General features: G+C 34.6%; 6 protein-coding genes and 1 long non-coding RNA gene across 25 annotated transcripts; 3 read left to right on the forward strand and 4 right to left on the reverse strand.

Annotated features, from left to right (window-relative positions):
• The first annotated feature begins 1,120 nt into the window (after positions 1–1,120).
• LOC123693204 (flexible cuticle protein 12-like) lies at positions 1,121–3,426 on the forward strand. Its single transcript, XM_045638203.1, has 3 exons — positions 1,121–1,173; positions 2,710–2,825; positions 3,104–3,426. Exons 1-3 carry the CDS (start codon positions 1,165–1,167, stop codon positions 3,297–3,299), a joined length of 321 nt encoding a protein of 106 aa, XP_045494159.1. The 5' UTR covers positions 1,121–1,164; the 3' UTR covers positions 3,300–3,426.
• A 65,496-nt stretch (positions 3,427–68,922) lies between these two features.
• On the reverse strand, positions 68,923–89,864 carry LOC123693136 (neurexin-4). The gene is made up of 25 exons (XM_045638100.1): positions 89,666–89,864; positions 89,400–89,513; positions 86,954–87,150; positions 85,562–85,703; positions 84,883–85,086; positions 84,261–84,427; positions 83,722–83,898; positions 83,279–83,440; positions 82,720–82,936; positions 82,033–82,177; positions 81,435–81,541; positions 80,936–81,061; positions 80,221–80,424; positions 79,651–79,830; positions 78,524–78,661; positions 78,140–78,276; positions 77,703–77,854; positions 74,543–74,739; positions 73,882–74,022; positions 73,318–73,497; positions 72,641–72,774; positions 72,106–72,313; positions 70,478–70,615; positions 69,983–70,074; positions 68,923–69,036 (listed from the first exon to the last, which is right to left on the reverse strand). The coding sequence occupies exons 1-25, from the start codon at positions 89,730–89,732 to the stop codon at positions 68,938–68,940; spliced, it is 3,825 nt and encodes a 1,274-aa protein (XP_045494056.1). The 5' UTR covers positions 89,733–89,864; the 3' UTR covers positions 68,923–68,937.
• A 2,965-nt stretch (positions 89,865–92,829) lies between these two features.
• On the forward strand, positions 92,830–107,926 carry LOC123693052 (cytoplasmic dynein 1 intermediate chain). Of its 17 annotated transcripts, none has more exons than XM_045637961.1 (17): positions 92,830–93,140; positions 94,245–94,375; positions 94,754–94,944; positions 95,259–95,386; positions 97,399–97,461; positions 98,307–98,327; positions 99,063–99,110; positions 101,419–101,589; positions 101,936–102,092; positions 102,546–102,800; positions 103,083–103,200; positions 103,593–103,824; positions 104,147–104,307; positions 104,944–105,084; positions 105,736–105,861; positions 106,402–106,541; positions 106,891–107,926. In XM_045637961.1, the coding sequence occupies exons 2-17, from the start codon at positions 94,253–94,255 to the stop codon at positions 106,892–106,894; spliced, it is 2,079 nt and encodes a 692-aa protein (XP_045493917.1). In that variant the 5' UTR covers positions 92,830–93,140; positions 94,245–94,252; the 3' UTR covers positions 106,895–107,926. The 17 variants fall into 17 exon arrangements, with proteins under 17 accessions (XP_045493917.1, XP_045493920.1, XP_045493918.1 ...); XM_045637964.1 differs by having other exon boundaries at positions 101,452–101,589; XM_045637962.1 differs by having other exon boundaries at positions 99,063–99,109; positions 101,430–101,589.
• Positions 107,927–108,590: 664 nt separating this feature from the next.
• On the reverse strand, positions 108,591–109,938 carry LOC123693145 (peptide deformylase, mitochondrial-like). The gene is made up of 4 exons (XM_045638112.1): positions 109,913–109,938; positions 109,482–109,867; positions 109,205–109,325; positions 108,591–108,802 (listed from the first exon to the last, which is right to left on the reverse strand). The coding sequence occupies exons 2-4, from the start codon at positions 109,815–109,817 to the stop codon at positions 108,612–108,614; spliced, it is 648 nt and encodes a 215-aa protein (XP_045494068.1). The 5' UTR covers positions 109,818–109,867; positions 109,913–109,938; the 3' UTR covers positions 108,591–108,611.
• Positions 109,939–110,093: 155 nt separating this feature from the next.
• Positions 110,094–114,819, forward strand: LOC123693347 (3-hydroxyisobutyryl-CoA hydrolase, mitochondrial). 3 transcript variants are annotated; one of them, XM_045638402.1, is made up of 5 exons: positions 110,094–110,445; positions 110,917–111,451; positions 112,478–112,752; positions 113,219–113,360; positions 113,927–114,819. In XM_045638402.1, the coding sequence occupies exons 2-5, from the start codon at positions 110,917–110,919 to the stop codon at positions 114,070–114,072; spliced, it is 1,098 nt and encodes a 365-aa protein (XP_045494358.1). In that variant the 5' UTR covers positions 110,094–110,445; the 3' UTR covers positions 114,073–114,819. The 3 variants fall into 3 exon arrangements, with proteins under 3 accessions (XP_045494358.1, XP_045494359.1, XP_045494360.1); XM_045638403.1 differs by lacking the exon at positions 110,094–110,445 and adding an exon at positions 110,486–110,644; XM_045638404.1 differs by lacking the exon at positions 110,094–110,445 and adding an exon at positions 110,652–110,707.
• Positions 114,820–115,012: 193 nt separating this feature from the next.
• On the reverse strand, positions 115,013–118,592 carry LOC123693188. Its single transcript, XM_045638177.1, has 7 exons — positions 118,163–118,592; positions 117,641–117,938; positions 117,230–117,326; positions 115,970–116,077; positions 115,697–115,804; positions 115,291–115,350; positions 115,013–115,128 (listed from the first exon to the last, which is right to left on the reverse strand). Exons 1-7 carry the CDS (start codon positions 118,590–118,592, stop codon positions 115,087–115,089), a joined length of 1,143 nt encoding a protein of 380 aa, XP_045494133.1. The 3' UTR covers positions 115,013–115,086.
• Positions 118,593–120,797: 2,205 nt separating this feature from the next.
• On the reverse strand, positions 120,798–121,503 carry LOC123693321. Its single transcript, XR_006751672.1, has 2 exons — positions 121,288–121,503; positions 120,798–120,894 (listed from the first exon to the last, which is right to left on the reverse strand). It is a non-coding gene; the product is annotated as an uncharacterized LOC123693321 (long non-coding RNA).
• Positions 121,504–121,896: the final 393 nt, after the last annotated feature.

Consider the following 121,896-nt stretch of genomic DNA (forward strand, 5'->3'; position numbering starts at 1 on the left):
GAACAACGTCTATGGATAAAACTGAAAAATTAAGATTTGATTTTTCTACGTATTTTTCCAGGATAGAAAGTATCCTATTTTATGCCCAGGATATATATCAAGGATAGGAATATACCAAGTTTCATCGAAATCAAACTGTTAGTTTTCACGTGATGCTTTCACATACATACAGACAGACAGACATACAAAAAAAAATTTAATCACATATTTGGGTTTGGTATCGATCCAGTGACGTGGTACATGTTTAAGTTTTCTCTATATAAGATCCATCCTCGTACTTCAAGAAATATAATATAAAAAGAATTATCGAAATCGGTTCAGCCGTTCTCGAGTTATGCGCTTACCAACACATTTTGCGATTCATTTTTATATATAAGATGTACCTATAGATAGTATGTAGATTCGATAATATAAAGATTCTTTCACAAATCTTGGCTCAGCCTGTAGAAACTCTGTAATTAATATTGTATGTTAAGGTAAGTAACAATGTCTTAACTGATTGAAGAAATTGAAACGGAAAATTATCTCGTTTCTTCAAATTGCACTAGTTTATTTTTATATAAATAAACAATAACAAATTTTGCTGGGAATGAAAATATATCCAATAATACAAAAAATGATTCAAAGTTATATATTTATGTAGATCTATTTTTAAGTACAGTTTTTTACACTAAGCACTTTAATTAAAATAATCCAGAGTATTAGGAAATATCTAAAATCATAAGAAGTAACAAAAAATAATTTAAGTAACAATGCAATACACAATATTTATTGTAATAAAAAGACTTCAATAAACAAACTGTTCAACTGGCAACCAAGTCGATATATTATATTCTCCTAATTATAATTAATATACTTACATAAAATTTTGGTTTCATCAAAAAAACTATGAACGCAATAATCTTGCGGTGGGAACTAGTATCTACTAGTTAACACTATCTACTAGAAAATATTATATCCTATTATCCCAATAATCATCACGACACATAATTAAAACAACGAAATTGCCAAAAGTCGCCCGAAAAAACCAGACTGCATCAGCCCAAATTTAAATATATGTAAAATAGTTGGATAGGTATATATAGTGCGAAATCTATATTCCGATCACAGTTCAATTCAGTCGACTCATCCTCACGGACTACAAGACCTCATCACCTATCAAAAATGAAATCCGTGAGTACTTAGTGACCATTATTACATAAAATTGGCAGCACTTGTCAGAAAAAGTCGAATTAATACTATTAACAGTAGTTAAAACGGCGGCAGAAAAGGAAGCAAAAACTTTTCTGCGAAGTTTTTTGTCCAAAACATCGTTTGTAATATCGAGTGGAATTCAATTTAAATAAATAAAACTAGTAAAGCTCAAATTAAATATTTTAATGATAAAGTATTGCGTGGAAAAACGTGACGATTGTCATTGCGGCTCTAAAATTTCCAGAAACTCATCGATTTTAAAGTCCTATATTTGTCGAAAAAAGCTTTTTGCAAGCCTCGTTTAATAAATAGGTAACAATGTGGTTAGGTCAAGGTCACTATCATTCTTTACGACTTGTAACAGGAAAGTTAACGATACATTCTTCAAAATTACTCAACTGTTACCGTCGATTGTGTGATACTAAAGTTATTTTATGAATCAGAGTTTTTAGGGTTCCGTACCTCAAAAGGAAAAAAACGGAACCCTTATAGGATCACTTTGTTGTCCGTCTGTCCGTCCGTCCGTCCGTCCGTCCGTCTGTCAAGACCCTTTTTCTCAGGAACGCGTAGAGGTATGAAGCTGAAATTTATATCAATTACTCAGGTCTACTGTCCCTTGAAGCTGTGAAAAAATCAAACTTCTAAGCCAACGCAATCAAAAGATACAGCCGTTTATGCCGCAAATTTTCGACACTTGCAAGGGAATCAAAACCTACAGGGTGCTTCCCGTGAACTCAGAATCTTGAAATTTGGTACGAAGCAACGTCTTATAGCATAGATAAAGGAAAAATTACGAAAACCATATTTTTTTAGTTACATCACATAATATATATTTTTTTTTAATAATTTTAAACTTACTACCCATTTCCTCATAAACGCGTAGAGGTATTAAATTGAAATTCATAACAAATACTCAGGTCTATAATACCTTTAAGCTGTAACAAAATCAAACTTCTATGTCAACGCAATCAAAAGAAACAGCAATTTAAGCTGCATATTTTGAAACTCGCAAGTACTCGCAAGGGAATCAAAACCTAAAGGGTACTTCCAGTCGACCTAGAATCTTGAAATTTGGCATGAAGCAACGTTTTATAGCACACATAAAGGAAAAATTCCGAAAACCTTAAATTTTACGGAACCCTCGGTGCGCGAGTCCGACTCGCACTTGGCCGGTTTTTTTTCATAATGTCTTTTTATATGTTTGACCTTTACACATTGAAAATGATTTGGGCCAAACGGCGCGTTTCATCATACAAGATTGTCTAAATGTTTGGCAATTAGCAAAAATGGCAAAGTAATCGACCTGAGGTCAATGATATGTGCAATGATTGTGTTTAGTGGTTAATTAGTAGTTTAACTACCTATCTTGTTCAGTTCTGTAAATGAAGTTTTTTTCCCTTTTTTTATAAATACATCACAAAAAAGCCTCTCTTCATTAATATGATGCCCAACATGTTTGTGACATTGAGTCGAGAGATGTTCTGTAGCACATTCTAACCATTCTTCTTTCTCTAGTTCATCGTATTCGCTCTCTTCGTGGCCGCGGCCGTCGCCCTCCCCGCTGAGGACAGAGAAGCCACCATCCTCAAATACAACATCAACAACATTGGTGTTGACGGTTACGCTTACGAGTAAGTTTATCTTTACTTATTTATTACATTGCTCTAGGAAGAAGTTGAATTTTTAAGTAAATTCATCTATTTATTACATTATAATAATTCAGCTACTGCAATATAAATCTTGAATCTTATTGGCACTATATTGACTATTAGACATTTTAAATGGATTTTTAGACCTTTCTTAAACTTTATCATGCTAGAAACGCAGTATAGAAGGATACTAATTACCAACTTATTTCAATATCCATAGTCTTTTCTAGAATGATACTAATTACCCATTTAAATTCCAGTTTAGAGACATCCAACGGCATCCAAGCCCAAGAACAGGCTGTGCTCAAGAACCAAGGAGCCGAGAATGAGGCTATAGAAGTCCGTGGACAGTTCTCTTACCCCGGTCCCGATGGCGTCGTCTACACCGTCACCTACATCGCCAACGAGAACGGTTTCCAGGCCACCGGCGCCCACCTTCCCCAACCTCCCCAATAAACGACGACCTGAGCCTTCTTGATATCTAGTCCGATCGACCATCAAGTTGAAATGTCGACTGAAGTTTTTTTTTAATTTGTTGGGCTATTGCACTAAGATAGACAATACATGTTTTTTTGATTCCACATTTGGTTGTTTTCTTTCCTCGTTTTGTGCATGAATGGGACAAAAATTTTGATTACTTTAAGTAAGACGGATGTTAATTTAATATGAATATTAATTCTATCACATAAATTAACAAAAGTTTTTTGAAAATTGATAAGAACTTAAAACACACTGTAAATTTTTAAAATCACAATCTTCTTCTTAATACATTATAAATTTATTTGTCTTAATATTGAAACTTGCTTTAAACCTTTTCAAGATTTTAATTAAAGTTTCAATTTTGAAACCCCTTTTTAACAATAGACGAGACCAATTATCTAAAAACCTAAGTGAAGCCAGATCAAGACAGTCAGGTAGGTCTTTCAACAATCCATTAGTGCTACCTAGATCAAAGTTAATCGACAACACAAAGGGACCAAAAAGAATCCCATTGTGGTAAATAGTACTCTACAATGCGTTCATGTGGAACACACTCTACTTGATTATTTTAGAAATAATTCAATTTTCAGTTGTTAGATAGTTCCTCGGCATTCCTTTGTCATAAACAATATTCCATTAAAATCTTGAATAAAAAACATGACAAGAAGTGATTCCTTCTTAAAAATAGCACAAAAAATTGAAACGTTTCGGAAAACTTAGTAGACGCGCATTTTAGGAAAACTAAAATGCAATGGATATACACACCTTATTACTTATTTAAACATTCATACAATATACATTCTAGACCCCATAGATAGACCCCATATATACCTATATTTAAGTTTCCAAATTCTTCCATGAAACCTTACCATATAATTTCAAAGTTAAAGTAGAGTACCTTCTCCAACACAAGATTACATCTACGACATCAAAGCGACTTCTCTAGGTGTTAATGCACAGTGTTACTCGCACGGTGATAAGATATCACTCCCTTTGTTGTCTCTCTTCCCGAGGTACTTACACACAAACAAAATATTTCCAACCTCTTTGCTAAATGAAAGATGCTTTGTTAGAAACGGTACAGATAAATACTATTGTAATAATTGATTTTGTAATGGCTTTTTCTATAATAATATACTGAAGAAATGTAACATATTACAATATGTATATTTAAGATTTCTTAAGTATTTAAGTACTGTTTGTAGTGATTTTTTAACAGATTTGAAACGTTTTTACAGTATAATGAGTAAAGCTAACACATTTGAAACCATAAGAATACGAGTGTTACAAAAAAATATTTAAAGGAAGCGTATATGTACAAGTTCATGCTGAAAAAAAGTTTTCATTTCCAGATTTAGGTTAGATATTATCGTAACTAATATTTTCGTATTCACACGTATCTACATTGCTTTCGCGTTATCTCCAAATGGTTTTTTACGATACTTAGCGAACTTTTTGCAAGGAACGGCGCGAAACTTTCAATTTTCCTGTCATTAAGTCGCTTAACACTCGGAGAGGGGAAAAATTGTAAAACACGTAAAAAGAGGGTGGATTTTGGAAGTTTTGTTAAATATGTTTAGGAATTAATAATATTTTGGAATTTTATTGACAGCGTTCTATTCAAGTAACTATAAGCTTAGTGAATTTTTTGATAAAATTTAAAAATCTATACTAATATTATAAAGCTGAAGAGTTTGTTTGTTTGAACGCGCTAATCTCAGGAATTACTGGTCCGATTTGAAAAATTCTTTCGGTGTTAGATAGCCCATTCATCGAGGAAGGATAGACTACATATTATCATCACGCTAAGACCAACAGGAGCGGATCTACGCGGGTGAAACCGCGGAGCGCAGCTAGTAACTGTATAACACTCCTTCTTTTTAACAACATTGCTATTACCTTAAAATTTTTAAAATACAATAATTGTAATAATCATAACTTCCATAATATACTACATCTACCATTTATAAAGTTGGTGAAATACTAAAATAAGATGCAAACTGAAGCTGAAATGCTGAAAAGCGACAATATTAAAACAAGTAAATCATTGTATCGACACGTTGGAGTTATTTTTACACATATTCGTGTGTTCTCTGCTACGTTCACTTTCTGTGGTACAAGTTGGAAATACTTACTGAAATTATAAATACAATAGTTTAGTTTGGTATGATTTTCGTGTCTATTTAGCGTTCTAACGACGAACGGCAGAGGCTACTTCAGCCGTCGCCACATGCTGACGTCAGTCGTCGACGCGTCCGCGTCGGCGGCAGCAGTCAATACATCAAGTTGAATATATTCGCTAAAAAATAACAAATTCTTGTTTCCACGATTAATAGTTTTATATGTATAAATGCCAGACGATTTAGACCAATTTGAACATGATACATAGTAAAACAAGCTTATAAGAAGTTTCAAATAGTAAAAAAGCATTTTCCGCTACCGCCTATACCCCACACCACGCCACGTAGGAGCAATAGATCACAGGCACCTGTATTATTAACGCACTATCACTAACACATGGCGTTGCTTGCGCGTGGACCATGCTAATATTGCAAAAACGTTTTTCCCTATATTGTGCGTGTAACTTGTCTTAAAGATGTTATGATTGGTGTGAAATGTACCTATGGAATAAATGTGTTTTGGGGATGATGCAACTTTTTTTTATTAACAGTTTAGAGTATAGTAAATTTAGTAGATAATTATCCTTTGTAATGTTGATGTACGAGTGTTAGTCGTTATATAATCACATCAGACAGGCTGAACAGTTAGAAAACATAAAACTTGTTTTCCGGAAAAGTACACTGTACATAAGCTACCTACACTTTACCGGGTCATATAATATTATTTCTAAATACAAGAGAATTTTAGTCAAATATATAAAACAACGTAGATACAATTTATTTATAATCCAAATTAATTCTACACACACAAGTCTTTATATCCCTAAGTACCTATAATAACGAAAGGTAATAAATATAAGGTATTTTAATATAAATAAAATAAATGCAATAAACAATTGTACCTTATATCGAAAAATCCTTGTAACTAAAACTATACCACTATAATGCAGTAATAACGAACTCGCACACGAAAAATCGAACTACGTCTAACAAATTGAATAAGAAAATTTTATTTTTACCTTTTCGTCGAATAAACGAAAAAAATAGAGAGGACCCTTTTATTATACCTCTATTAGGATAGGAATGGGCATCGAATTGGCTAATAACCGTTCTATCAGGTGAACGGAATTTACTTTCTTACGCTCCTTTGTTGCTAGGGATGTTCTAGTTACGAGTATATCGATATAAATCTATCGATATGTCAATTTTTGTTAGTAATTAAATAGGCAACTGTGTTTAATTATGGATAATTTTTTTATTTGGTAAAACACAGGAGAAAATTTACCAGAAAAGTTAGAAACGCTTAAGTATTATCTTTAGAATTCGCTCCAGAGGTTAAATCTTTTGAAGTGCTTTTTTTATGGAGAGATATCCGTTCTATATACAACGTACAGCCACAGGTACTGCAATGGAAATATATCATAATATTCAATACTGGACGAATACATCAATTTTTTAAGCTATTGCATAGCTTCTATCGCGGGCCTTGAGCGCGGGGACCGAATCCAGAAATTCCGTAACGAAAAACCTCACGCTCCCCACTCCGACGGGTGGAGGTGTGGCTTGAAGGCATGCTATGCAATAGCTTTACCGCGGCAGTCCCCGAGAGCCACACGTCTTTTTTTCTTATTACAATTAATCAATGAATATCAATTTATCGATATCGCTATCCCATCACTACGATATCTCCAGTACGCACAAGTTTGTCCACCTTGATCGCAGTTTTAGTGCTTTCCGCACTGTTTGTCGACACTCTGACACATTAGCACGCTTTTCGATAAAACTTCGAACAAATTCGTATTCTATCGATAGCTTTTATGGCACTTCGGAATAATTAAATAACGAACCTAATGCCTGTTTTTGTTGGATACAATTTTACGGGGAAAATATATTGTTACTTTTATAGGTAAAAATTTATTGTGTGTTAAAATTATTCTGTTTTGTAAGCAACTTTGCAAAAATTGGTGGACGGATGTTAGTTAATATTTTTACAAAAACGTTCAACCCCGTTTAAAATAAGAAGCACCTTGTTTTTAGCCCTGGTCTTCCAATATTTTCATTCCAAGATAGACAACAGAACGACTTTCGCATTTATAAAAAAAAACGAGAAATAAAATTTCTGGCTCTTTTCAAAACTTTTACCTTTACAATTTTATTTCAATGTTCCTGAACGAATTTTCTGGCGGTTACCCTTTCCGTTAGCTGGAGACACCTGCACACCGTCGCAATTTGCATACAGATTCACAATACACGCCTCTCTGCTTGTAATATGATTGTAGGTATCCGATTTGCCACCTTGTTGAAAACAATTGAAATCTAAAAGTAAATCTAAAGGTACAATGAATTGTATCGGAGTATTTGAAATATGATAAATAAGAAACACACAAACTGAAAAGTAAAATAGCGTATGGATACACAAATTAAAACAAAATAATGCAAGATCTATCTTCGAGGCAATTACGACTCTAATACTAATAAAAATCAGACATGTACATGATTGTAACACTCCAAGCTATAGTATTGTTACGTAGCTTTTACACGAGAAGCTTTCATAAACCGTCAACAAGCGCAATATATTCTTTCTTTCTTCCTCTTTTCTCTTTTAAAAACCTAATACAAATTAAAAAACGTCAAGAATGTTGTATCACACAAAAGCGTCACAAAGCCATTTAAACAATAATGCATAGTAAAATTCCACTACAACGTTTAGTCCGTGGAACGAAACGAATGGCGTAATAAAGCCAGCTGTACATCAGCGAACCAGGTGAGTGATTCAGAGGACAAATGAGGGCCTGAAATATGGTAATGGTTCTAGCGGTTATGGAACATTCTAGTAGCTTTTATGCATGTAATGGACACGATCACGCTGATATATGCTTTGGAACGGTAAATGTGTACTAATTTGTGTTGTTTAAATATGTTTAGTGTGATGGTTATGTTGTCCTGCGATTATAATGGTTTGTAGGGTTATTAAAGATACTACAAGGAGTAATTTAAAGAAATGTTATTAGCCTTCTAGCTATGCGTTTTGGGTAATTTATCTATGTTACATTAACACATTACTTTAATATTTAAGTTTGACACCTTCTGAAAATAAAATCGGTGTAGTCAAATCAGAGATTTGCCTGAAAAATCATATTTTAATTTTTAATCCTTAGCCCCCGGAATCACAGATAGCCCCCGGAATCACAGACACAATAGAAAATCTATTGTGTCGTGGTCTCATTGGGCCGCTCGGTGGTCAAGGGGGGTTAATAATATTTTAATAATAAGCGTTTTGTTTCAGCTACCAAATAGGTATTTTTAATATGTGCCTTAATTGGTAATTTCACATTACCAACACAATTATTTATTTATACAGCTGTTACGTAAGATTGTTTATTATCTATAATATCATTTTTATCTCAAGTTGGCAGCCCCACCTGAACAGTAAAGGGTATTTAGCTTATCTGTCTGCAATCAGTAAAGGGTGGAACAATTTATGCAGTAACATCTCGGCACAGATTAAAAATGTTAATTTAGGAATTATTCAACGCGATTTATTCTCAGGAGTGTACCTTGAAGGTAGAATATACAGGCTGTTGTTAATACATTCAACACGGAGTACGGAATGCTATAGAGTTTGACATAGTTTATATAGATTAAATAGGTTCGTGATTAGATTGATAGAAACAACTGCTATGCATTATACCTAGCTGTTCCGCGCGGTTTCACCCGCATTACTCCGCTCCTGTTGGTCTTAGCGTAATGATATAGAGCCTATAGCCTTCCTCAATAAATGGGCTATCTAACACCGAAAGAATTTTTCAAGTAGTTCCTGAGATTAGCGCGTTCAAACAAACAAACAAACTGTTCAACTTGATAATATTAGTATACTTTAAATATAACTCAAACTCAACTCAAAAATTCATTTATTGAATTAGACTTCTAGAAGCACTTTTGAATCGTCATTACATATTTTTAACATTTACCAAATATATTGTGTATATAGTATATAGTATATACCCTTCCTTAATTACGTATTCGTGTTGCAGGGACTTGGCTAGTCTTCACATATTATAGAGATTACTCCCCGTGAGTAAGCTAAGATCGTTAATACATTAGGATTTGATTATTGCAATAAATAGCGATTATCAAATATACCGTTCGCATAATTAAACACATTGCCTTCTTGGTACAGTGGTTGACGCGTGAGTGTAGAATGGAGATGTCCTGGGCTCGATTCCTGATGGAGATGAAGAAAAAAAATGTTTCGGTCTGGCAGGATACAGAAGGCTGATTACCTACTTGTCCCTAAAGAAAATCGGTCAGTGAAATAGATGAATGCATAATACGTCTGCCCTTTACCCCACTAGGGTACACGTTCACTATAATTAAACACACGGACAAAACGGACGAGATATATTTAATAATTGCAGAGACACAGACGGTATATAAACACCAATTATTATAGGTTTACGTTCTTTGACAAATAAAACATCCTGTATACAGATTGGCAAGCAAGAAGATATCTTCATTAATCTCACAAGATCCCTTAATTCATGCTAACTAATGCATCAGTCGATTTATTGGAACAACCCTTCACCTGCGGGTATAGCCGAGTAATTAAAATATATATTCGTTAATTTTAATTAAACTTATAGGAAGTCACCGTGTGACATCACAGTCATTAATTAGCAAAATTGTAATTAATGATTTTAATGAAGACGGCACTATTTTGTAAAATATGTATTAATCCTATTAGAATGAGAAGTTAACGGATTAGACAAGGAAATAAAGATGATACATTTTAGATGCAGAGAAAACTTTTGTACCTATAGCCGAAAATGAAACTGATTGGTCTCGATTACGTATTTACATTAACTAGGTATGCTTTTATTTACTTATCTTTACTTTATATTATACAGCTGAAGAGTTTGTTTGTTTTTTGAATGCGCTATCTCAAGAACTACTGGTCCGATTTGAAAAACTCTTTCGGTTTTGGATAGCCCATTTATCGAGGAAGACCAACAGAAGCGGAGCCACGCGGGTAAAACCGCGGAGCGCAGCTAGTAATTGATAATCTCATTAGCTTCTGAAACAACATTTTCATTCAAAGCCATTAGCCAATACAATAACGCCTATAACTAAAAATCATTCTTAGTATATTACATGTAATGCCAAACATTCATATAATAAACCATATTCCAAAATGTCCACACCTCGACATCACCTTATAAAATATTCGTCCCAAACACATGCAAACATACAAATCCCTACAAACTTTACAACCAAACGCAGCACGTAAATTATTAACAAACTTGGCCCATAAACTGGAAACAGATCATCAATCAGAAGAAAATCGAAATAAATCCAACAAACTATTGATAAACATCAGGTGCAGGGCAGATTTCGACCGCTGGGAATATTTTAATACAGTGCCGTGGACCCTTCGCAATCATTTTATTTTCATGGCCGGTCTCAAAGGCCCAAAGGGTCTACCTCGTGATTTGCCATTCAAAGTGTGAGACGTGACGACGCATCAGGTACAGGGTTAAGATAATGTTGGCGGACACTGGATTTAAGAATCAATTATTTTTTATTTTGCGCTGGGTTTTCTGGTGGTTCTAGCTTATGTGCAGAGATTTTAGTTTATTTTTAAAATTGTTTACATGGATAATATAGCATGATGTTTGGAAAAAGGTTTTAAAGGACGAATTTTTATTGAAATGAATTAATATGATAGTTTCTTGCGTTTCTTTTGGTATTATAATATATACCTATATAAAGAAAACTGTAACACTTGGGAAGACAAGATTGAAAACATATCTAATTTTCTCTTTAGTTTTCGTGAATATTATAGAACTGTATAATATTTTTAAATACTGTAATACTTATGCTTCAGATTCACAATAAAAAGACCGTAAAATTGTCAACAATAATAACGTACTTAGTCCTTTGCTCATCAATCCTGCTAAACAATACTTAAACATTACTTCTCATACCATTGCAACATCTCACAAGCATTCAGCATCATAATAACGGAAATAAAACAAACCACAAAGCCCGATTTCAATATAGTTGGCGAGGGAAAACTTTATTTCAAAGGATACCGCTCAAATCTGGCCCTACCCTACGTGAGCGGACTTGTAAAACTACCCGTAATAAATCGCAATTTTTTATATCACACCTTGCGACCGCTGTTTATGTAACCCGTGCGGACGGAATTTTGAAGATACCCGATTGTTTTGTGTTATGGCTGTTTTGAATTTACATCCTACTAATCTAATATCTAATCCTACTCATATTATAAATGCGAAAGTTTGTGAGGATGGATGTATGTGTATGTTTGTTACTCTTTCAGGTAAATACTATTCAAGATATTACAATGAAATTTAGCACACTTATACTTGGATTAACACAGGATAGGTTTTATCCCGGAAATCCCGCAGGAACGGGTTTAACTTTAAAAACGCGGGTTGAAAGCTAGTAATATTATAGTTGTACTAACTTTGCCCCCCCGGTGAACCCACATTGACACATGACATTATAATAAACGGACGACTTAGCGTGTTCAAGCAAATAAATTTATCTTTATAATTATTATTAGTATATGTTACAGCCAAAGTAATAAAACTGGATATTATATATATTATCTAGCCATTATTTATAATGTCTATCCAATTTAGATAAAGTGATAATTGACCCATAATTAATCACTTTAACTAGCAATTTTATATAATATCTTCAAATACTTGGATAATGTAATAAAACAAGTAGGTAAAGATTATAAAATTATATTTCAATTTGCCTTAAGCATACCTAAGTACATGTGTAGCAATATTATACTCTTATTTGAAATGTAACAATTATAAAGATTATTTTAAGAATTAAAATAACATTTTCATAGATAATATTTCTACGTTAATTAACAATGTTATAGAGTTATTAAACTATTCACTTTTAAAGTAAATTTAAAGCTAAGTAAATATAAAGTGAAAAAAAAACAGAGATCAATACAAGTATTTGGTATCACTCTTTAGACTACAAAAAAAAAAATTAAAATGAACTGACTGAATTAATATAACTGGGTCATAATTATTATTTATTCTTACAAGTAAGGCTCTTGTGACATTTTGAGTTACACATAAGGTTTGACTTTTTACATTTACACTTATTAGAAACGCACTCTCCAGTACAGTTGCAATGCTGAAATCCTTGGCCACCAAGATGCGACTCTTTTTTTGCACATTCCCTGATGGTAACTTCATGTTGGGGAATGATATCAGTTTTAATAAATGTTTCTTTGCAGACAGTGAACTGATTTCTTGTGTAAAGTTGATTTAGAATCCCATGCTTCGTGCCCAACTTGTACATTCCTTCTGTTTCCTGAGAAATTATAACAGCCATAATGTTTCTATCATCGGCTTTGGCGCGGTCCACATCTGGAATCTTTACCACTACATTATCACCTCTATTAGCAGCAGGATATTTTAGCGAAGATAGGGCTAACATTTTATCTGCTTGCTTTTGCAGAGATTGTCCAACTAATTTTCTGATATTTCCAATGTTTTGTTTCTTTTTATCGAGAGCAATTACTACTTCTTGGTCACTTACACACTGCGTTATATTTGACGGATCTGACGTATTTCCTTGGTTTTTGTTCTCGTTATCAGGTTTTCCTGTCAGGTTGTCTAGAATTTTATTTTGCGAATCAGTGTTTAGACTCTCTATTTCATCATCTTTATTAAACACAGCGTCGGTAATATTGCGTTCGGCTTCCCTCTCCTCATCGAACTGGTTTTCGTCTTCTTTCAGTATAGATTCTAGCTCTTCTTCTGTTGACAGTTCAACTATCACGTCTTTAGGAAGATTATTTAATCCGACTTTAGGTTTACAGCCAAACATTGCTTCGTAAGGGCTACGATTTATCCCTGCGTGATACGCTCTGTTCTTCATAAATTGAATAAAACGTATTCCTTCAGACCATTTCGTCGTCTTGTTAGATTCTAGCCAAGTACAAAGCATCTTCTCTACGTCTTGGTTAGCCCTTTCAACAGACCCTTGTGATTGAGAGTGTCGGGGCTTGCCATGCACGATTTTTAATTCCGGCCACATCGCGCAGACTTCTTTGACCACCTTGTTAGCAAATTCCCTACCATTATCGCTTTGCAATATACTAGGCGCTCCGAATGTAGTAAAAATGTCTAATAAATGATACGCTACCTCTTCTGCTCGCTTACTTTTTAAACACCGCAGCTGCACGAATTTTGTTAGGTGATCTTGATAGACCATAATGAATTTAAATTCACCATCACTTTGAGATTGCATGTCTACAAGATCAACTTGACACCTTGAATTAAGTTCGTTGCTGATAATCGGTTTTACAACAAGACCTTTTTTTGGCAAACTTTTTTTTTCTGACAAGATTCACACAGATTCAAATACACAGTGACGAGTTCAGCAGTTACATTTTTATATCTTAATTTTAACTCTTTCATCATTCTGACTCTGCCGCCGTGACCAATACTAATATGACAGTCGTGGATTATTTGAAAAGTTTCGTAAGATAAATATTTATCTTAATTACTTGTTTAGATGATTTTGCTATAAATTGGGATGCATGAACTTGAATTCGATCCAAATAAAATAGAAAAAGTAATTTTATTCGTTTTACTTGCTCAAAATTTTTAATGTTTTTCTCGTACAACAATTTATGTGAAGGAATTAATACCATTAGTATATTTTATTATCAACACGAGTATATATTTGGTTGGATCAAAATGACTAATAAGCCAAACAACTAATATCAAGGTAATCCAACCAAAAACAATTGTTATAAAAATTTTAATCGCGCTAATAAAACCCGATTGGACAATAAAATAAGATCAAAAACAAGATTCGAGGCAATCTTGTCGTGTACAGTCGTGAAGAAAATCCAATACAATAAAGTGCTTATATTATTATGGTGCGTACATCAGCAATCCCATTAAATTCGTCTAGACAAGTGATTTACGTATACCTGAGCGGACGCGAAATGTCGACGAAAAAATATTTTTGTACCATTTAATTTATTACACGACTGTACTTTTAGCTTTTAACGGGAAATTTATTACGTTTAATGTGAAAACTATGTTGGGGAAAGGGTTTAAATTTAACGGCTTCACTATTTTTCCACTGGCTTAACAGTTGAGGATTAAAGAGTAGATATTGAAAAATAGTTTATTTGAAACCATAAATTAATAAACTATTTAAAATACTTTTTAAGTTCTTAATTTCCATTTACAATTGCCAGATGTTCAATAAACTGCTACTTGCCCGTTGTTTGCCTCTATCGACTCACCTGCTATTTTTTGTAAATATCAAAATGCAACATATCTATACTATTAACATTATAACGCTGAAGAGTTTGTTTGTTTGTTTGAACGCGCTAATCTCGGGAACTACTAATCCGATTAGAAAGATTATTTCGGTGTTAGATAGCCCATTGATCGATACAGGCTATAATAAATATCGCTAAGACCAACAGAAGCAGAGCACTGCGAGTTAAACCGCGGAGCACAGCTAGTAAATTATAATTCGACATTGTAACATGGCGCGATATAATTTTTTCGAAGATAACTTACTTTTCTCTTTATAATATGCGTCAGCTAGCCATCACCATAACGGTTTCAATTTGCGATTCTAGCTACAATCAAAACAAATCATAAAAGCGTAAATATAAGGAATCTATCAGTACCAAGGTGTCGATATCTAAGAAACGGTCAGTGAGGTGCGACGGTCGTAAAGCGGCCCGGCGCGAGCAGATACGGGGCTCCAATATATATTATGTATAGGGTGGTGGTTCACTGGGATAGCGTGCAGGATATATTAAAAAATATATTTAGGAATTTTTAAATTATTCAGTGATGATAGTGAAATAGTTTAAACATAAAACTGTTTATGATTATTTTAAACAAATAATTAATAAAATTATCGTACAAAACCATTAAAATATTATTTGTAAAAATAAATGTCTTGTACAGTACTTCTAACGCTTAATAAATGTTTTATTATACCTCTAAGTAATATCAATAAAATATGAAAAAAACCGGCCAAGTGCGAGTCGGGCTCGCGCACAAAGGGTTCCGTAGCAGCAAATATAATAAATTACAGTTAAATCAACCTATCTCAAAAACTATAAGAGATACTTTGATCAAACCAAAAATCGTTGAAAGAGTTAATTAGCATGCATCACCTCTATTTTTTTTAGAATTTTATACCCCGTAGTTATAAAAATAGAGGGGGGGGGACATACTTTTTACGACTTTGAGAGCTGATATCTCAAAAACCGTTCACTTTAAGAAAAATGTTTTTTAGAAAACTTTATATCATTTTAAAAGACCTTTCCATTGATACCCCACACGGGTATGTACATCGAAAAAAAAAATTTCATCCCTCAGTTACATGTATGGGGGGCCCCACCCCCAATTCTTTTTTTTACTATTTAGTGTCATATTTTTGTAGCGGTTCATACAACACATATTCCCATCAAATTTCATCACTGTAGTACTTATAGTTTCCGAGTAAATCGGCTGTGACAGACGGACAGACGGACAGACGGACAGACGGACATGACGAAACTATAAGGGTTCCGTTTTTGCCATTTTGGCTACGGAACCCTAAAAAGGAACACACAAAAATTTTTATATAGTCTAAAGATTACAGTCGAAGTAAAATATTATGGACTTACCATCCTACTACATACACGATTGCAGTTATTTTTATAGATTTGAATATACTAGATAAATAGCGAACTGTGTCTGGAAAATTCAGCAATAAATACATAGAAATACCAATTTATAATACTCAATGTATATCTACTTGCACTCGTCGAAAGCAGTACAATCGAATCACCCGGTGCATCCCAATATTTTCCGCTACCTTATTTTATGGGGATTATACGATCAGGCTCCACCTTGTCAACGTTCTTCCACATACCCAGGTTTGGACATAGCATTAACCACTATACTTTTACACACAACATAACCCTTAACTACCTACTCATAGAGTTCACAATCGCGGAGCTCAAAGAGAAACGCCAAGAATTCCCGTAGAGTGGGGAAAATTGACTTACCCTAGATAAGGACAGTAATAGGCAGGCAATTTTTTTTCTTCCCAAATTACGTTGAGACGTTAACCGTCCTCTTGTTTACCTTTATTTTGTTAGGTTTTATGATATTGCCTATAAGGAATTTTCTTTTATCGAAGGCATTTCGGTTGATATATTCAATCGTTTCGGCTAACTGAATACATTTTGGAGATAAAGTCAGTTATTTATAATCTCAGTAGTGTTATGTGCTGATAATTTGTGCGTGTCATTCACGCTTGCTTTATTATTTAAGGAAGAGCAAAACAAAAATGGCATTTCAGTCCTGTTTTTGGGTATCTTAGTCCGTTCGGATGAGTTTAAACGTATCACGTGATATAAAAAATAAGTTAGCATTTAAAATATATACCAGAAGTAAGCAGAACTAGTGGCTTCGCCTGAGTTCACCCGGAATAAAGAATGCAACTTTATATTAGTAAAAAAATGCAATTGTTCGAGTATTTTCCGAGTTAAATAACAAAAAGAGGGATTTTCCTTTAAATTATTAGTATTTCGTATACAACCGCGTCCTTCAGTCCAGCAGTATAGTTAGCAAACTTGGCAAGTTCTAGCCAAAAATTTCATCTAGCTATTGTCCATACCTGTTGTGTATTGAAACCCTCTGCCAAATGCGCACGCCAAATTAGATCGTAAAGGTTAATGCAGTCGCTTCTAATGGATTCTGTAGGCATTATAGTGTTATAACGAGTCTAGACTAAATAGCGTTTGGAGATGAGGTGGCAATGTGGATCTTATTGTTTGTGTTGAAATAAGTTCGATTAAATCAAGTGAATATTAAAGGTTCATGATTGAAGAAAACTTTGTATAATTAATAAATTATAAATCGACATTACTAAAAGCCATTACTTTCTGCCACGCACCACTCCTCTGTGGAACGACCTTCCGAGCTCAGCATTTCCGGACAGATACGACTTAGGTTACTTCAAAAAGAGAGCGTACTCTTCCCTTAAAGGCCGGCAACACACCTGCAACCGTACAGGTCTTGTGGGTGATTATCGCATTAATCCGATGACGCGCCAGCTCGTTTGCCCGCTAATACATAAAAAAAGCAGGCTGAAGACAGGCAGTAGAAATACCCAATAATTTATTTTCGAGACGTTAAAAATATGCGCCTTGTGAATATAATGATACAATATTTAAAAATAAATGTTAATAAAACTTATTTTATCGACATTCCAAAATACGATATATGCGTGCGTAATATGTAGAGCACTTTAATATTATATTATATATATTATATTACCTTCTTTAATATATATAACTGTTTTATAAAGTGTTATGTGAATATATTTTTATTTTATTGTTAGTGCGTAACAACCAAACTGTTCATCATCATCATCATCAGCCCATATACGTTCCCACTGCTGGGACACGGGCCTCCTATGAGGGTACAGGCCATAATCCACCACGCTGGCCAAGTGCGGGTTGGCGGATGACACATGTCGTCGAACTTTTTTTTAATTCTTCGACATGTCGGTTTCCTCACGATGTTTTCCTTCACCGTTCGAGCAGTGGTGATGTTACAACATGCGCAGATAAATTGAAAAATCAATTTATTTCCTGCGCGCTCGCCTGGTCTCGAACCACGGACTTATCGATTCGAAGTCCGAGGTCTCACCACTGAGCCACCATTGCTCTTAGCCACCACTGCTCTTTAACCAAACTGTTAACTTAATTAAATAAAATATCTTTACCTGATAAATTTATCGTGTCTCTTACCTCATGTTCATTAAACTGTACCTTCATAGTCCACATCCCACATTAAAAAGAAATATTATGATACAGGGATACATTGCAGTAATCTTACAGGCGTCGAGCCAAAAGATAGCACACGTGAAGCCTAATGGCCTAGTACATCTATGTAGGATTTTGTGATTACTAATTCTTATTACTATCTGCGCTTCGTGGTTTCACCCACGTAGCTCCGCTCCTGTTGGTCTTAGCGTAATGATAATATATAGATATTATAGCCTTCTCTAGTTTATAGCCTTCCTCGATAAATGGGCTATCTAACACCGAAATAATTTTTCAAATCGGACCCTTAGTTCCTGAGATTAGCATGTTCAAACAAACAAGCTCTTCAGCTTTATAATATGACTAGCTTCCGCCCACGACTTTGTACGTGCATCCCCGTTTTTCCCCGTTCCCGCAAGAATTTCGGGAAGTCCTTTCTTAGCGGATGCCTACGTCCTAACATCTACCTGCATGCCAAATTTCAGCCCGATACGTCCAGTGGTTTGGGCTGTGCGTTGATAGATCACTATATCAGTCACCTTTGAGTTTTATATATATAGATATAGTATAGATTTCCTCAGTGAGTTTGTAAAAGGTAAATAAATTTACCAATAGTTTCTGATTTGGATTAGGGTTTATTGCTCTTGTAGAAATTCTGGTTACGATTAATTAACTAATAATAGAATGATAAAGAGCTTCTATTAACAGTATTGAACAAGTAGAGGTTCGAGTTATTTAAGCTCGTCGGACATGACTTTGTATTGCGCGTTACAAAATATGAATTATGGATTTTCTTACAATTGAAACAATGCTTAATGTTACAGTTTTGCATTTTTTTTTTCAGGTGCATAAATAATTAATCATCTATATGCTATCATGCTACGCATAATTTGCAACTCACAGATACTGCTAACAGAATATTAAAAAAAACCATACATATTTAGTAAGATATTCAAGATATTTCGCATTTAAAGATATTATATTCACACTACTTGAAATATTCGAAAGCCAAAAGCTGTGAAAATGATTAAACAATGAAACTTTTATTCATAACATATTTTTTCTCTCGCAAGTTACGAGACAATAATCCTAGAGTATAAATTTCCTCGAGATTTCTTTATTTGCGTTGCAAGACAGTGCGTTGTGTAACAATCGGTGGACATACACATGAACTTGGCGATTTTGAATTAAATTAAACGATGAATATATTATTTTATTTCTAAGATACGGTCACATAGTTATTAATAATAAAAACTTACTTATTAAAAATAGAGCCTGTCTATATACTTCACGAGTTTTCACATAAACATTTTCTATAGATTCATAATTCATATACAAGATGTACTTATTTATTATGTCCATAAAGTTTCAATTAAAAAAAAAACCTGCATTATTATGAAATTAAACAGTACTTCAGCAGTCTTTATTTAATAGAACTAACATAATTTTTATCTGTAAAATAAATATCTATTTATATCTAAAAAACATTGAAAAGCGCTTAAAATTAATTTTAAATCGCTTTCACTTATTTCTATGATCATAACCTCCGCGCACCTATCACGACGTGGGAACACTGCCAAAGTAACCTGCTACATACATACATACAAACATACCAACGCTCCACAACTTAGACTCACTTAGATTTATTCGCTCCGCCAAATTTTATTTTACAACAAAGGTTGACAATTGTAATTCAGGCTTTGTCTACGCCTTTATTTATAGGAATCTGGAAAAACACTAAGGCATTTTATTTGAGACTGAAATATTTTTTTAGGGGTGAAAATATTGCCTATGTGTAATAATAATTTTACCTTTCACATATTTTTCACTAATCGATTTTTCTTTATAGGCAACTAAAAACTGCCTTACTATACTGATTTTATTTTAAACGACACCAGTAATCGAACTCAGGACCTATCACGTCTTTGCTGAAAATTGACGACTTATAAAGCAGCTCATGTTAATAATTTTATAATACATTATACATAATAAATAATAATATTACTATATAATATATAACAAATAACAATAAATAATAATTTTAAAGAAAAGCAAATAAAAAAATATGGACCTGTACATATTTTTGGTAAGAAATAAAACATACAGCTCGATACATTCGGCCTTTTTGTTAATTATCTTAATTCACTAATATTATAGTAAACAAAAAACTTCAAACAAAGACTGGTGAAAAAAACAATATAGCTACATCACCAAATAACCAACTTCTGCACAAAAACAAGCTTTCTTATTTATGTGTACATTTAACAAATTAATATTGAGGCTCTAGCTACCTTTGGAAATAAATAAATCATGTCCATTAATTCTAATTCTTTCAGTACAACAGTAGTTTTATTTATTCCAAACAAAGGTTTCATAAAAAAACATAACTTATTCATATGATATTAAATAAATAAGTACTATAAGTTGTCTTAAAACTTAAAGCATAATAATAACAGACGATTAAAGTTGAAAATTAATTTCCAGATCATCAATACCAACACAGTTGCTGTACATTATTGTACGATTCATTTCCCTTACTTAACATCTTAACCCGCCAACGCTGCACTTCACAAAATAAATTATAACACGCAATTCATTCCACAAGCAACAGATAAGCATTCCGCTAAAATTGGCTAAATTAAGCGGCCGTGCAGCCAGAATTTAATTTAAATGTCACTTTAAAAATTGCTACCTGACGGCGGAGCACGTGACGCGACGCACGTGACGCCGTCATACCGTCACGCCGTGACAGCATACAACGTTCTAAACGCGGTGTGTAATTGGATGAATTTGAATACGTGTGGTGTTTTGGTTAAAAGTGTGTGATATGTGACATAATTATTTTATTTAAGAGTTATGAGTACGGTCTACTTAATATTTGTCATATGGTAGGTATAATTCGAGGAGAAGCAGCAGCAGAGGCTTTAAAAATTTTGTTTGCTAAACATTAACATATGTACATCTATAAAAATGGTAGCTTTACTTATTTTTACTTTACATTAAAATTACCTCGGAAGCTCTTTTATTTTCCAGCAATAAATAATCTATCAAGTCGAGAATAACTTTAAAATTCATCTAACAGAACACCTATCAAGCCCTTTTCCGCGCGGTTGGCTGCGTCAAATAAATTACGCTCCCTCTTCTATTGAGTTACGTTGTAATTTTTATTTCCCGCCATTCGTCACGTGACGTCACGCTGTCACGTCGACACGTCAGGTAATGCGTGTCACTTGCGAATTAATGATACTCTGCGTGTTTATTACTTTTATTGGGAAGATGTTTCTTTTTGGGGTATTCTACACGTATTTTCCATATCTAGTATAAGGTAAGTATTTTCTTTAAGTCTCATGTATATGGATGTATTTACTATTTTTGTTATGTAATAGAGATGAATATATATGCTTTAGACAATATTTATATTTATGTTAATAGAGAAATTTTTAACAAGCATATTTATTTTGCATAGGTAGTGATTTTTTTGAACTAAAACTCTATTAATAACAATTTATTTATTTAATCTCTATCAAAGTGTAACATGTAATACAGGCTATATAGCAAAGTTCTCCCTAATAACGTTATTTGAAAGAAAGAAAGAAAGAAAGTTTCTTTCTTTCTTTCTTTCTAATAACGTTATTTATTCCATTTTTACTGAATCATAAATAACATTCCTTTAATCAAACTACAAGGACACTTCAAAGAAACCCCAAGGTACATGCAAACGTGCAAAGAGTGTAACTACATTAGTCTGAGACGTAATGATGTCTATCTAATTATCTGGAAACGTGAGCCTCGTACTAACACCTGGAATGTGCTATTGTCAGCTAGAAGGGGAAGAATATAGATTGATACAGCTTGCTTGAGATGTTGATGGTTATCATATAGATAATGTGAATGATAAATTGATAAGTGTGTTGTTAATTTAAACAATACATGAGAAGTATTTTTACTTTACAAATCAGTGGTAAATGTTAAAAAATGTTACAACGATTCAAAAGTGCTTTTATAAGAAGTCTAATTGAATAAATAAATGTACAAACATTTTTTGAGTTTGAGTTTGAGTTTGAATATAATAATGAGAAGTAGTTATAGTAAAAGATAGTCAGTGTAGAATAATGTAGGTATTTACGGGTTAATTAAATTTGGTGGTTACTTTACTACCACTTTACTGGTGGTTAATAATTGTAAAAATCAGACAGTAAAGTTTATTCGTTTTAAAGCAACTAGAGAGAACAAGGAATTTAAATAAAGTGTAAGTATAATATTGTTTCTTAACTAAATATAAGTTAATGTTTAAAAGGAGCGTCAACAAAAATATTAGAATAGCAATGTTAACGCGTAGGAGGTTGAGACAGCTTTAAGAATAAAAATACAATCGTTAAATCAAGTAGCGTATTATCATAGATTTTCAATATTATCATTATTTGCTTAAAAACGAATAGAAGGAATAATTACTGGATATAATGTGGAAACAAATTATTCTAAACTAGCGGTCCACCCCGGCTTCGCCCGTGATACATATTTAGCAATAAAAGGTAGCCTATGTTCTTTCTCAGGATCTAAAGATTGTCCGAGCCAAAAAATCGGTCCAGTAGTTTATGCGTGAAAACCATACATACATACAAACCTTTCCTCTTTATACTATTAGTTTAATTAAACCTTTAAATCGAAGGATAGAAATTATTGAGCAAAAGTTTGAAATGGGCGAAAGGTTTTTGCAAAAGCTAATTACATAGATATTAACTGCAAATAAATTACTATTATTTATGACCCATTCACTTAATCACTTTGAACTTTGAAGGCTAGTCAGTCTTAAGAGGTAACATTTGAAAACGGGAAAAGCATATTAAGATAAACGGAACATCTTACAATAAAGTTATAGATATTAACTTGGGTGAGTATTTCTGTGTATAAAGTAAAACGATGGAATACAAAAAAAATCCATTGAAGCACAAATTGAAGTTAGAAAGTTGTGCTCTGAAAATCGACATTCCGAATTTTGAGTGACGAATCAAATCGCTACTAAACCACTAAACCGATTTGGATGACATTTGTTACAGAGATGAAGTTTGATCCTGCAGTTTGTTGAAAGAACACAGGATAAGTTTTATCCCGGAAATCCCACGGTAATAGAAACTATGCGGGTATTTATTTTACTACGCGGGCGAAATAATTGTAAACAGTTTTAATTAAAATATGCTTTTAAATATATATTTCTGCGTGACATCCTCAATAATGACATGAAATGTGAAATAAAAACAGGAACAAATACATTGTGACCAACGAGTGCGGGCCGGGTCTCGGCGACCCCACGGGTGACGATAAATCAGCGCACCTGACCGAGGGCACTTGTCTAAACGCATAAATCTCAACTGCTTTTAGTGCTGGGCGGGTTGTCGATGAAAGTGTAACCTTTTAGGAGAAAAATACTCGCGGTTTGAAAATTATAAACATAAATATATATTTGTTAATGTGTGTAGTGTATTACAGTTATCTACAGTCCACATTAAAGCTGGTTGTAATTTTTATTGTAAAATGCACAATGCGCAAATGCACTGTGCTTTTAAAAAATAATGTTAACGATGGATTGGAAAGAAAATGCCCCTAATGGAGAGATATTTAGAGGATTCAAACCAGTGAGCCAATCATACTTACCATTCATTTATAAAATATCAACAAAACAACTACATTTTTCGTCTATTTTACAAGGCGTTCAGTATCGATATTCCATACATTAGATACCTTACGTGCCACATCACTAGGGTCGATGAGACCCCTGAACTCGTAAATATTGAGGTATTGACTCCGCGACGGGTTAGTCGTCTGTCTGTTAATGATAGTGCGCTATTATCACTGATTTCCCGTTCTAGGATTTTCCCTTGAAATAAATTGTGTAATCGAAAAATTTGCGGGTATTGGTCGATGTTTAGGAGATGTTTGTAAAAGGTACTTTGATTTACGTGCATATTTTTATGTTATTGTACAAATAGTTTTATAGGAATTCTGATAACAAAATAGCATTTTTTTCACTAAATTTTATATAAGCATAAGGATGGCTTATATTGAAATGATCTACAGAGATCTCTCTAAATTATGAATTACTTACCATTATCGTGCTATTTTACATTTATGCGAAGCTTATTATTAATAAAAGCAAATATTTCAAAACTGCAAGACGAATATAGTAGTATTCTTCGTAGTTCGTAATAAACACAAATCTAAATGTTTCTATCTTTACACTATCCACTAATACTACTCTTTATCCTACTTCCTACTACAGTGAAACCTGGTTAAGTGAGACATCAAGGGACCTGCAATGTCGTTTCACTTATAGAGGTATTCCACTTACTCAGTGTCTCAGATATACAGGTATAAATAAATATCTGTCTCATTTACAGAGGGTTCCATTAATAGAGGTGAGAATGCAGGTTCATAAATGGATATTAACTTCAGTTTTTCACCTAATGATAACGATTGTAGCTTTCGTTTTGACATTTTTAAATAAACATCTGTATGATAGTAAAGCAAAACTAAAACTGAAGCTCAAAATTTGTACTTACGTACTTGGAATTACGTGTGGAATTTGTAGATAGAATAAGAATGAGTAAACAAACAATGTTATCTCAGTTACAGAGGTTTATGCATACAAAATTTACTCGCTGTCTCATTTATAGAGGTAAGTATGATGATAAATCGAAAGAACAAATCCCAGATATAGAGGTTTACTCGTCCCACTAACAGAGGTAATTCAATGCCAAAGTGTTGGGACCTCAGCATGAGTTCCAGTTATGGAGGTTTCTCACTTATCCAGGTCCCACTTAACCAAGTTCCACTGTAATATTATAAATGCGAAAGTTTGTGAGGATGTGTGTGTGTTTGTTACTCTTTCACGCAAATACTAATGAAACGATTACAATAAATAAATACAATTTACAATAGCACACATATAGATGGTAACTTGGATTAACACATAGGATCGGTTTTATCCTCTAAATCCCACGGGAACGGGAACTATGTAGGTTTTCCTTTGAAAACGCGGGCGAAACCGCGGACAGAAATCTAGCTTCTTATAAACATAACAATATACTTCGAAGTGTAAAGGTAGACTAAAATATCTAAAATATAAAGCGAGAGACGCAATTAGATAGTACTTAACTACTTAGTAGTCCAGACGCAGGTCTCGTAATGCAGGCTATCCGCTGCACGCATATTAATACCTTTATATTTATCCTCATAGTTCTTACTAGGAAATGTATTATGTACAATGTGATAAGATATTTGTGCACTTTAAGATCGCGTACAAAAAAATGAGAAAAATACACTTTTAATTTTTGAAGTGAAACTTCTTTACGCGCGTTGAGAGTAAAATTTCAAGTCGCGTCAGTGCAATACCGTCACATCATGGAGCAAGGCGACGATTTTGATATCTTTGAATCTTGCCAAGAAGTTTCACTTCAGACACGTGTGCTCGGCACACACGCTCTTTTTTACAAATCTATGTTCGAGTAGATACGAGTAGCATATTCAGTTACATATAAATATACCAGATTGAATAAAAATTGATGATGAATCCTCCTTCCTCCTAATATATGTACTTGCATTTTTCCATCTCAACCTACTCTGGAATTAGAGTAATACAGCTACTATTAAGAATTATGTGTAATAGATAGCATGATTGTAATTCTATGAGAAGGGATCCAAATTTTCCTGTCCCCGTCGTTAACAACTGCACATCGTGTAAGTACATCATTCAGATAAGAATGACGTAATTAAAATAGGAGACAATAAATTTCTATAATTACTATGTACACCTTGTTCTTAATTGTTATTAGTGATTCATTTATCGATTTATTATTTTAACCTTGTGCTAATTATACATCATCTAACATATATTATAAAGGCGAAAGTTTGTATGGATGTATGGATGTTTGTTTCTCTTTCACGTAAAAACTACTGAACCGATTACAATGAAATTTAGTACACATATAGAGGGTAACTTGGATTAACACATAGGATAGTTTTTATCCCGGAAATCCCACGGGAACGGGAACTATGCGGGTTTTCCTTTGCAAACGCGGGCGAAGCCGCGGGCAGGAATCTAGTTTTATTATAAACATACCTTAGATTAAGTGATTACCACGCCTAGCGCTATTTAAATACACTGTTTCTAAAAAAATCTTGTCATATCAACAAACATTATGTAGAGTACAGACAACACCTTAAATTTTCCATATTATACACAATAACCCTCCCTTTCCCAGTCGGATAAAAACCCTCAAAACACAATTAAAATAAGCAACATAATCCACCTAAAACTCCGATCAAATTAATGATCCGTACATAACCACATATAGAGTAGAAGAATATTGATTCAGTGATAGTTTGGCAGTGCTAACCGCCAATAAAAGTTTTTCGATTAGCACCTGATATTTGGCCCTTAACCAACCCTTCGGAAGCAATTTGTTTCATCTACACAAGCTAAGTTTATTAGTGATACTTTTCGGTACTTTGTTTGCTTTTTGTAGTCACTCTACGTTACTATAGAGAAAGATTATGTTTTGAACAACAGAATTCCTCATAGTATTAAAGAGTTTAGTAGTACTAAATTTAAAAATTATGTAAAAAACGTATTAGTTCAGAGAGCCTATTACAGCATTAAGGAATATATGGAAGATAAAAACCCATGGAGGGTTGTCGCGTAAAAACCACAGGACAGTTCTTTGGCATATTATGATAATATATACGTACAGTTACTTACATATTTTGTAAAATAAAATTGTAATACTGAAATGATTTAAAAGAGCAACTATGGAGTTTCTTGCCGATTCTTCTCCATAGATACTGCTTTCCGAATCGGTGGTAAATGTTAAAATATGTATTGACGTTTCAAAAGTGCTTCACGAAGAAGTCTAATTGAATAAATAAATGTTTGAGTTTGAGTTTGAGTTCGTATGTAGTGGATTACTTAAAAAACAAATTTATCATTTTGCAAAATTCTGTGACCAAAAGAATTTTCATACTTGGTTCATGGCACGGACATGAAACACGTGAATTAAATATTTAAAAGACTGGTTATTATAAAAAAATACGTGGCGAAACTCGTATCCTCTTTTTTGGTGAAATACCTAATTATGTAATATAAAATTATCTTTATTTGATTCAGAGCATAGTATAAAGTATACTATGTTTAAAGCCAAATAGGTCTCCTAAAAAGCTCCAGACAATGCCAGCACAAAATGCATCGACATACTAATCAAAAGAAGCCCAGAAGTTTCAGGCTAGGTGCAGTAAATCCCACTTTATAATAGGATTTCAGCGGTTCACCGACCAATGACAAAGATTAAAAATACGACCATTCCAATTTACGACTGGTAACTTTAATTTAGTATCAAAGTCTGCGCCTAAGTCTGCCTAGTGTAGGTTGACTATACGTTAGAAATTTGTAAAAATATGATCTTAATTCATACCTTTAAAATCCATCATTAAATTAAGTTGTTTCTGGAGCTTTTGCAAAGATAATACTCATCATTTCAACTAAAAATTTAGGGCGGATTTTTCAAACCTTAGTTAAAACTTATTCATCGAATAGCGTATTAGACTACCATTTCAAAAATATATTCAATTTTATTTTATCTAATTGTCCGTATTTTACAGTTTATAGGTGACATTTTAAAATGTTCGTGTAATACTTTATTGGACGGATAAATTTTAACCAAGGATTGAAAAATCAGCCCTTATTAGTACCTATCTTGAAAAAATTAGTAAATTATGTGTTAACAAAAACAAAACAATCAGTTATATTCTTAATATTTGTAATCGTTGTTACGTAACTTGAAAGTGTATCCCATTAGGTCACCCTACTCTAGGTGCCCTAAATCATACCTGGCTAGCAGATGCGGGAGCTAGTCAAGCGCGAACCTGATAGTAATAAATTTGTCCTTCCTTCAAGGTGAAAGCTATAAAAATAAAGGAATCAATGGACTGTGCTGTCGCGTTAGTAACAGTAAATATTGCTTTTCCCGTGTGTTTTGGCCAATTTAGATGTATTTAGTGTGATTATTTTAATTTCAAAACTATTGGTCCTTATCATCTCGACATTTGTCACTCATCTTATCTGAAGGATCAGATATAAAACAAATAAAGGAGGACCTTGATTTGTTTTCCAGAAGAAAATTCATAGATATCAATGGTTATAACGCTAACTAACTTTTTTATTCGAGTTTCACTTCGTACTTGTATCGTGATATGCAATTGTTTCATTAATTACGTTTCAATAACTTTCAAATATTCAAATATTTGTCGTCCATTTCCCTTTACTTAACGTAGTGTCACAGAATAATAACTGGTAGCTGTAGTGACTTAAAATTGTTTATATTTGACCAGAATAAGTTACCATAGAGGTTTCCATTTTTGGGAGTAATTTTATTTTATTCTGAACCATCATGTTCATTCATTCATTTGATCCATAATAAATAGGTATTTGAAAAGTTCTTCAGACGTGAATCAATTCCAACTGATGTAATAAAAAGTTCAAATTTTCTTGCTGCCCATCAAAAAAGGTATATTTCCATGACATGCATAATAATATATTATGCGGAACCCCATTCCACGTAGCATATTACTCACATGACCGCTGTCTTATTTCAGAAACCACGTGAGACTTCCAACATATTTTTAACGTAACCCCAAAATGAACTCTGTTCCTTTGCAACAAAGCCTAAAATGTCAATTTGTTGAACAAACTTATTTTCACACTTAATTATGGAAAAGTGAACTTTATTACATGCGCAATAAGGATAGATAAAGAACTAGTTTAAGTTGGTTAATACTAGGGCTCATTTGCATGAGACAAGAATATTTGTCCGAATGTCACCTTGCTCAAACCTTTATTTATACGTAATGGGAATAAATTTTACAACTGTTAGGGGAATTCTAAAATATAAAATATGAAAAGAAATTAAGTTAACTTGATTAAAACTGAAATGTAAATGAATTGTATTCACTTGAAAGTATTTATAAAAATGTATTTATCAATTAATCAGTCTTCAGAAATTGAAATATATGCTAACTTAATAGGTACCTAATATTATATGAAAAAAGCACATTACATAATATTATTTATTTTATCTAGATCAAACAAACATAAGCTACAATAATTGCACCATAAAATACAAAAAACAAAACTTAACAACCACAGACTCCCAATAATTGTCCCCTACCTTTATTCAATATTATATGAATGCTGACTAAGCGATTCTCAAGCAGGGTGAAGACATAACATCGATGCTAGTCATCGTTGCTGACACCGCCCGGTGTGAAATATCGCTTTTGAATATACCTTATTTGTCTGTTCCTTACGATATTGGCTCCTTTTTTTTAGCTGTAAAAGCGTGTTCTTTTAATATGGAAAATTGAGTATGGAAATGACATATTATTTTGATCTAAATGGAAAAGAAATACACAATCAATGTGGACTTTTCTAAAATATTGGTTTTATCTTCTTCTTCTAAATTAATGGCTCCACCCAATAAAAAGGGACTTCGCCAATGTCCAGTATATAATAATATATAGGAGAGACAGGACTCAAATTTCAGTCACTTATTGGCGTTCGTTAACTTCGAAATTCGAATGTCCATTTTTTTTTCTTTTGTTTGGATTGCCACCTCACATATTATATTATGTTAATAACTTAATAAAGTGTAACCAACGTAAATATTTCACTGAATAAGTTAAAATATTCCCTTAGGGAGACTTAGGGAGAAGCTGGTGCTTGTATATACAGGCTAGTTCTTCGAACTAAGCCTAAAACGGGTGCCTCTTATACTTTTTACTTGTGAACAAAACTATATTGAATATGTCCATGTCTATGTTTATGAAAGAATAAGAAATAAACGATATTTTTTTTATTATTTATTATATTTGATGTGCGTATTGCATCTTAATTATTAAGAAAATTTCAGTAAAGTATTTCCCAATCGCAAAATGCAAGGTGATTCAAACAAACAGCCACGTCAGATAACGCAGCCACCGCAAGCATCACATAAGTATTGCCATAGATCTCCCAGATGAAAATGTGTCTGGACCGCAGCCTCCGGTATAGATCTCAGTCTACACGTCATATTTCAAGCTTACCTAGCTGATCAGTTTTCATATTTCTTCCCTTTATTTACCACAAAGCATATAAAAGCATGGTGCATTTAGTGTTCTTTTTTTTAAATTCTAACTTTTTTTTTCATTAATGCAAAAAGTTTTTAATCTATGCTCATAGGAGTTGACATGTCAAACTGGTTTGAGAAAAAGTTAAATTTAAAAAATCGAATCGCCTCAATTAGATATCCTCATAATATTTGCAGTGTTGTTTAAATTAAAATAGCTATTATATTTAAAATACATACAATAAAACTGTATTTCAACAGGTGTATTAGTTTCAAAGCATTTAAACAAAAGTTCAGAAAAGATCCAACGGTTCACCTCAACCTCTGAATTGTTTAAAAGTTACTGCAGACTATTTCCACGATTGTATTTTCTTGGCACGATCTCAAGAACTTAGAAAGTTTAATATTGGTACTTACCTGAAGACAACATAATTTAGGAGATAGACAATTTAGATTGTAAACACTAATGAATAGATTGTAACTTTTATAATGTCTAAAAATGTTTCACTTTATTATAATGAAGTTAACTGAGATTAAAGAAATTGTAGTATATTTTACTAGTGTAGTTGTGTGTATAATTAGAAGAAGTACTTTTTTCTTAAGGATTAGTTTTATTTTAATTAGATAAAACAGTTAATTATGTAATTTTATTTGTTTTTAATTAAAATTAGAAAGATGTGTGATTATAAATAATGAATTTGGTGACACGTAATTCAAAATTATTTTGACCTATAAATGGACAACAATAATAGCTGTAATATTATTATAAAATGTACAATATACATTTGAAAAAAAATGCAAATATTCCACAACAAATCTTTTTAGAATTTTCCATTTTTCATATATTTTTACGATACAATAAAAATGTGTAAAACTTCAAAACATTAACTGAAAAGTACACGTAACAGAATCTGTTAAAACAACGCTTAGGTAGACAAACACTAGCTATGTTTACCGACTGGACTCGGTTTAGAGTGTCCAAGTTCAAACATCGCGCGACTCTAAACGGTTTGTATTTATTTTCACAACTAGTTGTGTGACCCGACTTGACTTGCGGTTAAAAATGTAGCCTGATAGCATGTAAGTATGCGTAGCTGTCTAATCCTTAGAGTGTTTTTTCACCAATAATGTGCGGGTTTTCACCAATCCTATCGCTTAGTTTGAAGTTTGAACCGTTTAGCGTTTGAAGCGATACTATTGGTTATTTACAAACACATCTTCGCTATATATCCTCGCACATTATTGGTGGAAAAGTACTTTGAGACGTTCATGTGAATAAATATACTAAGAATCATTCCATTTTTTTTTATGTCATCGTCGGCAACGGAGTTGATAACCTGCCTGATGGTAAGCGCTACTACCTCCATGATCATTGGCAGAGGAGCAAGATTGTAAGCAGACCTTTACCCCTTATGCATTGCCGACGTTAAAGGACCTGGGTTATAAGTAAGGATTGACGAAGGAAGGAAAGGATTGGGAAGGGTAAGAAAAAGGATATGGGCCTCATAATAATACAAACACTAACAAATTATATATCATTCATATATTTGTGATAGAGTAATTTACGAATTAACGATAATTAGATAGAGATGTTAACATAAGAGTTCAAAATGAGTTTGAATATAAAATTTGAGTATCCTATATCTACAGAGTGCTTCCGAATAATTGTAACTTCATTTTTTCTAAAATATTTATTTAATTTCTGCAAAAATTGTGCTATAATTAGCTTCTCATATCTATAATATAAAAATGTGTTGGTAACATCGAGATATTATATGTACTCGTAGTACATAATTATATCTCGATGGTTAGTAAGCGCATAACTCGAGAACAACAGAACCGATTTTGTTAAATCTTTTTTTATGACATTTCTTGAAGTACGAGGATGGTTCTTATGTAGAGAAAACGTAAATATGTACCACGGGAGAAGCCGGGGTGGACCGCTAGTTTATAATAAAAATGAATTATTTAACACTGCGTCTATATAAATTACGTATATGTAACAACTGTAACTCACGCTCATTTAACAATCAGCCACTTACTGAAAATTCGTTCAAGCACTCAGGTATAAAAATCACAACCGCAAAGGTCATAAATCGCAGTCGAGTATAAAAGCTTACAAATGATTTAGTGAAGTAAACCGATTACAGGCGAGTGTGAGCACGTAGCTCGATACCTGCTTCGGTTTTAGTAAGGTGTAATTATGGGGAAATGTACTGTAATATAGCATTGATAATATGGGGTCTAATGTCCTAATATTGTTAGTTTCAGAGGGTTCTTTACGCATAGGGTTTGACGTATGTTTATGATTTTGCAAAAAAAAGCTTTCTGAAAATTCACACTAATTCTAGCACTTTACTGTTAATTTTAATGTTCATAAAAATGTTTATTATGCAGGCACTTTTTCATAGAAGGGGAAAATGTTCATAATTTGTGATTACTTACGATAGAAAATTTCATTATCAGCAATTGAACAAACACCTTTATTGACGATATTGTCAGTTCTATTAAAATTTTGGAACCCATTTTATCGTATCTAGCTTCAGCTAATATCTGTTCTATATAAATATACTTACACCATACAAAACAAGATTATTCGCAAAACTGCAGCTTTATTCCGATTTTAATAGAAACGCATCAGCAGATTTGTCAATAGCGTCGAATGGAACGCAGAGGTGAAAACATGTGGAAAATGGCGCGAAAACGTGGATTTATTGCGGTTCCTTTATGGCGGCTGATTGATCCGGATAGAGCTTTGTGCGCCATGATGGATTGCCGATGAATTTGTTCTAATTTAATTGCTTTTAACGGACCTTGGACGTTCAATGTTCATGTCAAAAAGAGTATAAATAATGTACAAAATAAGAGGAATTTAAATTCCCTATTTATTTTCTTTCATTCCATAAAATGGTTTTAAAATATTTTCATCGCGTTAATTCCATTGTAATGTTGAAGCTTTCAGATGTAGTAAATGTAGATGCAGATGCAGTAAATTCAAACTTAAACTCAAACATTTATTTATTAAATTAGACTTCTTATATAAGAACTTTTGAATCGTCATAACATTTTTTAACATTTACTTTTAGTATTAATTAATACTTGAACTGCATTAAAAGAATCGTCTTCTGATTATCTTACAACCACAACATTCTCATCACCTACAAAATAATTTATAAAGCCAATTTTCAAAAGAATTTTAGACGATTATTATAATGTCTACGATTCATAAAGAACATTTAAACTGGACTTTCTTGCATAATTGTTTGTATCAGAATTTTTACATAAGTTTTTCATCACCATAGTTCAATAGGTTCTTTATTAATTCTTCGAATTAAAATACCAGAAACACTCCATGCCAATAAGAAATCCAACTGCCAATTACAAACTAACAGAATCTAGCAATTTAAAAAGGGTCCGTTACATCAATCGTTAAAAATAAACGTGGAAACGGCTCTGTTGGTATTGATGGCGTCAATAAGCGCTCGAAGCTTTCAATTAGAGCTAAACACGACTTGATGAATGGAGGACGATTAAAAGCATTTGTTTTTCTAACAGAGAGGAGAATAATACATGCAGGAACAATGTTGTCCTAGTATGTTATGTGAGACAGTCATTTGACCAATTATTAAGAAGGTAATGACAACAAGTGATAACTGCGTTAAAAACAACCGACTTCAAACTTGCACTTGCAACATTTACAAATATAGACAAAAATGCTCATAAAATAAAAACTACTGGGCCTATCCGAATAAAATTTTTATGGGACCAATTCGATACCATCCCACATCGAACAAAAAAAGAATCACGTAAATCGGTTCAGAAACCTCGGAGTAATCGGTGTACATACATAAAAAAAACATACCGGCCGAATTGATAACCTCCTCCTTTTTTTTGAAGTCGGTTAAAAATCAAACATGATTTATTGCTTTGGAATTAATATAAATTTCTGCAGCATTATAGGTGAAACATGAGGTAAGAATTAAATAATTTCAAGCAAAGTTCCACTTCTATACGACGCGACGGTGTTAAATATGTAATTTTAATTTTTATACAAACATACGTACCATATATATCACTATAATTATATACATCAAAACATCTCCTAGACAAAGCCTATTGTGTTACACCATTTATAATATTTCACACTATCCCACGGGATAAAACATCACAGATAACGTAAGTTTGATAGCAGGAAACGACCCACGAGTTCGTATTGTACCGAACAGAAGGCTCGATCATTTGTCTAGCACCTTTAAAAGCTATTCTCAACCATTACTCTTTTTAAAAACCTTTAGACATTCCCTTCGTTTTTCAATCGCCGCCCGTCCGAAGATATCCCGATAAATGCTTCTGTTTTCGCAACGGATTTATATAGAGCTGTTAATTGATCGATTTATTTTGTTTTACAGTTAATGGACTATACGCAACGTTTATTCGACTTAGTAATTAAAAATTCTGCTGTTGATAAATGCAGTTAAATAATATTTATTGTGCCTAAAAGATACAGGTAAACGGAAATATGGAAGAGTCCAAAGTTAAAAGTGGTAGGTAGGTATGTAACCACATTACTCGGTATATTAATTAAGTATATAAAATAGTTGTTTTAGTTTCATAATAAGCAACTCTATATTTATGAATCGCATCAATGAGTTAAAAGATACTTTCTTATTAACTTATCAATCTCTAAGGATTATCTTTCTAGTTAATAAATCGGTATAAACATCTCTATATAAATATTTTTGGTATTCGCAAAATGTTGAGCCATTCGGACAGGTGAATAAATGTTTCTCCCCTTTCGTGAAGAACTATCAGTCACAAGCTTCGCTGTGGATTAAAACAAATGCTTCATTTTCTATTTCATTTACTTTTACGATGAAATCTCAGAAACATAAAGAAAGTTTTGTTTAATTAACTTTGTTAAACAAATTTTATTAATTGTGGTAGCTTATTTCTTACTGTGGTCATAGTTAATATGTATATTAATTTAATACTGGATACTTACAAGGCAAGACAAATTGATTGTGTTAAATAAAAATAACAATTCATACCTAGTTATTTAGTTATCAGTTAAAATAAAATAAAGGCTTGTAAAGATTATTTTATATTTTGTCACAGCATCCTTTTGAAAATACGTAGGCACAAACTAAATACAATTTTGATTCTTTTCGAAACCAGTATATAGAATACCACAATATAAAAGCTATACGTACGTAATGAACAAAGCAATTTACAATCTCAATTATTACACAACAATCAATTTAACCTAAACCATTAAGGTTGTTGTAACAGTGAAACGACTTTGAGGATTTGGACGTTCTCCCCGCGCTAGCCAAGCACCCCCGCTTCATTTTTACGTGCGCAGAGCGTGATCCGCGCTATCGCAACTAATCGCTCGCGTCGCGTTCCGCAGCAGCTCGGGCATTTTTATTGCCCGACTAAAAAGAAGGGTTATGTTTTTCGCGCCTAACTTTGTATGTATCTAATATTCTTTATACTCTGATATCTTCCGAACCACTGGATGGATTTCTTTAATTAGGGTATCGTTAGGTTCGTCGTATTAGCCCAAGTTTTGTTAGATAGGTGAAAAAAAAAGGAAAATGTGGGGTGCTAGACTAAAATACAAAAAAAATCTTTTTCTGCAATATGGGTATCAAATTAAAGGTATCATAATAAGGATTCCAAAAAAGTGTATCATGCTTATATTACCTACAATAATAAAACAACATAGATTTATTTTTGTGAAATGAAATCAGTGATGATAGGTACATATTTGTGAACGAAATTTTAAGAGAAAAGCGCCTGAAAGAAATGCAACTTTATTAACATTGTAATTTTTTCAGGCGCTATTAAAAAACTTTATTTTACTTTTTTATATTGAATTTACTAAGTATTTTAATAGTTTAAAAAGCTAAAATTGTACTTTATAGGGCGTGGAGTTGAGATTCGTAAATTTTTTTGTGGTTAGCTATTGTCCTATGGAACCCAAATCTGAAATTTCACTTTGAGGATACTTTTAGTTTTTGAGTTACGAATTTTTGAAAATCGGAAAATAAGTGTAGAAAGTTACTACATCTTATTTTTGTTACGCATATTTATTGTTTTGACGTCAGAATGGCGGGACCACTTTGTTTAAAGAATATCTTGAAATCCTGTTAGAGTAGAAGTTTTTTACGAAAGTATAAAATAGTACCTACTAATTTTGCACTAAATTATAGGTACATAATTTTCAAAATGCCTGAGGAAGTCGCGCCATCTTGACGTAACGGGTAGTTGGTGTAGGGCTTTGACCTACTAAGGTTATCAATGTGCAATAAAAAGCATAAAATAAAAAAGTTGTTAAAAAACCCGACTGAGAAAAAAACAAATTCAAAAAAAGATTTCTAATAGAAAACTTAGTAGCAGGCGGGCACACATTCGCAAACATAGTTAAAAGAAAACTTATGTGAAACCACGCGCACGCACAAAATTGTCGAAAGAAAAATTGTACAAAATTGCCATCCACAATCAGGCAAAATACAATTTTAGAGAATGAGCAGCACAACCTCCTCGTCCGACAGTTCGAGTTAGAGTGCCGCCCGTCGCCCGCGCACGGACCCGCTCATTTCATTTCATTTAGAAAACAGTGAATGATTATTTGTAGCTCAATAAGAACTTGCTTTGTCTCGTCAAACGTACAATTTATGACAAACACCTTTTAAAATATTATTGTGAAAGAAAAATAGCAAAACTCCATACCGTTTAGACGTAGTTACGAAAATTCAAACAAGAAATGCTCCACTTTGGAATATTTTTTCGGACATTATTTTTATAGATAGAATTATTTCAAACGTTCAAATTAAAGTTTAAGGTCTAATGAGTAACATATATTTTTTTTGGACATTTATATTCACTATCCGAAGAGTAGTTAGACGAAGAAAACAGGCAATTGGCAGTAAGTAGCCCCTTAAACCTTTATATTATTCTATTCCGGTAAACCGTGTCGATAAATAATAAGCAATTGAAAACACATAAAAACACGCAATCAGGGGCAATGAACCGCTAGATAGGCAAGGGTTGATCGTAAATCCGGTACAGGTGCCCCAAACTTCCAGATCGAGTTATTGAATCTCTAATCCCCTTTTATTACTTGCCAATAAAAGCCTCCGATTGTTCTCACTTGAAACTCTGATAATAGGGTATTAATTCGTGCTTAATTCCTTGTTTTTTTGTAGGACTTTGGAAACTCTGTAATAAGTTGGATGAAGGCTTAAATAGTATATGAATGTTTTTGATACGCAGAATATTATAACAACAAACGGCCTATTATCGTCTGTTATTTTCGAAAAAAAAAAAAGAATATCTTGTTGAAGATACATACGAGGCATCTCTATCTAGGTATCTATCTATCTATTAACTTTTTATGTCCTATTTCCTACTTTATATACCAAGAAAATTTTAAAATCTCTAGACTACAAACAAAATGAAACATCCTCTTCAAAATGAATCGCTATTTCCAGAAATCAGATATCAAAATCCATATCACTGAATCATTCCAGACACACCTAGGTCCCAGCTCAAATTGAAAGTCCAACTTGTAGATAGGTCCAAGTTTTTAGTTTTCATTAGCCACCGCTCCGGTCGAGCGTTCAAGATAAGTTTTATTGCCAAAAACTTTTACCCCGTTCATCGGAATACTTTTTGTTCGTAAGCGTAACTTACCTTCCATGTAATTTAGTGTCTTTTAAAAATTGAAAAATTTATCTCAGTTGTATAGTCGACATAACCTTAGAAAGTATTAGAGTTGAGTGAATTATAATTTGCGAAAAAGCTCCTACACTGACTGCTAACAATAAATATTACAGCTCTCTTAAATATCTCCAAAAAGACAACAAAGATCCGACAAACAAATATTTATCCAAACAAATTATTGAATCAAAACCCATTTCCCATACCTGACCATTGTTTGCGAAATACCGCGAACCAATCAATCGAACGGAAAAGAAAAAACGCATAGCGCGTGCGGACGGTGGGGAAACCGCGCTTTTTGTGTGCACGGAATTATGGCTTTGACGTATTCGTCCTTTTTGCGTGCGTCCAGCTAATTGGCTCTGTTTGCGTTTACTCTACGTCTATTTCAGTATTGAATAATAGTTTCATAGCCGGAAAATATTCGGTATTTCTGGTATTTAGATGGTATCAAACTTTTTATATATTTTATGACGATTCTACGTCATGTAGGTAAACAGAGGTCGGATCTTTTATGAGAATAATCTATGAAGGGTTTCCATACAGGTGCTACTTGTTTCGGAGCAGTATTTAAAAAAAAGTGTGCAGAGCACACGTGTCAGAAGTGAAACTTCTGTGGCAAAATTAAAAGATGCCAAGATTATTGTCATGACGCGTCCATAAAGTTTTACTCATAAAAGAGTTTCACTTAAATTGAACTAAGGCATTCATACCAAGTTCCTACCGCTAAGAAAACAACAGTAAAAGTCTCACTTAATCTATCCTTTTCTTTTTGCTAAGGGCTTAACTAACTAATTCCAAGTCTTATTGAGTAATCTACCTTTTACTCAAGAAATGAGGAACTTTTCTATGACAGAGTTCTTCGAATAGTCATGAAGATCAGACCATTTTTAATTCAAACTCAGATTAGTTAAGATTCAAGTGATAACTTCCTTTGATATTTTTATCTGTGAGGTTATCTAGGTAGCAATTGAACACTGAATATGGCTGTGTACTTTTTTAACGAATAACTTTAAAGTAAGAGAAAGTACCTAAGTACTTTTGATTTTATATTTTGTAAACGAGAAATAAAAAAAATTTCGGATAGTTTAGTTTATAGAGGATAATATAAAAATAAACATAAATATTTAAGGGAAAAGTTACCTATAGTTGAATGAATTTTTAATAGTAACAGTTTTTTTTATTGTATGGTTTAATTCGACGCTAAGCCACATTTAACAAATTCCACACAAACCTCACACGTCCACATTAAAAGTATCATGAAATAACTACTAAATATTAAAACAATGTGTGGAAAGGAGCAATCCATAAAATAAAGCCCGAGTCGCATGGAGCGTGTAATAGTGCGTAACAGTCGTTCCACCTGCGACGGACGTATGGGGCGGAAATCGGAAACAAATCACTTGTTAGGCGACGACTAGACTGGGCGGTTTAAACGGTAGGTGGGATGTGAGCCTTAGGATTGAAAGTTAATTAGTTTTTAGGGTAGTTTTAATGTAACTATTTAGTTTACATAATATTAAGATTATAAAAATATTATATTCAATCTAGGTACTTATGTGTTTGATAAAATGTTTCTTTAACTGAAGTAGTTTAAATAATTTTAAATATATCAGATTATGCATTATATGCTTGTGGGGCTGCCGCGTTATTGTAGCGCTTCTGGTATGTTTGCCGATGCTAGAGTGGACGATTTTTATGCCATAATTCGCAAACGATGCGCTTCTCTCCGGCACAGAACAGATACCAGCACCCACGGCATGTTGAGGGCACTTAGTGACCGGTGGGACTGCCCGATGCTTGGTCGATGGGTGAGACTGCACACACAGGTCGGCTCTAGATAGGTAGTTATTAATGCGTGCTTTGTTCTGCGGCTGTCTCACTGAAATGATTTTTATTAATTGTTGTTATTTAATTATGAAATGATTATAAGGAAAAGATATTGTTTTTAATAACGTTTATAATAAATATTAATAAAATTCATATATTTTAGCCTTGCAAAAGTTTCAAATGTTAAAGTAAAAGATCAAATAATATACCTCATAGTGTGAATAACCGCTACGTGTGTACCAGCCTTCTCGTAAAAAGTCCCGTCACGTCGCATCCAACGGAAGGTAGGGCCAATAAAAATGTATAGAGGGATTTGTTGGAACAAACTCCATATTCCAACCGCGGCATCGACAATTAATGAATTATTACGCTCTATGAATGCGAACGGCCTGCGAAAATCATGTAGGGGCTTGTGGTGTAGCTTATTTAATATTAATATAAGGTAAGGTCTTAATTTATATTAAAGATCAAAATACCTGTACTACAAGACGGGGCACTGGTTAAATTATTATTTATCTCTATAAGTTATGTTATCACTTATCATACGTCACTTTTTGGCATAAAATTAAATTAAATTATGCCTATGTGCATGTTACTTCTGAACTTAAATATATAATATTATATAGGCCATTAAGTATTAAAGATAAAATGTATACAATATGTAAATTTACATTACTGACAATATATAGAATACTAAGTAGTAAAATTAAATTAACACAAAACATATAACATTCTTAAATAACAAACGATATTGTCGCAGTCTACACAACCCTTTTGCCCTTCATGTACATTGTACATGTCAGATTACAGCTTTTGTTCATTACCTCGGATTTAGCGACCAGCACAGGTAGTGTCCATTTTTCCGGATTTCGTTCGTAACGTTCTAAATTATTCGCAAACGTTTAAGATTTGCTCACTTAGCTGCATGTATTTTTAATAACAATAGATAAATTTAAATATAATCGACTTCAAGAAAGACAGTTGTTATTTTTATTATGGTTGTGTTAGCAGTATCTAATATCTAATATATATTATAAAGGCGAAAGTTTGTAAGTATGGATGTATGGATGTATGGATGTTTGTTACTCTTTCACGTAAAAACTACTGAACCGATTACAATGAAATTTAGCACACATAATATAGAGGGTAACTTGGATTAACACATAGGATAGTTTTTATCCCGGAAATCCCACGGGAACGGGAACAATGCGGGTTTTCCTTTGCAAACGCGGGCGAAGCCGCGGGTGAAAATCTAGTTTTCTATAAATTCGCGGTATTTTTGTCAACTCAATCTCAGGTCTGTAAAATGTATTAATTATTTAAAAAAGAAGTTATAAATGGGTTAAAGGTCGTTGAAGCTTCGTTGAAGTTACATTTTATAATTTTATCATACTTATTTATAATCCGTCAATTCATCTCAACACCAAAACAAGGCGTTAAATTCTCAGCTAATACCGTGTTGTTTAGTCGCTCAAATAATCAAATTAGCTGTTTTGTTGCCTTTGAATAATTCATAGCGAACTTCAGGTACCCACGGTGTGCATCGTTCAGTTTGTTTTCTGTTTTATCTTAGTTAATTTTGGAGACACTTTTGATTAAATACGCGCATGGGTAAAAACTTTAAAATTGTGCGAAATGGTTGTAAAGAATATGTTCACAATATACTCTGCGTTTAATTTATTTTTAATTATTTAATTTATTTATTATAGACATGTACCGCAAGTGCGATGGCCAATGAAATCTAAAACACTGGGAAATCCTTAAATAATGTTTCTAAAAACACCAACAGACAAATAATTACCTTAATTTCACAACTATTGCACTTAAGGGACAACCACTAAGTAAAAACTTGAATATACAATAGAGAACGTACAAGGAGTCCAATATATTAGATTATAAAAATACTCGTACAGAAATAACACTGGTCAACAAATTAACAAATAAACTAACCTCTAACTATACGTAAATCTATTTGAAAAACCTAGTAGATCGTATCAAATAAATTATTGAAAGCACATTTCCTTGTCAAAGAAAGGTATATTGTAATGGAATCGATCAGATCCGAGTGAAGAGTTTGCTCTTACAAGCCAGACTCGGCCAATATAAATGTAAATGTTCGATGCCCACCGATGGCCATAGATTAACTTTCTTGAGTATTTATTCTGAGTACGAGTTAGCTCTGAGCGGCTAAGTTTTATGTGAGAATGTATATTAATAAGTTACCGTCGCGTATAATTTCTGATGAAGATTAATCATTGTGAATCTTTATATATAAAAGTTAAAACTCAAAGGTGACTGATATAGTGATCTATCAACGCACAGCCCAAACCACTGGACGTATCGGGCTGAAATTTGGCATGCAGGTAGATGTCATAACGTAGGCGACCCCTAAGAAAAGATTTTAGAAAATTCATCCCCTAAGGGGGTAAAATAGGGGATGAAAACTTATACCATGAAAATTTATCTTCTCCACGCAAGCGAAGCTGCGGGCAACAGCTAGTATAATAATATTATGCTTTCGTATGCATAACTAATGTCGTGTACCTGTGATTATATTTTGGTTCAAAACTATAAATATCATTGTTAATTTATTGCACTAATACTATTTTTCGAGTTACGTTGAATAGTAATTTATTTCCTTACCAAATCCTTAATCCTTTTGGTGCCTACACGCCTTCTTTTTCCATATCCCACTTAATAACGTATTGTGTCTTAATATAAACATCCCTGAATATCTGTTCAATAACTACTCTATGATACAGGACGTGCGTCGGATCGCGTGTGCTCATGCATAAGGAACGCGACCGCAGCACGCCACCTGAACGTCATATTATATATTTCAGCTGCTACGTATGATTTTAATGTCAGGAAAAGTTTTTTTCAGAATGCCCAATCGTAAATTCTATGCATAAATATTGTGGAGATATTTAACACGCATTGTCATAGTGATATACCACGGATGTGTAAACATACGACTCCAAAATAAAATAAACAATAAAAAGAGAAATGAAATCTCCTAAAAAAGGAAAAAGTTTTATGTAAAATCTTTATTTTAAAACAGCTATAATATAATGACGGAGCATTATAATTTGCTGACGTATAAAAGACTTCATCATTACCAAGAATAATCAGACGAGAAATCCTCATCTCATACCTACCTAATACATATTCGTAATTTGAATATTTTCTTAATATAATATTGTCTGTGGTCTGTACTACCTACTACTTCACAAAAATACCACTCCATTTTAATGCATACGCCTGTTATTCCGCTAGTTCCAAAATACGAATTCAAAACAGCAAATAAACATAATGCAGCCATAAACAAGGCTGGCTTCCCGCCAAACCGCATCGCAACTTACCTGTTAATTTTTTACTTTTTTACTCAATTTTAGCATTTTTATGATGCGAAAGTAGCATTGGCAAGCAACGAAGCTATTGATTTGCCATAATGTTGCCAGGGCAAAACGTGCTTCATGCATATGTAGGGAGCTAAGGCTTTTTATGCTCTATGTATTAGCTTAGTATACTCTGTGCTTTTACCAATATGTATTATATAAGTATGTAAATGCAATGCAGGTCATAACTACTGGTCAGCATAGTCTTTAAAACACAGGTTTTTAAAATAGTTGGCGTACCATAAAATAGTTAGATTTCTTTAAAATAAAAATAAAGATAAAGATTATAAGACTGTTGCTTTTAAATAGAGGTAAAGCCAACAAAATAGATTAAAGTAGGTATCCAATTTTTAAATATATAAATTATGTACTTAATAAGCAATCGTTAGAAAACGTAACGTCGTCCGTCACTAAATACTTATTGATAATTTAGCCAATATTATTTCTGAAATAAAATGCATAAATAAATATGTGTATTACTGTGTATAACAGTGAATAAACAGCATCCGTCACAAAGGTTATCAATAACACCAATCACTCGGAGGCAGCGCCAATTTTGGTACAAAACTAAAATTCATAGTTTAGGCCAGTGACACGCTGACACAACCAGTCGGCGTGCAATATGCACACGAATGATTTGTTTGACATGGATTAAGTAACAGATATGCCATTATTATAAATATAATAATTATAATGTCTTAAATGTGTTGTAGTTAATGAAGAAAATTAAGTCGCAAGAACGAATCTAAACGACTATACATAACGTTATAATTTAATTGTGATTATGTAAAATTTAAATTGTATTGTTATACAAGTTTCAGCAGATTGTTTTTTCATTTGTTCTTATTTTTAACTGCATAATTTATACCATTTCTAAAATTCATATTATAGCAAGTGAAACCTTGCAGGAATGCATTCAAAAATAGAGATCAATGCCACCAATAAAATCGTTTTTATATATTTTATACATAACTATCACGTAATACCTACCTATCATAAATCTCTAACATTGTATCAGTGTTAACCAAAATTCCATTTTAATGAAATTTTTTAAGCAACAACGAACCTGAACTTCTATTTCAAGACCAAAAATCGATTAAATTTCAATCCTGCATTTAAAACTGACAACAATACTAATTACTATCTAATCCAAATCTACAATCCAACATGATCTTTGGTCCCAAACTGTAAATCAGTTGAGTGCGCCGACTCTCCGGCCGGCTGTCATATCCATAGCCCAGCGAGTACCAGCACACGAATGCACCTTTGGCCATTCCAACTAATTCAGTTCATTGTTTAATTAATGGTGTTTGCGATTTATTTTTATGGGTAATGGGTATCTAGTATCTACATTTTAATTAGTACTGTAAAGCTGACCTTATAACTTAATGAACAAAACATATTTAATACATTGTTTGAGAGCTTTCTCAGATAAAAATTGCGTTCAACTGAACAGCGCGCAGAACGATAAATAAATAAAATCGAATTGACAATGTATAGTCATCTTGTAAAGTCACCTTTTTAACTTGTATGTACCAATTGATATATTGATTCAGTCTTTATCCCTGAAATATAAATTGTATCCCTAGTTTTTCCAAGTGCAGTTTATAAAAATTAGACCTCTATCGAATCCGTAGTTTTCCTAACAAATAGCGAAACATCTCCACAGTTCCTCGATAATTCGCACAAATTACGAATACGAAAAGAACTATTCAATTGTCTTTAGACGCTAAGACAAACAAGACTTAGAAAAAGATAATTGAGTTCAGGTCGATGTCGTCTAGACCGAGTTAATTTTCTGAATACCTGCGTACAAAGGAGGACATTTTTCACCACAATAGAATTCTTGGGTATGTGTTATTTGAAGTTATTTGACGCAGGTAGGTGGAAAATCTTCATTCCCAATGAGGTATTGTGGAATTTTCTAGTCCTTTTTTAAGGAAAAATATAATAATGAGATGAATTTCAAGAGAGTAAAATGTTATAAATATGAATATTAGTTGCTATTTTTTAGTTCATTAAAATTATATTAATTTGGTGTATGAAAGGTGTGAAAAAAAAATTGTTAATTATTGTAATGAATGTTTTATTTATTTTATCCAAAATCCTTACACTTATTGTAAATAGAAAGTTCTTCCATTAGAAATGTATAAACAACCTATTACCACAGACAACGACGACCTTTTACCACAGGTTAGTAAATATTTACTGCTATTACTGCAATGTTTGGAAATGAAATGCCTAGTTTTATGTTGTCTGCAGCTTCGCCCGCGTGGTAACTTGGTAAGAATTTTTGTGCTAAGTTTGTCCCCTTGGGGGATATAATAATGTATTATAGAATTTGACATAATCATCTCAGCGTAATACTAACAATAGAATAAAATTTTACTAATACTTTATGGGCTATGTGGCCTAAAATAAATGAATTTTATTTATTTATTATTTAGCGGATGCCTGCATCATAATTTAGTTTAGACCGATACCTTTACGTTTTATATATGAAAAGATATTAACAAAAATAGTGGCTTTTATCTTATATCTCTATACCAATTTTCAGCAAATAAGTTTTTGTTTGGAAAAACATACGCGCCTTATAGTCCTTCAGAGTTCAGTCTACTGTAGAAACTTTTTTTGAATACAAACAACTAGCCAGGTTTAATTCAGGTAAACTTTACGGCTAACTGCTAACCCCATTCGCTGGGCTCAATCCGCTACACTAACCACTAGACCTGAGGTGCCGTTAAACGCTTGCTATCTTAAGGGATACGTTTCCATTGTAACACCAAAAATTTTTGCATTTTTATACGTTGTAACCTGAGAAATACCCTAATAGATAATGTACGACACGACAATAAACGATTCTTGCTAATATTTATTTGTAGACACAATAAAAATATAATCATAGAACTTTATTTCACAGCTCTTTCAAATCTCTACATTTTTTTTTTGCAAATTGTTCAACTGATATTTAAATTTAAATAGGTACCTACTAATTTTCCAATAACATAATTGGAAAACAACAATGTTAACTAAAATAATTATTGCATGAATGCCATCCATGCCATGCCATTTCTTTAATTCTTCTTTTAATTCATATAAGCATTTACATTAGTCCCGCTGTTAGGAACATTAAACAGTACAATAAAATAACCATACTATGTACTTATCCTACTATTATTAGGCTAAATAATCTAATCTAGGTATTATTATCACATCTTATCCCTATTTTCTTCTTCCCTTCTTGCTTACTTCTCGTATCGTATACCCAGTGACAATGGAAACCAAGCCCCGTCAAGTCGGATCGCCGTAAGACGTTAGCGAGCTAATAAAGCCTCCTTCATCGCTCCTCAGCGGCTAATCTCACTCGCGTGTGGCTACACCTTAATGTGACGGTGTAAGTTCTAAGCAGATGATGGCATATTCACTTATTTCCTTAACTTATGTATCAGGAAATCCCCTGCTGTCATATTATGATGTAAGCGGGCAGACTTTGCATAAATTTCATTCGCTAAGAAAGGATTTTGATCAATTCTACCACCAAGGGGATAAAATAGGGGACGAAACTTTGTGCCAAGAAAAATTATCTTTTCCACGCAGGCGAAGCTGCGGGCAAAAGCTAGTTTAGAATATGCTACTACTATAAGTACAAATTTTACATATAATTTTCAGTTCCGTGAAAAGTTTATAACTCAAAGCGCTGGATAAAGGTTAGCCAGACGGACGGCTTTAACTAATCTTATTATAGCGGAGATCGGGAGAATTGTGCGGGTCAGGTGATGTGGATTATGTTCTGTTTGCTTATTGTTGTTTAGATCCTGAGATAAGCAATCGCATCTTTAAAGGAAACTGTATCATGTTATATATGTAGGCATGTTCATTACTGGTATTGTTGATCAATGCTCATTACGCCACATCATTAAAACTTATTTGCAGATCGACGAAATGTGTACCTACCTATAAACTTATAGCTATTTTTCATTCGAACTATCTGCCTGATGGGGAGCAAAGACAGATAGATGTACATAATACTTAATAAATGCATGTATACAAGAGTTTTAAATCAAATATTCATGAAATCTACTCGTAGTTTAGTAACTACTACATATAACTGAGACATATCCATATACGTAGTATGTAGGTAACTTGAAAAGAATTCTTAATTTCAAAGCCCACATTTTCAAGTATAGGTTTACTTCAATAGAGGTACCTTATCAATCAACATAACCTCAAAATCGTGTATTTCCGTGCTCCACGCGCGTATAATAGCAATAATCCTGACTGATGATCATCACCTATCTCTCACTGGCGACAATTTATCACTCGCCAGAGACCGGGCAGATTTATACGCTTTCAATAGCAATTCAATGGAAATGTTCGTGTGAATTACGGTGTTACAAACGCTTATAGAGACGTAAATGCTTGAGTGTTGAAGTGGGAATTTTTCGAATTTATTTTTGTAAATCGCTGTAAAATTTAATTTTAATATGGTACCTACTTCTTAGATAAGGTAAACGCAGCTATCAACGACCCATCGAAAATCTGAAGGTATTACCGACCTATAAAAGTAATTCGAAATTTAAACGTTTCCAGAACTATTCTAGCTATAGGTAGGCAAAGTTATACACGAATGTATTAATTGAGCATCGTATACTTTAACGTTAGAGTGAGTAACTGAGCAAAAAAGAGTTAAAATGCGTAAGTTGCTGCGGGGTAGCGTGGAAGCAGGACGTGTCGTACTGTTCCGTTGTTCCTTCGGGTAAGTACTGTGAGTATCTTTTTAAGACATTTACAAACAAATGACATCTATACTTTAATTTATATTACTAAATGTCAATGCATTTAAGTGTCAACTTTTCATTTCTTACAACATTTTATTAATAAAATGTAATTTGAAACGATAAAACTTAAAATTAAAATGGGACGGTGTTAGCTTCACCAGTTAAAGTCGTGGCAGGTATCAACGACCCGTAAGTCGGCAATGGCAGCAACGTAACTTTTTGTTTTATTTTCTTTTATGTTATTATATCACACTAACACAAGTGGTCTTATGGACCAGTTTAAATCTAAGCTATGAGTCTTCATAAAAATCTATTAGCGACTAAACTTTTTTGTCTAGTGTTGTGTCTTTTAGCGTTGTCAATTTATACAAAGTTATGATATTTTCGAGGATCCCTATCGAATAGTTACAGTAGTAAATCATTGTTTTTTTTTTGTTTAAACAATATGCATTTGTTCATATTTTGTATGACATTAATCAATTATAATCTATTTTATAGTCTGATGGTCAAATGAATTAAAATAACCATTTTTTTATGGGTCGGTAATACAATTTAGGTTTATACTTACATACTTTAATACCGACCCATGTGGGTCGGCAATAGCAACTATAGGAAGCTATTACCGATCGAATATAGATTGTTTAGTTTCTCATCTACAAATAAAAATTCAAATTGCTTTATTTGCAGAATGTAGAATAAAGATGTTTGTATATACAGATAATATTGATCCTTAAATATTCCGCTCGTAATTGAGCGTGCAAATATATTTTTTATTACTTTTATGACATAATAGGTGCCTATTAAAAATTATATTTTTTTTAGGTTCAATTAACATAAAACATATAATTAGGTATATTTTTCCAGAAATATGGAGCCACGAAAGCGGCGAAAAATATTCAGTAAAACACAACTCGCCGAAGCAATCAATCAAATAGCATAACGAAATATCCTAGAGTTTGAAATCCTTAATTTAATATATTATGTACATATATTAATAGTATTATGTTGATTAATTTAAAAGTTTGTAATTATATAGTTCATTACTAAAAAGTACTCATTTGTTTTATTAAAAATAACTACAATAAAAAAATACGAATATATTTGCATTTTTATTTCATTTTATTAAGATCGGTAATCATCATCATCACTAGCTTCTATACATTCCATTGCTGGAAAAAGGCTTCCTCTCACATACGATCGGGAATAGCTGCATAAAAATCGTTAATAGCTTCACCGCCGTTTTTATGGGTCGGTAATAGCAACAATCGACTAAGTCACATTGTAAATTATTTTTTACAAGATAATCCTTTATTAGAATGTATTTGCTTCAATAAATACATTTTTTATACATAACACTAGCATATAAAATGAAATTATAAATCTTTAGAAGAACCAGTATACTTAAAAAATATGGTTGATTTTGAAATTGCCTTAGAGGGGTCGTTAATACCTGCGTTTACCCTACTTGTTCAGTGTAAGATTAAAGGTTTACATTTTCTGAGCTATTTCTCTGGCTATTAAATTATAAAAGGCCTAAGGATGTAAGATCCGAAAGTTTACATAATATTTTAACCATCAAATCAAATGTTAACACATAATTCAAATAATTCATGTATTAATTGCTTGAACACGTACATTAGATGTTTTTCACAGTTGCCATTACTAAAAAAATCTGGAATTGCTATCATTCAGTGTAACAACTAACATGTCAATTTTACAATATGCATCATTTCTACAACTTTAAAACAAACTATCCACTAACATGAACATAAAAATCAAACACGAACCCTTTAAAAAGATTACCAAAGACATAAATCCTGTCAACAGTCCCAGTGGTAGTCCCATAAATAAGGCCATACCATAACCGTGCGTACCGTTTGCACAAAATATTTGCATGTAAAGCAGAAAGGCAATCCACTTAGAGACTCTTACCTGCACGACGCTCCACTTGAATATGCTGTTCTACGCACAGAAAATGCTTGGAGTCACTGTTTATTTGATTTTTTTAACTTCTTGAGGCGCGTTGAAAGTAAAATTTCAATTTCGCGTCATGGCAATAACGTTAAGTTATGGCAATACCGTCACGTCATGGAGTAAGGTGATGATTTCGGTATATTTGAATCTCGCCAAAGAAGAAGTGATTCTGATTTCTGACACGTGTGCTCGACACACGTTCTCCTTTTTTTCTATTTAAACAATCTAGATCTGGATTGAATCTATTAATACTCAATAGATTCAATCCAGATCTAGATTGTTTGTACAAATTATTAAAATGCAATGAAAAATAAATATAAAAATGACATTCTATTGTAGCTTAATTTTTATGTATATCTATGTTCTATACTAATATTATAAAGCTGAAGAGTTTGTTTGTTTGTTTGTTTGAACGCGCTAATCTCGGGAACTACTGGTCCGATTTGAAAAGTTATTTCAGTGTTAGATAGCTCATTTATCGAGGAAGGCTATAGGCTATAATATCATCACTAGGGCCCGGATAAATATGTATTTACATATTTTTATTTGAAGTTGTTTTCGTAATTAATCATGGTTTCCAAGGTAAATATGTTATTTAGATCGTGAAAATTCAGGTTTTATTTTCCATATTTTTCCATATTTTCAATGAAAATCCATATTCCACAAAATATCAATAAATGTATCCATATTTCTATCAGCGCTATGAGTTTTCTAAAAATTCTGGCAAAACAATTCGCGTGTGGTCATTGACCCCGCTCGCCGCTCGCACTACCCGCTCAGCTACCCATCCGTATGCAATCTGTACTCAATATTACTAACAAATCAAAACTATTATTTTTGGATTCGAAAACGAGACTGCTGCCATTGCGAACGCAAAAGAACTTCTCCAAGATGAGACTCTACGCAATGACTTGGTCTACATAAAAAGCAATTATTGCTTTTTATCACACCAGATAATAACGCTCGAGAATTCTTCCACTTCACTTAACGAAAATTTGAAGATTATCGATAATATAGAAAAAAAGATTTCCGAATCGGAAGGACCCGCAGCTGAAGTTGCTTTCGTTCGTTCGTTGCTTGAAAATTTTAATTTCGAAAATTTAAAGAAACATGTCATTATTTATTGTAATTCAGATGTAAGTAAAACGGAAGATGAGTAAAATTGTATTTTTTTTTCAATAAACATTAGTATTATTAAAATTGTTGCTTTTTATTGTACATATTTTTTCCATATTTTAGTATTTTTAGTCCATTTTATAAGTACATATTTCGGAATTTTTAATACATATTTATCCGGGCCCTAATCATCACGTTACGACCAACAGGAGTGGAGCCACGGGGGTGAAACGGCGCGGAGCAGCTAGTTAAATATAAAACTATATTGGATATATTTTATTTATTTTTTAAACAACACGTCAATTATCAGTTAGATAATCATAAAACTTTTTTTATAATTTTTCCCAGGGAAACTACAAAAGCATTCAACATTTTTATTAAAAAAGGCTAACAATAACACGCGACTCCACGCATTCTCGAGGACACAATTTGTCGAGGACTTACCTCTTCATAAAGGGGGTTGGAATTTTTCTTTATTGTGCGGATTATTGAGCAGCCCTGAGAGGTTTATCTGAAGATGGTCGATTTTACGACATTATCAAACTTCAGACGTTATTAAGTTATTGATATAAAAGCGGAAGCCTTTGTAACCGGGATGTAGGGATCGATTTATTCTTTTAAAATATTGCTTTCGGCTTTATCCTGATCAGATGTTATGCTAAATGGCCAAGTGCTTTTCAATTTAAATTTATAAAGGATATTTACCTATGATTTACGTAATTTAGTAAGGAAAGTATATTAAAAAACATGACTATGACATGACACTATTTTTATAGCAGCTATAATAAGGCCGCCTTTACACCTGTAAGTTTTACTTACGTAAGTCACTTACGTAAGCTACTTACGATAAATTTTCAAGTGTAAACACTCGTTGTAAGTAACTTACTGTAATTTTTTACAACTTTCGTAAATTTAAAAATTACAAGTCTAAACGTGTTCGAGTTTGCTTACGGAAGCGACTCACAGCTTATTGAATTATTTTGATAAGTTGAGAACTCACCAAAACAATGTCCTCTAAACAAAAACAAAATAAAATCTGGTCACCAAACGAGGTAGAAGCTTTAATTACCGCTTTTGAAGCACGTCCCATACTGTGGGACTACAAAAATAAAGAATACAAAAACCGCGTAAAAACAAATTCACTACATGTTGAATTTAGCGAAATGTTTAATACCACTCCAGATGAAATCATTAGAAAGTTGCATAATTTGAAAGGACAATTTAGCCAAGAAGTGACAAAATTAATGAAAAAGAAGAGCGGCAGCGGTACTAACGAAGTTTATGTGTCAAATTGGCGGTATTTTAATGCCCTTTCTTACGACTTGCCCTACTGATTTAATGTAAACGGGCGTGTAATAATTTATGTAAGTTTAAACTCACAAAAATTACGTAAGCATTATTTACTGTAAGTTTATTTTAAGTGTAAATGCAACCGTAAGTCAGTTACATAATTTTTACGAAAGTAACTTACAGGTGTAAAGGCGGCCCAGTAATAAAAAATAATTAGGTTAAAATAGGTTTTAATAATTGTGTGTTGAAATAAAAATTCATCTATACATATAATAAATCTGTAGAAGGGTCAATTCTGTACATTGAAAATATTGAAAAAATAAATAGCAGGGGGTGTTACTGGATCGATACCAAACCCAAATATGTGATTAAAAAAAATTTTGTCTGTCTGTCTGTCTGTCTGTCTGTCTGTCTGTCTGTCTGTATGTGAAGGCATCACGTGAAAACTAGCGGTTCGATTTCGATGAAACTTGGTATAATTATACCTTATTATCCTGGGCGTAAAATAGGATACTTTTTATCCTGGAAAAATACGTAGAAAAAAATTAATCTTAATTTTTCAGTTTTATCCATAGACGTTGTTCCGTAGAACCGCGAACACACGTTGCGTATTATTATAGGCCTAGCCGTATTTAGGAATTGGGTCCAATAGATATTTATAAGATGTTATTGACAGAGGTACTCAAAATGGAGAAATAACCATCCACGCGAAGACCGACATCCGCGCGGACGGAGTCGCGGGCGGAAGCTAGTAATTAAATATAAATAAGTATAATTCATTCACACTTATTATTACGTGGCAATAATGTTAATTATTCTTCTTATTCCTGGCCAATGACATTATGATGACAATGTGATTAAAAAAATTGAAACATAGAATTCCATTTTCGAAAACGAATTCGTATTTGAATCATAGATGAAAAAAGGCGGGGAAAACTACACATTAAATCTGTAAACAATCTTATTTAACATTAAAACAGAAAATTGTATTGTCCAGTAATAATATTAAGTGCAGACGAAAAACTAGACGTTAGATCGAGTTGCATTCTTGTAGAGGCGATGGCGAAAGAACAGATAAATTATCATTAGTGTACACGGGCAAGTCGGATGCTTTGTGTGATATACGAATACTTTGGATATGGTATGTGAAATTGTGAAGAAACTTTGTAATGGTATTTACAATTATTATGTTTGATTTTGAGTGAGTTAGTGAGGGCATTTTCTGTAGTAATTCCATAAAATAAAGTAGTACACATATTATTTTTCAACTTATGGCTCACAGGAATTGTTGAATATAATATGTAATGATAATAAATGAAAGAACCTAACCGCAACAACTAGTGATTTTATATAATAATTTAATTAAATGTTTAAATAAACTTTATTTTTCTATTATTTTTTTATGATCGGCCGTTTTATTTCTATCAATAATTTCTAAAAGCGTAGGTCATAGAATTAACATAATCTCGCGTTAGTAATTCAAACTTCTGATCTTTATGACAGGACACCATTTTGTAAAGACACACAAAACAGGAATACTAATGGAAAAAAATTAAAATTCGTAATACATTCCGAGGAAGTCGGGGACAGCCTGATTGCATCTATTGTAGCCTAGTTGCTCCCACGAAGTTATTTTTTAAACAGAAATTGGCCACTTGTTTGTTGGTAATGTGAGCTAGCTTCATTACGAACGTGGTTGTTCCGAATTGCAATTTTTAGTGCTATTTCGCATATGAATGGATTAAAAAATTTTGTCTTTCCACTAGTGAACGATAATAAACTATATAATTGCAACATACACTTATGTATAGGATTCACATAAAACTCAAAAGGATAATATTTAGAAAGCCATAAAAATATACACAAAAGGAGCGAAACTTTCATGATAGTTCGATTAATGGGGTGTATCTATAACTATTATTGTAAAAATAAAACGCTTCCATTTTTATTTGGATTTTATGTACAAAAAGCAGATTTTTCGATTGATTTCCACAATCGTCTTTACAGAGATTTCCCTCTACATCATTTAAGATTTTATCACCAAGATAGGCATGTTAGAAATCTACGAAACTACAGAACTAAAGTTTAAGTTATTTTAAACTTGTAAACCTTAAACCTAGTTCGTAGTTCCAGCACACGGCACTCACGGTGGGAGTGCACAAATGGAAAGCCAGCCGATGGTAAACACGCGTGACGTTGATTTGTCGACCGTTTTTATACACTAATACAATTGTTTCACTTTTCATTTAGTTAAAACTATTAAGTAAAGACGAGTTGAAACGCTAGTTTTTGGAAATAGAATAGGTTCATAGTTCTATAAAATAAATTCTGGGTTGCGTGACATTTTAATATGTAGACCTATACTTAGTAACTGCAGAAACAGACTTTTCTACAAAATAGGCTTATTTCATATATATTGTTAGATCTCAGGCTAAATGAAATAATATAAATATGCAGACCATATGTAGGTATATTACGCCATTTAGTACATATTAAAGTACTAACTAATTACATTTCCCCAGTTCACATCGCTCTACATTGGGCAACTGATTCAGTGAATTTCATTTTAGAATTGTTTTCAAATCAATTTTATTCACGAGTATACATCGCTATCAATCCGAACAAATTTATTTATCCCAAACTTTCTACACAATAGGTACCTACAACGCAATTCTGCCGAGACAGCGCCGTGACGGCACAAAAATAAGAAAAAAATATAAAAACAACATCAATCAAATCGAGAAAGCGGCCATCACTGCGAGTCATTAGGAGTTTCAGGTGTTTTTTTATCTGTAAGCCGAGAAGGCAAGTAATCGACAAGCGAAATTAATGTGGCGGCACTAACTCGGGAGTTCGGCTGCCACTTTTAAAAATCTCTCTTTTACTTAATTTTTACATCGTTGTAAGGTAACCTTTAGGGATAAGGGCGTGTCGATATTATTTTTTTATATTTAAAGTAGAAATTACCTATGTTTTAAAATACTGGTGTAACTAACTAATTGATAAGATTAACATTTAAAATTGATTACGAGAGTCGATTTATAACTTTTTTTGAATGATGTATTTCATCTTAATTGCTTAGAAGTATTGCATAGGTACCTAAGTTAGTTAAATTATGTGCGACTATATGACTGTGGATATTATTCGTCGAAAATAAATATTTACGTTATCCCACTTTTCCATATTGTAGTCACATTTAATATCTTTTTCTCATTACAAACATTCATTAAATAATGTCTCCTTATTTTTTAATTTCCAATCCTTCGTTTTGTGCTTTATTTTATTTTCTTTATAAAATAAACTACCAATCCTTAACATCGCAAACTTTACTCGATTTTTAACCACAAAATTGTTATCTTATCTTAATAAAATAAAACCCTTAAAAAACTATCGACATCTCCCCATCCCTAATCCGCGAAAACCTATTAATAACTTGCGGCTGTGAAAGTTTTAAAAGTGTTTTCCACCTTGTCGGGAGGTGTTGGACGTTTGAACCATTAATTATTTGCTCCAGCCACGGAATGATGATATTGTTGAATTTTTTATTGAGGGGAAGAATGTATGTCGTGGTTTTGTTATGAGAATTTAGGGAAGGGACTGGATTTAGATGTTGTTGAATAGAATTTTGAATCTGTAAAGAGAAATTATCGAAAATTTATTAAAGTCGTAATTTATATTTTTGGAAACGTGGACCACTGTGGTACTGGGACAATTTGAAATAAGTTTTACTTTATAGACTTGAAACATGTTAAAATAATGTAAGATTGCATTAAATTTACTAATATGTAGAGTATATTGTATCATAATCACCAGAAATTACGGTAAAATTGTAATTAGGTGTAAAATATATTAAAATTTAAACTCTCGCGTAGCTAAAGCACCTACTTAGCAATAATTTTTTATTCGCAAAATAATTTGCACACCCCAAAACAGGTGTGAGAATTATTTTGAAAACGTTTCCTTAATTTCCTCATTTACTTAATGTCACAAGCATTTCCTTGGAAGCGAAAATTAAATATACTACAGCAAATATTAAGAAGCTGTTTGATATGGGATTGTGAGCTTTATGTGAAGGGTATAAGGGTGGTGTTATTGGTATATAGAATTGTAAGGGTATTTTCAAGTGGGCGGTGATCGTGACAGGTTTGAGGTAGTGGTAGGTGATGGTACTTGAAATTCTAAGAAACTCTGTTTTTGCTTATTGTTCGCTGCGTGCTACTGAAACGGTGTAAAGTGTATGAATTCAATGAACCTTCTAAGGGGTGTGGTAAAATGGTTTTTCTTTTGGGCGGTTTTGTAATTTTGTGAAGGAAATTATTCATTATAACAATAAGTTGTTGCACATAAATCCATGACATTATTATAATATGTAAGTAGGTTCTTACTCAGATAGTATTTCGTAATCCTTTTTTAATCAAATGTAACTAAACACTTTATAAACATACTAAATAAATTATTTAATAATAAATACAGCGAAAAGTACATAATATATAAATTAAAACTCAAATCATCTTATTTAATACCTGTTACCTACACAGCAAGTTAAAACAATGCTCGCGTTATAAAATATAAAAGTGAAAAAGTTGTTCTAATCTATTGTCCTGACGTTAGGAGCAATTTCTCAGGCGACTTGCCACCAGTGTCCCATAAAGTAGTTGAAATAACGTCTCACAGGTCCTTAATGTACGGATTATCTTACCTTACCTTGGAAAATATAAAAATACACTCGGGGTGGTTTCGCAATATTCTGCTGTGAAGATAAAATAATGTGTAAATATGGAATTTTATAATATATTTTAGACTGCTAAATTGGGAATACAAAATTGGTTCAATGACTACAGAATTAGTAAACACAGTTTATATGCAAGTATATTGCAGTTGCAGTGTATATTGCAAATTAAATTAAAGCGTTATTTTTTGTAGAAAATTATATTTTTAGATGTGTATCTCATTCAAAGTTTAATTACCATTAAAAACAAAGCTAAAACTTTCCATATAAACTACATTAGATCCGTTTTTTCAGATCCGTCAAAACAGGAAGTCGCCTAAAGCGCTTCCGGCCGATAACAACATCCTGCGCGAACTTTGCCGAAGTTTCGCGAAGTTTCGTAAACTTAGCGAAGCAGGTGCCTGTTTCTCGGATAAAAATTTCACCTTTGTTGAGTGGAAATCTTTTTATAAGTTTCAGAATTATGTTGCTGACACCGTGTCGACTGTCGTGACGAAGTTTTATCTCCGTTCCGTCACATTTATCTACTTTATAATGTGATAAGGGTTCTTAACGATTTTTTATTATCTGTGTTTAATCGTGTCATGGTCTCTATAGAGGTTTGTGGAAATACTCGTAGTTTATAATATGAAGTTTTTTATATTCAGTTCAAATTAATAGATTTTCTTTATGGGCAAGTCTTACAAGCAAGTCTTGGTATCTGTACCTCAACAATATTTAATTCTATAGATAACCTATTTTTTTATCGGTTCTTATTATGAAAAGCTTAACCAAGAGTGGAGAAATGCTCATTAATTTTATGTGTGAAGTCACAAGATGATTGATATTTAGTTCATTATATAATCTGAAACTGTCCTCTACACAAAGAATTTAATAACAAAATGACGTAGAGTAATTGATTATATCACAATAAAATTAGCGAGATTAAGCATCTCTCATCTAATCTGTCCTACATTAAACAACAATCAAACAAGGCCGGTATTATAATAAATCTTCACAACTGCTTCAGGCCAACTCAATATTTCATGGGGCATACTTACAAAAACAATATACATGCGAATTTGAACTGTATATGTATGTAAATAAGGTGAGGGTAGTCGCAAAATGAGTGTAATTATAAAATAGCCGGCGGGTTAGCGAACACACGGCAGATATTAATCCGTCAGATCGTGATTAGATTCGGTAGCACGGAGTAATATATTCTGCAAGGTGTCAGGTGTAGGGAAGGTTATAACATCGATATTAAATAAAATTATAGGAATGATGAACCTCTTTTATTGAATAGATACGTGTCATTGAATCCCGATCACTTCAGAGTTGGATTTTACCAAAAGAAAGCTTCATTCCCCTCTCTAATATTCATTTACTGATAGCCAGGTAAAAATAAATACAAATTTTCAAATGATCAGGTATAATCGATATGTGCTTCGGTAGGTATTCAGAAAGAATCGTCAAATCCAATTGAATGTACCTAAATGACCTAGATATTAACATAATTAATTGATGTCAAGACAACTCTCTGTCGATGATTTCATATTATTTTAATTCACAAAAACTAAATTCATTTGTCTGATTGTATACTTTTTATTTGTCTTATTGTATTTTAACATAAATTCTCTATAGTTTTATTCTCCCCACAGTAATAAATACAGCAACAATCGATAACCAGGTAACACTAAGCACATCACTAAACATCGTGGTGTCGATAGCCGAACGTGCCGCAGCAAGCGCCGCCCGTCTTAGCGCCACCTTCCGCCGATAACTTACACAACACTTACCGTTGTACCTATCGACAGTTCAAATGAATATTTTATTGACACAGGAGTTAGCGGGAAATGTACTAAGTACTATGAACTTTATTGTAATGGTATTAAATGAATAAAGTTTAAAGATTTAAAATGTGTTTTATTTATTGTACCTACCTATTAGTATTGGCTGGTGCCCGGCGTTTCACTCATTTTAATCCAAAATATTGATATGTATTATCACAGACTAATAATAATATACTACGTATGTATTATGTATTTTTGTTTTTATGGCTAGATGTATCTTTACGCAAATACATACCTATACAATTACCTTAAAGTTATCAACATCTTTCATTTATGTAACGGAATACACTTTTTACGACCAAAAGTGATGAAATGTTCAGTAACAATTTTGTTTGTATACCTAGAAAATATCCATGTGTCCTCGCAATATTTACAGGTTTTAAACACATTTCAAAATCGTTCCAGAATATAAATTTACAGGTTGGTAACTATAGATATGGTACCTATAGATTTTTAATTACCGAATAAACAACTCAAAAGGAAACCCTTCACCTGTAATACGTACCTACCTACGGGCTACGTAACTCATTTTAATAACGTAAATAGGCATTAAAAGGCTGTCAAAGTCTCTTTATAATCGGCTCAGACAGGTGCAGCGGGGGACGGGAGGAGGGGAGAGGGTGTATTTTAATTTGCAACTAATTTTCAACGCTTAACAGTTTAAGCCGATTGCAAAGTTCATAATGAGGCGACTCTGGCTCGGCCAGTATACGATTTTTGATTATTACGTTCAAGGGGTGGCACTTGGCAGGTGGAATATGCTACGGTTTAAATGTAGCGTAGTAAGAAAGTGTGAAACGTTTCAATCCTTTACTACCTACTTACTGTATCCACTATTCTATAATTAAGACTCTTGAAATGTCTTAGAACAAAATTACTTTACAGTTTATAGGTTGCTTTATCTTCTTCAATGGAAAGAAAATTAAGCTTATAATAGGAGTAAAATATGACTAACCAAAGGATAAATAGAGTATTAATCACAAGCAATATATCGTAATTACTTATGTTATTATTTTCATATTGTCTATTAAATCTATGAATAGACTATAATAAAATTAGTGATCATACGGTAAATTGGCGTATCCACACCTCCAAAGTAGAGATGATAACATGATTACAGAGTTCGTAACAAAATGATGATACCTCAGCGAAATAACAGGGCTTAGATTACAGGCAACATACCTTTGGATTACGCACAATAGCCCAGTGATTGAATAGGTGTAGCTTTACGCTTTAGATAAACCTAGAATCAAAAACATCCATGTATTTTGAATAAAAAATAACGTTCTAGAAAAAGTGCATTTCAAGATGATTAAAAAAATGTAATCAGATTTAAGAAAGAAATATATAAATAAATCCGATGATATTTATCTCGATAAAATTCTATCCACGAGACAAAACACTCTTGTTCTGAACAATTAATGGCTAATCACGAAATATTTTAATAATTAGTCTTAAATTTAATCGAGAGGAAATAATCAACGACAGGTACCTACTAAGTAATATATTATGTCGTCTGGTACTAGGTAGGTACCTAAGTATGGAGCCGCCAACTGTATGTTATTATAGAGATAGTACCTAATTCAGCAGCATGAATATAAATTCGACGACGTCTATAATAATGACCTAACCTTTTTAGAAATATGTACTGACCTTCAGGTTGGCAACGATTATTACCCTAACCTAATTGTTTTCACTCAATTTTGATGCAGCCGAATGAATAAGAGGAGATGGAGTCATAAATAAAAAATGACAAAATCAAGGCGAAAATATCCGTCAGAATTCATGTAACTAATTATTTAACCAACACAAATGTAGATGCAGTATTGTATAGCTGCAGCTATATTCTTTTACGAACTATGTAGCAATATAATATTAATTACAGCATTTGATTAACATAATAAAACCAAACTCACATTCTACGTGAGTGATCAAACGTACCATTCATATAACAATTGTCTCAATTCCCCTTTACCACGTCGTGGATTGTAACAATAAAAACAACGTCCCGAAGGGGTGATACGCTCCGACACAGGTGAAACAACAACTTTATTGGTGTACAACTCTCGCGAGCTTACGAAATTGTTAAATCTCAATTTTATCTGTCCGACTCTAACTTTTGAGATAGGGTTTCACAATTCTGATGTCGGTTCTTGTTTATGTAATCTGCATGTTTTGTTTGTACTTTGTTCCCACTTCTTGTAAGAAATAAACTTTTTAATTGAATGCTCATTATGAACACAAAATTTCAAAAATCGGTTTTCAGCTGTTTAAAAACAACACAAAATATTCATGGTTTATTTATTTATTCTTTATAGTACCTACATATACCAATCAGAAATAAGCTATACTATATTTAACATACAATTAAATACACGGCACATACGTAAGGCAGCCTTATTGCTCAAATGCAATCTCTTCCAGGCAACCCTGATTGCTAAGGCTAAAACGCGAAGGCGCAAATTCAATAAATAAATTGTTGATGGATGATGGTATCTATGTAAAAATAACTATTTCGTATTATATTTCCAAAAAAAAATACGCACGATACAAGCTACAAAATTCATCTCGAATAGTGAAAGACCAAGGTCAAGAATAAAAATGTCTATCTTTTAAATATTTTTTTCTGAAATACTTAGATAGATCTGCGGCCATCTGATAATTTTAAGATTTCTCTCCAATAACTAAGCATACTTGAATATTCGCACACGGTGTTAAAATTAACAACTATTCTCAACCTTAACAATATTAGAATCAAGATCACTTATGCTCTTGAAAAAATCAACCTTCTCATAATAAATCTTAAGAGCTCTATTATCTTATCAAATAAATGTTAAATCTCGAGTAGTAGTGATGTTAGAGAATGTTTCGACATATATGTCAAGAACGTTGAAATTTTAGCGCAAGAAAGAACTCAAAGAGAGGCCGATTGGAAACCATTTAAGGCACAATCGGCCCGTTAAGCACCTGTACCACTTAACCCCTTTGCAAAGCGCTGACTGCCGACATTGGACGCTTTTACGTGAGAAACGTAGGCTTGGCCGCATCGCTTGTCGATACTTTTGGCTTTATTTATGATCCTTGTAATGCAATATGCATTTTGTATTTCTTATTTCATAACATTTACAGAATCAAACTTTATTTTAATTTGAAAGAACATTATGTAGGTATTCAATATGTTATTTTCATTCTCTATCTCTGAACTAGAACTTCAATTTATAACTACATAATTGATAATTATTATCTATTCAATAAACTAGAAAATTGAGTCTTTAGAAGTCTTTTTTATAGTTTTATAAGCTCTTAATTGACATATATTATAATATCTAAGCTCTCCACAACAAAGTCACCAAACTTACATAAAAATGAAATGCATCGACGCAGGGCATCCTTATGTATCGAGTGCATCGGTCTATCGGCTCTCGAGCACGCGCCGCCCCTCCACCTCGCGGGTCACTGGGCCAGGTGCTCGCGGCTTTGTTAGCGACCTAATTGTGGCTAATGCTTTCTATGAACTGTTGAAGGATGTATGGAGCGGTGATTGGAATTAATATGTTGCTAATATGTTAAGCGCTTAAAGGTATACCTAGCCATAGGTGCATATAAGAAATACTCCATTTTATTGAGCTAATTATGAACCCTTAATTAAGAAGAATGTTGAAAATGCTCTATAGTAAACTAGATTTTCGCCCGCAGCTTCACCCGCCTAGTAAAGGAAAACCCGCATAGTTCCCGATCCCGTGGGATTTTCGGGATAAAAATGAGTTAAAAGTTGCCCTCTAGATGTGTGTGCCAAATTTTATGAAAATAAACGAACATTTCTTTCGCATATATCATATCATATTATAGGTAAACAATATAAGTGGGACATTGTTTATTTATTCGTGGGTTTGATTGAAAGACGAGATTCTTTAAAAAACTACATTTGTAGTAATGAATTATTGAATTATCAATATAAAAAGTATTAATTGACCGTTACATAAACATGAAGAGTAAGTAGCTTATGTAATATAGTTTCAGAGATAAAAATCGGTCAAGTTATTTAGAGGGTTATCGTAACAGACTGTAGTCTGTATGTACAGTGGTGGTCACATAATTAAAGACACCCCCTAATTGACCATAAAAGATTTACATTAGGAAGTACAATTATCTGAAAAAGTATATTTAATCTAGTATTATTTTTATTGAACCATACAAGACAATATGTTCTTTAAAATGAGGGACAAAAAATAGTTATATTCCTTGTTAGTTTCGACACTTGCTCTCTGTGGGAATGTAACACAAACTTTATTTGCGTACGTGTAGCTGGCCACTTAATTAAAGACAACAAGAAATGAGTTGTAATTTTTTATAAATAAAAAGAAACAGCATTGTGTTTTTCTTCGTTTTGCCGCGTAAATTCATAAATCGTTGACACTCCATAATTTTTTTGAGTATTTTAACTTTTTAAATTAAAATTCATACGTTAATTGTCTTTTAATGTCAATTATTATGGGAAAAAATAAGAGTTACGACACGTCCAAAAGAAAAATTATTTTTAACTCCATGATAATTAAACTGTTCCAAGGATATGGTTATGAATGCTATAAAACATTTCAAGATGTTCCACATGACCGAAAACGTACTCAGAAAAGCAAAAGTACTCGGCCGAAAGATTCAAAAATGGTGTTTTTGGCTAAAAAAGATCAATTTAAAGGGTCGGAACTGATACAGTTCAGAGTTGTATGGTGCAGCAGGCTTGAAGGGGGGTCTGCAAGGACAATTAGACGGAGACTGTGTGAGGAAAACTTGCACTGAAGAGTATCTCGGAAAGTACCACTTTTGAAAAAACAAAATGTGAAGGCAAGATTTGACTTTGCTACAAAATACGAACACTGGACTGAACAAGAATGGAAACATGTGCTGTTTTTGCATGAAACTAAGATTTATATTATTAATTCTGTTAGAAAAGAATATGTAGGACGCCATCTCAATAAGAAAATGGATCTAAGATACACTAATAAGTAGTCATACATGAGGGTGGAAATATCAAAGTGTGGGGCCTTTTTTTCTGGACTTGGCGTTGGACCTGTCAAAAAGACAGAAAGCAACATGGATAAATTCCAGTACAAGTATATTTTAGAGCAATCCATGCTGCCCTATGGGGAGGAAAATTTACCTTTTGTTGGGACTTTTCAACACGATAATGATCCTAAGCACACTGCAAAAGTAGTGAAATGCTTGTTAAGGAACCAATCTGTAACTGTTTTGGATTGGCCCCCCTACAGTCCGAATTTAAATCCGATCGAAAAATTATGGAATCAAGAAAGAAAGAATTCGTGGCAAAGCGGTCAACAAACGTCGACTAACTTTGCAAAGCATTTTCGAAGAATGGAACCAAATTAGTGATGCAACTTGTACAAAATTAGTTGCTTCAATGCCCAAGAGATGTAAACCGTCACTACTGCCAAAGGACATGCAACCAAATATTGAAAAGTGTAAAAATGTTTTGTAAATACGTCAGACAAGCGTCAGACATTTTGTGTTGGAAAAATAATCTCATTAAAACAATATTTTTTTATATTTCTTATAAGCGAGTCTTATGTCTTTAATTATATGGCCAGACCTTTGCTAGGTTAAAACTGCTAGTAGTAAGGATGAACCGATTAAAATCTAACAAACCGACAAGTTCTGTAGATAAAATTTAGTTTAGCATTAGACAACACATACCTGAATATTTTAAAATTATTTAACCAGTTCCAATGATAGTGTAAAAAAAATTTTTGAGAGAAGTGTCTTGGGTAGTATAAAATGCTCTTAGTGTCTTTAATTATGTGACCACCACTGTATATATTGAAGGTTTTTATATACTAGCGGTCCGCCCCGGCTTTGCCCGTGGTACATCTTCACGTTTTCTCTACATAAGATCCATCCTCGTACTTCAAGAAATATAATAAAAAAAGAATTATCGAAATCGGTTCAGCCGTTCTCGAGTTATGCGCTTACCAACACATTTTGCGATTCATTTTTATATATAAGAAGATATACTAGTTCATGTACTTTAAAGGAGATTATCATATTCTTTCTAAACACTCCCTCCATAATTGTGCCTTTGGGCTACGCTTGTAAGAAACGTTAATATTGCTACTACATATAGGTATATTTTATGAACGTACTGGTTCAGTCTTCAGAATTACCTAATCAACTTCTTGTTTATTTTAATGGGAAGGTAATAAAATAAAACACCAAGTTTATTTATGAATTTATTGTGATTTCGTAGTAAAATAAAAACTCTACTAACACGCTACGTGACCTCCGTGCCGACTATAAGGCACCTATCTGTCTAATCCACAAGCGAGTATCATCATTTTATAATATTTTTCGTATAGAAAAATGATATTTGTAAAAACGTAATTTTATATTAATAAAATCACGTAAAAATGATTTAATTCATAATATAACCATGAATTTGGTTCATTTCACAATTTATTTGTTTCCTAAAATGGATATAGTAATTACAAAAAATGCTAACACTCGCTTGTAGATACCACAATGACAAACACACACAACTAACCATGTTTATTGTATTTCATATAAAAATACTTTTTACATTAAAGTAGTTATTATCGTTCAGTGTGCAGTCATTCGCAAATAATATTGTACGATAGATACGTCTTTTTTTAAACATAAAATACGACAAAATTATACAAATACACATAAAAATACACTAAAATAAATCGAGATTCACAAATATTCTAAAACACTGTCATGCAAAATTATTCCCTACACTGTTGGTATTTCGACTCAATCACGCAATTAAAACGTTCAAAAATCGTTATAATCACAGAAAAAAAATACTTTTAAGTAGCGGTGACATTCGTTTCTGGACGGAAAATAAAAGAAAAGTTCAGCGAACCCTAAACAACTAAACCTAAACACAAAATATCGTGACGATACAAAATAAACTACACTTATTATAATTTGTAATTCTATAAACTAATAATTTTATTGTAAATCTAATACATTCAAATATATAAATACGAAAGTAACTAAATATACATCGATACAAAAATGTGTTACAAAATACAAAAAAATACAAAATGTCAAGCCAAATGGCACGTAACGGGAGAAATTTGAAAAAACATACAAAAATGCTATTTGTGCATTATTATAAGTAATTTGAACTTTTTGTGCCAATATTAGGTACTAATGATTATGATGACTATAATATTTTCATGATTTTTTAGAATACATATGAAATGATTTAAACGCAATCCTTGAATTTTAATGAAATGTTTATTAGAATTTTAATGATAATGTTTCGTCAATACAAAAAGGCACAAGCGACGGATTTTGCATAATGCAACTATGTATTTCATAATATAAAATGACCCATATTGTTTAAATAGGATCTCGAAAATACTTGTGAATAAAATACTTTTTATAAGATGATATCATTAATTTAAAATAAATGGAATTGCGTCATCTCGTTTACACATTACATGATCCTTGATGTCAGAAAGAGATAGACAATATTTTTAAATCACATGAGATTTTCTTTTGATAATATCAATTAATGATAATATGATATATTAATGTATGCGTGAAATAGTGATTTAAACTAATTAACTAAATATATTTGATGTGCTTGGGTTTGTCTGTATTTTAAGATGATTTTTGATTATTTTTTGTGTTTTAATGCGTGTATAGAGTAAATTATTGGTATACAGGGTGGTTCTAAATTACGTTGACAAATTTCAAAATAATAAATTTCAAAAATGGGACATGCTGCGTTGCTTTTGTTTTTTAATTATTATTTTCACATGTTTTGGCGCCAACTTAACGTTATTTGTGAAGAGAATAAATCAAAAATTAGTCATTTTTTACTATGTCTGCTCAACGAGGTGCAATAATATCCTTATATGAGGCTGGTAAGCGGCAGTGCGCGTTAGTGTGACTTCTCAGTATCAGTCGGCAGTTAGTTTCTTCTGCTATTAAACGCTACGATGAGCTTGGCCATCTTGGTGACTGTCTGGGAAGAGGCAGAAAAAGAACTGTAAAGACGCCTAGGCTTCGACATATCGTCAAACAAAGATAGACCCGCAATTCACAAGCCAAGGTAAGAAAAATGGCTCGAGATTTAGGTGTAAGTCATTCAACGTTACAACGAGTTGTTAAAAATGAGCTCAAGTTAACAGCATACAAGCTTCGAAAAGCGCAGCAGTTGGATGATAAAGATAAAAAAATACGCCTTGAAAGATGTCACTTACTGAAAGCGCGCTCCGCTGGTGAAGCGTGGAAAAATATTTTTTTCACCGATGAAAAAATTTTTCAGATTGAACAGTCTCATAACCACCAAAACGATAAAGTTTACTCTTCTAGTCGCCCTGGAGCCACAGCAATTATCCCCCATCGGCAAAGACCGGATTCAGTCATGGTTTGGCGTGGCATTTTCTCAACATGCAAAACTCCTCTTGTTTTAGTAAAAAAAGGTGTGAAAATGAATCAAGAAATATACCGACGCGATATTTTAGAGAGTGTAGTTCATCCTTGGAGCCAGTAACACTTCGTTGACCAACCGTGGACTTTTCAACATGTTTCTGCTGCATCTCACAGGACCTCAAATGTGCAGTAGTGATGTATGGACCATTTCCCAGAGTTCATAAGTTCCAAGGAATGGCCTCCATTTTCATCAGACCTTAATCGAATGGATTTCAGCGTATGGTTAATTCTAGAGGCGAAGGCCTGTGCAACATCACACAGAAGTGTAGACGCGCTGGAGGCAACACTTACTCGTGAGTGGGACAAAATATCTGAAGAGGAGGTACGGAAAATCGTCGAAAACTTCAGAAAGCGTTTAAGCCTTTGTATTAAAGCTAAAGGTGGTTATTTTGAAAATAAATAGATATTTACATCAAAATAATACTGTATTTTTATTATAAAGTAGTCACCGATATACTGTGTAAAAGAAAAATAAAATAAATCGTAAAATGAGTTGTCAACGTATTTCAGAGCCACCCTGTATTATGTCAAACATAATGTCATATTCGGTAATACATTACAGTCTTATGTTTCGAGATTATTGCTTACAGATAATGAAAAGCTTGATTCTGGTTAAAATATTTTATGTTCTTACTCATTTATATATGAAAAAATATAAATGGAATATCAACTCTGCGGTAGTTTGTATTAAGGTACCGTGTAAATACTGATTTTATGAATTTTGAAGTATATTGAGCAATACAATTCTGTATTTTATGAAGAAATACGAGAAATTGATGAATAATTAATATATTAACAGTATCAGGTATTCAGTGGACAATGTTATTTGCTTTTTTGTAAAGTAATAAGTTGTGGTTTTTAATTTCCCCCTAAATATAATTGCCCAAAGTAATTGTTCTTCATTATCTATTGTAATAGTGTTATGTGTTTTCCTGTCCCTACATCCTTTACGGTGATGTCTATATCCCTTTCGCCTCCCCTCTTCTCTTTTTAGGCATGGTTTTCATCCTTAGCTATACAAGTTATATAACAAGTATACTTCTCGCTCCTCCCACTCGAGTACAAGTAGTAACTCACCACAAGTATAGTTACATAATCCCCTCTCCCCATTTGTAGTAGTGTCGTGTCTAAATGAAGAACTCCCCTTCCCCCACACTCCACTACTCTATACTCCCTCCCAGCCACCCATCCCCCCTTTCTCTTGTATGATGTGCACTAAATGAAGAACTCCTTTCCCTCCACACTCCACTGCTCTCCTCCCCCCACACTCTACTGCTCTATACTCCCCCCCCAGCCTCCCATCCCCCCTTTCTCTCTGTGTGCAGCACTAAATGAAGAACTCCCTCCGCTTGGTGACCCGGGGTCCGGTTGCTGCCGCGAGTGCAGCCGCGTCGGGTCCCTCCGCGCCCTCCGCACCGCGCTCCTCCTGCACACACACACACACACATTATTCAGTGTGTCCCTTCACTAAATGGTATAAAATAAAGTCGCTTTCTTAAATCTTTCAAACTACGCAACGGATTTTGATGCGGTTTTAATAGATAGAGTGATTCAAGAGGAAGGTTTTAGTATATAATTTTGTAGCGACACTTCGCTCTGAATCGCGCAAGCGAAATGTTTCGCTACAGAGCTATATATACAACTTTCCGACATCATCCATCGGGGCCTTCACGGCCGGCCAGTCGAGTAGACTGGTCGAGGATCCTCCCTTTTTCGATGGAGGAATTCCACCTTCCTTCCTCCACAATTTATTAGGTTTTAGACAAAGCGGACGAAGCCGCGGGCGGTAAGCTAGTAGACACATAAAACTGTAATAATAGAATAAATTCGATCGCTCTGACGGGTGGCCGAGTTGGTCAGGCATCCGCCCGGATTTGGCGCGACAGGATGCAGGTTCGAGTCCCGCTGAGTGATCGATTTTTTTTCTATTCTATCTAAATTTGTAAACATTATTTAGTTCAAACAATGCAATAATTACCCAATACCCGAATAGAACGCCCGTGTCCCGGCAGTGGGAATTTCATATTTTGTATTTAACCGACTTCAAAAAAAAAAGGAAAAATCGTATCAATTAGATAGCGATGAAGAATTATCATGACGTAGAGCTGATTCAACGATGGAATCGAAAGGTACGGCATAGCAGGTATAAGAACTGAGTAATTAATTGACTCAACTTTATCTTTACTATATTTTTAATAACATTCGCAACTTCTAATCCCTCTAAATGGCGGCAGACGCGGATTCAAATTCTCATGATCGATTTTTTTATATTTATACAGCATTTGAATGCCATAAAACCAAAATATAAAATTCTACATTTACATTGTTTATTGCAGGTATTATTCCTATATACCTAAGTAAAAACAACATACCTGAGTGAGATATTCTCCCTTATGTCGAGATAGCGTTCGCACCAAAACAATGGCCACAACGATCAGTAGAAGGAAGATGAAGGCCAGCACAGCTAAAAACGAAAACATAAAATTTATAACTTGACAAAATTTTGACTTTTACATACACAGAAATATTATTCGTGAATATTTAACTAAAGGATTAGAATACAAGTTGCTGTATACTGTTAATCGAAGAAAAGTTTATTTATAATATATGTACATAAAACTCTTGACCGCCATCTTTATTCGAGACATTTTTAATAACAGTAACAATGTGTATCTTTTTTATAATACAAATAAGAATGTATTGAATGATTTTATATTTACTGTATCATTTTTTATATCTTTTTTATGTGTGTTCATAATAAACGTATTTTCTTTCTACTTTCTTTCATTATTCATTTTAACATGTTAAAAAAACCTTAATTCTTGACGGAATTTTTATAAAAGGCAACATATAAAACATTAACTCACTAGCAAGTATAGCCTCGTCCGTGCGATGGTAGTCCAGATCCGCGTCGCTGTCCACATAGGGCGGGGGGCGGGTCTCCAGCGGTGCGGGGGGGTGGGTCACAGGCTCTACGCCGCAGAAGTCCTCGTGGAGGATACCGCCTGTTTATGGGACATTTTGTTGTTAATATTAAATTAAAATTATAAAAAAAATATAAATTAGTTGGTAATATAAAGATTAATTTGCTGGTGCCCCACGACACATTGAAGTTCATCTAAAGGGCTGTTGCGTGTTGGATCTGTTTCCCCACGTAAGGGTATGTTTCTTTTATAGCCTTGTTTTATGGAGAAATATCTAATAATAATAACATAGCTCTGTGTTTATTAATATTTAGGACGAATACACTAAGTCCTGCTGACGTACAGTAGAGCTATAGGAGAAATAGAGTTAAATTAGATAGAGCAGGCACGCACGCTACGGGCATAAATGCTGTAGGAGTTGCAGTAGCGATGAATAGAGCCACAATGAGCTATACAGAGACAAAACGCACCGATAGAGCGCATATTGTAAGGCAAATACTGCTACGGCGCCGTTACATAAATAACTGCAGAGGAGCTACGGTACGGCTACATAAAGCTACCGTAGACGTAGGTAGGTTCGAATCGATAACGTGCACACTGAAGGGTGGGTGTGCACGCTACATCTAATAAAGCTCTGGTAGAGCCAGATCTCTATCTGGCTCTACCATAACATACCCATAGCGCGTAAATTGCACGCCGTATCCTGCTACGACCACAGCACTGCTACAACTAGAGCTATATAGAGCTACGATAGAGTCTATCTATATAGAGCTATGGTAGAGTCTATCTATATAGAGCTGCGGTAGAGCACACAGAGCTGCGGTAGAGCACACAGAGCTGCGGTAGAGCACACAGAGCTGCGGTAGAGCACACAGAGCTGCGGTAGAGCACACAGAGCTGCGGTAGAGCACACAGAGCTGCGGTAGAGCACACAGAGCTGCGGTAGAGCGCACAGAGCTGCGGTAGAGCACACAGAGCTGCGGTAGAGCACACAGAGCTGCGGTAGAGCGCACAGAGCTGCGGTAGAGCGCACAGAGCTGCGGTAGAGCACACAGAGCTGCGGTAGAGCACACAGAGCTGCGGTAGAGCACACAGAGCTGCGGTAGAGCACACAGAGCTGCGGTAGAGCACACAGAGCTGCGGTAGAGCACACAGAGCTGCGGTAGAGCGCACAGAGCTGCGGTAGAGCACACAGAGCTGCGGTAGAGCACACAGAGCTGCGGTAGAGCACACACAGCTGCGGTAGAGCACACAGAGCTGCGGTAGAGCACACAGAGCTGCGGTAGAGCACACAGAGCTGCGGTAGAGCACACAGAGCTGCGGTAGAGCACACAGAGCTGCGGTAGAGCACACAGAGCTGCGGTAGAGCACACAGAGCTGCGGTAGAGCACACAGAGCTGCGGTAGAGCACACAGAGCTGCGGTAGAGCACACACAGCTGCGGTAGAGCACACAGAGCTGCGGTAGAGCACACAGAGCTGCGGTAGAGCACACAGAGCTGCGGTAGAGCACACAGAGCTGCGGTAGAGCGCACAGAGCTGCGGTAGAGCACACAGAGCACAGAGCACGCACCGATAGAGCGCACGTTGGCGGGCGGGTCCTGCTGGAAGAGCAGCTTGAGCGGGTAGATGTCGTCGAACTCGACGCGGCTGACGCAGCCCGCGAAGCCCTCGCCCATGCTCTCGTTGCGCCCGATGTACATGTACTGGATGTTGTTGAACTGTGCGTCCGCGCTCTCGCGGATGTTGAAGTGGTACTCCTGCGTCTCGTAGTTGTCCACCTGCATGCGTACATTTGGAATATTAGTATGCAGCAGCTGCGGTGGAAACTGGCACGCGAAATACATAGACAATTTAAAATGACCAGTTAAACTTATTTTCTAAATTCTCTAGCATCTTTTGTTAAACATATTTTATAATTTTATTCAAATTCACTCATTTTTAACAATCAATAAAAATATGCCATCGCAATGACACAATTATCAAAAATTCCTTCTTACTTAGGTAGTTTCAGTCATATTTTTCCTTTAAAAATATACTGCCAAACTTGAACACAAAACAGTTTCAATTTTTTTTATCATAAATTTTTGAGGGTACTTCCATATTACCTGCAGAACCATAGTAGCGCCGCTGTCCTTACGCGAGAGCCGCACGTCGTGGTACTGGCCGAGCCCGAAGTGCTTGCCCTGGAATATTATCTCCTGCCGCTCGAAACCGAAGTCGAACACCACGCGGAGACTCCCTGGGGGGAAAAAAATTATTAAGAGAGTTAAAAATATTATTTTTTTGACAGATATAGCACTACACGCTAACAAGGCAAATTTTAATAAAACACCATAGTATAACATCATTAAAACAACGCAAAAATATAGAATTAAGTTATAATACATATCATCAAAAACAAGGACGAAAAATAAAGAAGCAGTAATTTCAATCAAAAGCGTCCATCAGGTACTATTCTTATAGAGTAACAGGTTCAAATAGTGCAATTGGTTGCCGTTGCTTATTGGCGTTTGTTCTGAACAAGTTTGGTTACGGTATGATATAGTCACTTTACTCAACAATATAGATAAAATCAGTCAATAAGGATATTGACCGACACCCTCAGTCAATAACCTTATTGACTAATTTTACCGGTCAATAAGGTTATTGACTGGTTCAGGGTTTTGACTGTAACATATATACCACATAAAAACTAACAGCCATTCATGACAATTTTAAGAAACAACATATACTTTGCCATTATTTTCTTAACTCCTTCGCCTTAACATAACCCGTAACTTACCCGAGTTAGACACCATGAGCGTGAGGTACTCCCCGGATATATTCGAGTAGAAACCCAGCAGGAATCCCCTCGGGTTCGTGGTGGTGAAACCCACGCGTATCTTCTCGTTGATCGTGGACCGCCATGAGCCGAGGAAGTCGTATTTCACCATTGAGTTGGGACGGAGGTTTACACCAATTTCTGTGGGTTGATTAAGAATTTAAAGTAGGCTTACTTAGCTGTACATCGCGGGCTTACGTAAGTACCTAATAGTTTAAAATATAGATAATTTACTTTCACACTTTTCTTTAAAATTTTAAAACATAGCTAGTTCACTTCATATTTTTTCCTGACTTTTTTTTTTCGCTGCTCTGCAGCAAGAAGCTTCTATTATCAATTCGACGCAGTATGTCTTGAGTGCATCAGTATTTTAACTACAAGGCGTCCAACCAAACCAATACATATTTACTAATTAGTATAACTAAAAATACCATAAAAATTGTTAAAAAAAAACAACAAACAGACAAATAACCGTTTCATTTGTATCAATTAAGTAAATATTTTTTTAATAAACACATCACTTACCATCAGCACAGATAGGTCCTTTGAAGGCAGTCCATCGACAGTCACAAGAATATGTGTCGTATCGCTCGAGGCACGTGCCGTTGTTGAGGCACGGGGACGATATGCACTTGCCCACGCACCCTTCTGATATTCCGTATAGACCTGGTGGAAAAAATGTTTGTTAAATTGAAAATTTATGAATTTGAGTTTATTAAAGTACTTCAAAAATAATCATCCAGCTAACGCATCATGTTCCTCTTGTGTTAAGAGTGGGTATAAAGCAAAATTACCAATCTTCTATTAGATGATACGTGTAATATTTAAGACCAAATCTAAAAAATAAAATATATATCAAACTAGATGATACTTTTGAGGATTCTGTTTGATCAAAAACATAAAATATTAAAATTGACTCGATAAAAAAAAAATCATGAAGTTACCTCTAATTTTCACACTTTTACGTTTTCTACTTGACATGGTAATACCTATTATGATTTTTTTTCATCAACAATAATTATATTAAAACATTTGCGACATCTTTGTCAAAGCATTTTGTGTCGTTACTTTTAGTTTTGGTTTTATATCATCTAGTAGAAGATTGGTAATTTTGCTTTATACCCACTCTTAAACGTTTGTGTCTTCACGTTGTGTCATTGTCAATGCCAAGCTAAACTGAACTCACCGCGTCTGGCATACGAGCGCAAGTCGACCGGCTTGCCGTTGAGCAGCAGCGCGCGCATGCAGCCCACGAAGCCGTCCTTGCGCTCCAGCGTGGCGCCCAGCACCAGCGCCGTGGTGAGATGTAGCGCTCGTACTGGCTCTTTGGCTGTACGTATCTCGTTCTTTAACGCCCCGTCCACTACTACGCGAGCTTCTTTTCTGTACAAAAATGTGGGTGTGTTAAAATATAAGTGAATCATCAAGTCGCTTAAATATAGTCGGCGATAAAACGTAAGGAACCTCGACAGGCATTTCAATGGAATTGCTTAAAAAAATGCTTATATAATGTGATGTAATATGATGTGATGTAATATGACGTGACGTGATGTGACGTGAAGCGATGTGACGTGACGTGACGTGATGTAATGTGATGTGTTGTGTTGTTGTGATGTGACGTGATATGATGTGATGCGATGTGCTGTGTTGTGTTGTGTTGTGTTGTGTTGTGTTGTGCTGTGTTGTGCTGTGCTGTGCTGTGCTGTGCTGTGCTGTGTTGTGCTATGTTGTGCTGTGTCGTGCTGTGTCGTGCTGTGTCGTGCTGTGCTGTGCTGTTTTGTGCTGTGCTGTGCTGTGCTGTGTTGTGCTGTGCTGTGTTGTGCTGTGTTGTGCTGTGTTGTGCTGTGTTGTGCTGAGTTGTGCTGTGTTGTGCTATGTTGTGCTGTGTTGTGCTGAGGTGTGCTGTGTTGTGCTGAGTTGTGCTGAGGTGTGCTGAGGTGTGCTGAGGTGTGCTGAGGTGTGCTGTATTGTGCTGAGGTGTGCTGTGTTGTGCTGTGTTGTGCTGAGGTGTGCTGTGTTGTGCTGTGTTGTGCTGTGTTGTGCAGTGTTGTGCTGAGGTGTGCTGTGTTGTGCTGAGCTGTGCTGTGTTGTGCTGAGTTGTGCTGTGTTGTGCTACGTTGTGCTGTGTTGTGCTGAGTTGTGCTTTGTTGTGCTTAGTTGTGCTGTGTTGTGCTACGTTGTGCTGTGTTGTGCTGAGGTGTGCTGTGTTGTGCTGTGCTGTGCAGTGCTGTGCTGTACTGTGCTGTGCTGTGTTGTACTGAGTTGTGCTGTGTTGTGCTGTGTTGTACTGACGTGTGCTGTGTTGTGCTGAGTTGTGCTGTGTTGTATTGAGTTGTGCTGTGTTGTGCTGTGTTGTGCTATGTTGTGCTGTGTTGTGCTGAGGTGTGCTGTGTTGTGCTGAGTTGTGCTGAGGTGTGCTGAGGTGTGCTGAGGTGTGCTGTATTGTGCTGAGGTGTGCTGTGTTGTGCTGTGTTGTGCTGAGGTGTGCTGTGTTGTGCTGTGTTGTGCTGTGTTGTGCAGTGTTGTGCTGAGGTGTGCTGTGTTGTGCTGAGTTGTGCTGTGTTGTGCTGAGTTGTGCTACGTTGTGCTGTGTTGTACTGAGTTGTGCTGTGTTGTGCTGTGTTGTGCTGAGTTGTGCTGTGTTGTGCTATGTTGTGCTGTGTTGTGCTGAGGTGTGCTGTGTTGTGCTGTGTGGTGCTGTGTGGTGCTATGTTGTGCTGTGTTGTGCTGAGGTGTGCTGTGTTGTGCTGTGTTGCGCTGTGTCGTGCTGTGCTGTGCTGTGCTGTGCTGTGCTGTGCTGTGCTGTGTCGTGCTGTGTTGTGCTGTGTTGTGCTGAGGTGTGCTGAGGTGTACTGAGGTGTGCTGTGTTGTGCTGTGTTGTGCTGTGCTGTGCTGTGCTGTGTTGTGCTGTGCTGTGTTGTGCTGTGTTGTGCTGAGTTGTGCTTTGTTGTGCTTAGTTGTGCTGTGTTGTGCTACGTTGTGCTGTGTTGTACTGAGTTGTGCTGTGTTGTGCTGTGTTGTGCTGAGTTGTGCTGTGTTGTGCTATGTTGTGCTGTGTTGTGCTGAGGTGTGCTGTGTTGTGCTGAGGTGTGCTGTGTTGTGCTGAGTTGTGCTGAGGTGTGCTGAGGTGTGCTGAGGTGTGCTGAGGTGTGCTGTATTGTGCTGAGGTGTGCTGTGTTGTGCTGTGTTGTGCTGAGGTGTGCTGTGTTGTGCTGTGTTGTGCTGTGTTGTGCAGTGTTGTGCTGAGGTGTGCTGTGTTGTGCTGAGTTGTGCTGTGTTGTGCTGAGTTGTGCTGTGTTGTGCTACGTTGTGCTGTGTTGTACTGAGTTGTGCTGTGTTGTGCTGTGTTGTGCTGAGTTGTGCTGTGTTGTGCTATGTTGTGCTGTGTTGTGCTGAGGTGTGCTGTGTTGTGCTGTGTTGTGCTGTGTGGTGCTATGTTGTGCTGTGTTGTGCTGAGGTGTGCTGTGTTGTGCTGTGTTGCGCTGTGTCGTGCTGTGCTGTGCTGTGCTGTGCTGTGTCGTGCTGTGTTGTGCTGTGTTGTGCTGAGGTGTGCTGAGGTGTACTGAGGTGTGCTGTGTTGTGCTGTGTTGTGCTGTGTTGTGCTGTGTTGTGCTGAAGTGTGCTGTGTTGTGCTGAGTTGTGCTGAGTTGTGCTGAGTTGCGCTGTGTCGTGCTGTGCTGTGCTGTGCTGTGCTGTGTCGTGGTGTGGTGTGTTGTGCTGTGTTGTGCTGAGGTGTACTGAGGTTTGCTGTGTTGTGCTGTGTTGTGCTGTGTTGTGCTGTGTTGTGCTGAGGTGTGCTGTGTTGTGCTGAGTTGTGCTGTGTTGTGCTGAGTTGTGCTGTGTTGTGCTATGTTGTGCTGTGTTGTGCTGAGGAGTGCTGTGTTGTGCTGAGGTGTGCTGAGTTGTGCTGTGTTGTGCTGTGTTGTGCTGAGGTGTGCTGTGTTGTGCTGTGTTGTGCTGTGTTGTTCAGTGTTGTGCTGAGGTGTGCTGTGTTGTGCTGAGTTGTGCTGTGTTGTGCTGAGTTGTGCTGTGTTGTGCTACGTTGTGCTGAGGTGTGCTGTGTTGTGCTGAGGTGTGCTGAGGTGTGCTGTGTTGTGCTGTGTTGTGCTGTGTTGTGCTGAGATGTGCTGTGTTGTGCTGAGGTGTGCTGTGTTGTGCTGTGTTGTGCTGTGTTGTTGTGAGGTGTGCTGTGTTATAAGAAACAGCTTTAAAATAATAAAAAAACATCAGCATTGTTCACCCTGTCTAAAGTTCTGACTTCTGACACAACAAACACGAATGCAGCTTATCCAGATCTAAGTTTTAACCGTTTTGTTCAATTGACCTAGTTGTTCTGATGCGCATACCTGTTCCTCTCGATGGAGACGGAGTGCCAGTGGTCATCAGCGAGCCTGGAGCTGGTCTCCACGGAGACACCGAGCGGCGTATCTCCCACTTGGAACTGGAATTGAAGCTGGTCCCCGCCGATGATGGACAGCTTTATGTAGTCTTGCGGACCCTAGGGAAAATTGTTCTCAATGTAGTGTGTCTTAAATCTATATATTACTGGAGATGTAATAGTAAGCCCGGATTTTTTTTTTATCTTTTGTGTTTATTATGCGGAAAACTATCAAAAAGGGCATTCATTCGCTTCAGTTTTTAAAGGACAAAGAGTAACCAGAACTTTATGTAGGTATAGGAAAAACCATCAAAAATATAGGTAAAAAAAAGCTTTCAAACAAAATTAGAACCGCCTCCTTTTCGAAAATAGTAACAGCATTTGAAAAATAAAAATACATCTTACCTTAGCATGCAGCAAAACAGCATTTTCCTTGGTCGTTTTAAACTCAAAGTAGATGTCACCGCTGTGACCGAGGTCGAAAGTTGGCAGAGTGACCACCGCGTCTGATATACGGAACGTTATCTCGTTGCTGAATAAATCTAAAATAAAAATATATATTAGAAAAAAATGGATTGTATAAAAATTTAGATTATAAGCAGAATTAGATACTTTAGTTTTATTGCATTGAAATGCTCTATAAATATATTTTTTATAGAATAGAAAAAAAACTGTCACACAGTCGAAAGACGCTAGTTCGACTCCCGCATCGTGATCAGTTTTTTCTATTGTTTAAAAATGTACATATATTTGCAGATTTTTTTAAGTTAATACTATTGATACACTTACCATCTCCTTCACACAGTAAAGGGCCAAGCGTGTACCGGCCTTCTTTTTCGTCCAGATGGCTGCCTGTATCTCCAAAACGCAACTGCTTGACCGGCAAGTACTCTTTCTCGGTTATATCGCCACCGTCCATTTGGAATTCTAAAAAAGATGAATATTTTTTCAGAAAAACTTGCAATGTCTGTGAAATTTTATCTTTCAATGCCTGTTTTCATCGGGGCGCGAAACTCGGTTCGACTAAAGTTCGATTCATTGTAATTGTTTAGTTCACAATTTGTATGTGTCCCCACGTAGGAGGAATTTGAAAGTCATGTTGGTGATTTTTGGTAGTTGTTTCGCTCGCTGGATCTGTCTCGAGAGTACATATTATCATGTACGTTCCCAGTACCGCACGCACCACTACAGCACACACATACCGTGCGCATCGTGCGGCGGCCGCTCCGCGTCGCAGTTGCACCACTTGCTGGGGTCTGCGCACGCGCCGAGCACGCCGCACGCGCACATGCGCGAGCGCACCACTACAGCACACACATACCGTGCGCATCGTGCGGCGGCCGCTCCGCGTCGCAGTTGCACCACTTGCTGGGGTCTGCGCACGCGCCGAGCACGCCGCACGCGCACATGCGCCAGCGCACCACTACAGCACACACATACCGTGCGCATCGTGCGGCGGCCGCTCCGCGTCGCAGTTGCACCACTTGCTGGGGTCTGCGCACGCGCCGAGCACGCCGCACGCGCACATGCGCCAGCGCACCACTACAGCACACACATACCGTGCGCATCGTGCGGCGGCCGCTCCGCGTCGCAGTTGCACCACTTGCTGGGGTCTGCGCACGCGCCGAGCACGCCGCACGCGCACATGCGCGAGCGCACCACTACAGCACACACATACCGTGCGCATCGTGCGGCGGCCGCTCCGCGTCGCAGTTGCACCACTTGCTGGGGTCTGCGCACGCGCCGAGCACGCCGCACGCGCACATGCGCGAGCGCACCACTACAGCACACACATACCGTGCGCATCGTGCGGCGGCCGCTCCGCGTCGCAGTTGCACCACTTGCTGGGGTCTGCGCACGCGCCGAGCACGCCGCACGCGCACATGCGCGAGCGCACCACTACAGCACACACATACCGTGCGCATCGTGCGGCGGCCGCTCCGCGTCGCAGTTGCACCACTTGCTGGGGTCTGCGCACGCGCCGAGCACGCCGCACGCGCACATGCGCGAGCCGGGCTGCGCGCCGGCCCAGTAGTCCATGCGCTGGCCCGTGCGCGACACCCACCACGCGAACGGGTGGAAGTTCGCCTCCTCGCCTGACATACACAAAATCAACAAAATTAGATTCGAAAATTTTGAGTTATTTTTTTTTTAATTTTCAAAAAATGGCAATTTTTTGTGTATTAAAAGGTTCTGTGCAATACGGTTCAAAGATAAGTAAGAAGACTTTTCAAATGCACGACAAAATACATACATAACAAAAATAAATTAAAATCTTACATTTTAATGATTTTTTATTTTATCAAAAAAAATATGTAAATTTCAAAAATGGCAATTTTTTGTGAATTTTAAGGTTCTGCAAAATACGGTTCAAAAGTAAGTAAGAGCAATTTAAAATACAACGCAAAACAAAACAGTACACATTAACTAAAAAATAATATCCATCCTCGAAGGACCAATCCCCCCACCTCACAACAAACACTCACTGGGCGAGTTGAGCAGTCTCGAATGCCGGCACATATAGTCGAGCCGCTGTGAGCACGTGTGCGACCTGTTCAGCAGGGCCTCCAACTGCGCCCGCGTCGCGTCGTACTCTATGTCCTGTCTGAAGCTGCCGGGCTCCTGGTACCCGTCGACCACGGACCCGCCCGCTGCTGCGTGACGCACTGCCGTTATGATTCGACCGTCCGCTGGGGAAAGTAATAAATTTATTTATTTATTTTATTAACAGTCATTTACAGAAAAAAATACACAATAATAATAACAGTTATTTTGATAATTTGTATACTGGAATAAAAAATATCAAAATAATAATATTATTTGTTTCTAAAAGAAATAAAGCTAAATAAATAAAATCAAAATGTATTTGACAGAAAATTATTGAAACAAAACAAGCGTGTGTGCTTAGCAAATGTGTTAGAAGTAAAACTTCTTTGGTAAGATTCAAAGATACAAAAATCGTCGCCTTACTCCATGACGCGACGGTATTTCCATGGCACGACTTTGAAATTTTACTCTCAACGCGACTAAAGAAGTTTCACTTCAAAAGTGTTTTATTATTATTTTTCAGTGGGCGTTACGGCTACCAAACGTAATCAGAACAAAGAAGTACTAACACAAAATAAAAGGACCTGACATAATTCAACTATAAAGTTTTTTTTTTATTATAAAAAAGTATTTAAACACGTCCACAATACTCACAATAAGCCTGACAAGTAACCGGGAAGGCGGGAAGAGGTCCGGAACCGTCCACGTCCACCTGTATATCTGCGGAACGGGTCAGACCCGCTGCGTTCGCGTACGCTTGGCACGAGAGAGGGTGGACCGCTGCAAAATGTACAAAATGATATAGAAATAGCAACTTAATAGTAAATTAATAATATTAATCGTCCAATTTCAACTGTAAAACAGTTTAAATTTGATATAATGCGTGAAAAGGTGATTGATATATTATGTGAAGAAGTGAAGCTATTCATCCAATAGGTACATCAAAAATAAAGTAGTTTTGAAGAACTTTGCAATAATAATTAAAAAGGCAACTTTCAAAATGTAAACTGCTACATATTACATTTGAAATTTTACGTGCAATGTTCGCACACTTTTCCAATTTTATCGTTAGCATTATAATAAAGAAATATTTGTATTTTTATTTGTTCACATTATTTACATTTAATATTTTAAAATATAACAAAATACGTACAAGAATGGCACACAGCGCCTGCGTATCCCGTAGCTGAACAATCGCACGTGAACTCGTCCGCGGTCTGCACGCACACGCCTCCGTGCTCGCACGGGTTTGGATTGCATCTGTACACATTTAATTGATATTCAATAGAAACCAAGCCATTACATCTTAAAATAAAAGTTGTAAGTTGATTTTTTTGTCAATTAATTAAGTACTCTTTGAACAAAAAATACGGATTTAAATAACAAAACATAAAAATAAGGTTTTTCTTAGATTTTAACATTACTTAGCTTTTTTCTACAAATATAACAATCAAATTCAGAATTCTACATCTGATAGAAATGTATTAGTGTTTATATTCATAATATACTATATTGTATCCATATTTTTCATTATATTGCGTCTGTATTGCTCTTTGATTTGTGTTTTTTTTTGTGCCGAATCTATTATCTATGTATCTTCTTGTCCTTGGTTTTGCCAGCGCACGAGTTGTCTAATATCTTCTTTGTTCTTAGTTCAAAAGTATTGTAAGAGCACAAACAAACACACGTAACTTATGGAAAACGGTTTGTTTTTTTTTTTGAGTCTATCCCCGAGTAAACCCCACCCATACCTATCGATCATGTGGCAGGCGTCGAACACAACCTCGTTGGGGCAGCAGAACTCCTCGGGCTTCCAGTCGGTGGGCAGGCGGTAGTTGCTGTCCAGGGCGATGCGCCGCATGCACCCCACGAACCCGCGCGGCGGCCCTTTGCCCCCTGGACACAACAAATATATTTACTTGGTACAAGTGGTATAAATAATCACGGAGTTTGTATAGTTAAACTATTGCAGTTCAGCAGGGTTGGAGCTGTGGTCACGGACGAATTCTACCTATACCCGTGGCCCTGTCGTTGATGCGGCTTGACAGAAGTCAGAACACAGTGGGGTTTTGGTCGGTAGAAATCCGACATATCTATGCAAGGGTATCTATGCAAGATTTCCTCACTTTAAAAAAATGGTTGGAGCTGTAATAAAATTTGCAAATATAAGAGTTTTCTAATTCAGTTAAAACTTAAAAAAATGAAATTAGTAAGTAGTATTTTATTTTAGCAAAAGCATTTAATTTACTATTTTCTCAAAAAAAAGCATTCCTTAATATATTTATGGATTCAATTTATTTAACCATAAAAATAAACGCGTATAATACCCAAAAACATTGAATACAAGTATACCTTCCAATGCTATAGACAACAGACCAACCAAACTTTACATGTAGAAAAAAAAATGATTTATTATTAAAAAAAAACCCAAAACTCACCAGCAATATAATAAGTACTGCCTGTAAAGAACTTCAATTTCTTCGTAGTCTTCACTGGTCTATAGTCCACCGCTAGCGTGAGCGTGTCCGGCGCCAGCGTGAGCACCAAGGCATGCCAACGTCCATCGTTGTATGTGTCAGCGTAGTTATCTAGTTTGATTTTGGGCGAGCCTTCTGTGAATAGCTCGACTTTCACTTTACCTTCTTCTAAGAACACCTGTAAGGATTAATTAATTGGTAATGTATTTATTTTATGCTCAGTGCTTTTTAAAGTTATAACAGTTATTATCCTAATGCAATATAAATAAATAAAATATTAAATATGATTTTCTTTTATTTAGATATTAGTTACTATACTTAGTTGGATATGATTAAATAAAAAAAAATGGGTGACGTATTTTTTCATCTATAAGATGAAAAAATTATAATGGTATATGATTAATAAAAAATTTTCAATTCTTCACACACACATTAAAACAAAACTAGATATAATGACAGCCTGAAATAACACAATCAATGTACCAAGGAGTTAAATCACCATAATATAATTAACACATACCTTAACATATCCCTCAGATTTGAACTTATGATATATCAACAGTCCATGCATCTCATAAGTGCGGAACTCCAGAGACACGTTGAGGGTATTCCCTCCGGAGTAACCACGTAGTTTCGCGTACGAACCTTCTTTTAGGAACGTCACGGGTACTATTGGTGGTTCCTGTGTAGAATTAATTATTTAGTTGTTTTTTTTAAGAAATATGAAAGAAACAATATTCAAATACATAGTTCAAAATGAATTGGTTCCCGAAAATTTAATCTCAAAATTAGTTTAAGTATATTTTACAGTCAAAGTTCATTGAAGGTCAAAATCACTTTTGATTATTATAAAAATCTGTCAAAACGTTTTTGACTGACGTCCTTAGTCAAAAGTGGTTTTGACTGTCTATGAGTTTTAACAGTAACATATACATATAATTTAATACATAATACAGTACTCACAGGACAATTATACAGGGTGTTCACTTTCTGATACTTGAAAGGTTCGCCCGTATCGTAGCCCTCCTTGAGTTGCGCTATAATATTGGTAGCGTTGAGGTACATGTTCTCCACGCACCCTGTGAAGTTCTGCTTCACTACTAGACCCTCTTGCGAGTTGGGAACTCCTCCGATGTACATCTGGGAGTATAATAAATAGGGTTAGGAAGGGTAGATAACTAGATAGTTAAAGAAGACGCTTCAACTTTATAAGTAGACTAAAGGCACTAGTTTAGCATTCTGTTGTACCTGGAAAAGTCATTTTTACTATCCAAATTATCTATTCTAAATAAAAAGATAGTTTTCATTAAAAATTTAGTTAAGGCGTAAAAGCATTGTGAACACCCAGTTATTTTCCTTTTCATTATACTAGTTGAAACCATATTGGTTTGTAATGACCGCTGCTATTCTAAATTGCTTAAAAAAAGGTCCTTCGAGCCGGATTTTCACTAAAACTACCGTAATTTTATATTTTTTGATAATTTATTCATTTCTCAACTCACCGCTCTATTAAGATTCAGCCTGGAGAACTCTCCTCTAATCCTGCCTTGCACAATAACTCTATCGACAGAGAAAATGATGTTCCTTCTATTCCTGGAGATGACTACATCATGCCATATGTTATCGTCGAGTAGACTGCCCACAGAGAGAGATGTAGCTGCGCCTGAACCTGTGAATATATTTAGTTTTTATCTCCTATTAAATGTTGGTAGAAAAAATGTTTATAAATTGCACGAAAAAAATCTTTTAAAAAATACGTCAGGTGACATATCTTTTGTTGATACCTAAATTATTGATTAGGAAGGATTTTTTTTTATGTTTCCCAATAACTAACGGGACGACATGGTCGCTAATCGACAAATTCACTTGTAAAATAAACGAAAAAAATTGTTGCTTATGTATGTCAGATTGATAAAGTAAAAACCTTCCAAACTGCAAACAATTAACTTTAATCTGTATTTTAATGGTCAAAAGTGCTTCCATATGAAGTCTAATTAAATAAATTAATGTATTGGTTTGATTCAAGTATTATTATTTTCATGATACTATTTTAGGACACACAGTACACCATCCATTCACACAAAAAGAAACTATACGCCATAATAACATTCCAATTCAACTTACCCAGATCAACATTAAGCACAAGTCGATTGTCCCTCAACTGCAGCGCTATATAATCCCCCTGAGTGCCTCTAGAGTACAGCAGAGCCCCGGAGGCGACACTAGTCTTGAACCGGAATCGAACTGTTTCCCGAGACGCTGATATGGGATCCCGGAGAAGGTCTATCTTCACTAGTGATGTACCGTTGAAGAATAGCGTATCGGCAACTAGAATAGAAATAAATTATGTATTATTTGTCTTGATTTAAGATTTTTGATATTTTACAATTGTTGTCAGCGGCTGATTGGTGATTTAATAACTTTTACAGAAAATGACAAAATATGTTTATGTGAAGTCACAATTTAAAAAAACAAGTAGAAAAGAAAATTTGTTTTTACCCGATTTTAATCGATATATTACACTTTTGATGATCGCTTTTAAAAACTGTTAAATAGTCGTTAATTTCGAAATGCATAGAACTCTCATAAATAAAACAATATTTTGACGTGACAACGTCTTATAATTCGATAGACCTCTGAGGCGTTCCAGGCTTGAAGTGCAAGCGAGAGCGCGGAACGAGTGACAAAGAAGCACAATCGGCCTTAAGACGTTGTCACGTTCAACTATCGTCAGTAAACCGACTTTACAAACAACCAATTTTTTTTTTACTATACAAATGTATCCAAGACATTACATACGTACCATAATCACAGCCGTACAGTTCGACTCTCATTGATATCTTGTCCCGCCATCTCATGGGATTGATTCTTATATACTGAGCTATTATAGGCACTTCGAATTCGTTCTTCACTACCGTGTTACCGTCGTGGTTACCTTCGAACATCTGTAATTATTTATGCAAACGTTTTAATGAGTGTATTGTTTCGCATCATCATTTGTGTATCCCAATGTTATACAATTCAATATACAGAGTTGTAAAAGATGGTTTAATAGCACATCGGTATTGCTTTGACCAATAAGCAATAGCAATATGCTGAAATTGTCAAAAGTACTTGTTCTACTTTTGACCACGTAAGTTTGTCTGCTCTCAAACGAATGCTGTGCTCCTGGTCATGATGCTCAATATAGTGTCCCACCTTCAGTATACTCTTACTAAAGAAATAGTTAAACAAGGCCAAAAACAAAACTATTGTCTATGCAGATAAATAGTTTAAAATTCGAGCTAGTAGTTCTCAACATGTTCAGACAATATTAGATTTAGATACTTCCAAAAAAAACTAACAAACTATCTAATTATATATTGAGCAATTTGTAACTGTAACATCCTGGATTACCAATCACAGCTAGAGCTCTGATACAAATATTTGCAATACATAGTTAATCTTAAGTTTTAATGTCGATAACTTATCCATACTAATATTATAAATGCGAAAGTAACTCTGTCTGTCTGTCTGTTACTCAATCACGCCTAAACTACTGAACCAATTTGCATGAAATTTGGTATGGAGATATTTTGATACCCGAGAAAGGACATAGGCTACCTTTTATTGCGAAATATGTACCACGGGCGAAGCCGGGGCGGACCTCTAGTCCTTTATAAATTACTACTTTTACTTCACTACATAGTATAAAACAAAGTCACTTTCTCTGTCCCTATGTCTCTTTGTATGCTTAAATCTTTAAATCTACGCTATACTTTTAGTTTTAGTGTTAATGGTGTTTAGAAAAACAATAGTGTGCATATTAAAAATACTATGTTAGTTATTCCAAAAGTAATAGTGCATGCTTAATATTAGAAAAGTTAAAATTAAAGGTTAATATTCATACTTAATACATATTTACAAAAATCTACATTACTACACACATTGGATATACACCAACAATGTTGAGTTACATTTTGTATATTCTACAGAACCGTAATAGTTATTACTATTCAAGAATGTCATTTATAAATCTATGAGCAGCAATAATACAGTACGAATTAGCTACTGTATTTAGGGAATTGACTGTTGAAATTATCTGTAAATTATGATTGGAAATATCTACAAACTATATTGACCATAATGATATATTAAAACCAATCTTATACACATAGCTATAAGATTGCAAATCCAACAAAAAAAACCCTTCAACCTGTGCATATCCCTCCGCGTCGGTCAGATCCCTCCAACTCTCGCCATCATCGCAGTACTGTATCATGTACTCCGAGACGAACTCGTCGGTCGCGAACCGGCCCCTCGTGGCCACCGCGCGCAACTCCCGCCTCTTGTGCAGGTTTATCGTCAAGTGCTGGTTATACGAGCTCTCTTTCGCCGTCCATGCTGATGTCCCTTCACCGTTGAGTGTTTGTTAGTAAGTTGCGATACAGTGTAAATGCAGCTTTATAACCGATTGGCTATGGTAAATAATGATTACTGCATTTAAACTATATGAAAGAACTGTTAATAGATTTAGTATTTGATATTACTGATAAAATATGTTATAGTTACGCGAACTACAAGTGTTTAATTCTACATTCAAACTCTAACAGCCAAGCATACTAAGGAAGGTACATAACCCATCACCAATACAAACATAAATCACTAACACAAGCATCTAAACGTGCAGATACACCCCACCACGATTCACGTTTTAGCCCCACCACCAAATTACCTTGACTTCACCCCCCGCCGCTTTATACTGCGCGTAGTCAAGTCCGTTACTACCATAGCTGATATGGTATTCTTGGACGTATTCCTGCGAATGCGCTCGTCCCTGTGTCGATATTCGAGTGACATTCTTCACTGAACCCAAATCTATGACGAGTTGTTGGTCAAAGTCATTCTCGGACGCCGTCCACGCGTTCAAACCTTTTTCCAATTTTGCATTTTAGTCTTTACATCTAGTTTCGTGTCTGTTAGTATGTTTGGACGTTAGTGGAAATCAAATACGCAATTTTTATAACATTTTATTTAACCCATATACATTTTAGCCCTTTAACCTACAATCTAAAAAACAAAACCACACACTAACACACACCTAATGAAAATAACATTTTAATAAGGTTTTGGCTTCTTTTTTAAGAAATCACTAGTAAATTTTGGGTCTGGTTCAACCAATGGTTTTGCATCCTCGAGCAGTTCTTCTATAGTTAAGCATTTAAATGGAACAATTTCACTGTTTATCCCATCTTTAATTTTTATTGCAACGGCCACACTATATAAATTATTTAACAATGTTTCTTCAAAAGCATAGTCTTCTATAAGTACATCATTCTCATATAAAACTGTGCTTGTAGTTATTTCACCAACTTTTAATTCTTCTTTTATAGAGAAACTAAGAGCTTCTAGAGAAGTTGTAATTCCAACACCAATGTTCTTCACATAACTTTCTTTCAAACACCAAATACGGTAAAAACATGCCATCTTTTGTAGATCAGTGTGATAGCTATGAATCTTTTTCCATTCATGTTCAGACAGTTGCCTTCTCATCAGGCGGAAGAAATCTGTTATATCCTTGTTAACTGGAGATTCAATTGTCATAACATCAATACCAATATTTTGTGTAGTGTTGCCAGCTAAGACAACAAAGTCACCTTGATGGGAAACATTGAAATGTACTGACGTATCACCAGCGCCTAACAAATATGGTTTCCCATTTTCATCCCTACCAACTTGTATGGATTGATACGGAATATCAGTTGCGACACTAAGATACTTCCTAATCATGAGTCGTCCAACTAAACTCGACTTAGCATCCTTGAGAAAGACAAATTTTGAGATTCTCTGCTTTTCCTCAGGTTGGATGTAGCTTGAAGCAGCTAAAATCTGAGCTTCAGTAGGATTCCATTCGCTGGCATTAAATGCCCATCTTGTATTCTTTGCTGCCATTTTTATTTTGTGGATGGGAAGAATTATCTTGTATTCCTTATATGTGTTTACGTAATTAGTCAACAGGGATAGTTTTTTATACCATGTGTGAACCTGTTGACGAATTAATCCTGTTTCAGGGTTTATCTAGCACTCTCAAGCTAAAAACTTAAATGCAATAAAACAGAAAAAAAATATATGCATGCACAATTTAAATTAAAACAATCTCTCAAGGGGAAATAACACATATGACTGAAAGTTTATTTTCCCATAATCTTTTTATAGTTTTCTTGACCAGATACATAAGAAGTATAGGGCTAATTCATAATTTAAAATCTATTCAACCCGTAAAACATTAAGCTATAAAGGATTATGGGAAAATATGAATGTATGTGTAGGTAAATCCTATAAGATATTAAAAACAAGGATATTCTAAAACTACAATGAACAATGCTCAAACTACTCACACAATAGCAAATTAAATCAGTGACCTTGCACCTAACAAAACTATCAAATACTTAATTGATTATGAAACATCAAAAATCCAAGTTCCAATAAGAGTTTTTCAATATTGTCATATTTTTTAAGAACAATATTCAGTCAGATATAAAACATGGGCTTTGTAATAATTCGTGAAACAACAATTATGTGTTATGAAGAAATATGAGGAACTACATAAACAAAATGCATATTGGTATTTTGATTGGTAAAAGCAAGAGGTATAAACTTACCATGTAATTTAGCATTATCCGGTCCTCTTTCCCGTAAGCTAGAAGTAGCAGTCAATTTAGCGTAGTCTAAGAGAGGTTCATTACATTCGTAGTCGTAATAATAACGGACTGAATCTGAAAATACGTACATTTATAACATGAAAACTGTTCATAAAAATTTGAAGATTCAAGTAAGAAATCAAGTGCAAGCAACATAATAATTTTCGATTTTAAATAGCAGTTAAAATGAGTTAATTGTTTTAAAGTTTATATTGTTATGTACTAACCTGATTTTGTACTTGATATGCTAAAACAAAGCACCACAACAAAATAATACACAGGGCTGCTCATCATAACTTCATATTTAAACCAAATTGAAGCAATAAATACAAATTATGAGTTAGTCACAAATTCAAATAAAATTGTTTGATCATTAGATTCGGCGTTGTCAACTTGTCATATCGCTCACCAAACAGGACAACACCCAACTCCTACCCAACTCCGGTTTAAAACGTTTTTACCATGGAATATCTGCGGATGCGATTGGTTAAAATTAGGTAAAATGAACAATAACCAATAATAATTTACATTTATTACCATAGACAATTTTATATAGCATAATTTAGTCTATGTCTATGGCTTTATTTGTGTAAAGCAGGCTACTCACGACTCAATTTCAGTAACAATCTGTTGACACAATCTGCAGTGAGCTGACAGATTGTGTCGTCAATAGTATAGTTGAGGGCACGTTGGGGGTGTAACCCAACATGTTGCGAATTGGATCGGCGCGGAAGCAACCAGACAAATTGTCTCAGCAGATTGTGTGCGTGTTGACACGTGAGTATTGTGATTGCTCCAATCTCGGCTCAATCGCGCTGCCGCGTTAACTAAGAATGCTGTAATCGCAAAATGGCGGTATTGAGATAAACGCGGGAAAGACATTTTTATAAGCATTTTTACATATTTGAGGAAGATGTTTATATTTTATAGCCGTTTATACTTTATAGCCCTTGAAATCTATCAATAAAATTGGAAAAAATACAAGCTTTACAAAGATAATTATCTTATATTTCATAAATTAGTTAGTATATCCATTAATAATGCGTATTATTGCGTTGAGGTTTAGCATCAGGCCAGGCATCAACGTGACGTGCACACGTTGTGGCAAGCAATCGCGGAATGAAATTGTGTCATCAGATTGAGGGTTGGATGTAGAGAACGCTCAATCGCGACTGCAACAAATTGTGTCAGCAGATTGTGGGTTGTGTTGAACCGTGAGTAGGGCCTTTTATTCACGCATATAATTATTTAGGAGTGTGCTTAATAATAATAATAAAAAATAATAAAATCTTTATTTACTAAAAAATTTAAACATTACATCATTACAGGAGATCCAAACTAGGCTGTTGCCTGTATCTTGGATATCAAAACGGTGTACAGGTTTCTAGATATTATGTCGAATTACACCTTAACTATAACAAAATTAAAATATAAAAAAGATGAGTAAATTTAGCGATATGTGGCTAAGTGGATTACTATATGTGTGTGTGTGTGTGTGTGTGTGTGTGTGTGCGCGCGCGTGCGTGTGTGAGTGAGTGTGTGTGTGTATGTGAATATTTTTATGTATGCGAGTGAGTAGATTTGTGTGCGAGAGTATTTGTGGTTCTGTGCGGATACGTGAGTGAGATCAATAAGTTAATTGTACGTTTTAGACCAGATCTTCGGTGTCGCTGTACGTCAATTCATGGAGCCAGGATTTAATTATTTTCTTACATTTATGCGTGCTGTAATTCTTCAATGATTTTGCCTTACAGACATTGTTATAGGTGTGAATGAGTGAATATGATGGGCTTCGTCTGGCTATTTTTGAATTGTATGCAGGAAGTGGGAATCGGAATGTTCTTTTTCTTATTAGTTCTTTGTAATCGGGACGCGAAGCTACAGATTTATGGGTTAGGCTGACTGCTGATAATATATATAATTGGCGAACACGTAGTACATTAAACTCACGGTATAGTTCATTAGTAGGAAATCTATAAGGTTTTTTTAATGTCACTTTGATCAATGCACGTTGCGCTCTCTCCAACTGCAGAATGTGAGATTTGGCGGCACATCCCCAGACCGAGATGCTGTAGGTTAATACGGATTGACACAGAGATGTGTATACTTGTCTTAAAATATTAAGAGGGGTACAGTTACGAAGTTTCTTCATTATGAAGATGAGTTTTCTAGTTTTTAATGATACCTCTGCTATATGTTGTTTATAGTTTAAATTACTGTCTAAGGTCACTCCTAAATACTTGATAGAGGAAGTGGCCTCAATATGGTTACAATTGCATGTTGGATGGATGATGTTGTCACCAGTGCAAGAATGAATTTTGATAGTCTGATTTGGCGAAAGTTTGGTATGTGCGGATTTTTTAAAGGACAAGTATTTAGTTTTTTGGAGATTTAAAGTGAGTAGGTTTTTATTGAGAGCTTCTATAATAGTTAATAATCCAGATTCTGCGGTCTTATATGTATTTTCCCAATCTGTACTATGAAAGATAATGGCAGTGTCGTCGGCGTAAGCTATTAAGTGGGAGTTTTCTATTGACAGTTTTAGTATGTCATTAATGTAAATAATAAAAAGGGCTGGACCGAGAACGCTTCCCTGAGGAACGCCAAATTCTATTTTTAGTTCAGAGCTAAGCTTATTGTCAATTTTAATACATTGCCTGCGGTCAGTTAAATAGCTCCTGAACCAATTTAATGAGGTGTCTCTAACACCAATTGACTCTAGTTTCTTTGCAAGTAAACCGAGAGATATTGTGTCGAATGCTTTAGCTAGGTCTAAGAAGACGCCAATGCAACAGTGTCCGTTTTCTAAGTGTGAAGATATGGTGTTGGAAAGTAAAGAGATTGCATGTTCAGTAGATTTGTTTTTTTTGAATCCAAATTGGTTGTCTGAAATGAGTTGAAATTTATCTAAGTATGAAGTCAGTCGGTAGTTCACAATTTTTTCCAGAGCTTTTCCGAGAATACTTAATAAGGCTATAGGTCTGTAGTTTTCCGGATGATTTTTTATTCCATTTTTATAAATTGGTATTACAACTGCTGTTTTCCAGCAGTTTGGAAACACTCCCGATTCTAAGCTTAAATTGTAAATGTATGTAAGAGGATTGATGATTTCAGGAAGAATGGCTTTTATCGTTCGGACTGTGAGATTAATCTATATATCTATTAATATGATTATAATATTGGAAATGGCAAATATTATGCTATTATATTATAATATGTTTAATAACTTAGAACGTCAGTTTCTTAGCTTCTAATTACCAATATTATTTTTTTGGACCAAGCGGCTCAAGATTAAATCGATATGTGAATGGAATTTTTATGTATCTACCTTTAAGATTGTAACACACTTTTTTTATCTGTGTAAATGAAAACTTCATCATGTTTTTGATGACTTCATGTCTGATGTCAATAAAATTTTGAATTGGTTGATTGTAATTTTTTTCTAAATAAATTAGCAAGAATCAGTATTAATTTGAATTAATAGTATAATTATTTAAGATATTCACATTCAGTGCAAGCCCTTGTACTTCGTTTATCTAATTTTAAAGTGGGTGAACGCCCATATCCCATAACAGGCTTTCGCCGCTCCATAAGAATTTCCATTTTCCCGTGACACAAGAAAGTTTTTTGCCACGTTCTGTCGGCTTTTTTAAATCCCTGTTACATCAGAATGTTATATATTTAAAGGAAGCGAATAAAAAGGTAAATAACAGTTCTTAATAAACTAATTTTTACAATATAAGTTAGATGTTGGTTGCGGTATCATGCAGTTGTCTAAAAATCAATACGAATACATGTCATGTATTGTGTTATTCAATAGTTCCTCTTTGATTTTTATTCTAGTTTTGTTGCTGAAATAAATGTAATTCGATGTTTTATACGTTTATTAATATACGCAGCGAATTATGTTTTTTTTTATTGAGTTCAATGTTTTTTTTATTTATATAAACAAAATCTTCTCCTATAATTCACATTTCTAATTGGATTAAGGGTTTATCATGCAAAAGAGTCGCAAAAAAAAGACCCAGAATCGACAATAATGAAATGTGTACAAATGGATTGACAAATAAATGATGTAGCTAAAGCAGCAATCCTGAAATCGTTATAGTATAGGAGCTAGGAGCAAAATAAAATAAGTAGGATTTTTGTTTCAAAAATTAAAAAATAAGTTTACTATCTAATCAAATGATATTTTCATTAGTCAGCTGACATCAGCTGACCATCATCATCATCAGATCAGCCATCAGCTGACCGCTCCAGCGTAAGGTCTTTGCCACTAGTTAGACGAGAGGAAAATGACCTTACGTTTTGAAATGTGCTGTGTCTAATATTGGAATTAATGAAGTGTTTGAGTTTGTTTATATCAAGATAAAAGTAATTGACAAGGATGCTCTATCGAGGATTAATAAATCCTTTTCCAGCATTTACATCTGAAGAAATTTTGAATGCAAAAAAAACTGCTTTTTTAATTCGTTCAATCAAAGAGAATGGAAGAAAGCAAGGGTAATGTATCAGTGAGAGATGTGGAAGATATAATCAGGCTATTGAAACATACAGATGAAATAGATGCAGGATGTTTGGCTATTGTTGTGGCAAGGGACCTTAATAGGTTGCCGTCTGTGACCATCAATGATGGTTTTAGCATGAATAATATCATGAGGCGCAATCTAATGTGCTTAACCCCAGATTTGGAAAATGATATAAAAATTTGATTTTATTTATTTACTTTTTCGTTTGATATCATCTGAGCTTACTATCATACCAATTTTAAAGTGTAAACCGAATTTTTCTCAGTTTTGTTGGCAGATACAAAAATGTCGAGCATGTCAGATCGTAAAGCTGAGCTGGAGCGCAAGAAGGCGAAGCTCCAGGCGCTCCGCGAGGAGAAGGATCGCCGCAGGAGGGAGAAGGAGCAGAGGGATGCGGAGGAAGTGATGGTACATTTATTTTTTATTTATTTTAATCAGAATTGAGCACAGAAAAAAAAATATTTTGGAGACATTCCAATCTGTTATAAAATTGATTGTTGTGGCTTTAGTGTTCATTTTTTTCATCAATGCTTTCCCTTATGTTAATTCAGGGGTGTATGCGTAAAGAACAGAATTACAGACAGAATTACTTTCGTTTTTTACTTTCATTCATTTAACTAGGTTTTGTTTAGAACCGCTTTGGAATCATCAAAATACAGAAAAATAGTAGTTTGTATAGTGAAAAGACCCGGCAAGAAATTCCATAGTTGCTCTATTAAAATCATTATTATAGTTTAGTTTTGGTTTAGGACGTGTCTCTTCTTAATTTTTTAAAATCATCAACAGATACGTGCAGCGAACACGTCAAGCCTCGACAGCCGGCGGGATCTCGACGAGATGCTCTCTTCCCTGGGTGTGGCTCCCGTTAAGGATGTACTGTCGTCACTATCCTCGATGACGTCACTAACCCCGCCGCAAACCGCTTCCCCGGACGCTAGTCTACCACATACGGATAAAGCCAGCTTGCCACCACATGGGTAGGTTTTTTTTTTTGCTGCATTTTTTATTTTAGCAGTTTCTGCCATAAGTTCAATTTTAATACTATCAGACAAATTTGAATAGAACAGACATTTTTTTTTTCTGCCTTTTTTGCTTATCACATGTAAAAACCATATAGGTACACATTTTTAAATTTTTTTTTTAAAGTAGTAAGTAAAATAATCTAAGACACAACAATACAAAAAAAAAATATATACCGGCCGAATTGATAACCTCTTCCTTTTTTTTGAAGTTGGTTAAAAAAGAGAACTCTTACAAATTAAAATATTTACACCTTATTTTTTATTTCTAGACTGGTGAAGAAATCAACGCAACTATTGGTTGTCTCCGTACAGTCTACAGACATTCCGCCAAAAGAGAACGTCACGTATGCGAAGCAGACCCAGACCACGACGTCGGGGGTCACTGAACTGCGTGATGGTAAGTTTCCCTCCATTTTTTATATTATCCTAGATAATAATTTATTCCCCCCCCCCCCATTTTTTTAAATATCCTTGATTATCGTAAATTTTTTTCGTTAGTTAAATGAATAGTACTTACAATACAATTTTACAAAATTCTACGCAAAAAAAAATATCTTGTTTTTTAAATGACATGTAATATTTCTTAAACCATTGCAGTACAATTTAATATCCAATATTTATTAATTAGACAAATATGTATAAACAATATAGTGATTATTTGCAATAATTTAATACTTTGATTCCTATAAATGTGTGTACAATAAGTATGATTGCATTAACATGCCTCTGATTGTCAAATGATGTACATATTTTGACTTTCAAAGGCGGGGACCAATTCTCAAATTACTAATAATACCTGTCCCAAAAACTAAAAAAACCATACTAACATAATATTGAACAGATAAAAAATACTATACATCAGTGATATACATTAATGTATTCTATTATATATTTTCTATAAAAGCAATTAATTTGAGAATTGGTCTGATATGAATTTGACTTAACTGTGATGTCTGGGTGATGGTTTTGTTGTTTTCATTTGCAAATGTAACTTGTGTGTCTGTCACTAATCGAATGAATTAATCACATTCACTTAACTCATATTATGACATTTAGTGCAAAACTAAATCTATCAGAATTTGCATTTTGTGTACATCTGTCTCTTTCTCTCATATGGAAACGACTTTGACTAGAGCGATATGGATTGCTTATAAGTTGTAAATCATTGTTGGCATATAAGCAGTCCTCGCTCTAGTGAAAAGCTTTAGTTTGCGATAGAAAGAGATGACATTATAGTGAAATGCAAATTTATTTGTATAGATTTGGCTTAGCTATTAATTTATAGTTCCACTGTAGTTTTTAACTTTATATTTTTGCTTTTTACAAAATGTGGTCAATATATTGTTCATTTAGTAATTAATTAATAATCTTAGTAATGGAACTATTAATTATAATAATGATATTTAATAAAATAACAGAATAAGCAATGATCATATATCGTAGACATCGCTTATATAATTTTGTGTATAGTCTCGTGTTTGCAAATGAAACTTGTCGAATAACCAACGACGTTGTAGTTACAAAGCAGTATTTACTTTTCACACTTCTTGCCTCAGTAGTCTGAATTTGTTAAAAAAAATTCCTAGAAATGACATTTTTAGAAACTTAGTCGCATCATTGTTGATTTTTTTGTTGCGTCAATAAATTCCGACTACACATTTTCACGCAATTCTGGAAAAGCTTTCGTGCTATCTTTTTGTATTAGAAAATTTACCTTATATAAATGCAGTCAAGGTTCAAATTTGAATAAAAAGTTTCAACATTTGTGATCAAGCTTTATTGCAATAGCTTTAATGTGTTTAGCTGTTTATTTTTTTTTGTTTATGTCACATTTCCTAGGACGATATCATTTTTGTACAGTCTATCAGATAGTTATTTTATTTGTAAGTATAAAAAAGTTGTTCAATGTGTACACTTATTTCACATCACATCACTCTAGTCTGTAAAAAATCAAAGAAATTAATGCGAATGTCCAAGCTTTGTTTAACCAAATTTCAGCCAGTAAATTCTCTGGATATATCCATCTACCCTCAAAACTTTTCCATTTAAATATTGTGTTTTTACATTTCAAACGAATTTCATTGCACATCACTATTCTGTAAAAATCAAAGAAATCAATGCGATTGTCAAATGACAAATTAATCTTTGTTTAACCAAATTTCTCTCAGTAAATTCTCTGAATATACCCTCAAAATGTTACATTTAAATATTGTGTTTTTACAAAAAAAAAATGTTATCCTTTTTTGTCTTTCGAATTTCCTATTATTAATATTGTCTCCACAAAATTAACAATGGCTGCATTTATAAATTGAACCACCCGTGGTGACGTCATAGTAAATAAATAGTACAACAAAAGTAAATACTGTATGAGTGTCTGGTGCTGTTTGTGTTTGTGCTACCATAAAAAAGGCTGCTCTTCCAATGCATCACCGCTTGCAGGATACATGGAGGACTGGTGGCGGCCACGGAAAGGTAATGTACACTTTATTAACACACTATTACATGGGATCGTGGTTGTTTTTTGCTTGAACTGTGTTTTTGAACAATATTACGGTCTCAATTATTTTGGGTCAGATTTATGACGGTTATGTAAACAGATCAAAGACTAGATTTTGATAAAGTACATGAACTAAGACAAATAAAAGTACTTACTTACATGCTATATAAAAATATCTACTTCTTAATTTCACATATCAAAGTTTTAAGATATTGTGTTTAGATTGGCTTAAATACAACCACCATTCCGTAACTAAATAACACTACACAGAGACATGGTACATCCATTTAATGGTATTCAAAATTATTAGTTTTATCAACACACTAATTTTCCTCATAACGTGGTGATTAGAATATAAAATTTAAAGTTTCTTAGAAATATATACTTACTCCAATATTCATTGAGACAGAAAAAATTGTTATAAAACGTAAGTGGGGGGAAAAAAATTGGTTGTATTTACCATAATAATTGGCAGAATTTGTATAATAATTATAATTTTATATTATTAACGTTTTATATTTTAAATGTAAAATATCAGGAGGAATTGTAATAAATATATTTTTAATTCTAAAAATACAGTCACCACCTCTTATCACTTGAAAGCTGCATGAAAATCTAATTTCGTGATCAGTTTTGGAAAAATAATAATTTCATCTGAATGTTTCGTTTGGGCATGTTGAATCAATGTTGGGAGTTGCATGGTCTAACACTACCAGATATAAATTAATACAATTTAGATTATAGGACATTTATAAAATATTTTACTATTTAGAATCCTAAATCTATTTACTGATTTTATTGTTAATTTTTGTCCCAATAGCCCACGCGACAGACTACTACGGTAAGTCATTATTCCTCCTGTACGCTTCCGTAACACATTACTCTTATCTGTCGGTGAATAACATGGTGCCGGTCTAGTCTAGATCTCATCGGATATGTATATAGAACTACTATCACGCTTTTAGTATCTTACTAACATTTCCCGTACACCAAAGTGCTCGAATCGAAGTTCGGAAGTTTCGAGAAGTTTGGTGTCCCACAGGGGTCGATATTTGGACTAATGATGTGGTAATTACCAACCAGAGTGGCCTTCCAGAGTTCTCCACGTGGTCTCTGAACCACAGGCCACAGTATATAGCACAGGAATATTATATGTCTATTATGGTGGTGGTATGGGGATCGCCATATCATTTCACTCACACTTCCAAGTATACTAACAAAACATTGCACAGGTTTAACGCATTCGGACCCATTTTATTCAACTTTCAGACTGGATTGGTATTTAGTAATCTCAATGATAATTATACTTTGCGTTTCAATAAGGATTTGTTCCATCAAAATTTTACCAAACTGATATACTATAAGAACTATACCTTCTTTTCACGCGCTAAATTCTTCTTGAAATGCATCCGATCGGATTGTTCTTAAATATGCAGTCTCAGAGTTACATCAAATGGAGTCAGAGACCATGCTGTATATTACATAGCAATTGTTATTACGCTCCTATGTGTAGTCATTTAATATTGTTTTTGGTCGAAAGATACTGACATGATTTATTTTTTCCTCCCTTTTCAAGACGAGTACAATCTAAACCCGGGTTTAGAGTGGGAGGACGAGTTCACAGGTAGGTCTCAAATCCGAACCACAGACGACCTTAGCCTGTGCCACTGTCACCTTAGCATGTATGTTCGACTTATCCCTCTTCGTATATGTAACGCTATTTATCAGTAGTTGCTAACATAACATGGCATTATACTCTTATATGTCAATATATACAGGTTCTATAGTTTTGGGGAGATTATTTTTTGTGAAATAGTAACTGTGTTGATAAGAAAACCTTGGTGGGCGCGAAATAAATCTTTAGTAACAGAATTATAAGGCTTTTCAAATCGATTTTGCCTCATTACAAATTCTTATGGTAAAATTATAATAGAAACTGACTATAATATGCTAGATTATACCTGTATGTATTGGCATTTGGTGACAATTCTTAATTATACATTATATTTATCTAATATACAAGTATAATGTTTTGATTAATATGCATGCAACAAAAATAATATATTTTTTATGCATGACATTTATGTCATTGTCTCATGTTTAGGTATTTTTATATTTTATTTATTTATTAAATATATCTCTCAGTGGAGAGCTCGGGAAGTTTTTTTTTTCATTATTTTAAGATAATATTAAGGCTTTCTGTTACAATTTGCTTTTTAAATCCCGTGTGTGAACTTTTTTCTAGATATTTTCATTAAAATTTTAAATCTACATTTTATACACTCTTGACACATATCAAGAATGAATCTGCCTGCTTTTTGCATTAGCCACATTTTTTTTTTTATATTTTTTCAAATGTTATTATTGCATACTTACTATACCGTTGAAAAACATCTAAGTTAATAACAGAATGATTCTAAGAGAGGTGATGATAAATCAAAACTAATTTAAAAGATGTTGTTGATAATTGTGAACCAACTCAGGTCCCGTTTTTTTTTAATTTTTTTTTTTTATAAAATCTTCAAGAATTTTCATGAATCGACATTCAACGCTACTAATCTGCCCCTTAGCTTACAGTGTATGATAGAATACTTTCTGTTATTTTTTATCAAGAAAAAATACAAAAAAATGTACACTCAAAACGTTGTAAAAATTTAGTGCTTCATGTGTTAACAAAACGCAGGGGTTCATGCTAAATGATCTATTTGGGACATCTTCTTCAAAATTCAAAATTATTTCTTATTTATAACTTGAATCACTAAAGAACAAAAAGAAGAAGGATTTAAATATCATTGTTGGTGTGGTCTTTTGGCTACTCAATCCTAGCAACTATAATAGGAAAATATATAAAGATTTCACTAAATACTTTAATGACTCATGTTATAAATTACTTTTGGATTAGGTCAAGCTTTCAAATAGTTACATATCACAGCTAAACTTACTAGCTATTTTTACTGGTTTGAAGTCTACGTCCATTCCATGGTTTTGGAGATAAAGTTGATGTAATGTTTGTAATACAAGTGATAACTGCGTTAAAAACAACCGACTTCAAACTTGCACTTGCAACATTTACAAATATAGACAAAAATGCTCATAAAATAAAAACTACTGGGCCTATCCGAATAAAATTTTTATGGGACCAATTCGACACCATCCCGCATCGAATAAAAAAAGAATCACGTAAATCGGTTCAGAAACCTCGGAGTAATCGGTGTACATACATAAAAAAAACATACCGGCCGAAGTAAGCCGAGTAAAGTTTTAACTGTCATCAATTCATTGAATATTAATGGATAATTAATTGGAAGAGACGTAGACTTTGCAGTTTATATTATTCGTAAATCGATTCCACTATATATTATTTATAGGCGAATTAAAATGAATAATGGCAGCAGTTTTCTACTTTTCGTAGAATACGTAAAAATTGCCATAAATAATGAATTATATTGAATTTATTAAAAATAATAATATAAACTGCACAAAATGTTTTGATTTATTAAAATCTTTCATTTCGCTGGTAGTTAAAAGTAGAGCTATCTTCATATGCATTTTATGACACAGTTATTCACATATTATAACACTTTGTTTCGTGAAGTTTGTCCTAATAAAGATAATAATCACTTACGTTCAACAAACAGTTCAAATTATTATTATAAGAAAACTTTATTAAACTTCACGAAGCATACACCCCTGGCTGACATACTCTTGACGGCATCGAAAGGTGTCATCCTTGTCAATTGGTTGAATACTAAAATTTAAAAAATGCGGGTAGTCGTAACATTAACAATCAAACTACCCACTAAAATTGAAAAAAATAAAATAAACAAAAGACGAGGTAGAACCAGCAAAGAGGTAAAGTAAGTCAGCCAGCGCATGGCACAAGGCCGCAGCCGCCCGCCCGCCGCAAAGGGCCATTCTTATTCACCGTCCAGTGCTTACATTCGACGGGGACGGCGCGCGGCAAGGTGACGAAGAGGACGCGGCGTTCCACGGCAAGCTGCCGCCGGGCATCCTGCCGCACGGCCTGCCCACCGTCAAGGAGGTGCAGCCGGCCGTCACCGCCGCGCCGCAGGAGAAGAAGGAGGAGGAGAAGGAGAAGAAGAGTGAGTCCGATGTATAAATAACAGTTTATTAATGTAAAGACGATAATGATTCAGCGTTTTCTGTTCGGGGTCTAAATTTGGAATCTTTTTTATCAAACTTTCTAAAATCATTCTTAGTTATAATTACAAAATTTCTAGTTTTTATTTATAAAAGTCTTTATAAATGAAGAGTTCGTAAGACTTTTAATTTACGAAACAAAAAATATTACTCACTTTCATAAATTAAAGGTATCATCTTGGTTCTATAGCTCTGTACCATTCTTAGCAGCCTATTTACGAAACAATATTATCTACTACTATGATTTACCCTTATATATTATCATTAACATTGAATTCACCCTCCCAGTCCGCGAGCTGAGCAACGATGAGAAGCAGACGATAATGCTGTCGGCGGAGTTCCAGAAGTTCGTGAGCCGCGCCGGCCGCGTCATCGAGCGAGCGCTCGCGGAGAGCGTCGACATCTACACGGACTACACCGGCGGGGGGGATAACGAGAACGCGCAGTTAGTTTCTTGTTTGACATTTGAGTTTAAATCGCCATTTCAATGTTTTAAGCTACCTGGGATATTCCATAAAATATATCTTTATTTTTATCTGATAAGGTTACGTACCTTGCCAAAAGTACGAGTCCTTACAGTTATGTTATCGAGAGGATTATAATTGGTTCCTGTGAATACTGCAGTAGACAGTATTATCCGGAAAATCACAAACCGTTATGACTTCATCACTACATATTAGAAAATGTAGTAAAAAAAAACACGATTTATTAAGATAAACTCATGAAATTATTGTCCTGTCTATGATGCTTGATAAATGTTCTAATTTTGGTCGAAATTGAGTCTCAAGGAGTCGGTTACATATAAACATAATGATGAAGTTTATAATGGATCTATTTAATCTAATTTCTTCAAAAAAAAATGAAATAATAAGAGAGTGTTGAAAATTCCTTTAACCAGGGACGACAAGTCGGACGCGCGTCTATCCCTGGTGCGCACGTTCTACGACGAGCGGTGGTCGCGCGGGCGCTGCGTCACGTGCGTGGACTGGTCCTCCGCGCACCCGGAGCTCATGCTGGCCGCGTACCACAACAGTGACGACGCCCCGCACGACCCGGACGGGGTCTGCCTCGTGTGGAACACCAAGTTCAAGAAGTCCACCCCGGAGGATATATTCCACTGCCAGTCGCCGGTCATGAGCGCCACTTTCGCCAGGTATGTGAACTTGCTAGGTGGTTGGATAAGTCGTGTTCCACAACAGTGACGATGCCCCACACGACCCAGACGGAGTCTGCCTCGTGTGGAACACCAAGTTCAACTCACACGTGTTGATACGTTCATACAAACGCATAAACATCTACGTACTACAAACGCACTGCTTTTCGAAAGTGGAATTTTGATGATGTTTTACAAGTTTCAGATTTTGGCCAAATAAGAAATTTCAACTCGCGGCGTCAATTTATAATTTATTATTAAAACGTATTCCAAAATTTATAGGTTCCACCCCAACTTGATCCTGGGGGGTACATACTCTGGTCAAATCGTGCTGTGGGACAACCGCGTGCAGAAGCGAACGCCTATACAAAGGTCGCCTCTATCTTCACTAGCACATACTGTAAGTAATTTGAAGTTACTTAAAATTTAATATTGGTTTCAAATACAACTTTACTCGATTCTACATTGATTTCTGATACATGTCGCGGCTTATACAGATTTTACGTCAGGTAATTTATGAGTGTATTCTTAATCTTGATCAAATTTTACTAATTCTATGTTAGTGGTGCTACAACTTTTATGTAATGATTTTATGATATTCAAACACTTAGCTTAACTTAGTGTTCACTTATACGGAAACAACCATCATATTTGATAGTATTAAAAGTTCAAACAATCTTAAAAAACTTATGAGCGTAGTTTTATCATATTTATCCAATTCTATACTACAAATTCGATAACACTTGTGCGTTTATTTAATTCTATTAAAACATTTAAATATGCATTCCCCAGCACCCAGTCTACTGCCTCTCCGTGGTAGGCAGTCAGAACGCACACAACCTGATCTCCGTGTCCACGGACGGGCGCATGTGTTCCTGGTCCCTGGACATGCTCTCGCAGCCGCAGGAGACCCTGGAGCTGCAGCACCGCCAGAGCAAGGCGGTGGCTGTCACCTCCATGGGCTTCCCGCATGGGGATGTGAACAATTTTGTGCTGGGAAGTGAAGACGGGAACGTGTATACGGGTGAGTTATAGAAAATAGAGTTGAAAAGTTTTGTGACAAGCGTTTGATAAAGCTAAGCTACTTTTTGTCGATATGAAATTACGTAGGAGTGTTGATTGCGAGGCTTGTATTTATAAAACTGTTGTTTGGCAGTTGCTTGACATATCATAAATATAAATATATAAATCATAGCATCACTTTGATATCGTTTCGGTTATAAATTTAATTTGGGGTCCCCCAAGGATCAGTATTAGGTCTTCAATATTTTTTTTTGTTTATTTTTTAATTACCGTGTGCACCTTGGGGGTGGATTGTCTATCGTTATAATTGTTTGTGCCGTCAGGCTGCCGGCACGGGCAGCGCGCGGGCGTGGCGGAGTGCGTGGAGGCGCACGCGGGCGCGGTGACGGCGGTGTCGTGCCACGCGGCCGCCGGCCCGCTCGACCTCTCGCACCTCTACCTCACCGCCTCCGTCGACTGGAGCGTCAAGCTGTGGAGCCTCAAGGTGCACTCAACTCAAACATTTATTTATTCAATTACACTTCTTCGAGATGCACTTTTGAAACGTCAATATATATTTTTAACATTTACCACCGATTCGGAAAGCAGTATCTGTGGAGAAGAACCGGCGAGAAACTGAAGTTGCTCTTTTAAATCATTTCAGTATTACAATTTAATGCAGAGCTTATGACGTGAACTTATGACGTCATCAACATTGTCATGATTGTCTTCAACATCAACTTCACAATCCTCGTTATTTTTATCATCAGTATCGTCATGACTCGTTAATAACATCAATAGCATGATTATCATCATCATCAGTAATTTATCACAATTGCATATTTTATATCGTTATAAGATGTCGGAAATTAATCAAACTATTGTGCTTCTGTTAATTTAGGATTTAAACAAAAACTTTATTATTTGTCATTTTTACTAAGAAAGACTACGTCTGTCTGAACAAGTTAAGATGGTACTCAGCTACTGTAGACTAAAACAGCGTATAAACTAATAATAAACACCTATTTAGAAATAGAAATAGAAAACATTTTATGTGCCACCATCTAAAAAAAAAAATATAAATCTTAGTAATATAACACACAAACCAGAAAAAAATTACATAAACATATGTTCTCTGCAGGAGTCGAAAGCGTTGTACTCGTTCGAGGACAGCGGCGACTACGTGTCGGACGCGCGCTGGTCGCCCGTGCACCCGGCGCTGTTCGCGGCCGTGGACGCGGCGGGCCGGTTGGACTTGTGGAACCTGAACCGGGATACTGAGGTGAGTGGATAGGAGAATGACGGGAGAAGAAGATACAAAGGTGGTGACAGGGGTCTGATGAATTTTGAACGCTGTGTTTGTGCCATGGGACTGATGGATTTTAAACGCAGTCGCTGGCATGTAGTAATGGTGACAGGGGAATCGATCTACGTCTTTACCCTGATCCACAGCCATAGTTTACAATTTTTCCGACCATGATAATATTTTGAAACCGAAATTATTATAAAAACTAGCTTTCCGGCCGCGGCTTCGCCCGTGTTTTAAAGAAAAACTCGCATAGTTCCCGTTCCTGTGGGATTTCCGGGATAAAACTATACTGGTGTTAATCCAAGTTACCCTCTATACGTGTGCTAAATTTCATTGGAATCGGTTCAATAGTATTTGCGTGAAAGAATAACAAACATACACATATACATCCTTCCTCACAAACATTCGCATTTATAATATTAGTAGGATAGGATTAGTTAGTAGGATATTTCAACAGTGGATTTCTGCATGGAGAGCTTATTAAATCCTTCCTTCCTAAGCTATTAAATAATTTAAATAGCATTTTTTAAATAGAAATAAATAAACGAAACTTTAAATTTTGTACCCATTTCTTTTACTCTAAATCTCTAAACACAACTATTACTCTTTTAATGTACGTGGCAGGTGCCGATAGCGTCCATAAACGCGGAGGAAGGAGCGGCGTTCAACCGCGTGTCGTGGTCGCCGAGCGGCTCGCTGCTCACCGCCGGGGACGACGCCGGCAAGATTTGGGTCTACGAGCTCGCTGAGGTGAGCATTTAGCTTCTACCTTGCCTTTTAGCTAATAGAACACGCCTTTTTTCTATTGAAAATAAATAAATAACACCCCTCTTCCCCCCTTACGTAGCCGTGGGAGCAGCTTGACTTGCCTATCTTCTAAACTCACCCCCTTTATATTGAAAAGAAATTGCCCTCCCTTTCGCGTAATCATGGAAGGTGACAAGGGCTTGTCGTTTTAGCAATTTTAGCATCTCCGTTCTATTTAGTAATACTTGATAGTGATTACAGCTTGATTATTGGTCGTTTTGTGACTTTTTTATTAAAAAATTGGTTGTCTGTAAAGTCGGTTTACTGACGATAGCTGAACGTGACAACGATTGTGCTTCTGTGTCGCTCGTTCCGCGCTCTCGCTTGCACTTCAAGCCACATGGCACATGGAACGCCTCAGAGCGAGGTAACGCCGCATGAGTCATGTTTTTTCGTGCGTGCAGCCGGCTCTATCAAATTATAAGACGTTGTCACGTCAAAAAATCTTCCTTTTCATATATTATGTGTGTCTTACACTCGCAGCAAGTGTACCAGCCGCGTCACGACGAGTGGACGAAGCTGGTGTACACGCTGCAAGAGCTGCGCAACAACCAGATGGACGAGGAGACCGACCGGCTCAGCGTCGCCAGCGGCCCGCCCTCGCTCGGCGCCAACCCGCTCAGGTGCGTGCAATCACACAAACAGACATACACGCACACACACATAACGAGCAACATGCGACATGCACACAAGCACACATGTGGCACGCACCCGTACGTATACACATGATATAATTTATAGAACTCACATATACACGTATACACGCACGTGATTTAACTCACACACACATACAACAGCAAACACACGACACGCACAAATACACACACACACACACACGTCATCCGCGCGTATTCAACATATTATATAACACCCACATTCACGTACACAAGGACGTGATTTAACATACACACACACACACACACACAACAAGAATCCACGTAAACATGGATTAACTTTAATGTTCTATTCCAGATAACTGATGCGCTGGGACATTCGCTGCGGGTGGAAACTATAGGGCACAGGAATTACTGATTGATACGAATGAGACTAAACAGAGATGGTCGGATTTTGTTCATTTTATAGCAGCTCGTACGTTTACTTTGTTTTTTAAGTCTGAAATATTCTTTTGGTGCGAATATTTTAAGTTTTATTTAATTAGATTTAAGTGTATGTTTTGCAATCTTTGAGATTAAGTTTTTTTGTATAATTTGGGAAGTAAAAATTCGGCTACGCTTGTATGTCATTTTATGTGAATTGATTGATGTGTCGATATTTCATTGTTGATTATACCTATATAGCATATCTATCGTGTCGTAGAATTTTAAATTTTTTAATAAAAAGACAGTAAATTATTTTTATATAAATGAATAATTAATAATGAATTGTTGACATTGCAAGACGCCACCCCAGTAATGGATGAAATTCAAATCTACTCAAGTATTAAATACTATTGATATTCTTATTAGTAAATGTTAAAATTATTGTCTCCAATCTATCTCAAATTATGCTACAAAGGTTAACACAATTAATCTATAACTAGTGAATATTCATGTGCATTTATTAATAATGCAACCAACTGTTTTAAACTCTAAGTAGACCATAGACGTTACTACTATAACAATCCATTTAAAAAAATAAACCATAAAAGTCGATAAATTTACGTAAAATAATGCACGCATATTAAACAACTATCTCTTTCTAAACGTTAATAATTGAATATACATTATTAATAGACAATTTGTATTCTGTTATTTGTCTATATCTATACCAAAAGCACAAGATCTTAAAAATTTACGAATCATAGACAATATAATACTATCATACTCTCTATTGGATATCCTTCGATAATAATAAAATCCTAGTTTAGAACGCTGTTTATAAAAAGGTGTAATTATTGTTAACAAACATGTTATATGTGTAAAATTATTTATTTTAAACAGGTATAAGTTTAGTTGATCTATTACTGTAGTACTTATGCTTGTAACAGAATAAATGTATTGCTTATGCATTTGGTATTTTATTTCACACCTATATTTGGAACAGGACTGAATAAATTCTTTAAAAATAGAAACAACACTTACAAATTATACAATTTTTATCTAACAGATTAGATTACAGATACTTTAAAAATAAACATAAAATAGATACTCTGTGTTTGAGTGAACTATAAATTTACTATTTTAAAATAATTCAATCTATACTGTATTTATTAGGACAATCACGATCATTAAATAGTATAAAACAAAGTCGCTTTCTGTGTCCCTTTATGTATGCTTAAATCTTTAAAACTAAGCAACGGATTTTGATGCGATCTTTTTTAACAGATAGAATTATTCAAAAGGAAGGTTTTAGTATACAATTTATAAGGTTTTAGACAAAGCGGGCGAAGCCGCGGGCGGCAAGCTAATCTTATATATAAAAATGAATCGCAAAATGTGTTGGTAAGCGCATAACTCGAGAACGGCTGAACCGATTTCGATAATTCTTTTTTTATTATATTCCTTGAAGTACGAGGATGGTTCTTATGGAGAGAAAACGTAAACATGTACCACGGGCAAAGCCGGGGCGGACCACTAGTACAAAATAAAATAACAGGTTACCGCTATGGCTACCTGTTAAGATATAGTTATATCTTAACAGGTAGTTACAGATTGAATAAATAAAACACCCTATTAACATAATAATTTATTGTTCTATGGGCTATATAGTATAGCAACCTTTCCTTTACTCAAGTTGATTTCCTCCCAACATACGCACTGTAGCGTCTTTCTGTCCATAACATCAGTATATAGTTTGCCGTTCAAGTGGTCCATTTCATGCTGAACTATTCTGGCCGGCCAGCCACTGTACTGTTGTGTGCTTTGCTCTCCTACTTCATTGTAACCTATGAAAAAACTTGAATTAAAAATATAGCCTATTAAGAAAATTGTACTTTTCTATTGGATTTTGTGAAAGAATTTTCAATATCACATAGTTTTAGTTTAGTTTAGTTTTAGTTTTTTATATTACAAGAACACAGTATTATAGAATCTTATTTATACCTAAGCAAATAAGTTTGTAATATTGTTGGAGTACAAATAAGGTGTTAGAAGGAAAATTTATAAAATATCTAACAAAAATTTTCATCCAATAAGTAAATGCACATTGCAGAGTGCAGACCATAGCAAAGATCCTTATGAAACTGTTTTACATAACATTTGTTTATAAGTTGAGATTTTGAATGGTATTTGGTACTACCAACTACCCATCAAACATCAATTTAACATCAACAAGAGAAATTAATTACCTGTTACTTCAACAGATTGATGTCTTGCAACATCTGCTTGAAATGATTTTATACTTTCACATCCTTCAGGAAATATTACTTTATTATAGTCCAGTACTTTGACAACTGGATTAATGAAAACCTGAAACAATGCCATAATATGTGAAATTCAACCTTATATTGAACAGAATAAAAGTTAAAGTAATTGAGTAATTGACCCTGTGGTCACAGACATAAATCAGTTTTTATGAGAGAAAATTGTAATCAATTGGGGTTTTCTTTAAGTGTACTTACTCACAGTGAATGGTACTTCGTACATATTTCTGCTTTTCACAATTTCTGGTAGTTCGGATTTAATTTGCTTCGCAGTGTGTCTCATGACGAAAATTCTTTTATTAATGCCCACCTGAGGAGCTGACATTCCAACACTTCCATACTTATTAAGCATATGTTCCAATATAATAATTAATTTTTGAATTTCATTCGTTTTTATAGCCTCAATAGGAACTTGATCGCATATTTTACGTAACCTAGGATCGCCTATCTGCACAATGTGTTCATATGGAGGATTTACTATACCGCGACTGGGTGATAATTTAGCATACCAATTTAATGTTTTTCTTAGTATCCCCATTTTTTAAACTAACAATTGATTTTATCTATTTTGCCTACTAGGTTTTCTAATTCAATTCAATTCAATTTTTCGAAGGATGGCACTAGGTTTTCTAAATTTTCATACGTTTATCGATAACAATAATAATTATGACAGGCGACCCACGACAGCTGATAGATTGACAAGTTGACAACTGGCATTATTTGTACAGATTATAGGTAGGTATGCCCTCGCTATTGTCCTCGCTGACAAATTGTTAGTTTAGTTATTTTATGTACTTCCAAGCAAATATTAACGCATAAATCAGTCTTACAATGGAGAGTGGGGATAACGTGGTAATAACTTATTCAATATTTTAATTTATGCAACATGTGTTCATGAAAATGTTAATGAATTACAGGCACGTATATTTAAAAAATGGTTTTAATCGCCAGAATGTTAAATAGGTACATAATCAATTTAACTTATCCTCTGTGTAAGTCTGTAGCGCTTGATATGCGCCAATTAAAACAATAGACAAAAGACGATAAACAATTTGAACTTTGAAATTCGAAGATCAAATTCGCATTTTGAAATGTTTCTTTGACAGTGACATTTTACCTACTGTATCTACTACGCAAGTCACAAAGTTTTAAAGTTCGATTTCAAGGTAATGAATTTTAATTAATTAATCTAAATACTTTTTTATATTTGCAGCAAATTTGTCTTCTTATAAGTGTAAACTCATTCTAAATTTTTTATGATATAATATTAATATCTTATATATAGTACATTTTTATTTTGTGCTCATAAATATGGTTGCCGCACGCATTATTTTTGTCAAGTAGTGTTTTATTTATAACTGAGAGGTTTGTTAGTTTATACTTCATCGGTTAATTACAGCTTATAGTAATTGAAACACAAAAATTAAAGTAGGTGATTAATAAAGTCTTTGGGTTTTGTTATATTTATTTGTAAAGTTTGAACTTTACCATAAAAAACCCGTTCGTATCAAAACATGTAAAAGTAATTCTTTAATTTAATATTCAGTAATGATACAAGGAAAGACGATTTAAGTTATTATGTATATCAAATAATAGTTAGCCACATAATATGTTAAGATAAAAATATTGTATTCCAGATGTTAAAACTAAGAATAATACCGCAAACCACATCGATTTTAAAACGAGCGATGTGCACACAGGAACAAGATGTTCTATTTGAAAATCTCAACAACGCTGGCATTATCACATTAAACAGGCCAAAGGCTTTAAACTCCCTCAACACGTCCATGGTAACTAAACTACTACAGCAACTACAAGAATGGATGAATACAAAGAGTCTAGTCATAATAAAAGGTGCAGGCGAGAAGGCCTTCTGTGCGGGCGGAGATGTCAAAGCAGCTATAGACAAAGTCGAAGGGCCCAAATTCTTCTACACAGAATATAATGTTAACTACCTAATTGGGAAGTATAAGGTGCCTTATATTGCATTTATGAATGGGATCACTATGGGCGGCGGTTTGGGATTGTCGGTACATGGTCGGTACAGGGTCGCTACAGAGAAGACCATGATAGCTATGCCAGAAACAAAGATTGGATTGTACCCAGATGTCGGAGGATCATATTTCCTGCCACGGCTTCCTGTGAATCTTGGACTGTATTTGGGTTTGACTGGTAAGTTAATAACAATAATATTTATGTGATGTGAATGATTTAAATAATTTTGAACTGACTTCATTGATTGCTCTGAAGAATACTATATTGTGAAAATAATTTTTAAGTTGTAAATAAAAGTAAAAAATAACATTTATAAATATTTTTTTTTATTTAATTAAATTTAAATTTGGAGAAAAAGTAGGTTTGAAAAGGTGGGTTTAAAGAAATTATGTAATTTGCATACAATATCAACAATTATTTGGTTATGTTTGTTTTCTTATCTCAAATAATGTTATCTAAAAGAGAAACATGTGACGCAATGTGTTATCTTCAATTCAACATTCTAAATAAATATTATTTGACAAAGTCCAGGATTCCATTTGCATATAATTATTTTATATCTTCACAAAATTTTATGAAAAAAATATAACAACATTTAAAAATACCCTTGCAATTATTATAGTTAACTAGGTTTACGCCCGCGGCTTCGCCCGCGCAGTCGAAGAAAAATTCGCATAGTTCTCGTTCCCTTGGGATTTCTGGGATTGCGTTATTTTCCAGGGATAAAAAGTAGCTTATGTCCTTTCTCGGGTATCAAAATATCTCCATACCAAATTTCATGAAAATTGGTTCAGTAGTTTAGGCGTGATTGAGTAACAGACAGACAGAGTTACTTTCGCATTTATAATATTAGTATGGATTGAATAAAATAATACATTAACATTACATGTCAAATTTTATTTTAACATGTTATCTAAATTGCTAATTAATGCTGTCAACATTTTATATTTGGCTCATCACACTAAACCTGGCCGTACACGGACAGCTCGAGCTGTAGCTACAAATCGCGCAGTGAGGGCTTGAAGCGGTTGCGACTGCTCGAGCAGAAAAGTGTCTCTCTCCAACAAATACTGATATTAATAAAATTATTAGGATATTCCAATTTTCTAATAAATTGTTGCTCACTAAAACATTCCATTTCCTCTCATCACAAAACAATATTACCATTATACATCAAATGTATAACAAAACATTAACTTCTAGGTGACAGATTAAAAGGCAAAGATGTAGTAAAGTCGGGTATCGCCACCCACTTTGTACCTAGCAAGCGTCTCTATGAACTAGAGAAGCTACTCTCTCGGTGTGCGAGCGAGGTGGAAGTCCAGTCCCTCCTGAACAAGTTCCACGAACCAGCCGAGGATTTCACACTCGCACCGAACATTAAACACATCAATTACTGCTTCGCCGCGTCTACTGTGGAGGAGATTATTGAAAGATTGGAGAAGGTGCAGAATGAGTGGTCTGTGAAGACTATTGAGGTGAGATTTCAATTATTTACTTTAACTATTTTATCAATTATTGTTAACATAAATAGCAAAACTTTTTTTTATCAAAGCCTATTTGTATAGCTTATATTGTACTAGGTTTCCGCCCGCGGATTCGCCCGCGCAGTCAAAGAAAAACCCACATAGTTCCCGTTCCCGTGGGATTTCCGGGATTGCGTAATTTTCCCGGGATAAAAAGTAGCCTATGTCCTTTCTCGGGTATCAAAATATCTCCATACCAAATTTCATGAAAATTGGTTCAGTTGTTTAGGCGTGATTGAGTAACAGACAGACAGACAGAGTTACTTTCGCATTTATAATATTATAGTATGGATTATACTAGTACAATATTTCATCCATCTTTATATGACATCACTGCCATCAAAACCCCATTCTATGTAACATAATATATACTTATTGACCAAAATGGAAAGCTTTTAATTAATCATCATTCCACCAGACGTTACACCAAATGTGCCCGGGTTCGCTCAAGATAACCCTTCGAGCGCTACAACGCGGCGCTCAGCTCGATTTACCGCAGTGCTTGCGCATGGAGTACCGCCTCTCATGCCGACACACAACCGGACATGACTTCCCTGAAGGTATACATGCACTCAGTCACAGCACACACAAACTAGACATTTGACAGAATACATAGACATTTGATAGTACACGCACACACAGACATCTGACAGCATACACACACAGACATTTGATAGCAATCACAAACACATATATTTGACACACACATGACAACGCGTTACACGTATTCGTACGTATACATGCACACAGTCATGTGACAACATAGACACAAGTCACAAACTTAGACACCTGACGGAATACACAGTCATTTGATAGCACACACAAACACAGACAATTGACAGAATACACAGACATTTGATAGCACACACAAACACAGCATTTGACAGTATATACAGAATTTTCATAGCACATGCACACACAGACATTTTATGAAATGCCTAGTGCTATCGCAAACGCACACACAGACATTTGACAGTAACCCAAACACACAAACACAGACAGCATACGCACACACAAGCACGTGATAGCACATGCACACATGCACGCACTAACACTTAACTAAAGATGAAGTTGCATAATATGGTATTTATTATAACTTTCCTAAAAGTATTTAAAATGTTTCCAGGTGTTCGTGCTCTACTCATAGACAAGGACAACAGTCCAAAATGGCAGCACAAATCATTAGCCGAGGTTGACGAAGATTACGTCGAGGAGTACTTCAAGAAACTGCCTCAAGATCAAGAATTACAATTCTTTGATTCCAAATTATAGGCATTTAAAAAATCTTCCAAATATGCATAAACTCAATGTTACTCATTAAGTGTTCTTATCGGAACTTGGTCATTAAAGAAAAATATTCTGAACTAACCAAAAGTTTTATGAGCGTATCGCGTGTATCTGTGTCAATAAAACTTCCAAACCAATGAACCAATTTAAGTAAGATTTTTTCCAATCGAAAGTCAGTTATAAAATTCGGCTTTAAGTACAAATCAAACTTTAGTCTCGAAAAAAGATTAAGCCTAATAGCAGTGATCTCAGGCAATATCTGTGAATTACAATTTTTTTTTCGCTATAATACAATGTCGTAAAAATCAATAAAATAACAGATTTAATAATTTTTTTCGCATTTAAATATTAAACAAAAATGCAGCTTTGATACAATGAATTTAATTATAGGTACTTAAATACAATTATATTTTCATATTTTTTTAATTTAGTTCCTAATACTGTTGTTATAAGAACAATTATTGCACATAAACCTTAAAAACGTTAATCATATAGAAATAAGCATTAAAAAAAATCACAAGACAATAAAATATTTTTATATGAATTTTTCTATACAATTAATGTTATTTGCCTAAAACTCAGAATTGATATATATTTGAAAAATTTATTGGCTGTTTTTGGAATTTATTGTATTTTAATATATTGTATATCGTATTTGCATTTATATTGTATAGACATAGTAATGAAGCCATATAATCAGTCGGACTGATCTTATTAAATGTTTTTTACGTATTCAATGGTGTTTTATTTTTAACCGACTTCAAAAAAAGGAGGATGCCGGTATATTTTTTTTTATAGATATATTTTAACATAAGTTTATTGGGATCTGTATATTTTTCTTTTCATATAACTTTAGGGATGAAAGCGAAATTTAGTAATAAAACATTGATTTGTATCAGATTAATGGGCACAAAATAAATACACATTCCTCAAAATACTTTTATTGTTAATATTATTACAATAGAAAGAACATACTCAATTGCCGGAGCTACGTTGATTTTAGTAAAACAAAGAGAAAACGCTGTATGACGATTTTACGAGCTGAAACAAAAACAATGGTTCAATTAAATTATGTGATATCATAAAACAGTAACATACTACATAGTTTAAGAAATAAAAACCCCACTCTAGCCTCTGCCCTACGCTACAAACAATTTAGCAACTTTTAAAGCAAGCAATTTCATATACCCAGTATGTATTTACCGTTACATAAGATGCGTAGGAAAGCTCGACAACCCCCAAAGCTCGTATGGCCACATTCTTCTGAAAATATTTAGAATTAAATAAGATTGAAATATTAATGTAAAATTCACAGTACCTAATCGTAATAAACACTTTTACGCGTATATGAGTGAAAATAGTAATTTGGTTTGTAAATTCATATAGACTGATGCATCACGCATTTGATAAATCTATGACTAGAATATATGTATTCTTAAAAAAAACCTTACAAAAAATCCTGTAAGTTATTAATAACATCTAAAAAAATCTACAGGCTACAGGGACCATTTGGAACTTGGCTCATTTTTGTTCCACACGTCCGACACTTTCTGACAGTTTTATATTCAAGTTCCAAATTATCCTTGTAATATATAATTTAAGCTATTACCTGTCCTTGTGCTATAGAGAAAAAGATGAGGTGTCGCACGCGAGCCGACGAGCCTCTGGTACAGTTTTCCCACCCAGAGCTGTAGATAGCTGTGGGAACCTTGCTTGCCTTCAACAATTGTTTTTACCAATTTGTGTTATGATAAGAACATAAAATAAATAAATATAAACAATGTTCTACAGGTTTAATATTTAAAATCACTATTTAACATCTTCGTGTACACTGAACATATTACTTATAACGAATTTCTGTTACCTGTTAAATTGAAATTACCTCGACAGTGACATCTCCCATGTTCCACATGAAGAAACCAGTACCTATCAGAATGGCGGACCCCATAACGCCCGTAGCTAAAAAGTTCATGGGAGTGTGCTCTGATGTCTGGAAATTATTATAAACATATTAAGTACCTAACTATGGAACATGGATGGATACCAAATATTTTAGTAGTTCAAGCCTTTATTAATTATAAGCCGGGAAAATTCCCGCGGGATTACAAATTATCGAAACATTCGGATTCGTAATTTTTACTTGCAATGTACTTAATGCATTATTTTTCGCGAAACTGTAAAGTTGTATAATTGGTTGGTTGAATGAAGATGATTTTTATTTATTTTAAAAACTACGCAGCGAATATAGATCTCCGTCGACTCAACCTGCAGCGCCTGATGAGCGTTTGGGAAAAATCTCAGTTTATCGCATGTTTGATGCTTAACGAGCATTTGTATATCCCAAGGTATATCCGTTCAATCAGTGAATGTCATTTCACAATTTTACAAGCTTAAGGCGAAAATACAAGTAGGTAAATCCCCATTAGCTGGGTCCACACCGGACGATCCAGTGATCCCGCGATCCGCGATCCTGGATCGCGGAGCATGGATCGTGGATCGTGTTAGGCCGATCCACTTTAAAAACTTGCGATCCCAAATATGTGCTCCAAGCGATCCTAAGGCGATCCGTGATTCAGCCAGTCTAACTCTTGTACAATATGCAGTCATACGTACAACGGCGGCGTCTTGCCGTTGCAGCAGTGACTTTTATAATACTTAAATGTTTGCGCAAAAAAATCAAGAAAAAGAAATCGACGGTTTTGGGTGAAACAATTTTACAAAAATCGTTTGGCATCTGGGACTCAGCTGTACGCAGAGTTAGTTTCAGATGAAGTTGAACACAATTTTGCAAGAATGAATGCTAATCAATTTGAGATATTCGACTTTCTGAGATGTCCATGGTGAGGTGGATCGCGCGAACCAACACAACCGTCCACACCGCGCGCATCACGCAGCTGAGGCACCTTTGAAGCGGGCACAAAAACCGACCACTTACGGATCGCACGAGGTAGGGAGCGCGCGCTCCAAAACGCGTGCATGGATCGCGCGCGGCACGTCCACACCGCCCGCATCTTTGGATCGCGGTGGATCGTCCGGTGTGGACCCAGCTATTGGATCTTATATTACAATTTGGGTTTGCCATACTTGAAAATATTTGACCAGAGCCCAAATTCTATAACTGTTCCAGGGGCCTTCTGCTTACCATAACACGAATCATGACCAGAACGACAGTCATCATATTTATCATTAGCTGGACACTTAATACTACGTAGAACGCTTGCTGGATATCATCCGTGCATCTAAAACAATTGAATCATTAAATTTTAATTATATTCCCTATGTAGTAGTAGTAGTGTGAGCAGTTAGACCAATACATTATTTTTAAGTTTTCTTCGGAAATTCTTGCATTTTATTTTACTTATCGCAGGCATTCATGGTTGATTAATTTTACCAAAATAAAAACGGATGAGAGTGCTTTTCTAAGCAATTTCTACTTGTGTTGTGAGTTGTGACTTTTGAGTAAGATTGTGCCGGACACCTAACTTCTTCTTATGCCTTTTTAATTAAGTATTAAGTAGAGATCAAATATTAAAATAGTTCCAAAACCTGCTACCTTAATGTATCTATATGCAACTGTATGCCAGTCTTAAGAGCTTGCTCGTATTTCATCTCCTTTTCCGACTGACTTATGTCTTCGTCAAATATCGTGGTGAGACTGTAAAAGTAGCTTTGTAGATTTGTATACTGATAACTCAAATAAATAATGGATGTTATGACCACGACAAACAAGGCCATAACTCGCACCATAAAGAACCACCAAAATACATAAAATACAACTCTCCATATGTTCCCAGCCACGTTGTCCTCTTCAACATCTGGAAAGGCTGTAATCACGGTGATGAATTTTCCATCTAAAATAAACAAAAAAAAATATGATATGGTTATATTTTTCAATGTTAAATTCATCATATTTGACATTGAAATATAGAAGGTACAAAATGTTATCTGCGTATTTCGTATTTAGGTGAAGTGAAGAAAATATATTCTGAAAAGAGCAAATAATTATTAAAAAACCTCCAAGTATACTTAACTAAAAACAAAGCTTCCAACCCGTAAGAGAACAGAGCTCCCGAGCACAATGCAAGGAACATCACCGCGTATAATTTGGACCTTTTTATAGCGGCATTCTCTACATTCTCATTATTGTAAATTTTCTTCAAAGATATCGTCAAAGTATATGCTATTTGCTTCACAGTATCCCTATTCAGATACAAACTAATGTAATAGAAACAAAGCATGAAGTGAGAAACGCCCAAAGTCAACAAATCGTTTTTCTGCTTTGGCGTAAGATTTTTTTGTGTGATAAACGACAGGTTTTCTATAACGACGAAAGTAAGTAACATTGTATTTATTATTTTCACGTATATTGCATTGAAGCGGACAAGGGAAGGCGGTAAATTGTAATCATTATTTACAAAGTTTGGTAGCCCACAAAGGTAGGCAAATTTGTTGATTGAAGAAAAAAAGGTCGCTAGTTTAGTTGTTTCAGGAGTTTGGTCCCCCATTGTGCTTTAATTTTTACAGTTTATGACGATAAAAAATACGAGGAAAGTGTGATTAAAAATATTTTCCGCTCTATTTATAGTATACGGAAGAATTCAATACACAGGGCTGTAATCGATCATGTCTGCTTGAGGTTGTGTGTTTTTCATACCAAACGCACCCAAGCGCGTCTTCATCATCATCATCATCACTGTCAGCCTACACTCGTCCACTGCTGGACATAGGCCTCAGTCATGGCACGCCACTGAGCCATCTGAGCGCGTCTTACGTATTATAAAATATTATAAAATGTAATATGTAGGTACTCCTACTCTTTTAAAATTTAACATGAGCATTTGGAATTTCAGTTTTTCGTCTAATTGAATGTGCGTTAGTAGGTATGCCATTTTTGAAGATTGTAAGTAATTAGGTAGGTACGTTGTAGGTATTTTTATTGTACGTTGTAGTAAAACTTATCAGGTAAAATTAAGTAACTAAGTAATTGGTACTGGCACATTAATATCATTTTTTGAAGTTAAACTTCTTTATCGAGGTTGGAAAAAAATAGTGAAACATTTTTTCGTTACGCGTGATTTTTTTTCTTATCCTTATCACGCGTGATTCGACGTATTTCTGTAAAGTTGCATATAGTATATTATTTTTTGAAAAATAAGGTCATAAAGAAGTTTCACTTCTTACGTGTGTACACTTAGTACACGCACACATTTTTTTTATTTTAAGTAAAACAATGTTAAATACGTCCACTTACTTATTGAATTACTTAGTACCTACTTAATTAAGTACCTAGATATTTGTTTATTTGCAATACTCGATTTTAAAAACAACTAGCAATTATTTTAATTGTGGAAGCTTTTTAAATGATTTAACTATTGTGTTATAGCAACTTGTTTGTAATCTAATTACCTAGGTACCAGTTGAAAGCTCGTCGATGAGTACCTACCTATGTAAATAATAAATATTGGCTAGAGATAGGATAGGTAGGCCTACATAATATAATATAACCTATTTAATTAATATTTCATTATTAATCGCTTTCGTGTTTTTAAGTTTAACAAAAAAAGAATACCTAGCAAAATCTATTTTGGTTACGAGTTTAGGTAGGTAACTGTTTCATGACGGCAGATAAAGCAGTGTTAGGCCCCGTTTCCACCTGCAAGTAAACTTCTGCAAGAACTGTCCGACAGTCTGTCTGACAGCAGCTTGCATGTGTAAACTATGTTGCAAGTTCTGTCGCGACAGTTTGTCAAGCGCTTCTTGCGAGAAGTTGCGACAGCATGTGTAAACATGACTGCGTCTACTCGCGACAGTTCTCGCAGCTTATCGGTCTAGTTCCGTCACAGACTAAGGCCCCGTTTCCACCTGCAAGTAAACTTCTGCAAGAACTGTCCGACAGTCTGTCTGACAGCAGCTTGCATGTGTAAACTATGTTGCAAGTTCTGTCGCGACAGTTTGTCAAGCGCTTCTTGCGAGAAGTTGCGACAGCATGTGTAAACATGACTGCGTCTACTCGCGACAGTTCTCGCAGCTTGTCGGTCTAGTTCCGTATATCTCGCAGCAAGCTGCAAGTATCGCCCACATGGCTTTTGATTTTTGTTTATTTGAAATTAATGAGTCGTGAATGCTCTTGTGAAGAATGAAGAAACTATAAAGTCAATAGGATTATATGAGATCTTAAGATGGAATAATGTGATTATTTTTTGAAAATGAAATGAAATGAAAATTTATTTGTTGAGTTGTGGTTACAAAGTTTTTATAATAAATTTCATGTCCGCACAATTCACCAACAAATTGGCATACAATATATTTATATTATGCTTACAGTGCGACACAAAAGAGATGAAAAAAAATGAGGGCGCCACCGTCGCTCATATAGCAACACTGATACTGCGACGCAAGCGATCTTGATACTATAGAATAAAAATCAAAATATTAAAAGTAATAAATACCGCGATTTAAAGTTGTTTCATTGATCATCGTGTAAATTTAAGACAAAAATACATTAGTATTTTAAATAACCTACCTAGGTCAAATTTTACTTAAATGTATTTGGAATTAGTTTATAGAAATCGGTCAAGCCATTTAGACTGCAGAGGCGCACATAGAATCAAAATACGAACAAACAAACATACATACATACAGCTCAAACCTTAGGCTCAAACACATTACCCTCCTTCTGGGTCCGTCAGGTAAAAAAAAAAACAAGGTGATTTGAAAACTACATATTTTTATTTATTTTTTGTAGATATTCTCCTTCATTTTTACTCCATTGCTCCACTATCCTGCGTACTGTGCTTTCAGAAACCCCTATAACAAACGAATTAAGATGAATAAAATCAAATACATAGTGCATTTAACATTAACATATTTATTTAGTAGCTTAAAAATATTTTTTTTATGTCGGAGGCCAAGACTCACTTTGGGTCCCTGCGCCACTCTAGTGTAGTAAGTAAGGATTCATAGTTAGGTAGTTGTATGAAAATAGTTATCACTATACTATTTAAGGCTGGTTGGATTGGATATAACTTCTTGACTCAAATTGTGCTGGTCGCACTATAAAAACTAGTTTTTGTTTACATACAAATAACCTCAAATTAAATTTCAAAAACGTTAATCGCCCTAGATACGTACATTAAACACTCGTCACTAATGGAATATTCTATTTTACTTAGTACTGAGCAAAAACAAATGGAATCTCACCGGTATAATCTGCTGTACGTTTTGAAACGTTTTCCAAATATTTTTCTCGTTTTTCAGCTTGAAATTATGAGAAACACCGAATTAAAACTTTATACATGGCATCACGGACACCGCTACGTTTAACCTTTTTCATGATTTCTCCTTTTTTGAGTAAATTTCTTGTTCAAAATTACAATTTTATCTTAAGAATTCTCAACTTCACCAAAGAAACAACAAATTTTTATTCAACTTGACAGCTGCATTGAAAATTTAGGGTTGCCAGATAATGAAAAAAAAATTAGTTCCAAATTAATTAATTTCATCTCTTTTATGTCGCACTGTATCTAATTTTATAATTTAACTAAGTTATTATTTAAACAATATATTATTTACATTAGTTCATTAGATCATTTTACATTAAATAGTACACATTATAAATTATAGTATACGATTTATTTCACAAAATAGAATAGAAAAATTGTAACAGTAATTCCTATCCCGTCACTCGCAAGATCGTGTGTAAACACCTCCGCGATAAGTTGCGATAGTATGATGCGCGAGCTTCTTGCATGACATTTATTGCAGCAATAAATTGCAGGATATGTAAACGACATTGCAATAAGTAACTCA

This window comes from Colias croceus, chromosome 7 (assembly GCF_905220415.1).
Source record: "Colias croceus chromosome 7, ilColCroc2.1".
Taxonomy (NCBI): Eukaryota; Metazoa; Arthropoda; class Insecta; order Lepidoptera; family Pieridae; genus Colias; species Colias croceus.

Coding starts and splice junctions, on each gene's coding strand:
- LOC123693136 (XM_045638100.1), bottom strand. CDS start 89,732: ATGATGAGCAGCCCTGTGTATTATTTTGTTGTGGTGCTTTGTTTTAGC. Junction 84,428..84,882: donor TGTGCTTAATGTTGATCTGG/GTAAGTTGAATT, acceptor ATATATTCACAG/GTTCAGGCGCAGCTACATCT. Junction 82,178..82,719: donor CAGTACTTATTATATTGCTG/GTGAGTTTTGGG, acceptor TGTTGTGTCCAG/GGGGCAAAGGGCCGCCGCGC.
- LOC123693145 (XM_045638112.1), bottom strand. CDS start 109,817: ATGGGGATACTAAGAAAAACATTAAATTGGTATGCTAAATTATCACCC. Junction 109,326..109,481: donor TGTACGAAGTACCATTCACT/GTGAGTAAGTAC, acceptor GCATTGTTTCAG/GTTTTCATTAATCCAGTTGT. Junction 108,803..109,204: donor TCAATCTGTTGAAGTAACAG/GTAATTAATTTC, acceptor GTTTTTTCATAG/GTTACAATGAAGTAGGAGAG.
- LOC123693347 (XM_045638402.1), top strand. CDS start 110,917: ATGTTAAAACTAAGAATAATACCGCAAACCACATCGATTTTAAAACGA. Junction 112,753..113,218: donor GGTCTGTGAAGACTATTGAG/GTGAGATTTCAA, acceptor TCATTCCACCAG/ACGTTACACCAAATGTGCCC. Junction 113,361..113,926: donor CGGACATGACTTCCCTGAAG/GTATACATGCAC, acceptor AAATGTTTCCAG/GTGTTCGTGCTCTACTCATA.
- LOC123693204 (XM_045638203.1), top strand. Junction 2,826..3,103: donor GTTGACGGTTACGCTTACGA/GTAAGTTTATCT, acceptor TTTAAATTCCAG/TTTAGAGACATCCAACGGCA.
- LOC123693188 (XM_045638177.1), bottom strand. CDS start 118,592: ATGGGGGACCAAACTCCTGAAACAACTAAACTAGCGACCTTTTTTTCT. Junction 117,327..117,640: donor TTGCATATAGATACATTAAG/GTAGCAGGTTTT, acceptor CAATTGTTTTAG/ATGCACGGATGATATCCAGC. Junction 115,351..115,696: donor TCTCTATAGCACAAGGACAG/GTAATAGCTTAA, acceptor AAATATTTTCAG/AAGAATGTGGCCATACGAGC.
- LOC123693052 (XM_045637961.1), top strand. CDS start 94,253: ATGTCGAGCATGTCAGATCGTAAAGCTGAGCTGGAGCGCAAGAAGGCG. Junction 103,825..104,146: donor AGACGGGAACGTGTATACGG/GTGAGTTATAGA, acceptor TTGTGCCGTCAG/GCTGCCGGCACGGGCAGCGC. Junction 105,085..105,735: donor ACCTGAACCGGGATACTGAG/GTGAGTGGATAG, acceptor TGTACGTGGCAG/GTGCCGATAGCGTCCATAAA.